The 144,179-nt window shown below is 41.1% G+C and overlaps 4 protein-coding genes across 5 annotated transcripts; 2 read left to right on the top strand and 2 right to left on the bottom strand.

The window, feature by feature from the left end:
- Nucleotides 1–12,019: 12,019 nt before the first annotated feature.
- LOC146659018 (metalloreductase STEAP4-like) lies at nt 12,020–20,993 on the bottom strand. Its single transcript, XM_085424181.1, has 9 exons — nt 20,799–20,993; nt 20,593–20,700; nt 18,766–18,836; nt 18,252–18,336; nt 14,428–14,706; nt 14,250–14,344; nt 13,991–14,144; nt 13,680–13,850; nt 12,020–12,283 (listed from the first exon to the last, which is right to left on the bottom strand). The coding sequence occupies exons 1-9, from the start codon at nt 20,985–20,987 to the stop codon at nt 12,020–12,022; spliced, it is 1,416 nt and encodes a 471-aa protein (XP_085280307.1). The 5' UTR covers nt 20,988–20,993.
- A 26,790-nt stretch (nt 20,994–47,783) lies between these two features.
- znf804b (zinc finger protein 804B) lies at nt 47,784–80,264 on the top strand. The gene is made up of 4 exons (XM_085422828.1): nt 47,784–48,066; nt 69,644–69,781; nt 74,458–74,588; nt 75,448–80,264. Exons 1-4 carry the CDS (start codon nt 47,914–47,916, stop codon nt 79,430–79,432), a joined length of 4,407 nt encoding a protein of 1,468 aa, XP_085278954.1. The 5' UTR covers nt 47,784–47,913; the 3' UTR covers nt 79,433–80,264.
- Nucleotides 80,265–85,150: 4,886 nt separating this feature from the next.
- Nucleotides 85,151–117,441, bottom strand: LOC146659016 (uncharacterized). Of its 2 annotated transcripts, none has more exons than XM_085422829.1 (11): nt 117,228–117,441; nt 116,971–117,083; nt 116,704–116,850; nt 116,432–116,590; nt 115,266–115,375; nt 115,042–115,165; nt 113,890–113,982; nt 113,143–113,211; nt 106,747–106,800; nt 98,607–98,759; nt 85,151–87,023 (listed from the first exon to the last, which is right to left on the bottom strand). In XM_085422829.1, the coding sequence occupies exons 1-11, from the start codon at nt 117,415–117,417 to the stop codon at nt 86,847–86,849; spliced, it is 1,389 nt and encodes a 462-aa protein (XP_085278955.1). In that variant the 5' UTR covers nt 117,418–117,441; the 3' UTR covers nt 85,151–86,846. The 2 variants fall into 2 exon arrangements, with proteins under 2 accessions (XP_085278955.1, XP_085278956.1); XM_085422830.1 differs by having other exon boundaries at nt 116,971–117,080.
- Nucleotides 117,442–117,748: 307 nt separating this feature from the next.
- On the top strand, nt 117,749–143,873 carry mindy3 (MINDY lysine 48 deubiquitinase 3). The gene is made up of 16 exons (XM_085422831.1): nt 117,749–117,904; nt 118,392–118,719; nt 119,030–119,109; nt 121,760–121,820; nt 121,922–122,128; nt 122,327–122,378; nt 123,057–123,171; nt 123,320–123,393; nt 123,473–123,552; nt 123,803–123,873; nt 126,116–126,196; nt 134,638–134,710; nt 138,172–138,244; nt 140,100–140,187; nt 141,150–141,221; nt 142,968–143,873. The coding sequence occupies exons 2-16, from the start codon at nt 118,629–118,631 to the stop codon at nt 143,115–143,117; spliced, it is 1,368 nt and encodes a 455-aa protein (XP_085278957.1). The 5' UTR covers nt 117,749–117,904; nt 118,392–118,628; the 3' UTR covers nt 143,118–143,873.
- The last annotated feature ends 306 nt before the right edge of the window (nt 143,874–144,179 follow it).

The raw sequence follows: 144,179 nt of genomic DNA, 5'->3' as shown, positions 1-144,179 counted from the left end.
TCACACTACACAGAAACTGCTCTCCTCAAAGTCACAAATGACCTTTTGATGGCCGCAAACAGAGGTGATTGCTCAGTCCTCGTCCTATTGGACCTTAGCTCGGCCTTCGATACCGTTGATCATCAGATCCTAATCCACCGCTTAAATCACATGGTAGGGATATCTGGATCTGTTCTGAAATGGCTCACCTCATTTCTGACAGAAAGAACAATCTTAGTTTCAGTGGGAAACTTTCGCTCAGCTGTTGCTAAATTGTCATGAGGAGTGCCGCAAGGTCCGGTTGTAAGCCCCCTATTGTTTTCTTTATATATCCTTCCTTTAGGTCATATCCTATATCCTATATTAGCAGCTTCAAAATTATTTCCTACAACCTGTATGCAGATGATATCCAATTATACATCTCATTTAAACCCTGGGAATTCGACAAATTATCCACTCTAATGACTGTCTTAAAGAGATTAATGGTTGGATGACAAACAATTTCTTGCAGATGAATGCAGACAAGACTGAGTGTTTGATTTTTTTTTTTTTTTTTTGCCTGTCCCATTTTCTTCTTTAGCCATCAGAATTGTTGTCTGAAGACCAACATGGATACCCAGTGGATTTACTTTGCCAAACGGATCACCACGGCTCATCATCCAGGCTCCAGACACCCAGAGGCCCCAGAGTGCGAGAGCCCAAGGAGGACCACCGGAGGGGCATCCGTGCCACCCTCCTGGAAAGAGCTGAGGAGAGCCCCAGATGAGAGGTCACCCAGTAGCCACGGAGAAGAAGCCAGAGGGGGCTGCAGTGGCGTGCACGCCGGCTCTGCCAGCAGCCAGTTGTGCCAGAGTGAACTGAGCCGCAGGCCCGGAGGCCCGAGGGCCTCTTTTGCCCCGGAAGAGGCCTGACCGAGCAACAGGCACCAGGCCCCGCCAAGAGTGTTTAATTTTTGCCCCAGAGAGCATCAAGTCCCAAATTAGTCCACGTCTGGGTCCTTTCTCATCCTCAATAAAAGCTACCGCTCGGAATCTTGGGATCATTTTTGATCAATCTCTGTCTTTTGACGCTCATATCAAGTCCTTGACCCGCTCCTGTTTTTTTCATCTAAGAAACATTGCCAAACTCAAGACTATTGTATCCAAAGGCGAATAGGAGATGCTTGTCCATGCTTTCATCTCCTCTCATTTAAATTACTGTAACGCACTCTTTTCTTGTCTGTCTAAGGCTTCCCTCAATTGCCTCCAAGTGGTCCAAAATGCCACAGCAAGGCTTTTATCCCACAGTCATAAATTCGCCCATATCACCCCTGTGTTAAAATACTTGCATTCGCTTCTGGTTGAGTATAGATATCAGTTTAAAATCCTCACTTTTACATTCATGTCCCTACAAGGTGAGGCTCCCAATTATATCAGAGCTTCTCCAACCCTAGTCTCCAAACCGGATCCTTAGATGAACTGATAGTTGTCTTCTAACCATTCCACGGACCCGTTTGAAAACGAAGGGGGATCGCGCTTTTCAAGCCTTGACTCCAATATTATGGAACAGTTTACCTCGCCCACTACGCACCATCAACTCTGTAGCTACTTTTAAAAAACAGCTCAAAACACATTAGTTTAGACAGGCATTTAGGTAATATTCATGTGTAGCAAGCTGTTTTATTGGATGTGCTACTATACCCTATTTATATAGGGAGTGCAGAATTATTAGGCAAGTTGTATTTTTGAGGAATAATTTTATTATTGAACAACAACCATGTTCTCAATGAACCCAAAAAACTCATTAATATCAAAGCTGAATGTTCTTGGAAGTAGTTTTTAGTTTGTTTTTAGTTTTAGCTATTTTAGGGGGATATCTGTGTGTGCAGGTGACTATTACTGTGCATAATTATTAGGCAACTTAACAAAAAACAAATATATACCCATTTCAATTATTTTTACCAGTGAAACCAATATAACATCTCCACATTCACAAATATACATTTCTGACATTCAAAAACAAAACAAAAACAAATCAGCGACCAATATAGCCACCTTTCTTTGCAAGGACACTCAAAAGCCTGCCATCCATGGATTCTGTCAGTGTTTTGATCTGTTCACCATCAACATTGCGTGCAGCAGCAACCACAGCCTCCCAGACACTGTTCACAGAGGTGTACTGTTTTCCCTCCTTGTAAATCTCACATTTGATGATGGATATCCTGCTCTCCTTGTGTGTGTACGCTACACAATTCAGCAGTAGCCTAACTCCACTTGAAATAACGCGCGAAGTCAGGATGTAGCGTCCAACTCCTTTTAATTAGCAAGTATTTCCTCATGGAGTAAAAAGACGGTGGTGTCGATGGCACAAACAAAAGGCAGATGTCGCTGGATCAAATTTCCCCACATGTGATCCGCTAGGAACTAAACAAACATGGCTGACATCCTGTCACTTCCTGAAACTGGTTTTCAAAATAAAACGAATTTCAAAATAAAATTAGCTCATTGCAAAGAGCGCCTATATTGCAATAAATTAAGAGCGGAACACTCCCCGTCTGGTATCTGTTAAGATGCCATATATCAATATTCAAACCACAACATAACCTTTTCAGTCCTGGTTCTTTAAAACCATAACAACCTCCGTTATAGGCCTGAGGTACACTTTGGCCACTCCGTCTTTGATGACCCGGATCTCGATCTTGCGGACCTTTCCATCACCACCAGGGAAAGTGTTTGTTACAAGAGCCATGGGCCAGTCGTTCCGGCATGTACTATCATCTTTCATCAAGACAACATCACCTCTTTCGATGTTTGGGCTGGTTTCTTGCCATTTACAACGAAGATGCAGTGTCTGCAAGTATTCGCGTTTCCAACGATTCCAGAATTGGTCAGCCAATCTTTGCACTTGGCGCCACTGTTGTTTATACAGGTCCTTCTCAGTGAATGTCCCTGGAGGAGGTGGAACACTCTTCTTCTGAGTGAGAAGCATTGCTGGGGTAAGTATCTGAGGGACGTCAGGATCTGAAGAGACAGAGACAAGCGGTCTGGAGTTGATGATGGCCGTCACCTCCGCCATCAGGGTGCACAGGACTTCGTGGGTCAAACTGGAGGAGGGAGTACGCATCAGCATTGAGTCTAGGATTCTCCTTGCAATTCCTATCATGCGTTCCCACGCACCGCCCATGTGCGAGGAGTGAGGTGGATTGAAATGCCATGTACATCCGCGATTGTTGGTGTATCTCTAAACTTCTGACTTCGACAAAACTTTTTGGAACTCCAACTCTTTGCAAGCACCAACGAAATTGGTTCCACAGTCTGAGTATAGGTGTTCAGAAGGACCTCGGATTGCAAAGAATCTTCTCAAGGAGTTGATGAACGAAGAGGTGTCTAAAGACTCTATCACTTCTATGTGGACTGCACGTGTGCTCATGCAAGTGAAGAGAACGGCCCAACGTTTACTCTGAGCAATACCTCCTCTTGTGCGCCTGGCTATCACGGCCCAAGGACCGAAAATGTCCACACCAGTGTAGGTAAAGGGTGGTGAAGTGCTTAGTCTCTCTTGCGGCAGGTCTGACATCTTTTGTTTCTCTCTTTTCCCACGAAGCTTTCGACAGGTGACACATCCGTGAAGAACAAACATCGCTTGCCGCCAACTAGCCATATGCCAGCAGCTCGAATGGCACCTTCTGTGATGGTACGACCTTGATGCTCGACCTGCTCATGATAGTGTTTGATGAGCAATGTGGATACATGGTGTTTGCCTGGCAGAATGACGGGATGCCTTTCTTTGTCACTTAAGTCAGCTAATGTCAACCTGCCTCCAACCTTTAGCAGACCATCTGCATCTATGATTGGGTTGAGTTTTGTTAGAGCGCTTCTCTTGGAAACATCGGCTCCCTTGGAGAGAGCATCTAGCTCTTCAAGGAAAGAAGCTTGTTGCACAGCAAGAAGAATCACTGTAGTTGCCTTGGACAACTCGTCAGCTGTGAGAGGTTTAGGGCACCAGTGCCAACCATTACAGCCGTTGGTTCCTCGGCTGCTTGCCTTAAAAGAACAAACCACATGGATGAGTGTTGCAACTCCTCTCCGTATGGACTTCCAGGAAGAGAATTTTGTGAATCTCTCACAACCCAGCAACTTGTCCTTTTGACTTGTAACACAGGTTGTAACTTGTGGTCGTATCTCAACATCTGCGTCTGGGTTGATAAGCTCAAAGGTCTCATGTTGGTCACTGCTTGGCTGTGACTTGTATAGAAATGTTGGACCCGTGAACCAGTTGGTTCTGGTGAGCTGTGAGGCTTGAACGGACCTAGAAGCATGGTCAGCTGGGTTATGCTCCGTAGGTACATACCTCCACTGATTCGGTTGTGTGGACCGACGGATTCTCTGGACCCTGTTGTTGACATACACATAGAAACGTTTGGACTGATTATGAATGTAGCCCAGCACCACTTTACTGTCACAGTAGAAGGTGACTGCATCAATTTGGATATCGATCTCTTGAACGATAAACTCAGCAATTTCTACGGCTAGCACTGCCGCACACAGCTCCAGTCTAGGTATGGTAGGTTCAGTTGGTGGTGCAAGTCTAGCTTTTCCAAGAATGAAACCCACATGAACCTGGTCGTTTGCATCTGTTGTCTTGAGGTACGCCACCACACCAATTGCTTTGGTTGAAGCGTCTGAAAAGATGCGTACCTCTTTACAACAGGCATTGGAACAGGAGGTGGTGGTATACGCTCGAGGGATATGAAGATGTTGCAGTTCTTGAAGCGAATTTTTCCATGTCTCCCAAACCTTACATTTGTCCTGAGGGAGTGGACTGTCCCAGTCAGTTCCATCTAAGGTCAACTCTCTCAGCAACGACTTGCCTTGAACGGTCACAGGAGCGACGAAGCCGAGAGGGTCAAAAAAACTGTTTATGGTGGAGAGAATCCCACGTCGTGTGAATGGCTTGTCACTGACTGACACTTGGAAGGTGAATGTGTCCCTTTTAACATCCCAACTCAATCCAAGGCTTCGCTGTGTGGGTACTGCGCTTCCATCTAAGTAAAGATCTTTAATGCCCTTAGCATGATCTCCTGCAGGGAAGGCTTTCAAGACGTCAACGCTGTTGGACGTGATCTTATGCAGTCTCAGGTTTGACTCAGAGAGAGATGCTTGGGATCTCTGTAGCAGAGAAATTGCCTCTTCCTCTGTGGATGTGGAAACAAGACCATCGTCTACATAGAACTCGCGTTCCACAAAATGTCTGGTGTCTGACCCATACTGCTGTTCTCCTTCCTTTGCAGCTCTTCTGAGACAGTATATTGCCACAGCTGGAGAAGGACTGTTGCCGAATACGTGAACCCTCATCCTGTATTCAACAATGTCCTTGCTGGGATCATTATCTCTATACCGCAGAAAGCGTAAGTAGTCTCGGTGGTCTTCTCTCACGACAAAACAATGAAACATCTGTTCGATGTCAGCCATGATTGCTACTCGCTCTCTCCTGAAACGAATAAGGACTCCCATTAGACTGTTACTCAAGTCTGGTCCGGTGAGTAGCACGTTGTTCAGCGAGATGCCATTGCATTGTGCGCTTGAGTCGAAAACAACTCTGATTTGGTCGGGTTTCCTGGGATGATAGACCCCAAACATCGGCAAATACCAGCACTCTTTACCTTTAGGGAGTGGAGGGGCTGGTTCTGCGTGATTGTTGTAGAAAATCTTGTGCATGAAGGCAATGAACTGGTCCTTCATCCTTGGTTTACGCTCTAGTGTGCAAAGTAATGAGAAGAGGCGGGTCATTGCTTGCTCACGATTGTTGGGCAAAGGTGGTCTGAGGGGCCTGAAGGGAAGAGGAGCCACCCAACTATTCAACTCGTCCTGAAAAACCTCATCACCCATTGTCTGCAGAAACTGTTCGTCCTCTATGGAGAAGGCACGCTTGTCATCATCCGCTGTTCTTGCAAAGACTGTGTTGCCGAGTGAGTCGTCGTCCATTGTAGTGCTACGGCAACTGTGTGAGAGTCCCTTGACTTGACTGGAGTTGACCGTTTGCTTGAGATGGATGTGGCTCGTACAAGGTCTGAACAATGATGACCTTCCGTCTTCCAGTATGTTCGTTCTATAACAGTGGACAATGGGCTTATGAACCTTTCCCAAACACACATCACCTACTAAGACCCATCCAAGGTCAAGCCTTTCAGCAAAGGGTGCATCACCAGGACCGTTGATCTGCTGCCTCACCTTGTGAACCTGGAGAATGTCTCTCCCAAGCAAAAGAAGGATCTTGGCATCATTATCAAGAGGTGGGATTTTGCTGGCAAGGCTCTTGAGGTGCGGGTGATGGAGGGCAGCTTCAGGTGTCGGTATTTCATCACGATTATCTGGTAAGTCATCACATTCGATCAGTGTTGGTAGCGCAAGGCTAACTTCACCATTTACTGCTTCGATCTGATAGCCATTTGCTCTCCTGCCGGAGGTTGCGGCTAAGCCAGCACAAGTTTTCAGGATGTAGGGGTATGAGCCAACTTCGATTCCGAATAAGTTGAAGAACTCTGACCTGGCTAGAGACTTGTTGCTCTGGTCATCGAGCATAGCATACATTTTGATGGCTTGTTGTGGGCACTCTTAAGGATAAACTTTAACAAGACATATCTTGGAACAAGATTTTGACCTAGCGCAATCGCCACAAACTTCAGTGCACAGAGGGCTTGCAACTGGTTCTGGGATGGTGTCCTCTTTTCCCGGCTCCCCGCCGTCACCTGTTCGGGGACTTGAGGCCTTGGTTGACAGTTGTGGTGGACCAGGATGAAGAGCTGTGATGTGCTTGTCACTGTTGCACTCATCACATTTCAGGACAACTTTGCAGTCTCATGCGAGATGAGATGTGGATGCACAGCATTTGAAACAGACGCCTTGATCTTTCAAGTACATTTTGCGTTATTCAATGGTCTTTAGCCTGAAACCACGGCATTTCTTTAAGGGGTGGGGTTTTTTAATGGATGGGGCAATGCTTGGATATATCCTCTCTAGGATCTGGATCACTTTGTGGGCCCTCAGAAACGACTTTGGTCGTATGAACTGAGACTGGGGTTCTTAAATTTGTGTGGCGTGAGATAGGCTTTTCTGTGACAGGACTGCTTCCAGAAAGAGCAAAGCTGGGATCGTTTCTTGTTTTAGCTTGATAGCAGATGAAGGAAGTGAAAAATGGAAAGGGGGGATAACCAACCTTGTAGTCCTCTTTGTATTTTGAGCCTTGAGTGATCCATTTTTCTTGCAGGTTGTATGGCAGTTTTTCCACGATGGGTTTGATGCCACGGGCAGTATCCAGGTATGCTAAGCCAGGCAAGTAGCCATCCTCTTTTGCTGAAAGTAGTTCCATCAATAGATCTCCAAGATCCCTTAACCTGTAATTGTCCTTGTTTGTTATTTTAGGAAAGCTGTCCAACTTCCTAAAGAGAGCACTTTCGATAACTTCTGGAGCACCGTAGCATTCATCGAGCCTGTCCCAGACCATTTTGAGTGCAGTATTTGGGTTGTCGATATGAACTGCTCTTAGGCGCTTGACATACACAGAAGATTCCTTCCCGAGCCATTTTAAAAGTAAATCCAGCTGTTCGCTTGCAGTAAGGTCCAAACCCTTAATGGTATTGGAGAAGGCAGATTTCCATGCTCTGTATGACTCTGGATGATCGTCGAAGTGGGTTAAGCCAGTGCTCACAAGCTCTTTTCTTGCCAGGTACTTCGCCATGTCCATCATCACTGAAGACTCTGGAGGGTATGTATGAGAAGTGTTGAGGTACTGAGGAAAAGTTAGCTCTGGCTTAGGGTAGGGCGTATTGCTCTTTTGTTCTTGCAGGAGTCCCTCACTGTTAACTTGGAGGCGACCATCTATGTCTGGCTGAGCTGATGGGATAGAGGTGTGAGCGGTTTGGTATGCATGCGTTACCTCAGAACTTGGTTGTGGCTGGAAAGGTGTGGGCCATGAGTCTTTCACGATATACTCTTCTTTAATGATGTACTTAGCCAATGATGGAGGGCTCTTCTCAATGAGATGCTCTGATATTGAGAGATTGACTGGTTCATTGCGTTGGTTAAGCTGCATAGTTTGGTCTCTGATATAGTCGCTTACACGTTCATGTGTACTCTGCACCATAACTGGGAGACTTTTCCAACTAGGATGTGCTTCAACCTCTATCTCTGCTGCTGCTTCCAAAACTTCTGCTTGGGCAATTGCAGCTGCAGCTTCCTTTTCAAGATTTAAGGCTTCGAGATTAGCTTCTAATCTTGCTTTGTCGACTTTAATGCTGATCTCTCTCTGTGCGAAGGCAACACGTGCACGAGCAGCTTCTGCCTTGGCTCTCGCGTGTGCTGCTGCTGCACTGACGTTTGATCTGCTTGAATATCTGGAAACTGAACCAGTGCTTTTAACTGATGCTCCGTCTTGAGGAGGCTTTGGTTCTTTAAGTCTTGCACGTTCGGGGTGTGCTTCGTCCATGTTTGTTGACATAGCTTGCTGTCGTAGAGTTGTTTTGCCAGCCGCTAACCGTCTTTTTACTATCCTGCTCTCCTTGTGTGTGTACACTACACAATTCAGCAGTAGCCTAACTCCACTTGAAATAACGCGCGAAGTCAGGATGTAGCGTCCAACTCCTTTTAATTAGCAAGTATTTCCTCATGGAGTAAAAAGACGGTGGTGTCGATGGCACAAACAAAAGGCAGATGTCGCTGGATCAAATTTCCCCACATGTGATCCGCTAGGAACTAAACAAACATGGCTGACATCCTGTCACTTCCTGAAACTGGTTTTCAAAATAAAACGAATTTCAAAATAAAACAAAGAGCGCCTATATTGCAATAAATTAAGAGCGGAACAATGGACCACAGGTTCTCAATGGGGTTCAGATCAGGTGAACAAGGTGGCCATGTCATTAGTTTTTCTTCTTTCATAACCTTTCTTGCCAGCCACGCTGTGGAGTACTTGGACGCGTGTGATGGAGCATTGTCCTGCATGAAAATCATGTTTTTCTTGAAGGATGCAGACTTCTTCCTGTACCACTGCTTAAAGAAGGTGTCTTCCAGAAACTGGCAGTAGGACTGGGAGTTGAGCTTGACTCCATCCTCAACCCGAAAAGGCCCCACAAGCTCATCTTTGATGATACCAGCCCAAACCAGTACTCCACCTCCACCTTGCTGGCGTCTGAGTCGGACTGGAGCTCTCTGCCCTTTACCAATCCAGCCACGGGCCCATCCATCTGGCCCATCAAGACTCACTCTCATTTCATCAGTCCATAAAACCTTAGAAAAACCAGTCTTGAGATATTTCTTGGCCCAGTCTTGATGTTTCAGCTTGTGTGTCTTGTTCAGTGGTGGTCGTCTTTCAGCCTTTCTTACCTTGGCCATGTCTCTGAGTATTGCACACCTTGTGCTTTTGGGCACTCCAGTGATGTTGCAGCTCTGAAATATGGCCAAACTGGTGGCAAGTGGCATGTTGGCAGCTGCACGCTTGACTTTTCTCAGTTCATGGGCAGTTATTTTGCGCCTTAGTTTTTCCACACGCTTCTTGCGACCCTGTTGACTATTTTGAATGAAACGCTTGATTGTTCGATGATCACGCTTCAGAAGCTTTGCAATTTTGAGACTGCTGCATCCCTCTGCAAGATATCTCACTATTTTTGACTTTTCTGAGCCTGTCAAGTCCTTCTTTTGACCCATTTTGCCAAAGGAAAGGACGTTGCCTAATAATTATGCACACCTGATATAGGGTGTTGATGTCATTAGACCACACCCCTTCTCATTACAGAGATGCACATCACCTAATATGCTTAATTGGTAGTAGGCTTTCGAGCCTATACAGCTTGGAGTAAGACAACATGCATGAAGAGGATGATGTGGACAAAATACTCATTTGCCTAATAATTCTGCACTCCCTGTAGTGTTTTATTGTATCGATTGATATGCTTTTATACCTGTTTTATACCATTTTTATTGTTTCGTTTGATATGCTTTTATTCCCATGTGAAGCACTTTGAAAAAACTTCCAGTTTCAAAAAGCGCTATATAAATAAATGTTACTTACTTTACTAACTCTGCCTCTCTAAGATGCTCTTTTAATTTACTGACCTGTTGTTCCATTGTGAATAAAATATGGGTCATTACGTTGTTTGATCTCATTTTACAGTCCCAACGTTTTTGGAACTGTGGCTGTACAAGTCAAAGGCAAACCTCATGATTTATCTGTAAGTATCGGCTCAGTCAAATTATCATCTTCTGTGAGTTAAAGTTAAAAGTGTTGGTATTGCACACTCCTGTGCGCACAATTTCAAATATCTAATTTCTGTATGTGAATAGTAACTAAAATATAATGACGGCTGAATGTCTGTGGATGTCCAATTTTGCAGAATTTGTCATTTTCCGAAGTGGTTTTAATGAAGAAAAAAGGACCTAATGAATAATAAAAACAAAATCCTTTGCAGAAAAGCTCTCATAAATAAACCATAATTTCTTAATTAAATGCATTTTATTCTGTCACAATTCTGGGATACATAATTTACATTTCTGAAGTCCCCATACTATTTTGTTATACACCTTTCATTTAATATCTAGTTGTACATTTCACAGGTGGAGCTTGAATGTCAGTGATCTCTGTATTAACCCACAATTTCTGCAGCTTATTTACACTCACACAGGTTTAAGCCTTCAAGGCTAGACACAAATAAAGTTATTATAGGTTTCAGGGCTGTCTAGGTGTGTAAAATTAAAGATGAGAGGAAATGAATTATGTAAGTTAGCTTGTTTCACAGCTATTCTGCTCTGCATGTTGCTACATCTTAATTCTTTCCAGAGGCAATACTGGAATAATGGAATAACTCACACACCAACACACGCACACACCAATGCACACGAACAGCAGGCAGTTTGGTAAAATCAGTTCACTGGTAACAGGAGGCTAATACAATAGGAGAGGATGTAAGGGATTACAGATTGTGTATGCAGATAATGCTGTTAGATGCTAGATAACAGGATGTCTCTGCCTAAATGTTCTGCTTTAGGCGAGAGGCACTGCGTTTTCTTTATATAGCACCAGAATCTGTCATGGCGACAGCTACTCCATCTTCTTCTTTCCTTTTTCTGTCTCTGTATCATTAGGGATGTGCATACCAACCTCTTCTAACCATCCTGCACCTGTTCATCAGCCATCACTATTGAGTTTCCCATTTCTGCTCATCATCTGTTCAAATCTAACTGGATCTGCTTTCTCAGCAATTCCTCGGTAGTAGTGGGTATTTTGAGGGCAGCCTGCATGTTTTATTACTACCTACCTGCTTCAGCCGGGTAAATTTGCTGGTGACTGTAACACTGCACTAGACCTATGGTAGTAAAGGTGTTTGTGAATCTGCTTTTGACTACAAAATCTGTTGTTCCGCCCCCAAGTTAAGTGCTTCGTGTTTTTATTTTGTTTTTTCATATAATCTGCATGCAGAAATCCAATTAACTTACTCACCTTCATGCTGTGTATGTGCATCATAAGCATGTGTGTCTTAGTGTGCACTCTGGTGTGCTCTTGAGACGGAGGCAGGTACGGGTAGTGAGATATTTGTGTCAGAAAGCAGGGAGATCAATAACATCCTGAAAAGAGAGCAACCTCAGGGATACAATTGCTCCACTTGAAGGGAAAGGAGAGTGGAATACAGAAACTATTGCCTATGTTTATCAAAACAGTGGATTTCAACAGGGGATAGCAATCTATTTTTCAGCACATTTGGTGAAAAAGATACAACACAAACATCTGAAATGTGTTGGGGGGTTTCACTCAAAAAGAAAATACGCATTAAAAATATTTATATCAACAGAAGCATGTCAATTTGGCATAAACCTAACTTTTCTCTCAGTATTGCAAAGTCAGGAACAGGCAGGATCAGACAATAACTCACCACTGGAACCACTGGTCTTTCTTTTTCTTTACTTTGTGCAAAATCGAAACGATTGTTATGCTATTTCATTTTCCCTACTTTATGATTGTCTACAAATGAAAAATAATATAACATGTCATTGAAACATTCAGCAACCCTGGATCACATGTTAGTGGCTTTGAGTTCACCCATCTCATCCTTTAACCGGTTGCGTTCCCAGCCTTGGCGAATGCGCATGAGCGGACGGTTCACGCAGGGGAGGACGAGGACCAGCTTGAGCACCAGTGTTACCGAAGGAACAATTAGACAGAGCATGGAGTCCGGAGGAGTGTACCATTTATACGTAGATTTGCGAAGGAATTTATCCCAGGCATAAATGTAGCAATGTGCAGTGGAGAGAAAAAGAGTCAGGTAGCCCAGCGTCGACTGTGGGGAAAAAGAAACACACACACACACACACACACAATGGTAAAAATTAAAGATTAAATACAAAAGAGTTCAACAAGAAGACGATAAGCTTTCTGTTATCTGTTAAATAAACATGAAACTAGTGTTGAGTTTATTAAGTAGGTAATAAAAATTTTATTTCAAGCACTTTGTGATCAACATCACAAAGTGCTTTAAAATAAACTTACAGAGCATAAAAGCAAAAGTTAATCAAACACAAGTAAAAAATATGGGCTTAGCTTAGCAAAAATACTGAAAATGTGTGGAACCTTTGTCCAAAGGTAGAAGGTTTTTTTAAAAAAATCAAATTAACTGGTGAGGTTTAGAGGCGCTCAGTTTTGTTGTGACAGTATTTGCTTTCTCCTTTTGTCATGCTACTCTAAGCTAGGATAAGTCAACTCTAGGCTGGTACGAGCAAATTTACCACACAGACAAACTAATGGTATCAACTGTCTCATCTAACTCTGTGGAAGAAAGAGAATGAGAATGAGCTATCTCCCAAATTACCAAACTATCCTTGGAAATGCTTTATGCTGAATTTAAGACTGACATGCACAGACGCAGACATAATAACAAACAACCTAGTGCATAATGTGCCTCCATTTCCATGTTTTAGCATTTGCAATAAGGGCAAACAGCAGAGAAAGCAATCAGTGCTATTGCTATGGCGCAGTAATAAACTGTGCCCCTGTGTGATGACGATAAGGGATCTTGCACCTACTTGCACCTTATTAAACCAGTGGAGAGCAAATATCATATTACACAGTGTCCTAGCATTTTTGGATATTTGCTTGTATTCAGGGCTTTATATTCCCATGTTGACAACAGTGATCACAACTAGAAGCAAAAAGTAAGCTTATGTAAGCATATTATTGTTATTTCATGTCTTATTTCATAACTCTCCTCACTAGATCATAAGAATTAGTTTGACTTTCACCTCCATCTCTGAGTACCATTCGCTGTCTGAGGTCTATCTATGGACCTGACCTTTACACAAATGGGCCTGTGACCTGTATTAAAAATCTTCTCACTGGAGGATTATACCAGGTATCATAATTCTATTTAATGAATAACTTAACATTTAAAATCCTTGGCTAAAGTCTCTCTGTGTGCCTGTGTTAGGCGGCTAGTTAACTAGGCTCTAGGGAGACAAGTGCCAGTGACATATTGCTATATTGCTTTTACAACACTTTAATAACTGATAAAAATCTAAGAAGTTCTAAATGTAGATTATCTAGAAGGCTCTAAAATATGCCTTTACTGATATGAAACACGTGACTGATAAAGCATGAGAATTTAAAGGTGTGCATGAGAAAATGCACATTCACACACAGCACATACATGTGAAGGACTGTGCATTTTTATCTGCACTGACCTGAACAAAGCTGAACTCTCTCCAGCTGAGAGTGCCTCCAACAGAGGGCAAGGATGTTAGCCCCAGCAGGACAAAAAGAAAGAAGCCCAGGATTCCCAGTGCATATAATGAGTCAGTGCGCCATGCGCTGGTATTGTCAAAGTAAAGTGGAGTGGTAGTATTTTTCTTCACCTACAAGGAAGAGAGAAAAGTGGAGGGACTGTTATTGCAGTGAATGTTCTACATGTACATATAAGCTTTATTTAATATTTTTCTTTGTGCAGGATTGCAGAAACACTCCAATCAGTTTGCACCAGCCTGCTGCACTTTACCTCATTCAACACATTGGAGATGACTCTTTGTCTGTCAGAGTAGCGGGCAGGAATGATTAATGTGTAGATAGCATGGAGCAATGCAAAGCCTAGTGCAAGAAGACCCAACTGTTTCCTGCACAGCATCCAGCGATCTAGCCAATTGGGGAAACGCCTGGAACATAGGAAAATGAGTTAGGCACTTTACGCTGCAAAAATCATGCCCTTTTTTTTTTTTACATTGTACCAGGAATGAAAATGTTTATGTTTGATGCCTGACCTGTACTTGGTCCCTCTGTAGAGCTGAAGGAACCCAGCTATAGCTCCAGGGAGGTAGCAGAGCGACAGCATAATGAGGGACACAACTGGAGTGATCTGACACATGGAAAATAAAAACACAATGAGAAATGTAAAATACCGTTTTACGAGCAACTAAACAAAGAGGAGCATATCTTTACCTTGTTGGCCAGGGATATCATTATGCGGTAGGAGATATCTTCATCATTTTCCACATATGCATAGATGATATCTCTAATGACCAAATACAAGAAAAAGAAGGCAGAGAGGCCGAAAGCCACGTACAAAGGCATCCTCCACTCTGGGAACAGCTGCAGAGGAAAGTCCTCCACCTCTTTAGCAGCTGACAGGGACCCTTTGTCCACAACAGTGAGGCCTAGTTTGGTGGCCATCTCTGCCACATCCCGTTTTGCTTCTCCATTGTTCCCACACAGGTACACCTAGGGCAGGGGTGGCCAACCAGTCAGAGACCAAGAGCCACTTTTTTTTTACTGTGTTACCGCAAAGAGCCACATCATACGCATGGGCACACATGAACATCATCCATCCTTTCCTCTCTCTCTCTCTCTCTCTCTCTCTCACACACACACACACACACACACACACACACACACACACATCTCTGCTCAGCCAGATTTATTGTAAATGTCACACACCAACATGTTAATGACAGAAATGGACTCCTACAGTACTAAAACCACAGGCCAGTCATTTTCAACAATGAACATTGTGTGCACTGTCTCACACACACAAACTCTCAGTTCAACCAAGTCCACAAACAAAAATATAATAATCTACAATAGCATTTACTTTTATAATGCATGTTGTTTAGTGGGACTTCTGGCATTCCTTGCCTTGAACAATCCTCTTTAAATCTGGCTTGTATTCCGTTGTTGTCACTCGAAGCAATTCTTTCACATGTGTGTCAGTCAGAACAGATCGATGCTTTGATTTCACATGTTTTAGGGTAGAAAACACAGACTCGCAGACGTATGTTGACCCAAACATTGACAGTATCTTAAGCGCAGCCCGTTTGACATTGGGGTATTTTTCCATTGGCACACTTTTCCAGAACTCAATGGTCCCTTCCCTTAAAGCAGGTTTCAATTGGTCCTCTTCACAAAGATCGATCATCTCCAACTCAGCCGCAGCTTCATCTGTGACTAGCGGGACTTTCAAACAGCCGGTCTCTGCATTAAATGGGTCGACGAGGAACGTAATCTGTGGCCTTTTCAATTGTAGATCATGGAACCGGGTCACGAAGCTTTCGTGCAAGTTTTCAATCAGCGTTGCATATCTGGCTCTTTGCTTACTCAGGGCAGCACTGGCGACTTGCCCGCTGGCTTTTAGCAGAGTGGGAAAATGCGTTAAATCTCCCTTTTGAATATGTGTCTTGAACAGCTTCAGTTTGTTGACAAACGCAAACACACTTTGCACTAGGTCAGGGAGCATTTTTAACTTACCCTGCAGGGTCAGGTTCAGTCTGTCCAAGTGACACAGCATGTCGACCAAAAAGGCCAGATCCATAATCCACTTGAGGTCCGAGAGCTCGGGATAGTCCTTGTCCTTCTTTTCCATAAACAGTTTCACGGCATCCAAAAGCTCAAAGAAGCTCTGACCGCTTCGTAAATTTTTGGAAAAACTGTATCTGCTTTTCTGCCTGACTTTTCAAAGTGGCCAACTCGTACTTGCGAAGTTCAGTCCCTTTTGGAAATTCCTGGTCGATGTTAGCATGGAGTGAGCTGAAGTGGCGCTGAAGATTTGAAGCTTTGAAATGTGCTAATGACGTCTGACATATAAGGCAGAATGGCTTACCATTGCGTTCAACAAAAAAATATAAACTCTCCCACTCTGTTAAAAACGTCCTGTGTTCATCTTCATATTTTCTTTTTGCTGTGCATTTTTTTCCTGCCATTTTAAGGGCGAACTTGCTCCTACTGGGAAACTTTGCGGTATTTTCATCTCACACACATGCGCATTTGATGAAAATACCGTATTGAACTCAAGCGAAGCGAACGCGCACATTTTAAAACAACAACATAAAAAAAATCAAAACACAAACTTTGATATGAACGTAAGAGCCGCATGAAACCAGGCAAAGAGCCGCATGCGGCTCGAGAGCCGCGGGTTGGCCACCCCTGACCTAGGGCATAAATAGAAATAGTCTATAAATGTGTATTTCTCCAAAGGCATATAGAGCTTGTCACAAATATAAAATTAAAATTTTTTAAAGGTTTGAAAAATTCTCACTAAGCTTTGCACTGCAGGTTTTATCAAAGACTCCTGAAACAGGAATAAATGATGCTTTTGTTGGGGGCTTTTCAGCCGGCAGTCTGGTTCTCTAATGAGTATTAAGGCAGCAGGACAGCATATGTGCGACTGATTCAAAAACCTACACCTTCTGCATTCATGTCTGCAGGCAGGAGAATTTTTACCAGTGCAACAGCACGGACCATTAATCTATTCTTAGTCGTTTCTGACCAAAATGGAAGATGATGCGGTTTTAGCTGCCTGTGAAGTTTCATCGTGTCACTAATATTATCTTTTCTTTGCAGTTACAAACTGTATTAGTTGGTAAATTGATGAAAGCAGATTCCAAAATAATAATATGAATATTAACATTTATTAAAATTTTTCTCTCAACACTTTCTTATGATCTGTGTTTCTATTACTAATAGATGACTCACCTGATTCGAATATCTAGTGAATGACTGCACAGCTACACCTACATTGTGTGTCCACAGAATTACCCTTGTTTTATCTGTCACCCACCGCTCCTTCAGTTTTTTGGGAAGAAGCCCCTGAAAATGTATTACTAGGTAAGCACACGTGCCTACTTTATATACATATGCTGCTCAATATGTAATCCCATTCTAGATCACAGCATGGTGAAGCTTATTACTGCACTCACAGCTCTGTGATAAGACAATTAACTTGTTTGTAAAAGGCGAGAACTAACGAGAGCTAGAGAGTGTGTGACAGAGAGAGAGCAGTTTGACAGGCATATAGGAGAGTCAGTGGGATTGAGCAGTTTTCCCCAGGTGTGTGTGTGTAAGTGGACCGGGCAGCCAGCCATGTCTCCCTACATTACTGCACCAGTAACAGCAGGGGACAGCCGACAGACTAAATCTCCATCTGAATGTAAATGTGACAGAGCCACAGCCCCGCTGTGGATCTAATCAAATTGCTGGCTGGGGAATAGCACATACTTAAAAGCATGAGTGTGTGTGGATATATACTGTAACTACATATGCGCTGATAAAGAAACACCCATTCAAACACACACACCCTCTTTTCTCTCACAGCTACCTGTTTTCAAAGAAATAGAACACTGCAGTGGTTTGTGTGTGTGTGTGTGTGTGTGTGTGTGTGTGTGTGTGTGTGTGTGTGTGTGTGTGTGTGTGTGTGTGTGTGTGTTTACGTGCACACGTATGGGGGCTTGTTTGTGTTGAAGAGGATTTGAGGCAGATTCAGGTTTGGTCTCCAGAGGTTCGAGCATGTTTGTGTTTCTCTTTGTAGCCGTGAAACGGAAGCTGCAATAAACACTGGTCTTTCAACTTTGTAAGATCATGAAGTGTGCTTGTTTGTGTATTTTTACAAGCGCTGCCCTCATTTTCTCTCGCATTGTTATGGTAAGACAGCAAAATCAATAATCAGCAGCAACAAAACTGAAATCAATTGCTTCCCTAAATTTTGCACGGCGTATGTTGAAGCAGTCTCCTGTTATTAAGCAGTTCAAGAGACATTTTTTCCCATCGTAAAACAGAAAATGCTGAAAGCAGATGTTATTTTGTAGTTTGAAGTCAAACATTTCTCATGGTGATCAGATCAATTTAGTAATCTCCTCTTTCTGTTACTGCTTTGTTTGTATCTTTATTCTTGTCAGCCATAGTCTTCCTTAAGGCTCAGAAGCTTCCTGACTTTGTTTTGTCTTAAGCCAGCTGACATCTTTTTAACAGATCCCTTACTTCTACTCTTGTCTTACCTGTCTTCCTGCTAGAAGTCCATTCTGCAGGGCCCAGGTGGACAGGGTGTTAAGGCCTTTAACAACGGCTGCTTTAGGGACCAGCCTAGAGAACACACAGAAAGGACTTTAGTTGCTATTGTTTCTTTTACAAAGACGCCCAGGGGAAAGAAAAAGTCTCAAAACGATGAGAATCAATGTTTCCACTTCAACCGAATGGATACACAGCAGGCTCACCTGTCAAGGGAGCTGCAACCACTTGATTTGTTTCACTTCTTTAGGATTCAGTTTAGAGTTTTGATCTCTCATTTTCCAAGAGGTCTTTAGGAGCATTTTTCCACAACAATGTCATTCTCACATAGATTTGTAATAGGCACAGTTGCAATGAAAGAAAAAGATATCTTTGACAACAAATAAAGATTGAACAAAAAAAGGTTAGGCTCCCTTGATGAACAGAAGGAATGACTTGCATGCACAGTGTATTCATGAATGAGAGACTCTTTTTCTTTTCCATACTTTTGAGGGCGTATGTTACCTCTGCAAGTAGACGGCATTTGCTTCCATGTACATGTCTTTCTTCAAGTTGTTACTGAGGTCCGCCAGCACCTTGAAATAAATCCATCAGCATTGATTGAGTAGAGAGAAAAAATAAAGTAGTTAGAATATTTGTCATTTATTTCATGCACATCCTTTTACAAAAATCATGTGAATGATTCCGTTAAGATGTGAACAGCAGAAAACACTGACATTACACACACATAAGGTGTGACTGGATAACGTTGTGTTTTTGTGTAGCACCTCTTGTCCACCCTCCTCACTCTGTGTATTCATTTCCCATGATTACATGTCAGTAGCCTCTGGTTCTTTCTCCTGTATTTTATGCTTTCTCCTCTCTCCGTACCTTTCTGGAGATGTGTCTCGATCCATAGCTGCTTGGTTTTGACCTGTGGTTACTGTCCCTGCAAACCTGCTCACTGTTTGTTATTTTTCAAGTGCTCATTTTTTTTTCTCTCCACTCTCCTGTCACCCCCGACCGTTTCAGACAGACAGCCCCTCAGCCTGAATTTGGTTCAATCAGAGGTTCTTCCTCAAGAGGGATTTGTTCAGTGTCTTTCTGTAATACTGTAAGGTCTAGAGCCAACTAAACCTTCCTCAGATAACGTCACAACAACACACAAATAAATTACTAATAATTTTGTCTCTGATTTGCTTTCCTTAAAAGTTTTTGTTTCCACTTCAAATATTTCTAAATAATGGGCCATTTTGATCTGCTTGTGTTTTTAATTTCCTGAGTTATTTTTGTTTATCATGGGCTAAAATGTAATATTCCCACATGTAACTTGGCCATTGTTTTAAAATGAGAATAGTTATTATTATTAGTAGTAGTATTACACTGTGCTGTTGCATGGCATTAGTTGTTGTTAAGATTTAATCCTTAATTCATGCTGCAAATAAAAGTTACAAAGTAGCATAATCATCTTAGCAGGATTTAATTGATAAAACAATGCAAACCTAAAAGTAATCGTTTTTTCATGTCTTTTGATCTGTAACAGAACTAAAGTAATGCTAATATTTAATGTTTTCTTAACAATTCAGAACATTTACTGAGGAAAATGTTGTGGTTAATGTCTTGAGGACAAACTGTTCCACAATCCAACTGAGTGCAGAGGTGTCAGAAGATGTTCAAGCGAAGTAATAAACTTCCAAGATCTTGAGATTATTTTATTTAAAAAAAAAATTTCACAAATCACTGTCAAGGATTACCTACATACGCATACAAAAGCCCATTTTCAGACGTCCTCTCTCCTGTCTTACGGCGGCACTTTGCTTTATCCAGTGTGAATGTGTTTAAAGTTTTTTGAGACTGTAATTGAAGCTACGCAGGCTCAGATTGACCAATGTATTGCTTCTTTAATCAGCTGTGCTAACACCAGTTAGACCTTTAACATAATGAACTTGCATTAGGTAATGCTGTTATCAAAATGAGTTACAATTAATCAGTCATTGATTGTCAGACCCATGATTTAGATAACATGTGTCTAAAAATTATTTCCTTGATATATGAATGACACAGCAGTTAATATTTATATGTTCTCTCAAATAACATGAATTATTGCTGACAAATCGCCATGATAATTCCATGAAAATGTCATTTTTAAACCCTTGCTATCATGTTTCACATGTGGGAACAAATGTAATAACCGATGTGTACACAATATGTTAAATATTGTTTCCAGGCCAGCTGGAAAATGAAAATGTAGAAATGTGGATTCACAGAAAGAAAGAGAAAAAAAAAGAGTTTAAAGGTGTTTAAAGATTTAAAGGTGTATCTTTTTGATTCCAATTTTAACTTTGGACTAACCTTTCTTTCAAGTTGAGTTGCCATCTTCTCCAGAAATTCATAGTGTTCTCTGTGAACACAAACGAAGATCATCTTGGCAGACCGGGCTGATTCTTCATGGGTCATCACCTCCGCAAAACAAAGGACAGAACATGTTTGAGATACGTACAGTAATGTTTCTAAATTTAAAAACTCTATTCAGTTCAATATAATGCCATAAGTCATACCTGAGCTCCCTCAGGCAAGGGGCCACAGCTGTGAGGTCTGCGGCTGCCATACACCACCCTGTAGCCGGATTGGAGCAGACACAGGCCCAGAGAGCGTCCTAAGTCCCCAGTCCCAAAGATACACATCAGCTCAGGCTCAGGGCCATCTCCCGATGCCAGTGGATGCAGCATCGCACCTTCTGTCTTCATGTTCTCTGATATTTCTTTTTCCACACTTATGATCACACACTGAGATTGGATGGTCAGTTTTAGCTGTGTATTTATAATGTTTTGGAATCTGACCTATACACTGCCTCTCCCACTTTGTGCGTGATTCTTCTTTTAACCTCTGTGTGACATAAGTGTGTGTAATGAAGTTATTATAGCTGTTTATTACATCTGCAATCAACATCTGAAATTGCATGTGTTGGAATGCAATATAACTCATATCTGTGTTTTGTTTTTTTCGCAATGTGAGTCAGCATTTTATCCATGATTTCTTTTGGATGTATATTTAGTTTATTTTTATATTGCTTGTGCTCATCAGCTATTGGCTGATAGAGCAAGACTTTGAACTCTAAATTAACTGTATGGGGAGCCATCTGCACTCTGCAGCAGTAACATTAACCTCAGATTCGCACTTTTTTAACATTTTATTATTCTTAGAAACGCCGACTGCTTCATCTACCTAGTTCAGCCAGAATTTGACTTTTACATTTGGTAATAATAAAAAAAATCTTTTGCTACTGCTTTCTAGTGCTGCCTTATTCTATTTCTTCTGTTTCCACTCTAGACATGATGCCATGTGGGAAATCCTGGCCCACAGATTCATTATCATTTCAAAACCCGCTGTTCCAACCAAACAACCGGGAAGAGAATTTCTGCAAATTTAGTGTTCATGTCCCCATGGCTTAAACATCTGCAAAGTTGTGACACAAACAGACTCAGTAGAGCAGAAATGAAGCTTGGCACATATGTAAGTGTTTTGCGTGTGGCTGCTTTGCTTTGTATGAATGCATGGGTCTGTTCGCAACTGTCAGTTGGTGTATATATGTGTGTGTGGTCGAGCGTGTGTGTGTGTATCTGTGCACTGAAATGGGTCAGGAGGATCGGAGCTGAACAGAGTCCCAGCTGTGATGTGAGGTACCAGGGGAGTTGGCTTTGTGTAGACAGAATGACTACCTGGCTATAGAAATGACACACAGCATCACATCAACTTTAACTATTTGCACAAAAATATACTCATCTCCATAAAAGCAGCCTCATTCAAATAACAATATACATACATATAGCCAGAAATATTTATGGCAGACAAGCAGCCTGTTACCTCAGGAGCTTTTACACTCAAGTCCATAACCAAAGCGTTAATGTCTACCAGGGGGTATATCGCAGCAAAATGAGAAATCATTTTATGCCTAACCTTTAAGGCATCCATTCACTTGTAGCACTGTTAGAATAGACCTGATAGCAGATTCACTCCAATGACTCATTTACTAGCTCTGCCTCCAGGACAACTCTCTTTTCACGTCCTGTTCTTTCTTTCTTTTTCTCTTTGCATCACCACTTAGCCCTCTCCTCCAAAGTCTCCGTTCTTTCTGTGCACTCAGTTCCTAGTGCTCTCCCACCTCTTAGCCAAGCTTTCTCTAACTTAATAATTATTGAACCCACCGAGTAAATTAAACCTACGTTGGCTTTAATTATGCTGTCCAAGGCCATGACTGTCTATCCGAGAAAGTTAGGTAACCTTCAAGAATAGTTCTTCCCACCTAACGTGATCAGTTTAAGTTTTTCCCACAACTCTTTCAAGTAAGTATTTCATCATTAGTGACTGTAAATAGCTCTTGATATGTTTGTCTATATATGTGGTTGATTTGCCTATTCATGTTTTATAGATTCCAGAAAAGTGTGAAATTCTCACGTGTCATTCACATGGGGCAGCAAATATGTCCCTGGAATAGAAGAAGAGAAACAGAGCTGAAAGAATTCATCACTTTATACTCTTTTGAAGTGACTAAGCAAAGACAGTTAGTGGCAGTGTTGCCAAGTCCGTAATTTCCCACAGAACTGGGCTACTTTTGAAGTCTTGCCACAGGGTGAATTTATGGTCCACTTGTTGGGTAGACCTAATTTGCATGAAAATTACACGAATATCTATAAATAACCACACATAAGTTACATGAAACAATGAATTCATACTCAGACCCTGCTAAATCAACCGCAGATCAGATCAACATGTAAACAATTCCAGCTACATTCAACCACGCACAGTATGCCATAATTGCCGCACAGTGTGGGCACTAAGCTAGTTTTGTCACAGTCGTGTCTAAGGAAGGGAAATGAAAGAATTAAGCAATTCCAATTGTATTATTGATATCAGTTATCAGTTTGATTACTTATTGATTTTCTTATAGATTCTCAATGAGTTCTCTCACTTTGAGAGTGACCATCAAGCAGCAGATCAAACACATTTGTGCAAATGAATTGCATAATGTGGGTCTTCGCAGCCAGCAGCGGGGAGTTGGCGAAGCCAGCTCGCACCGGCATCTGCAGGAAGAAGACGTGACTGAAGAGGAATTCGCTGTCGTCCTAGGAAGGACAGCATGGGTGGGGGGATGCCGGAAAACGGTTATCACAGGACGGTTGGACAGCGGATCCAGCAAGGCCACCACGTGTTGGTATTTCATGTCGTCAGCTGAAAAGCCACGGGGAGCAAACTGAGCTTCAATGTGCACGAACCACGAAGGAGGGTCATGAAGCCAAAAATCCAGCAGCTTAACTGCCACAGCAAAAATTTAAACGTGCAGCTCTGTAATCACTTTCGACATAAATGAAGACAGAAAACTGAAGTTGGGCTAGCTGGTATATAATGATGGCTACACAGCTTTGGTTAGCACAACATAAACACAGTGAAGCTTGAGGATGAACGCTAAGGTTTTTCCACTCAATAAAAGTTAACCTGAGAGTTCCCGATGATTAGGGACAAATGTAATTGCATGGCAGGATGCTGTAAACGGACCAAACTTCAGTCAGGAGAACAACTGCAATACAAGGTTAGTCATTAATATACTGCTGCATGGGCTGGGCCATAGGTACATTGTAAGGTTTTAAAAACTGAGCTTTAAAAATGAAAACTGATGATAACAACCGAGAGAAGTCGACAGTGGTCACTGACTTTTTTTTTTGGGGGGGGGGGGGGGGGGGGGGGGGGGTTCACATTAAATAAAACAAAATTCAAAGCATTAAACAGGTTAAAAACACAACAGCCTTAATAAATGCAGAGTAGTTTGTATCCGGAAGCAGGGTTCATACGTCATCACTTAAAGATTGGATATCCCAACTGCTGTGGATGTTTTAATGCAGTGCAGTTGTTATTATTAAAACTTGCCACATCCTGTTTATGACAGTTACAATAAACACTGTTCCTTAGTTTGGAACTACAGTGGATACTCATATTACTCACTCATCCATCGCACATTAGCCATGGACATCTGGATTAGAACTCCAAAATTCAAAACCTAAACCATACAAACTCACATTGCTGCTGAGTCTCACTGATATGATGAAATGTCTCAGACATCCATTGGAAGCAGTTAAACTAAACTGTTGTATTGTCTCTGTTGTATGACAAAGCAAGCACACGTAAACTTTTAATTGCATTTTTAAGGACAGTCTTTCTGCTGCAGACAGATTTTCTAACCATGTGAGTATTTTGTGCTTTTTCAAAAACATCTTGCAACATTTAACCGTAATGCGCTCTGGGACATGTTTACATCGAGCATATGCTGAGCCTTCAATTTATAAATGTCAGGGTGGAGTTGCAAATTACAGCACACGTGAGAAAGCACACTCAGATTCTTCCAGTGTTATCTGTCACTCTGCAGTGCATTAAAAACATGCGTATAATAGTGAGCGTTGAACATTTGTTTTGCCAGCTTAATGGACAAAAATAAAGAATTCACATTTGCAAGCAAGAGTGAATGGCTGTGGTGGGAATTACTTGAGATTACAGCTGTTTCCAGGCGTCATGAGGCACGCACAATGAGGGGCAGTTGTTAAAGACAGTTTTCAGTGAGAGTGCGCCTATTATACATAGTGCCATGGTGTTACAATGAGCAGAGAACAGCCTGTAAGATAGATTAGTTCTAAGAGATTTCTGTTATGGCAATGCATTACATATGAGATTCATATTGAGGCTCTGACTGAGCTCAGGTTTTGAGGTTGTTGAAAAAGCAGTGGAAAAAAAATGGTAGGAAGACAGACACACACTGGCTATACGATGAGACACAAAGACAGAAACATAGGGAGCATAGCAGAGAGACTCAGGCACAGAAAAAAAGACACCAAGAAGAAGAAATTGAAAAAAATTGTGTTTCAGTAGAACAAAGATGCTTGTTACAACCAGTTTCCCATAAGTATTCCCAGAAATATTCTATAAATATTCCATTACCAGCTTTCCAGACAGAAACACTTGGGATGTTCATTATGAAACACTTAGAGTAGGTTTAAGGAGAATAAGAAACACTTTGAATGAAAGTGCACCCTATTTTTTTTTAGATGTTTGTCTTTGATGAAGTTGCTGCTTTAGGGCTGTTGAGATAAATGAATAGTGCGTGTCCTTTTGTATAGCATGTACACATATGGTGTGGGTGTTCTGTTATGGGTTATGTTTGTCTGTCCAGCTCAACATGTTCACTGATGTAAAGAAATGTTCATGTGTGTAAATTTATAGTCAATATTCCATTTTTATCATGTCTACAACAGGCCTACATGCATTATAGAAGCATCTCAACTCGGAGAGCCTCATCCCCTATCTCTGCTTTAACAGGATGAGCCCTGACTGTATGTTTGATGTTCAGAATCTTATCTGGCAAGCCAAGCGTCAGAAATCAGAGGCTGGGAGGAGCTGCATGAAACTGCAGATTTAGAGATTTTCCTCTTTCGTCCGGCACACATCGCTGCTGAATTATATGGCCTTGGTTATTTCAGAACTCAGGCTTTTTAAGAACAGAGGGGACTGGGACACTTTGAAAATATCTCCAGAAAGACAATGCTTGCATGGGATTGTCTTATCCTCTCCTTGGATAGCAAGCTTTGATAATCTTTTTGCCTCGTTTAACTTCTTTTCCTCCCCTCCACCCTGCGCCGTTCTTTGTGTGATCCAAGATAGAAGAAATTGAACAGTCTTTTTCGGTTTACATGCTGAAAAGGTTGAGATTAAGATCTCCAATGTATCTGTGTCATTCTACATAGTCATATCTCCACAAACAGCTGTGGTCTGCAAATAGCATGCATCCCCACTGTTCGTCCTTTGTGGCTGGAGGGAAATCGACAGCCCATTATGAGGCTGAGATAGGCCTAAAGAATTTTTCGCCTCATCTCCTCAGCCATACCTCCAGTCAAGTGAAAGAGCTGACAAGGTAGGAAAAAGCTGACACGGAAGTCTAATTCTGTAATGATGAAAACCTCATAGTCATCAGAGGTGCAGGTTCCCTACTCTGTATTTTTTAACGCAGGTGGTGTGCTGAGGGAAAACGACAGAGAGTCAGGAAGCATGCAGTATGCTCAGGTTCACAGGCAATATGGTTGTGAATGGTGATGAGGCAAACTGTTGTTGCTAGGTACAGTTTCACAGCAAAGCTATAGTTAACAAGGCGACAAGAACGTTCCTGACAGCCAACGATGGCATTTGTTCTAATTTCCTTTCAAACTACCCTCTGGGTCGCAATGCCTAAATGAGGTTACTGATGATTGGTGCAAAAAATAATTATGAGCCAACAGTCCTCTTAGATCAGCAGCATGGTAACCATGTTTGTGTATGGCCCTGACTGGCAGTCAAGATCATAGCTAGATATCTATCCTTTTTTCCATGTAGAGTTATATCGGATTAGTGACTTTTTTTCCCCGAGTGTCTCATCTGTTGTTGTTTGTATTTATTGATTGATTGATTGATTCTTTATTTTGAACATGTTGAAAAAGTACAACAAAATAGAATTAAAAGAGACAAATGAACAAAGCAAAACAAAAGGAAAACGAGCGTCTCATCTGTTGTTGTTTGTATTTATTGTTTTATTATCGTGAAAAGCAACACAAAGCTGTGGCATTTGTTTGTGTATCCTTTTAATTAATAAGGTCTCTTTCAAAGAAGGTTAAATCTCTGCTTTCTCCGGTATGTGGAGATGATAGACAATTTCCAGGTGATATTTGAGCTGTAGCCAGGAATGACTGCCTGGAATTGTCTTTTAAAATATAAAAATTCTTGAATTAATACAGACTTGTCAGTTCTGGTGTTCTCTGGCCAGCATTCATGCCACCCACATTTTTCAATGATGAAGACATTTAAGTACAAAGAAAGTTCTTGCTTTGAGCACCCACTAGAAACTCAGAGCTAGATGGATGCCCAGCACTCATCAGACTAGAAAACAGAAAACCAAGAAGGACAGGGGGCTTCAAAAACAAACAGAAATACATAAAATAGATGTAAACACACAGCAAACAGATAAACAAAGTCATTTTCAGATTTTTTTTAAGGGGAGTTGTTAAGCATCCTTTATTCTTTTAGTTTGATTTGTATCAGTATCCACACCATAAGCAGGAAACACAGGCTCTCAGTGTATTTCAAGGTAACTTTATTGTGCTGTGGAACCACCACAATATGTAGCTTAAGGGTGTGAGAGAATCTCAGATACACTGACTCAAATACAGCAAACCACAGTATAAACTGATGTTTAGATTCATGTTTGAACATTAGTTTATAAAGTGTGTTTTTCTTCCTTTCTTTACCTCCGGCTGGTCGAGTCATATGGTCTTGCCAATCCTGGTTTTGCCAGAGGGTTCTTCCTGTTAAAAGGGAGTTTTCCCTTCCCACTCTTGCCAACTGCTTGCTCAAAGGGGCTTCTTTGAATATATCGATGTTCTCTATATTATGCTCTTTACCTTACAATATGAGATTCCTTGAGGCTGTTGAGATTTGGCCCTATATAAATAGAATTCAATTCAATTTGATTGAATTGAATTTGGAATTTATGTTTTAGATTTATTTTTTTGTCTCACTTCATTAAAATTAAGCTTACATAAAAATAAGAGACTTTCCCTTCTTTGTAAGTGTGCACACTTACTATGAAACATGAATGTACTCATCAGTTTATACTGTGTTTTATTTGAGTAAGCGTATCAGCTGATATTTTGTCACACCCTGTTAGCAGCGTTTTGTTGTAAGTCCAAACCACACTACAACAAAGTTATCTCGAAATATGCTGACAGTCTGCAGTTCCTGTTTATGGTGTAGAGAGTGCACACAACCCAAACTAACAGAACAAGAAAATGCTTAAAAATCTCTCTAAATCCCTTGAGATAATCTGGAACGGCCTTTGTTTATATGCTTGTTGAGTGTTTACATCTATTTTATGCATGTCTGTTTGTTTTTGAGGCCCTCTGTGCTTCTTGGTTATCTGTTTTCTAGTGTTATGAGTCCTGGGCATCCATCTAGCTCTGAGTTTCTAGTGGATGCTCAAAGCAAAAGCTTTCTTTGTACTTCAATTTCTCCGTCGCTACAAAGAAAATGTGGGTGGCAGAGAACACCAGAGCTGGAAAGTCCACTAGTGTCCTGTTCTCTTCAAAGATGAGAGCAGACTCACACTGAGTACATGTGACAGACATGAAAGAGACTGAAGACACCGCTGCAAAAATAATGCGGCCTTCAAAATCATCCAGCATAACTGGTTCGGTGGTGGATCAGTGATGGTCTGGGGAGGCCAATCCTTGGTGAATGTCAGTCAAGCTGCAAGGTGCTCGGCTGTGAGCACAGGTCCTGTTAAAGGTTTCTTCTGACAGTTTGGTCAGAAACATACACATGGATGTGCTGCCCTTAAATTACCCCATCTCTGTCTGTCAAATTTATATATATATGTCTGTGTGAGAGAGAGAGTGTGTGTGCATATGTGCGTGTGTTAATATGTTATTCCCAGTAATTAACAACTATTCAGCCTTTCCATGTTTCTAGCGACCCTGGAGAAAATACAACTGTACAAACTGTCAGCGCTGATAAGAAACACCAGATTCTTGCGCATTCTGCAGTCCCGTGTAGGTTTTTAATAGAAAAGGAGAATTATTCATTGTCTTCTCAACAAATCTGTTATTTCTACAAAACTGTACTTCTGATTGCCATTGCGTATGTTTCTGTGATGTTCTATTGTGTTTCCAAATAGCAGATGGCTTGCTGGCAGCGATAAGAAACACGCATTTAGCAGGTAATGAATAAATAAGGATGATGATTGGGGAGTAATATCTAATATTCATATACTGCCAAACTGCCATAACAAAAACAACATTTCTTCACTTATTTCCGTGTGCATGTGTGTACAAAGAGGCCTGAGTGTCTATCATTCCAAAGAATTTAACTTGCTGCGGATGCATAGATAACATTAAATGTAAGACATACTTGTTATCCGCATTTGTTATTTTATGAAGCTTGCTTAGTACTGAAGTGCAAATTACAAAAAAGTTGTTAAGAATTATAATTCATGCAAATAAGCCTATGGCCTTTTTCAAACTCTGAGCATGTGTAGCATGAAAGTCTGTGATGGACAGAAAGATGGTGCATGTCCTTGTCATGCAGGAAGATATATTTTGAGAGAAGCACAAATAATTAATGACTTGTGGCAATCAAATATTAGGGAATTCAGGCATGAATCATGAATGAAGTGTGTATGTGTGGATAGGTGTGTGGGTTTGTGTGTCCTGAGGTAGCGTCCTTGCTGCAAAGCTGTGGGAAAATTGCAGAGCTTGCAAACCTGAAATGGCAGGTGTCGGCAGGCTGAAAATCGCACACTGGATGATGCATTGTGTGCGTGCGCCTGTTATTTTGTATTACTGACATTGAGGGAACCTGCCTCCTCATGACATAAATCATTCAATTCTGGATGAAGGTTAGAGTGAGGTTAGGTTTTGGTTAAAATTAGGTTTAGGCAAGTCACGATTAGTGTTAGAGTAGGTCTTGTAGTAGGAACCCGTGTGTATGTTTGAGAGAATGGAAAGACAGAGTGTGTTGATGCAGGGAATCGACACACTCGTACTGTGTGTGTATTTGATGAGGAAAACATGCTGTAGAGAATATTTTGCTTTAAAATGAAATCTATTCAGGAGTGGTGCAGAATCATGCAATTCAAATGTGTAATACCTGCAGTATAATCATATGAGTGTGTATTTGTGAAAGAGCGAAAAAGAGACAGAGAGTTAAGGGGAGTGACAGTTTGTACAGCAAGTGCAGGTTAATTGCTGTGTGACCATGCTGAGAGCAGTGAACTCTGACATGCTTGGAGTCAGGCATAGTCCTTTCTGATTGGCTTACAGAGAAAAAAATCTATAATTACTCAGAAAAGCCTCGCTGATAGCCTTCATAATCAGCAGAAAACACTTCAGAACACATATATAAGCGAGGCACAGGCACTCACAATGTTGACAGGGCCACAGCCCCATTATTTTTGAAATAGAGTAACATGACAGACATTAGTTTCCTTCTAAATTCTAATTACTTTTTCACCTTTTCTGGATAGATTATAACCTTGCCACTGGACACTGTAAAGATTTAGACATAACCACCTTGACCCACTCACTGGTTTGGACCGTCCAGCTGACTGTGTCAGAACACCTATCAATCAGTGCTGCCACAACCTTAATGCCAGTTTCTAGATGGATGATTTTTTATATATTTTGTTTTAATCACAAAACTCTTTTATACCAGGCTGTAAGCTGTAGGGATGTTTTTCGGTTTGTTTTAAATTACTGCTGCCTTAGATTTATTTTCAGTGCTGTAGGTTGCCCTCTGTCTCACACTGGCGAAAACTATAATGCTAACAATCACATATGTGTGGGACAGAGTCCTCATAATTAGCTTCATCTCTACAGAAGTGAATATGGTGAACAAATATTTCCCAACATGTCAAATAATTTATTTGTGAAAGGAGTACCTTTGTGTTAAAAGAGCACGTGCTTTATTGTGTTTTTGCTAATGTGTCTGGGTGTGTGTCCGCACGGTCCTAAAGCCATTAATCCCTCCAGCTTTGTCCAGGTCACGTATCGTGTCAGGTACCCATGGAGATTCAAAGAAGGAGCCAGTGGAACGTCTTTGTGTCAGCAGACGAGTATAATTAGACTTCCTGAGCTATACAATGACATTTAAGTATCATCCTTTTTTGGTGTGTGTTTCACCACAAAAAAAGAAAAAAGAAAAAAGAACAGAGTTAATGATTATATTGTATTGTTCTGCCCTATTTTCATGTGTACAGACACAAACACTCACAGTAAAAAAAAGCCTCAGAATGTGATTCACCCTTTCTATAGCATGTCTGAAGCTGGTCATAATCTTACTTGACAGGTTATGACAGAAACTATGACAAGATATCATATCACTGTGGCCGGCAGACCCCAAACACAGACAGCCAGACTGCACTCGATACTAAACGGATGAGGGAAAATGCAGCAAATTTTATTGTCCTGTACGGTGACGTTGTGCTCTGAGCAGAGTGCTGCTATGCCACACCGTGTTGCATTGTATGGTAATTTTTCATACTGTATTTGGTAATGCTCTGTGCATGTTTGGGGAAATTGTTTTCTATTGTGTAGGATTTTTCTTTGTCCTGCAACCAATTTAGTCCTGCAGCTGACATGACCCAAGGACTTCTGTAAATGTTGATGTTAGCAAGACCCAGTAGTCCTGTGTGTAGCTGTACACGCTTTCTCTTTTAATGTGTGCGTGTATATGTGTTATCGTGTCTGTGCGCCTCTTTTGGCATTAATGCCACGGAGGAATGTGTGAGAGCTGTCAGAGAACATCAGGTTCCTAAAATAGACACTTCCCTTGGGAAAAATAGGAAGAAAAAGAGAGAGAAATGATAGAGTAGCTTTTCACAAAAGCTAGCAAAAAGCCCAGAATCAGGAGGAGAGCCAATGATTAATTATAGATTACAAATTATAGTAAAAAAGCAAGTGTATACATGCACACAATAAATTCCCACGCACAAACATACTCATATTTTACATCTACATCACAATACGTCCTAAATTTCTAAATAGATTTGAATACAAAGCACAGCAGTAAGTTCATTTTGAACTTTACAAAACAGCTGAAATACTAATATAATAAAGTAGGAGGTAATAAAATTCCTTTGACTTTAAACAACTGACTTGTAAAAAAAGAGGAAAAGGAAAAGTTTTTCCAGAAAGTATTACTCACAGTATCAAAAATATAAACAGGTTTTGGCATAAAAAAAAACATACTTAAAGCAAAACTTTGAAGTGGACAGCACTTTATAGTATGAGCCCTATAAATTCAGACCCTACTTTAGAATTGAGCAGTGAAAAATTGGTTAAGACAAGATATTTACAATTTATACTTAGAGGAATTTAACTGCATGTCTGACACTGCCGAATCGACCAGCCATCCCAATGTGAAAATTACAGAGAATAACAGCATAATTCTTGGACTTTTCACTATACTTTGCACTGTGCTGCATGTCGTAAAGAATAGATCACGTCATGTCTGCACTATTATTTTAATCTGAGCCAGAGGTCTGATCATTGTCAGCTTTATGGCCTTCCTACTGACAAAGACATGACCTATGGCCTGCCCTGCCCCAGAGTAAGACACTTCTGCAAAGAGGCGATGCCAACAAGTTTCTCTGAGTTACAACAGTAGCTTTGTGATTGTAACTGCACTTCACTAGGTAAGGACCACAATGTCAAAAACAACTAGACAGTGTTTAATGATAGAGAATGAAGAATAGAAGGTGAGCAACAACTTAGGCCTGAGTCATTAGTTTGGTGCTGGTATTAATGAGGATTGTCAGCAGCTGTCAGACCAGATAGATCCCCCTAATGTGTAAGGAGGAACATGGGGTAGGGGTACCATCTGTTTTTATAAATGGATGGTTCATTAAAATGTGCTACTTTACTCTAAAAGAAACAGTCAAATTTAGAAGTTTTTTTATAATCAGTTTGGGGGTTTTCTTAGTAGTTTCTCTGAAGATAAGTTTTTATTGTCATTGCACAGTCATACCTAGTACTGTCCCACGTCGGCATTACGCACAACACAACACAGTAACTTAACTTAATAAATAAAAAGAATGAGTGTATGTTTATTGCACATTATTACTATTATTGTTGTTGTTGTCTTTGTTGTTCTTGTTATTGCCCCCATCAAAAAGTCGAGGGAGGTAGCCAATCAGGTAAGCTGCTAGCTTTGATTAGGGCTATTGCCCTGTTGTAAAACTGAAACTGCCCATTTGAGATCACAAAGGGTTGTTGTAAATTAAGAAACATGAGTTTGACAGCAGTGCAGTAAAAGAATGAAAGTGATTTTGCTGCTACAAGCTTTGTCCTTCTGTTGACATTTTTTTTCTCCTGTATGAAGCGGTTTCTCGTGATGTCATAACACGCATTGTCCAAGAGTTGTAGCTGTCGGTGGCTAGGGAAAAATGTGCATTCCTTGACCAGGTGGCAAGTGGTTTCTTGGGGAGATGAAGGGAGATGTTCACAAAGAGACTGCTGCACCTTCAATGTAACTTTCGACACTGGCAGATTGCTGAAGTGACCCATAGTTTGTATTGTAATCCTGCAAACAGTGTCTAACTAGTAGCCAAGTGCTTTTAAAACTTGAAAGTGTGGGGGAAAAATTACGTTTTGCCTTAGCGCCACAGCAAAAAACTTTGTTTCACACTTTCTATAGTTTCACTAGGGTTCTGCAATTAATTGGCGAGTATTTGCAGACAAGTCATCAAACTACAGGTGACTGTGGAAATCTGCCAGCCATCAAACCCAGAAAATATTTGGACATTGAATAGTTGTTGGCTGAAAAATCTAAACTCTCAACTGGCTAAATTGTAACTTCAACATAGTGGCACGATTGCGTCACAATTAGTCCACGATCATTAAAAACGCAAACTTATTTTGAATCAGTGAATGAATATGTATGATGGAGCAATCAACTAAAATTAAAATGTATTGAAATTCTAAATGGGAAGGAGTGCTCTGAAACAGATAATGATAATAATCATTATCATCATCATTTGGGTTGCTTACCACGCCCTATTCAAAGCAGTTAGGGATGACGATTACTTAGTACAGTCTCAGGAATTGTGTAATCCATCACTGTAAGCACTAATTCAGCACTATTTTTGCAGAACCTACAAAAGCGTGATAATGCATCACAGGCTCTTCTCCTCTGATTTGCATGTAAATGAAAATACCAGTCAATGACAAAGAGAAAAAATTGTGTCAACGTGATGTTCAAGGTGATGGATTAGAAAACTCGATACATTTCAGGTGTCTGCTTATTAATTATCATATTATTAAAAAATGAAAAGAACTATGACACTCTCACCCCCCAAACAACAACAGCAACATTTGCAAAATGTTATTTACTTTCATGTAAATATAAAATATTTAATTAAAAAAAAAACAGTGGTGTTGTCCTTTAAGATCATCTGCTTTGGCAGCCATTAAAAGGCGGGCCTTCTTTTATAGGGAGAGCGGTGAATAAGCTGCAGTGACTCGTGGGTCAAGTTAAATATCAGGTTGCTGAGAGTGAGTCATGGTTTGGTGACAGATTTCATAATGCTTTCCTTCACTGTATCCTTGTAACAGAGATTTAGCTGTTTGGAGATTGTTGTTTGAAGGTGCGTTCAACATTCTTCATGTGCCCCTCGTGCTTGCCCCTCGGGTCTTTGCCCTATCAGGTCGGTATTTTCCTTTTTTTTTTCCCCCATACTATACCAACACTTTGTCCCTGAAGTTTTAGGTCATGTTATTTTCTTCTGCTTTCAACTTCAGGATCCCCCCATAAGTATAAAGTATGCAAAGGTGATTTTATACTGTGAATATTTGGGAGAGATGTTTTTAAAATGACAAAGATTATTCCGCCACTGCAATAAAAGACACATGAAAGATAGATATGTGGTGTGTGTGTGTGTGTGTGTGTGTGTGTGTGTGTGTGTGTGTGTGTGTGTGTGTGTGTGTGTGTGTGTGTGTGTGTGTGTGTGTGTGTGTGAGAGAGAGAGAGAGAGAGAGAGGGAGAAAGGGGAATCAATCGTTAAGTCATCACACTACTCTATCAGGCAGTTGATGAGAGAATAGAAGCCCCCTCCTATCTCCGCCTTTCCACAGCAACCCTCTGCTTTCCATACAGGAGTGGTGGATAATTAAAAGATAGACCGATTGCACAGAAGAGCAAGAGGGCCGCTGAGACCTCATCTCTGTTCTCCCTGCTCTGACATAATTAAAATAGTAACTCCATGAAATCCTGCACAGGATTCTTCCAGCCACACTTACTCCATCAACACAAATCATTTCTCCGATTTAATAACTCCGCTTAACAACACAGAAAAGATGATCTGTGAAAGAAACACAGTATTTTATGGACACAGTCATGGCAGCCATTTAATTGCTTTGGGCAGGTTATTGAGAGATTCACTGTCTTGCCGTGGTCTCAGTTTAATCAATGCATGATTCTTAAGAGAACCGTTCCTTGAGTTATGCACTGTACTGCTGTAATTATGACAACCACAAATTGTGTTTTTGTCACTATTCATGTTTGCATGTTACCTCAGAAGACTGATTCTTTTGAAGTATAACTGATCACAGGTTGAAATAAAACTGCATATGTAATGTTTCAGTTTCTTTTAGGTATAAAATGAACTGGGTTGCTGCAGGGTTACAGCAGCTCTTTTTGCAGGGCGTTTTTCTTTTCCTGTTTTTTTTTCTGAGGATGTAGGTTATTTTACATTGTGAAATAATCTGTTTTATTTTCTAGGTATGACAACAGCAAACTCACAAGGGGTGTTTTTAACATCATTTTGAGGAAAAATCTTAAAAGATTTGACTATTTTGTGTTTTTTTTTTGGAGGGTGAAAGAGTAGCCAAAGACTAAGTTCCCTGGTGCTATTTTTTTCTTTCTTCCTCTTAGTCCCTGGACCATTCTTGGTCACCTAGGGTGGCTCTTTTCAGCCTCTTAGATAGACAGATCAATTTTGTCTGACACTCAGTTCACTTCATGTTTTTTTGAGTATCTTCCTAGATTCTTTTCCCCTCCCTGTCATACCGCTACCATTCCCAGTTTGCCTCACTGTAATCCCTCGATGTCTCCCTGACTCTCATTTGCTCTCTCTGCTTATTTTCCACTCTTTTTCTCAGTCTTTGGATGTACTTCCTCTTCTAGCCTTGAGGTGTGTGTGTGAGAGAGAGAGAGCGAGAGAGAGAAAGAGAGAGAGCCCTACAAGAGCTTTTCTAAATCCCAGGTAAGAGCAGAGCTTTGCTGTGGGAGAATTTCATTTCACCGCCTCTCATCTTGCACAGAGAGCATGAGGATAGGAGTCTCCCCAGTTATGAATCCAATAACCATTATCTGTGTGTACCCATGTACGTTTGTGTGTGTGTGTGTGTGTGTGTGTGTGTGTGTGTGTGTGTGTGTGTGTGTGTGGGAGGGGGGGGGGGGGGGTGGCTGTGGCCTGTTTACAGGATTGGAGGTTATTCCCATAAACTCAAACTGAAGGTCAAGAAGTAAACGGAAGAGAAAGACAGAGAATAACAGTGGCTATGTGTGAGCTGCTTTTGAACTCAAGTGTATGAATGAGAAGATCGATGACTGAGCATGTGAGGGGTGAGATTAAGGGGGCATTATGACACAAGGCCGTTGACAAATAAGCAAGCTTGATCTTACACTTATACACATACACACAAATGCACGCTGCAGCTGAGTGGAAACGAGTGTATTGAGTTAGAGAGATGGGGTCAGCTCTAAATCATTACAGGTCACCGTGGCAGGGTTGCTACCAGATTAGATTAAAGTCCAGCTGATAGACCCAGCCATGCACATTAAAGGCCACGCACAAACATACACACACACACGCTTGTGCATAGAGTAAACACAGAAGTGGAAACCCTAGCACATTAATCACTGTAAGCCTGGATGTAATGTGCTGTGATGGAGCTTTGGTTTCTTGTACAGTGAGGCAGCTTCCTGACCCCTGATCAGTAAACAGCCGTACAACAGATAAAAGCAGCATCTGTCCCAGTGGAGCAGACTGTTGGGAAACCAGCCTATTAGGAAGTTGAAGAGACTGATTAGATTAAAGCAGGCTGAGTCGGGTCACTGTACTGGTCCTCTGGCTCCAAAAGCTTTCACCACTGGGATGACACACTCCAGAGCTAAGATACACAGATACAAGCTTGCGCTGAATTCTCTGAGAAATACAATTCTTTTGTTGAGATTAAAATGTGTTTGTGCGTGCATCTGGATGGAAGAAAGGACAAAATGAATAGAGGAGCAGCTACTGTTTATCTGCATGGCATCTCTCCTTTTAAGCACAAGCATAAGAACAACACTATAAAGCTCCCTTGGTGGGCTATATGTTACTGCAACATACTGCTCTCTGCACCAGCTGCACTTCTCTGTTTCGAAAGAACAACAGAAAGAAAGATGGAAATTGTTTCTCTCGTTCCTTCTGTACTCCCTGTCTTCCCTTATAGACCCTTTCTATCGCTTTCTAGTGCAGCAAAACGCCAGTCTTTCTCTCTTAGGTGGTGGATGTCTGACCTTCAGTGATGAATTCACCATTTGCTGCCAAGTGGATCTTTAAGTGTGTCCGTGATTCACATGACCTCACTTCCTCTGACCCTACTAGGCATTCTTTGGCGTGGCTTGCAGCCAAGCGCAGAGGGGCACCAAGCCAGGCCCGATAAGGGCTTCTCCAAATCAGCTTGGACCGCTATGATAGCTGTCCTCCTTACTCACTCCACTCTGTTCTAACCCCCCTTTTCTCCTCTCCACCTATACAATTACTGATGTGGGGTGGCGCAGCCTCTGCGCTCCCTAACATCGCATTTAATCTTAACTGTCATTGCTTTGAAGTACAATAACTGTAGATGAGAGGACTCTTGAGTGTGCTCCCCTGTTTGACTGAAATTGGCCGTGTGTGCTTCCTCCGTGTGTTTCACACTGTCCTCTGGGACGAAGCAACGACCCATCAACAGACCTTATGTATTATTTACACAGTACCACTGATATTCCAATAAATAACCTAAGTACCATTCTAAACAACTCTCTACTGTCGCAAACAAGAGAAACATATTCATGTGCTTTCAGGCAGCCAGACACAGCAGCATCTTTTGATGTAGTGAATAGCATTTTGAATAGGGCTCCACAATGCCGAACAGGTATGGGGTTGATCGATGCAGTAAAAGTTCATGGCACACATGCAGTGACTTGCAAACACAAATAACAAAAGGAGAGAAATTTACAAAACGGGCCGGGAAGCCAATGGATGTGTGTCCGAGCAGACACACACTCAGGACAGATAACGACCCATTCTGGATTTGGTTTTGTGTATGTCTATATCAGTGCTAACTCTAAGGCCATTACTTTCATCTGCAGGAGAATATATGCTAATTAGCTTCCAGGGAGTAAGCCAGGGGAGGTGAGAGGGCTGCAGAGGGGGAGTAGGGGGCAAAAGAGGAAAGTGGAGGTGCTGGGAGGATTTTGTGAGATATGTGAAATGAATTTCTGGTGAAGTGCATTAAAAACTACATCTTCAAACTTTTACCCACCGGAACATGGCAGAAGGAGCTTGAGCGAACGTATGCAAATACAGATGCAAACGCGCAGTGAGAAACTAAATGAAAAATATGCGCAAATAAACGTACACACTTTCTACAAATATGTATGAGTGAGAGTTGTGGTCTCATTAATAGCATTGGAACAGCAGCACACCTTAATGATGCCTATCTTTCTTAGTGCATCTGCCTCTGACATGATTTCACATCGACTGCGGGGCCAGCAGGGTTCAAGTCAGGACAGAACACTACTCATACTCTGACCATATATCACACATATCATCCTTTACCAGAGAGTGACTAATTGACCACCGCCCATGATATCAGGTCCGCATCTAAGTCAGGTTGTCAGCTCAGCCAAACCAAAGTCTGGCCCTTGTCCCATATTTTACCCTCCCCTCCTTTTTTCGGGGTTCTGTCTCAGTGGGCGCTTTTGAAGAGATTTGACTAGCTTCTTATTTCCTATTCTCTCTCGCTTAAGCATGAGTCTACACCTACTTTGCTCAAGCATGAAACCATACCTAAATATAAATCATTCCCCTTTCTTTTTCTGTCATTCTGATAGGCCTTCCACAGGCCTTCGAATTTCTTCTCTTTATTTTCTCCACCACTCCAATTCCGTTTTTCTGTCTCTTATATTCTCCTTTTCTTGCTCTCCACCTTACACAAACACAAGTATAATAAATTGTGGCAGTGGTAATTACATAGAACCCACCGGTAAATTTCACTTCCATTTACATTTAGATTAAGGAATATTTCATTCCCATCAATCTGCAGTGAAAGACCAATGTGTGCATGACTTTGCCCATATGCAGACGCAACTGTTCATGGCGTTTTATATTCTCACTGACGCAAACTCTTGGAAACCGACGTTGGGTGAGAGTACAAATGCTTGCACTCAAACTGTGCAAGTGCATAGTTTATGCGCACACATTTAGGTACTGTAAGTGGCAACACACACACTCATGCTCACAGATAATAATAAATACATTCAGCGGTAAAGAAAAAATTCCCACACAGATAATTGTATAAATATTTGTATCCTAATTTCATACTAATATATGTCAATTTGAATGCACTGTACGGAAATTTGATTGATAATGGGGCAATATTGTATTATCTATGATTTACTATCGTGTGACAGCCTCAGAGACACATTCAGCTTAATAATAGAGTTTAGAGTTTCTTTTTATCATTTATCAAGTAAGCAAGCAACAAAGATGCCAATTACACTAATAACAAACGATCGATGTGAATCAAATGTGAATGACGTGATCTTAGCCTTGACATCACCTTAACAGTCAATAAATGTGGTCATGAATTTAGATTAGTGTTTCGGAAAAACAAAACAAGACAACTGTGAATTCAGAATACCAAGTTAACGGAGAAGATGGTTTGGTTACTGCACGTGTGATGCTGAGCCATGGTGAGGCAGAATCATCTGTGGATCAGCATCAAGCTGAAGGGTGATGAGCAAAAGTTGCATCCAGAATGAAGGAGTTTTCATACTCAGTTTCTGTGAAACAGAAAATGTTCAGTCCTTTAAAAAAGCTTTGTACAACCTTAAAAGGAGATATTTTTGACAGTTGGCTGGTGTTGAATGTTCAGCTGTGTGTTGACACGGTCTCACAATCATCCCTGGTGCAAATGTACATGTTTGCAACAGTGTAGCTTAACAAACTACAAGACCTCTGCAATAATGTCCTCTCGACAAACGAGAAAGTGGAGCTCTTTGACCAAAATGAAATCTTTGATGAAAACCAAGCAGAGCACATCAGCACAAACAACTCTTACCTACTGTCGAGCACAATGGTGGAAGCTGATGATTTCTGCTTGTTTTGCAGCCATGAACTCTTCTGTATTCCAAACTATTTAAAGTCAAATGTGCAAACGTCTGTCTGACAGCTAAAAATTGGTCCATATTGCTTCAGTTTATTGCTGCTAAAGGTGGTTCTGAACGTTATTAAATCATGAGGCATACTTATGTGGACTCTGTGCACTCCTGTGAAAGTCTTGTTTTTCACAGGACTGAATGCAAAAAAAAGCATCTGACAATCATACTGATCTTTCTACACAGGTGGCAGTGTTGACTTCTTCCTTCCTGCCCAATAAAGAGTCAAAGGTGATTCGTACAAATGTGGCTTTTGGGGTTACTTCTAATGAAACTATAAAAGAAACCAGACCTTAGATTAATAGTTATACTGGGGACATTTTGGGCTCTTGTTACTACTATTACTACTACTATTACCATTTTGATTCCTATGAAACCAAACATCACAGGCTCATATTTAACCATTTCCAAATTATTCAATTTAGAATAATAAAAGGAGAGCGAAATCAACATCTCTCTCTGTCTGTAGCAAAGGAAATTGGGGCCCAGAGAGAGACATCTCAAAGATATTTTTAAATATGGCCACGTTTTTGTTGTAAAGTTCAATGTGTTTCAGTCTTATTGCTGAAATTCTTAAAAGTTTTGCTTCAAGAAAAGGTGCTTCTCCTTTTCTTTGTCCAGTCTTTGTTAATCCAAAGGTTATTGATGGTCATATATCTGTGCCAGAGGATGGCCTGTCCCTGGATTTTGGAGGTTAGGTTATTATCTCCATAGCCTCCATGCTCACTTTTACGGTGAATTGAAAGGGTCTTTGCTTGAGAGTGACAGCTGCACAAAAGCCTAGAAAAAAAATAAGTAAACAAAGCAAATTCAAAAAGTATTCAGGACATTATCACCGGTAATATTGCATCAGTACATCATTATTGAGATGCCCCTAACTCTATTTTGGTTAATACTGTTTCTTCCATATGAACATTTATATATTAATTTAAACCCTCTCCACAATTGCATGAAATGCCTAGAGCTTCGTTTAGCGGTCTGTCTGCAATTTAGATCAGAAAGTATCGGTCTATTAAGAGCATGGAGAACATCTTCTATTAAGATGTCTTTATGTTTATCTGAATTTCTTCTGGGTGCTGCAAGCGATTACCAACAACATACAGTGCGGTCAGAGCGACTCACAGATGATGGTGTGTCTCAGATAATAGCTCAGGTATGTCGTGTTCATAAACTGAGTGCGGCATTGGAAAAGAGCTTCGGCTTGCCTTGAACTGTGCAATATTTAGCTGTTAAAAGAAATCACCCTTAACCACCCCCTCTATGGAACTCTGGTCTTGTTTATACGAGTGGTACAGAAATGCTTCTGTCAGAATATTTATCTGCCTCCACACGTACACAAATTTTTTGCTCAGTATTTTCACACTGATGCCACGGTGGGTGTTTAGAGGAAACCCACTTCTGGTGTCCCACACACACAGACATACCACGGGCACACAGGCGCACACTTAACCAACACTGGATCATAATGCATTCAGAAGCAATCTCATCCGCTGTGCATAAAAGACAGCAATATGCGCCCAAAAGCTAACTGTAATATTTCAAAGGTTTATAAGGAGAGAAGAAAGCGAGGAGGGGGAAAAAAGACCCAGAGGCAGCAACAGGGGGAAATAGATACCACCACGAATTTGCCTTCTCCCTCTGCTTCTCTCTCTCTCTCTCTGTTTCTGTCTCACTCACTGTCTGCTACTTGCTCCAACTCCCCCACCCGCCTCCCTCCTCTCAGTATTACTGCATCATTTCCAACAGTAATGAGTGCACCAGGAGCAGGGAGAGAGCAGGGGAGAGGGGAGGTACTTCAGGGAATTAGAGTGTTTAAAATATACACATTGGCTTTCCTCTTGTGGGTGATCAGTGCAAATAGTCCCCCCCCCCCCCCCCTTCCTGCACATATGCCCACTATTACCAGCAGGTAGTGAATCAGTGCACAACACCTCTGCATACTGTGCACCGTCTGATCCCCAGCATTACTGTTAACATTATTAATAACCGCAAAGAAGCTTGTTTATCAGACACCATTTTTAAGGGTTTGTATCACTGTGTTGCACTACATTATTGTTTAGGTTACACTGTTTTGCTTTCACTGGCACTATAAGACGTAGAAAATGCATTACTTAGCAGTGCTTAAGTGTGTAAGACTAAACCTTTTGCTAGAAGACAGCATGAAGGTAATTTCCTGTGTGAAATTGGTTTCTTTTTTCGTGTGTCAAGGAAAAAGTATTCCCAGGAGGTAAAGTGGTTTAAAAAAACAAAGAAAGAAAAACACCGGTTTTAGTAATCAAATCCTTTACTTAAGTTAAAGTATGGATCTTTATTGAAAATATCTGATTACAAATAAAAGTCCTGCATGGCAAAAGAAAAAAAACACTACTCGAGTGAAAGAAAATAAGTGAAAGCAAAATGTAGTTAAAATATTAAAGCAAAAGAACTATTCTGGTGCCTGTGATTGGTACATTATTTTACTGAAATGACATCATTGGATTATTATTGGAGGAAGCATTAGTGTGTAAGCAGCCTGTTTCATTTCTAGCTGCTGGAGATAAAATTAGTTTGAGCTGCTTTATAAACAGATTTATTTATTTGTTTATTTATTTATTTATTTGAATACCAGATAAATCTAAGAAGTTGGGAGGACTAATGAGAGAGGAGAGCAGAGGCACAAAATTTGTTTTCATTTTATGGACTTTATGTCCAGTCCTTGATATTTTAATTAGATATCTGACCATTCGACCTTTTATTGAAACAAAACCATGCAAAAAGCTGAAAGGGCAAAACAAAGCAGCATTTGGTGAACCAACTCACAGACATCTGAAATGTGGCTTTCATTAACTACACACTGCTTCTTTGTACAATATCAGAAGCCAAAAAGGTGGGAAACTGAGTTTAACCATGTGTTGTTTTGTATTTTTAAAAGTTATTATAGCATCTATTATGTAAAAATGTCTATAGGGACTAAAACAGACTAATAAAAGACATGCAGATTTCTCTTAGTAGAAGGAAGAAGTAGCAAAAAAGAGTATAAATAAAAAGCACAAGTACCTCAAAACTGTACTAGAGAAACATAATTGGGTAAATTTACATTGTTACTTCCCAACTCTAGAAAGATCACACACTCTGGTTCATTCAGATTGGCATTAGACACATGTGAATGAACCAAGTGCGAATATCTGCTGGCATTTATGGTCATGCGAAAAAGAAAAGATTTCACATGACTGAGGAAAAAACGAAGGCCATCCAAAGGAACTAAGGGGGTAAGTTGTTCCAGGTGCTGATAACCATTAGCTGATAATTAGCAAGTGTATCCATCTCTATAAAAGCAGAAGATTTGGCAGTTTGCTGGTCTGGACATAAGCTCACAATCATCCCAGAAGTGGATGTCTTAGCAGATTCATCCCAAGGTCAGACTGTGCAATGCTCAGAGAATCTTTTAAAAAAATAATCCAAAATCTACGTCTCTACAGGCTTCAGTTAGCGTGTTGAATGTTAAAGTTTGTGACAAGAAGACTGAACAAATATGGGTTGTTTGGAAGGGTTTCAAAAAGAAAGCATCTTCTCTCTAAAGAGAACATGGCAGCACAGCTTAGGTTTGCAAAGTTGCATCTGAAGGAAAACACAAGAACAGTGTCCTGGACCCCTGACAGTTGGTATGAGGTGCTTGTGCTGATATGCTGTCAGTGTGATAAAAGGCCAGTTTAGGACTGATTAATGTCAAACTTAGATATGTTTGGTACCAAACCAGGAAGCATATAAATTTGGGGGGTGTTTTAGGTTTTTCCTTATCCAATGTTACAAACATCCACTATGAAGGACACTTAAAAATAAAGCCTCATATCACAAATATATTTTACTTTGTTTTTCTGTGCAATCACACAACTGAGTGGATTGGTAGATAGGTATACTGGACACGTTTTGCCGTTCTGATTTTTTTCCTGTGCTGATTGCAGTATTGTTCTTGAAGACCCAGCTGCATGCTGAAATGCATCGGTCAATTAAAAAACTTCAAGTGCTGATGGAACGAATGGCTGGAAAAAAGAAAAGAATTAAAGTGTTGAAATGGCCCAGTCAAAGTCCGCACCTCAACCTGATTGAAATGGGACCTTAAGAGAGCTGTGCTTAAACAAATGCCCACAAAACACAACTGAACTGGAGCAACATTGTTAAAAAAAAAAAAGAGCAGGCCAAAATACCTCACAGTGATGTGAGAAACTGATAAAATCATACATCATTAATGCTGCCGAAGGTGACTCTACAAGCTGCTGAATCATGGGATGCATATAGTTTTTCACAGGGCTGCAAAGACTTCTGCAAAAACTTTATTTTTCACATGACTGTATGTGTTCCTGGCGCCCAGTCAGTTTTATTGTCATTAGGGGGTTGTGTTAGTATTATGAGCAGAGGCAGCTGGAGGAGAAAATTGCGACAGCAGCATGATGTTTGAATTTAGACTGCAGAGGAGGTAGGGAACAGGTATTCTCATAGGGTTTTTTGCAGCCACATACTTACATACATGTTCAAACACTTACTGTTGACCCCAGGATGTTCAGAAAATAAATTGTTCACAGGGTTAGCCTCACAGCAGGAAATGAGATTCATTTGAATGAGCAGAAGAAACACTGCTGCGATAGGGAATGTGCATGCAAACTTGAACACTGGTGGAAAAAATTCACGATTAGCCAACACTTCAGAAATATTGCCTACATGAGCCCAAGTACATACTCCTTTAAAAAAGGAAAAAGCATAGGCAGACACAGACATGATTTATATCATATAATTATTTTACTGTCACCATGAATCACCAAGTTTATAAGAACAGACATGCACAAGACTTTATACGAAGTATTACACAAACTGAAACACGATTTCTGATAGATGTCTTTCATAAAGAGATAGAAAAATGTGAATTTAATGATTGAAAACCTTGACACTTATGTGCAAGCAGCCTGTAAGTAAAATCTAAAACATCTTCCATGGTTAGTGCTTAATCTGGAGACCAGAATGTGCCTCAGAGAGAATCAATAAGGTTTAATTTAAGTTTTGCTTTGGAAAGATTTTTGAATAAAAGTTGTGCCATAAAGAAGTCCCAAGGTTAGGTCTGTATCACAGAATGTATGGCCTCCCATTGCTTATTATGTTGATGCATGCATCAGATTAAAAACAGAGGTGGGCTGTTGTAACCAAAGATGAACCAAAATAGATTGTTTGCTTGTCTGCTGTTACTTAATAACACAAACAGACACCCACAGAAGCAAATCTCTGCCTGTGATACAGGCTTGCACTGGGTGGGTAAATGTAATTACCGATCTATCAGCCAGCCATGCCGCAAGCACTCAATTGACCATTATGGAGTTCCAGAGGACCAAAGAGCAGCATCACACTCTCTCGGACTATAATGAACTTAAACCAAAACCCAAGTGCATCTGAGACCAGTTCATGTAATAATGCTCACACATGTTCAGGAGGGCTGAGAAGTGCAAGAAAACTGGCCTCTAGGACTAGAAAGAAACTTATTGAAGAGGAAAATGAGTCGAGTGCAGAGCCACAACAGTTTGACAAAGAGTAAGAGGCTGCTGCGGACATAATGTTTGCAAATCAAGAGCACAAGGATCAACCACAGTTGTGTGCTACAAATATGTGGAAGCCCAGATGTCTCACAAAGAGTAGATTTTGCTGCTGCTTTTAAACTGAAAGTGAAAACGGATTTTTTGTGTTGTTCGGATTTCGTCATTACATATTTGTTGTCCTTAAAGCTTTACTTACCCCTGCGTTAATAACAGCAGCAACGGCAACAATATAAAGACTGTCAAAAGTTACACGATCAGCATCTGAATCTGTCGGTTTTATCATTTATTGCAAAGTAGAAGTTGCTTAAACTTCGTCGTGGGTGTATATTACCATCCACCCACACAGAAAACACGAAAAGCGAGCAAAGTGGACTTCACTTTTTTTAAACGCGTCCTTTGGTGTCCTCTTTAGTGTTTACCTCTAAAATCCAGAGCTGTCTGCAGCGCTCAGGGTTGACGTTGAGCACAAAAGGCACCCTAATCCCAGGCTGAATATGCATGACGCGCCGTGCACTGCTGTGGGTGTTCGCGGTTTAATTTCAGCACCGCGTTAAGGAACAGCGCCATACGCCGCTGAGACACACCGTGAGCCTCAGCTGCTGCTTGTTCCAGAGCTGCTCTTTGACGGCAACCGGCGCAGTTTGACAGGCCGAGCCGGGGAAATACGCTTTTATCTGTAATCAAATCATCAGCCCCGAGATTGCAAGTGAGAGAGATTTCCTCTCCCCCACCAGACGATGCCAGGATCTTATAAAACCATGACGCTTTAACTTTCGCGCCTTCAGTGTGTGTGTGTGTGTGGGGTGGGGGGGGGGGGGCATGAGAGGGAGAGATGGACGTCAACACGGGTTGCCATCGGTGGGTTTAAATCTTTAAATCACATGCAAGGATATACAGTTCAAAATAGATTCTCCCATTTCCTTGTTGATGCGCACAATAAGAATTAAAGAAAAGGGAAGAAAAGCTGGAAAAAAGAGAAAGTGCGGGGGGGCTTCAGTTCGGAGTTACTCAAGCACAACATGCACTGAAGTGATCCCCGTCCATCCCAGACCCACGCGGACACGGACTGCATATTATAGTCTACAGCAGACAGAAATCCGGTCCGGTGCAGCCCCCTAGGAGAGAAAGCAGGCACACACGCACGCACATACAGATCGCGGGGGTGAGGAGGGGGGAGAGAAGAAGAGAGAGTGTGTGTGTGTTTCTGAGAAAGAATCTGAGCCACTTCCACCTGCCTGCGCTGGAGAACGATAATAACAACTAGCTCTGCTCTGGATGGATTTACCGTCCCTCCCTCCAAGCACCGCGGAATTTCATTCACAAGACAGGTGACTGTAAACCACTCTGCCAATAAATATAGAGCAGAAGGGAGGGAGGGGGAGGTGTGTGGGGGGGGGGGGGGGGGGGGGGGGGAGAGACAGAGAGGTCAGATGTTTTCCCTTTCTTTTCTGTTGGAGGTGCGTGAAGAGAAGGCGCACCTGCGAGAGTGTCTGCTGCACTCTTCTTTACTGAGAACTCAAATTGGGGTGCCGCTGTTGCTGTTTGGCTGAGGCTGCCTGCACTTTACAGACTCGACCAGTGGACAGGGGGGGGGGGGGGGGACGGGGAAGAGAGAGCGAGAGGAGGGGTGAGCGAGAGAGGGGGTGTGTGTGAAACAGAGACTGGATGGATCCCTCTCTTCCTCTGGCACTCCACAGGCGCTCATTCATTTATTTAAGCCTGGCCGACGACAGCATGCCAAACGCAGACTCCAGCATCAGAGCTCGGTCAGTAGGCTCTAGCATCCTCATCTATGAAACTGTCTCTCATTCTTTTTAGTCTTTTTGTCTCTTCTGTGTTCACGCATTTACACGAACGCGCGCATCTAAGAAGCAGGTACAGTCTTAATAAACAGCAATTCTCCTCTCTTGTCTTTTTCTCGCGCAGACAGAGACTTTCCAACAGAGGACAGCAGGAGTGAGACCCCCCTCCTCTTCTCGCACCGCTCCGACAACGTTCCTACCTGCACAGCCTTCCAGCAGGACTTGACTTGGCGCTCATCGGACACCGCCGACACCCAGGACCAACGTGGGGAAAAAAAACATTTATGGGCCCCAAACCTCGCGAGGCCCCCGGGATGGCGTGCAGCGCGTGCTACTACCTGGTTATCAGCTCCACACACCTGAGTAATGGACACTTCAGGCGCGTCAAGGGAGTCTTCAGAGGACCTCTGTGTCCATCCGCAAACAGTGACTCACCGGTAGGACAGCATACAGGCTCTGACAGATTTCTCTAGATGTGTGTGGGTTTGAGCAATCAAGTTTGAAAGAGTTCAAGTGAAGTGTTTTTTTTCCCTCTATTTTTGGAGATATGGGATTTATAACGTATGTAAAGTTAAGTGATGTCATAGGAAGTCCAAGTATAGGGAGGAAAATGTGTGTGTGTGTCCGTGTGTGTAAACTGTGGGAGAAACACTCAAGTGCCCAGCAGACCCAGCCGTGCTGTCATACGGTACTGAATAGGTGAATATTTCTGCAGAGGATGATAATTTCCTGAGCCTTAAGGAGATTTTTTGATTTGGGGGGGGGGGGGGGGGGGGCAGGAGATGTGAATATTTTAAGCTTAGGGAAAAAAAATTGGTGTATCCAACCATGAAGCCATTGTCCCTCCTTGCCCCCTTCTCCCTCTCATGGCTATGGGAGTTAAACGAATCAAATTACATTAGTTCTTTGAGGAGGAAATGAGTTGCCCTGACAAAAATAGGCCTAATTACCTGGGGAGTATTTGTACGTGTTTGTTTTCTCTCTCTCTGTATGTGTGTGTGTGTGTGTGTGTGTGTGCGTGTGTGTAAGAAAGAAAGAGAGAAAAACCAGTCTAGGCTTGTAGAGTATAGTTTCCTGACCTTTCCACGCTGCTCATGATTCCTTTGAGCCAAGAAACTGGCATTCAGTTGTAAACTGTCTTTCAGTGTATTTGAGGGTCTGTGCATGTTTGTGTGCACACCTGTATGGATAAAGGAATATGTGTAGTAGAAAGGGTTTTTAAAAAAAAAAAAAAAAGAGTAAGAGTAAGAGAGCAATGAAAACAAGGCATAGAGAGAAGCAAAAGAAATGGCAGCAAATGTAAATATGTATGTGATATTTTAGACCGTGTGAATTAGGGTGGTCTCTGCATCTCCATATCTCTCGCCGTTTGTAGCCTACGTTTTGCGTTTTGTGTGTTGTACATCCAGGAGCTGCTCCAAGGGTCTCTGGTAATCACACATTATTCATGAGCTCTTAATGTGAGACGAGACAAACTAGCGGAGCTGATGACAAGTTTGATGAGAAAGGAGGAAAGGAGCAGCTGGTATGTGTGTATAAGTGCGTGAGTGTGTGTGTGTATGTGTGTGTTCATACTGAAGTCATTACCAGTCTGTCATGTTCGGCCCGCGTTCACTGTGTGATGGGAATGAGCGAACAGTGTTGAGCAGACACAGTCAGACTGGCAGAGATGGTGCAAGGAATATTCTTGCAAACTTTTAAACACACGGAAATGATTTCTGTGCGTCTGCCACACAGTTTAGATTCAGCATGCGCAGCACATGTTTCCATTTCTACAAATTAGGGCTTCTTCTGTTGTATTTGATCATTTCTCAGAACCCTCTTATCTTCTTGTAAGATCATTAAACACTCAGTCTTTATTGCTCCTGCAACAAGTTTAACCTCCTCCCAGAAATCACTCTAAATTCTCAAAGGAACTCTTACTTGAATTCATTTGAAGCTTAATGACTATTTTAGGCATGTCTATATTTTTAGACTAATGAATGCATAGGCTCCCGGGCAGCCATTCTTTTCCAAATTCGGCATGTTATGAAGAATCGTTGAACTACTTGTCACTTGTTTGGGATAAGTAATCCGTTAGAGTGTAGCATGTCTTTTAAAGATTTGTCAAACTTTCATGACACACATAGGATGAGCTTACAGTTGTTTCCCGCACACCAAAATCCGTTAGTATCCTCATCCTTAGCATTGAGAAAGTACGTGTGAAGCAGTTTAATACCAGATTATACATTGGGTGCAATTGGCCTAAGTATAAAGGATATATTGTATCCAGATATATGTTGTGTAATATCAGAGTAATTTAGAGGTTTCTGGAACAGTTCTGGTGCAGTTTTACCTTTTTCCAAGTTGTATGGAGGCGAGGAAAAACTCTAAAGAGGTCAAAGCTCCTGCAGTGGTTACGTAGTATATAGAACAACTTTACTGCGTGAATGACGCATATCACCTCCCAGGCTTCATTGGGGTTATTATGATAAAGGTTTAAAGCTAAGACATATCAGATGGTGGCAAGGATGTGTTCAAAGTTGCTAACTAATCAGTTTTATATGAATTGATGGACACGTGGGCTATGCTGAGATCTCTGCTATGTTATAAAGTAAGACTCAGAGTGAAAGTTAAAAGCAACATAATGTCTTTTACCTGCACCCAAGCACAGAGGCTCTGTCTGGGTGCCCAGTCACTCAGCAATAAAGACAAAGAGGTGCGCCTCTCTCCCCGAGCGACTGCAGAACAATATTGGAAACAGATTTGTCACGAGGTGGTTAATAAGATAAAAAAGTGGAAGTAAAATGTCATTAAAACGTGCTTTGAGAGAGCAGCACTCAAGCTGAGATTGGATACATTTCCACATTTAAGGAACAGATATCACATCACAAAATCAATAAGTAATAAACAACAACCCATTTGATTCTCTTTTCAATAAAATGCTAATAAGCTGTAGGTTTATATGTGTATATACAACAAACCTAAGCCATTATGATATTGGGAGTTTTCACCCTTTTGAAAATTCACATTAAAATAGAAACACACAGGTGCGATCCTGGCAAAATGCTACTTGATTTATACCATATGATAAAAGCAGAAACAATATGAAAACAGCAAAACTGCCATCATCATTTTATTATTCACACCTGGGATTTACCTGATGTGATACGGCATCATGGCTTCAGCATAAAAGCCCCATGATTATAAATAGTTGAACTGTTACAGTGAACCATCAAAACAGATATGACACTGAAAATTAGGAATCTCTACAGGCCACATTTCAAATCTGTAACCCTTCAAATATCATCAAAAAGAAGAAATCCCATCAAAGAAAACCATTGAAGCAAAAAACATGAGCAGCAGCTGCTCTGAAGATTCCCTTTCACCCGTAGTATACAGTAGATTCAAGCGTTCCTGACAAAAAAAAAGAAGAAAGAAAGAAAAAACATTGAATCCATAGCAGCTTACAGGCTTAACTGTAGCTGACCTCCATGTGAACAGACAGAGACAAGTAAAAATAGAAGTTAGAATTTTACTGAATACATTTTTTAGACTACAAGCTCTGTTTTTCAGGTGTTATTCATGGTACGAAGGACATCATTTACCTCCAAGGCCATGTCCAAACTAATGAACATAAATCTACATGTGGAAAGTTCAGCAAAACGCTGGCCAAGCATGTTTAGAAGGTCAAAAAAAAAACCTCGCTTTCAGATTTATCCATATTAGTTTAGACAAGGCTCGAGCCTGTCAGCATGATACAGAATCTGCGGTCGTGGTCAAGGAGTTCAAATGTGACTGCCTGCGTTAGGTGAAAGTTAGCCCTTCAGTCAGGAACCAGTGAATTGAACGCATCTCTTCAAGGTGGTTAAACATGCTGAGCAGCATCTTTTGCCCCCGTCCGTCCTGTTGTAGGGAACGCCACGCCAGGCAGAACAGCAGACGCTCTTTGATTTAGCTCAGATCAGTTGACTACAAAGGATTTTACAGCTGGGATTTGTCAGGAGTAACTTCTTGTGTCTACACTTTGATAAGGCGGCATTAAGCAAACACTGGGTGCCAATCAATGCACACATTGCCCCCTTTTTTACCACAAAAAAAAGAATTGTGTTTGTTAAAATCCTTTTGTTTTGTTGCTTAGTTAGCATCCACACAGTGTAGCATGGGAGATCTAGATTGGGATTTTATTTATTACTACTTTATTGCTACCAATTAGTCACTGCGATAGGCCCCTTGGATGTTTCTAACTTTCGGATCCTGCATGTATATTAGTACTTAATCATCACTGATGAGTCACTCCTAAATCTCTTGTTAACACCTCAAAGGTTTTTTGGTTTTTTTGGTTTCGGCGTCAACATTGAGGGAGGACAGCAGGAGCGAAAAGGTGTGTGCAAAGAGGACAAAGTCATGCATGATGCTTCTCTCAGTTCCAATGGATCCAAACTGTCTTTCTCTCGCTTTCCTTTACACACACACACATACACACACATTCACGGCTATAATATTCTACTAGAAGTGGGGGTGGACTGTGTGTATGTGTGTGTATGTGCATACTTACTGTTCATCCCCTGAAGACCACTTTGATGTATATTTCACTGCCGTTGCAGGAAACAGATCACTGGCTATCCAGCACGGTGTCAAAGTGAGTGCCAATGCGGCAGTGTGTGTGTGTGTGTGTGTGTGTGTTTGTGACTCCACATTTGCTCCCCCCTGTTTTCATTGATTCCACAGGGAGCTGAACAGTGTTTATGTAAATGAGGTGGCATTTAAACATATGCCCCGAACAATTACCTTGAAACAACTGTTTAGCTGCACAAAAACAGTGCCGTGTTCAGAGCGAGCCAAGTGGTTAGCTTTAAATATTAAGCCATAATAAGGGGACAGAGGTGAGATGAGCCAGCCGGTTGGCTATTTAGCTTGCTAGTTTTCTCGTGGACGCTAATGCATTCCACAAGAATCTAACCCAGGGGCCTTAAATGATGATCATAATAGTAAGTGATCCAGCCTCAGTGTTAAAAGGACTCAGAAGAGAGGATCAAGGTGGTAATTGCGGTTCAGCAAATGTCAGAAAGAAAAAGAGTTAAACGTTAGCTTGAGATGAAGAAATGTCTGTGAGAAAAGCTCAAGAGCAGCTGTTGACTTGCTGTGTTGTCACAGCTGCGGAGTCAAGGCTCTCTTTGCTGCAGTCGCTCACACAAAGTCTAATGTTATTGCACACATACACGTGCACACGCACCAAGTCAGCCATTAAGTGGCATTAGAGCCGTTTGAGAGTGAGCAGGTGAGTGCTGCTGAATGTGAAAGTTCTGTATGACTGGACCATTCCTGCTGACCACTGCAAAGTGCTCCCACTGATCACCGCTAATGTCCTCCATCACAGTTTACGCTCAACACTCTGGAGTGTGTGTGTGTGTGTGTGTGTGTGTGTGTGTGTGTGTGTGTGTGTGTGTGTGTGTGTGTGTGTGTGTGTGTGTGTGTGTGTGTGTGTGTGTGTGTTGGAGAGAAAGGTGGATAATTGGGACAGATGGGTGAGATAGGATGAAAAGAAGGAGGAGGGCGAGCAGGAGAAAGAGACAGTTGGCATCGATTTTAACACTCTCTCAAGCCTTTATTGACATTTCATTTAGCTAATGAATTCATTAGTGCTTCATAGCATAATAACCTCTACTTGATAACCAGGATGATCCCCCAGAGGAATAGTGCTGCCTATACTCTGCTGCTTCTCTATTTTCTGGCTCTTCCAGTTTGATTCTCAGCTTTCTTCATTTTATTTTTTTTTTATTAATCCACCTTAGCTTTTTTTCCTTCTACCCTGCAAGTTTCTTCCCTGTTTGTTTGGAATGCATTGTGTAGCTTGTAAATGAACCCAGCGTCTGAGGTGACATAACCTGCCAGTCTCTTAACAACAGCGCAGCGTGCCCTCAGGAATGGAGAAATGAAGGAGATGCAAGATGTTTGAGCATCCTCAGCCTTTACTTATCTGTAGGTGCCTTTGTGCTTCTACTCCTGTGTGCGCGCTAGCTTTGTGGCGCTTGTTCATTGGAGATGGAGATGATCTTTATATATTTTACTGACAAGTCTTTATTTGTGCATCTTTGACTTGCTACCTCCTGACACACACACAGATGTACACACACGCACACACAGCTTTGACTTGAATGAATTCAACGACCATTTGAACTTCCACAAAAAAAGTATTTTTCAATCACAAAACGTTTGATGATTCATCCCCGAGAGATTGTATTTTTACACATTTACAACCTTCCATTTGGACTAAAAGTTCTACCTGACCTCTTTATAATTTGGAAGAATTTATTAACTCCAGTTTGGGTCCGATGTCTATGGCTTCGAGGGCAAAGATGCCTGCAGGGCTGATTTAACCTGCAAGGGCTTTGCGTAGGAGTGTGCGAGCATATCTAGAGGGCAAAGAGTGGCTGAGCGTTTGGTAATAGTTGTGGTAAAAGAATAGCGAGGGCCTCTCGTGCTGATTTTATAGCCACAGGATGAGCAAGCATCTTTAAAGCACAGATCTTGGCATTATACGCATGTTGTGGGAAAGACACGAATTCTGTAGACTCATACGTGTCTGCTCACAGGCACAGCAGATGGCCAAGCTCTCATTCTGTATATTACCTGGGGACAGATGTTTGTCTGTGTGGTCATTAGTGATCACAGCTTCAGATAATCACCTGGAGACACACCAGCACATAAACACACACTCACGTACAATTAGTGAGTGTTTGATAATTACTGGATGTTTGATGAACCATCTGGAACAGCAGCTCAGGCGGAAACTGAAAGACACGCTCATAACAAAATCATACACACAAATACCCAAATCATAGTAATCAAACGTGTATCATTGAGCTTGTGCTAGAAAAAAAATATATATGTGAAATTGCAAAAAATAAACTAAGACAGGTGAGAGAAGAGAAGATGAAAGCATTTTTGCTTCACAGTCATTAGGATGTCACGTCTCATTCTGGGTTCGGTCTTATCCTCTTTAATTCCCTTGACATGATTTTCTCTGCAGTATAAACTTTGCTCCCCGCCCACCCTCCCTTTTTTCTTTTAAACTATAATTTGCAGCTAGCTTATATCTTCCCCTCTAACCATTTCTCTAGCCACTACCTTTGCTCTCAGCCCCTTCTCCCTGACACACCTCTTATATCCATCTCCTATTGCTTCTCATCTCATCTCTGAAGCCCATTCATTTTTTAGCAGGTCAAAGGTTCATCTGTTTAGGCGTTTGAATTGTGTGTGTATGCGTGTGTGTGTGAGAGAGAGAGAGACAGAGGAGGAGCGATAGGTATGCTGTGTGCGTGTTTGTGTGCATATCTGTGTACAGTATGCCTGTACGGGAGCGTGTGGGTGATGGGAGTAATATTGCAGTAGCAATATTGCTGAAAAATCCTTCAAGGGACGAAAGTGCAGAGAGGGTGCGCTTTATTTGATGGTCGGTTTCTCTGTTCTTCAATAACCTCCGTTTTACTCCTCTGCCTTTTATTCTGCCACTCTACCTGGATTCATTCTTTCATATAGGTGATGTAGCTGCAACTCGCTAAATACAGCCTGCATATTTGCATGTGCATTGCCTTACAGAAATTTGCACCTGCACTCTTGATTACCTGCGTGCGTTTTGGCTGCTGACACGGAGGCCAGGGTTAAGAGCAGCTCAGACAAATTAATTATCTCTCCTCTGAAGAAGGGATGACTCACTGAAAGAGAGGCTATGAACCAGCACCTCCCAGTTGAGCAGAAGCCCTGGAAATTCTCCCAGCTTAACGGGGACCAAGGGGCTCCTTCTGAATAAAGCAACTTGGATTTCTTTCACAGCTTGATCTTCACATCATTTTTTTTTCTCCACTTTTCATGTGCATAAGGGTGATTTATAAAAATAACTACGACTGAAAGAAATCGAGCAGGCACTTTGCATTTAGAGATCAAAGTGGCAGAGGAATTTTAATGCATATGAACAAGTTTTACTTCCCTGGATTCGTTGACATAAGATCAAGGCTTTCATGTTGTGCTTTGCTGTGCCTTGAACAGAATAGGCTGTTATGGTGCACTGCGATCTATGTGACTTATACTGGTGTACTGCTGGTACGCCAGTATAGTCACATAGATGGCTCAAAGTCATACCACATATTAAATTAACGGAGTGACTTAGATTACTGTAAAACATATGAAATTTAAAGGTTTCTCCATTGTCTAGAAAATAGGGATGTAGTGCTCTGCTATCAAGTTGCTATGATGGCACATGTACAATCGATCTAGTACAACATGGTTAGAAACCTTTACTTACTGAAAAAAGTCATTGTTGGGATCAAGGATTCAGAACGTTGAAAAGGGTATTACTGAGCTATTACCTTTCTTTTAAAGTCTCTGTGAACCTGATAAAATCATAGTACAAGCAGGGCAAAAATACATGTAGTATTATCATAACATCATATGAAAGTCCATGTGTGTTCATTCTTATGTGCTCTCATGTTTATGTATTACAGCAGATAGGACCTACTAGGACATTCTGATAGTGCAGTCGGTCATGCATCAGTAACAGTGCATCGAATTATATCAGAGTTACCTCCACCAGCAGCGTGAGCCATGATGCAGACACTAATAATTCATGCCGTTTGCTTGCGTCTTCATATCAACAGTGATGGAGCAAACAACCCGCCGTAATTATCATGAGCAGCAGCATTCCTGCGTTTAGCAGATTGGAGATGGCAGGCGCTCAGCTTAGCATTGTGCAGAAATGCCCTGGCTGCGTGCTGCAGGGATGGCAGGATCACAGTGGTCTACGAGCAGCCTCCAGCTACGCACTAGGCCTTGGCTAACGGCTTCATGGGCAGTGTGCCTGTTTCCTCTGTCTGATTGTGCATGTATGTTTGGCATGTTTGTGTTTCAGCATTTTTGGACAAGCCGCCCCTGGGGTGGGGGGGGCTTTCTTACCCTTGCTGTGAGGTATATTCTTACCCTGTAGTACTGGATTAGTTTCAACAGTGAATGGGAAGACATAGAAACAGCAGGAGTGGAGGTGAATGGAGAGGGGAGGAGAGGAGATGAAGGGAAACCCTACAACGATGAGAAGAAATATGTTGGTGGAGTGCGTGTGTGCCTGCATGGCGTGGGTGCTCATCAGTTTCCCTAAGATTCCTCTGCCATATAACCCAGAGGCAAACTCAAACTCTGTAAGATCTATTTCTCTCTGCTTGTTTTTGTCTCCTTGTCTTTCACTCTCTCCTTTCCACTTACCTATGCATTGTTATACGATTGTTTAGCTTGAGTGCAAAACATGGTTGTCTTTCAGGAAAGGCAACACATGTTCTGTGCAGTCCATGGGATTTTGAGCATATTGTCTTTAATCACTGGGTATTGTAGGGTTGCAGCTGTTGAGTGCTATTGTCATGTACAGTATAACCTTTATGAATCTGTATTCACAGCTCAAATGAACTTGGCTCTTCAAGGTATGACACAAATGAGTTTTTTTGGGGAGGTTTTTTTGCAGAAAGCATTAAAAATTGTATGAGCCATGCCCATCAGAGAGCAAGCCAACATGTATGAACTTTGTGTATTTGGCTGTTTGTGGGTGTGTGTTTGTGTTTATGCGCAAGAGTGTGAAAAATAGCAGCGTGTGATTTATGTAAATGAGTGTCATCAGCCGAGGAGAAGGCAGAATTCCCAGGCCTGATGAGTGGCTTAATGATTCATCAGCCTGGCTGAGGCAGGCATCAATAATGGATGACAGAGTGGGTCATGCAGGATTGCTCGCCCCTTGATTAAAGTGCTCCACAGCTAAACGCCTCACTTCCTCCCTCTTCTCACCCTACCTTCTATAAGGATAAATACAGAAGTGTGCGGTACATGCACATGCACACACACACACACACACACACACTTGTGCATGTGGTCACACACCTCTTCCTCAATCTCTTTCTGTACAGCTTAATGTCATCTCACCTCTCACATGCTTAATAAGCTCTCATCCCCTCCTCATCTCCACACTCTGTTTCTTTGGTCTTAATCCAATCATAGTGAGTAAAAGAGGCAGAGAAAGGGGTAGAGAGCGAGAACAAGAGGGGGGAAAGAAGAAGATGGAAAGTGCAGGAGAAAAGAAGAGAAAAGCACAAATTAGGGCTTTATGATTTGTACAGAAATGGAAACCTTCTCTCTGGAGATAAGACGGGAACATAAATGTTCCTTCTTTACCCACAACACACAGAGTGGAAGGAGCCATTCTGCCTCTGTCTCTCGCTGTAAGCTCTTTGTGGGTGTGACAGGACAAATCTCTGTCTATTAGGGGACATAAACCTCTAAACCCTGAGCTACACGGCCATACATACTAATGCAGCCGTACTGAGGGCTGGATACAAGTTAGGAATGATAGCACGGGACACCCAGAGAAAGAAATGAATGTGGCAAGCAGGATGTTGAAAGCAGAGAAGAGAGTCCTGGCGGGATTTCAATCCTGGCCAGCTCCAGGTCTTAACTGCTACAAAATCATATAGCACAGCAAAACCAGCTTTCAAAAAGTTGGACTGTTGTGCATGACAGAGCAATTCACTCAGCTGGCGTGTAAGTCCCCAGACAGTCTCCAATTTCAGCCTCTGATCTGTAGTATCTCTAGCCATCCATGCACTCGCACTGTAATGTGCCAAAGAAAAGATCACTCACTTATTGGACACACTCGTGTTATCCTCTGATAGCACAAATGAGCCAACACACATACAGTGAAACACTCACCTACATGAAAACTTCAAAAGAATCCGGAAGCACAATGTCTGAAAGAAAGCAATCATTCCTCAGCGACTCTTTCCTCGCGCGTACTCGCCACTCATCTTTGCAAGTTTCTGACTTGGCGAGACTTAGTCGAGCATTAAGAGTAGTGCGTAATCTTCGATCATATTAATCCTCTCCTTTAAATCTGTCACTTCCCAAACTGATTACCTTCATCTCCTTAACTTGTCTTTCACTCTAATCTGTATCATCGCACTCTGACAGATTACAGCCCTTGTTTGATCCCTTTAACAGATCCTCCTCAATCCCCTTTGAAGCAGTCAGTCAGCTGCCTTGTCTGGAGTGTGATTGACAGCACACGAGTATAAAGAAAACGTGGGTGTGTGTGTCTGCTTTATGTTTGCAGGTCTAATAACTTAACAGTGCTGTATATCCATTTATCCATGCAGAGTCTTCAGTTGTGTCTGTAATTTAAATGTCAAGAGTGTATCGTCCATATATTTCTACTTTTTTTTCTTTCTGCTATCTGGGAGGAGAAAAAAAATTAATTTTGGAAGTGACATTTAGCAAGAGAGGAGAAAAGCCTAATAAGCCCAAGGTTTGAAAGACATATGACTGACAAGTGTTTTTAGTGCATAAAGAAGAACCAATAAGGAGGAAAAAATTTGGAGGAAGAAAAAATATAAATAAAAAAACTGACAGAAATGGTGGGTGGAGCAATCAGAGAGAAAACAGTGAAAGAATAAGAGATCATCACATCTCACCAGTCTATCCTTCTAAAGCTCTTCTGATATCATTTTCACCCCTCAGAGCAGCTTTGGAGAGAATCAAAGAGGAAAACAAGAGTTGCCAAAAAAAGAGACGGCACACAAAGCATTGACAATATACGCATTTAGAAACAGCAGAGACGACGGGTAAAGTTCAGCTCACCCACCATTGTTCTCACCATCCTTTGTCTCCCTGTAATTGGTATATGATTTTCGCTTTGATGTGCAGTGAAAGAACAGGAAGGGAATCTTTGTCTTTTTCACAGAAACAAATGCAAGTCCTTGAAGAGCACAGCGAGTAAGTGAGAGGTAGGATCATAAAAAATACATTCAAAGCCACAGTGGAGACCACAGTTTGTAGAACACCTGGGTATTCCAGGAATTTACATGCAGGCGTTCACGCTTTTGTGTTTGTGTCTCCCAAAGAGCGCAAATTGAATTCACAAAAATCCTAGAAAGCACCTATGGGTTATGTTTGTTCAAGTGGCGAAAATGTCTTAAGATGTCCTCTGCTTTTTGTGTCTGTAAGCTATGCTCTACCCGAGTGAATCAGTTTAACTCATGCCGCACAAGCCAGAGGCTAAGTTCACATTGTATTCAGGATAGTATGAACACAGAGAGATTGAGTGAGGAGGGTGGCGATGTTGAGAGGTGGACAGATTTTAAATGTGGGCACAGAATAGGATTGATCAATGGTAGAGCGCTTGAATAACTCCGTGAAAACAAGGTAGCCCTGTTGAATAGGGAGGAGAAATAGAGAGAGACAGAGGGGATGAGGGCAGGGAGGGGTGGACACATCAGCAGTGGGAGCTTTTTGGCCTTGCATTGTGATGGACAGGGAATTAAATTTTGATTGCTTGCTGAGTGATCGTTTGGTTGGGCCTTGTGACTAATCATAGATTTATGGCTTCAACAGGAGAGCACTGCAATTTGTCGATGCTACAGACTCCCTACTGTAGCCCGACACAAAAGCAGTGCAGCTATTTTGAGGCTTTTGAATAAAGTTCTTTTATTATTTTTTTCCACTTCTTTTATGTTTGGGTAGTATTGCCTTTAAATCTATCAACAGAATATATATTCTTACAGATATGTTCAGACCAGTTTTTGCTTACAGCTGTAACATTGTTTAGAAATGTGTGAAAGCCAAACATACAGATAGACTGAAAGTATTTACATAGTAACAAATTCTAGGCTTTCTGATGTGCATTTTAATAAAACATAGACTGCAAAACTAGAATACTTGCTTCCAACTAGCTTGAAAGTCAAAATTTGCTATGGCCACTTTTATTCTTCAACACAGCCTGAACTCTCAAGCTTTTTTCATCATTTCTTTAAGTAGCTCTCAGGAATAGGTCTTCAGGCTTCTTGAAGGACTTTTAAAGCTTTTCTTTGGCTGTTTGCTGTCTTTTATTCTGCTCTTTGTCAGTATGATCCCACACTGCTTCAATTATTTTGAGGTCCGATGCCAATCATGACTGCAGGTGTTCCACTGTGTGTGTGTTTTTTATCCAGGTGTGCGTTTAGTGCAATGGCAGTGTGTTTTACATGATGCTGTCAACAATCAGGAGACTCTTTCCAGATGACATTGCATGATAGATCAAAAGCTGACAGTATTTTTTGTTGATTATTCAGTCCAGTTCTGACATATGACATAGAAACTGAACATTTAACAGTATTTCCTGAAAACCGTCTTTTGTCTGATCATTTCCTAATAACATTTACATTTACAATAATGGATTACACAGAGGTACGGAAAAGATTTCATCACAGCAGCTGTCTTTCTGAAAGAGCTGTAATTGAGTTTAAGGATATAATTCATCCACTGTTATCTTCTTCAGTGCCTTGCGCCAACACAATTCAGAGCAGCTATCTGAATGCTACTCCCACAGAGGTTGATTATCTTGTTAATATTTATACTTCTTCACTGCATACCACTTTAGATACTGTAACTCCTCTGAAAAAGAGAAGTACCTGATTTCCTAGTGTAACTCTCAAACACTCACCTTAAAGCAGATAACTCGTAAGCTGGAGAAATCATTTCTTCACAAATAAAATTCTAACCATTAGAGAAAAACTTGCTCATAATCATCTCACAGATGTAACATTATGTACAGTTAACTTCAATAATTACTTCCTCCAAACCATCAACGTGTCTTTCAGACCTCATTCCTACAAGACTGCTCAAGGAAGTCCTGCCATTAATTAATGTTTCAATCGCAAATATGATCAACCTATCTCTAATAATCGGCTATGTACCACAGGCCTTCAAGTTGGCTGTAGTTAAACCTTTACTCAAAAAGCCATCTCTAGACCCAGCAGTCTTAGCTAATTATAGGCCAATCTCCAACCTTCCTTTCATATCAAAAATCCTTGAAAGAGTAGTTGTCAAACAGCTAACAGATCATCTGCAGAGGAATGGTTTATTTGAAGAGTTTCAGTCAGGTTTCAGAGCTCAGCACAGCACAGAAACAGCTTTAGTGAAGGTTACAAATGATCTTCTTATGGCCTCTGACAGTGGACTCATCTCTGTGCTTGTCCTGCTAGACTATTAGAACAATTAGAGCACGCTGTAGGTATTACAGGTACTGCACTGAAGTGGTTTAAATCATATATAATGAATAGACTTCAATTTATTCATGTAAACGGAGAGTCCTCTTCACACAATTATAGAGTTCCACAGGGTTCCATGCTAGGACCAATTCTGTTTGCATTACACATGCTTCCCTTAGGCAGTATCATCAGAAGGCATAGCATACATTTTCACCGTTATGCAGATGACACACAACTTTGTCTATCCATGAAGCCAGATAACACAAACCAATTAGTTAAACTGCAGGAATGTCTTAAAGACAAAAAGACCTGGATGACCGCTAACTTTCTGCTTCTTAATTCAGATAAAACTGAGGTTATTGTACTCGGCCCTGAAAATCTTGGAAATATGGTTCCTAGTCAGATGCTTACTCTGGATGGCATTACCTTGGTTTCCAGTAACACTGTGAGGAATCTTGGAGTTGTTTTTGACCAGGACATGTGCTTCTATATTCAACTTCAATATTCCTTCAATATTGAACAATTATGTAGGACTGCTTTCTGCCATTTGCATAATATATTCAAAATGAGAAACATCCTGTCTCAGAGTGATGCTGAAAAACTAGTTCATGCATTTATTACTTCTAGGCTGGACTACTGTAATTCATTATTATCAGGAAGTCCTAAAAAGCCTCCCATTGATCCAAAATGCAGCAAGAGTACTGAAAGGTACGAGAAACAGAGAGCGCATTTCTCCTATATTGGCTTCTCTTCATTGGCTCCCTGTTAAATCCAGAATTTACAATCCTGCTCCTCCTATACAAGTCTTGAAAAATCTTACTGACCTTATACTACCCTATCCAATCACCCCATTAGAGCTCTTTGCTCTCAGACCACAGGCTTACTTGTGGTTCCTAGAGTATTTAAAAGTAGAATGGGAGGCAGAGGCTTTCGTTTTTAGGCGCGTCTTCTGTGGAACCAGCTTCTAGTTTGGATTCAGGAGACAGACACCGTCTCTACTTTTAAGATTAGGCTTAAAACTTTCCTTTTTGATAAAGTATACAGTTAGGGCTGGATCAGGTAACCCTGAATTATCCCTAGTTACATCGCAACAGGTCTAGGCTGCAGGAGGATTCCAGTGATGCACTGAGTGCTTCTTCTTCAGTCACCTTTGTCATTCACTATGTGTTTATACACCTTTCTGTATTTAACTATTTGTTATATTCATCTCATAAATAATAACATATCATTGTTGGGGTTTTCTCTGTTTTCTTTGCATTATTGTAGGGTGCCGTAAAATACTTACCCTACTTACTTACCTTACAATATAAAGCGCCTTTGTTGTCATTTTGCATTATATAAATTTCATGTGTAATTTGTCATACCTCAGCCTTTTCTCCTCGTTTCCCTTCCTTAAGAATGGGTTCATCCACCGTCCACTGAGATCATTTCTGACGGTGTCAGATGGGCCAGATGCATCTCTCAGGTCCTGTGTCAGGTCTTTAATGGATTTTTTTTTGTTTCTGAAGGACATGATTTTCAGATACTGTTTATCTGCATTAGATATTTTTTTAGGCCTCTCACTTTTTCTTTTGTCCTCCACTTCTCCAGTTTCCTCATTTTTTGTGCGTCTAGACAAAACAGAGGTTCATTGTTATTGTGAATATTACATCCAATGTGTAATTAAAACTGGAATTTTATCCTTTCCCATTTTTCCTCATTCAAAGTCCATAGAGAGACCATACAAATGTGTTGTATATATGCTATATGTGTGTAAATATTTACTGGACTGAAATAGCAACAATTAAAAATAAGAATCAGATTTAAGAGTAAACATAAATGTCCATGTCAGCTACAATGGATGCAAAGAAATTAAGGATTGAATCTATTCTTTGTTTCAGAAATGGCAACAAAGGGGGCAGGAGAAATAATCAAATAAAATCTCTCGCTATTATTTACTTATTCAGTTTGGTTTGTGCATGCAGCTCAGCTTAAAAGGTCAGAAGGAGCGGTAACAATTTGTTATACTTCACGGTACTCACTGATGATGTCATGGTGTAGAGGATTGTGCTTTAGATAGTTACAGTTTACACACACACACAAACAATGAAATATGGCACACCTGACAGAAGTTTACTGGAATACACATTGTGCTTTTATTTGCTGGAGTCTCACTTTGTGAAATATTTTAGCCTTTCTACTTTCTCTTTAACAGAAGTCGCTGGTACTTTGAGAGATTATGAAACTCACTGGTACTGAAACATCTGTCCTTTTGGCTGTGAAAAAGCCCTAATGACCATATGTATGGTCAACACATCTGTGATTTTGGCTGTGGTTATTCCATCTACTTGTTTTGGCCATACCTCTAACTGGCAGTAACGATCTGGAGTAAACAAAGATATACAAACACACGTACAAACAACATCAGACAGTTGCGCACAGACAAAAACACCGTAAAGCCTGGGCGTAGATTTTTCCACAGTAAATGGAAAAATGTTTGGGTAGCACAGAGCACGCAGGCATATTAAAGGCAGTCAAGGGAGATACATCGGGGCTGCAAATATCAGCTCATTAACGCTAAGCTATCCTGCTTGGCATGCATGTTTGTGCACAAAAATGTCTGCCACTGAGCTTTACAGGTCATTACAGTAATGAGTGGCAGATTAATGTAAATGATTTGAGAGAGCAGAGCGAAGCACAAGGCAAAAAAAAAAAAAAAACTTGCTGAATTATTTTTAATTTCAATTCATTTTTTTTCTGTTCATTGCCGTTGCTAAGTTAGGGTGATAATTATAGCGGAAGATAATTAAAGATTTAATTGGGCTTGATAAAACTTTTGGAATTGTTTATTGAATTGTTCTCAAAACCAGAGGTAACAATTAGAAGTTCTGTAAAGTCACATGTCTGTTTGTCATAGTTTATGCTTCTCACCTCGTCTCCTTTTCATCTCTTTACCGCTGAAACATCTAAAACCTCCAGAACAAACGAGAAGAAGAAAAAGATTTCAGCCAGTAAGAGAAAGAGAGAGAGCACTTTTGGATATCATGCTTCATATAGGCCATACACACATTCATGTGAATAACAAACAGGAGCATCAGCTGATAACATAGTGATCAGTCCTTTTATATAAGTCAATTAAAAGAACAACAGCACATTATTGAAAAATTAAAATATACTCTCTAATAGTAAGATTAAGGCATCATCACAGACGGCATGCATAAGCGAAGCGAAATTAGCAATAACGAGAAAACTGCTAATTGGCCTGTATTTTGTATGCTCTGTGTCTGCAGCTGCTCTGCGACGGTAAATTCTATAACAATAGTTTCTTCAAAGTTGGTCATACTCATCAAGTTTTTACCATATTTTTTCCTCCACCCCCTGCAGTAGAAGTTCTCTTCAGTGGAAGTTAATATATATGAACAGAGAGAATCTGTTTCTATCAGTTCTGTGCTACAAGGCTCGCTCTCGCTCTCTCGCCGTGGATTTATTATGCATGCACGAGTGTTGTTTCGCCCTATTTTTTGGATTTCACACTGAACCGGGATTGCGATTAAAGCTCGTGTTGCAGTGCTGTTAACAATTATCACATCTGATCAGTTACATTCGAGTAGGTCCGAGCCAAAGTGCCTCATAATTTTGAGGAGATGCAAAATTTGCACTTGTTTTCCAATACTGTTCAAGTGCTCTCCACTCAGATTTGTATCTATTCCCGTTCATTTTTAAGCACACTGACGAATATACAGAGAAAGGGAGAGGCAGAAAATAAATAAAGTGAAAAAGTACATGAAATGCTTCCGAAATTTGCAGTAATACAATTACAATATTTTTATATCAACATCTCTGTGTTGGCTGTGTGTATATCTCAGGGTGTCATGTGGTAAGTGTAAACATATTGCTTTTTTATTTGGCCATTCCACTTCTTTAGTCAAATAAAAAGGTGTTTCTTATCAAATTTAGTCTACAGTTTTAACTAGTGGGGCACAAAGTAGGTGCCAGCTTCAACAAATGCCAATATCCTGACCAAATGTCCAACTGGGTTATTAACAAATAATAACTATGTACAACATAACATCAAATAGCAACTTACAATAAAGCCTATTAGAGCTCAGCACATGCTCACAATCTGAAACAGCTGGTGTTCTTAGCACACACCCTAAGCAGGGCCACCATTAGGGAGTTTTCCCACTAAAATGTCATTGCAGATTGGTGAGGGATAAAATCTGTGGTCCCCCTTTGGGCCCGGGTCCCCAAGCAGCTGTGAATAGGCACGCCTATTCACGAGACAGTGTGACTGGCTTCATCCCTCGATCCTTATCAAAAATGAATGTTTTTCCTTCGACCATGCTCCACTTGGAAACTTCCCTGGCAGTGAATTCATCATGTCCTTGGAGGAGGTCATGATCTCTCCGCATATGTCTCACCCAAACAACCACTTTTGTTTTACATTAGATCAAAGAAGTGAATGGCTCTCAAAATAATGTTACAGTATAGCTTTAATATAATACCAGCGCAAAAGCCTGTAACCGTTCTTCATTCTATCACTGAGTTGAATCTACAAGAATGTTGTTCAATATTTAATTACAACTTACAAGAAAGTGACCAGTGAGGAGGGAGAAACAATTTAGCTCGAGGGCAGCAGGCAGGGAATGAGATTTTAATTCGTTATTATAATGCATTTGATTAAATCATAACAAACTGTCACGTCAGTCACGCAGACAACAAATTGTAAACGACTACAGACTATTTCTCCCACTGTTTACCACGCCGAGCATAAAATGAAAGCTTCAAGTAAAGTGTTTTCAGCCCGAGTTTTCTTTGATTTTTCAGAATACATAACCACTCATACACTCTTACACAGACACCACATAAATTTGTTTTTTGACTCAAAATATTTGACTATCCTATTGAAATTAGCTCAAGTGGCTTTCAAAGAGTCATATTTAAGTTATAATATATTTCAGAGATATGCCACCAACTCCATTTTGTATTTTTAAAGGGTCCTAATTATTCTGCAAGAAGTTTCTCATTATGGCCTGCATGGTTTGCTGCTGTAATTCAGCTCAGTCAGTGAAGTATCCTATAGCTGTCTTTAGCTGGAAATCTTATTAATTAATTACTTGAAAACCTCATAAATTCATCCAGCTTCCTCTTTGTCCTTGACATGGTTCCACCTGAGTTCAATTCAATGTCAAGATGTAAGAGTTACATTATGACACTGATAAGCATATTATCATATGGTTCTTTGATTTATGGTGCTGTTCAGCAGTCTTGAAGGTCAACTCAGAGATGAAGAATTAAAAAAAAACAATGTAGTTACAGTTATTTAAAAATCATCTCCACAAGCCTCAGTGCAGCATGTTCACTGCTAATGAGCATTTTTTGATTTTATATACCATAGGAGTCATCAAAAAGAAAAAAAGGGGCAGTCTGAACTGTAATGATGGCAGTGAATCAGAAAAGGTGCTGCCACAGTTTAAATCTCTAGAACTCCCAGACGTTCCCAAAAGGATATTCATGTTTGGGGGCATTTTTCATGAATATATTGTATATCATTAGTTTGCAGTGCACATATTCTCAAATGCTGACAAACCACGTCTGTAAAACACTTTAAGCGTGACCTGTTCATTTCCACAGCAGCTCAAAGACATTAAACTGTGTGTCTGAAACTCTGGTCATGGTCCAAAACGACTCCTATTTGTGGCACAATTTCAGTTATAAAAAGGGATAAATTGGCACTTCTCCTACAAACTGTGGATAAGCGCAAAGAAAAAGAAAAAAAGCATGGAAGCTCACAGCTCTGCACAAACACTCACACGCATAATCATGCAAACAATCACTGTCCATTCAGGTCTGCAGATACATCAGTTGTGCTTATTCTGCAAACAGATTCATGCCAGTGAGGTAAATTGAGGTCTAGATTAATTTGGCACCAGTATATCAGGTTGACACATTATGTGTGACTGTGCATGCATAAGTGTGTGTATAAGAGGGGACTAACTATGTAGAGGTGTTTCTTTAAGAGTGCCTATAGTGGAAACTTGTATGAGATGTGAACATTTAAACCAAATGAAAGCTAGCGCGCTTGATTTCAGCATTCAGAAGAAAAATGGGCAACCTCTTGCCAAGACGCTTCTGACATAAACAAATGGCCTCCGAGTTGGCCCACGCACGCACACTTAAGTGCACGTTTCGGCTATGATGCGTTCACACCTTTTCTCACGTCTTTCTATGTATATTTTTCTCGTTGTTAAAAGTAATTATCCTGACAGAGTCAGAGAGGTGAGAAGAAAGGGTTTGGGAAAGGCAAGCGCACAGAAATATACAAAACCTCTCATGTACACACATCCACTGACATTCACTTACACGGTTCCTATGTAATCTTGCATAAGCCATACAGTTGACCAATTCACAGCATTCATTATCTCAATCTTATCACACCGGCAGCGCTCAAATGAGCACTGCTCCGGGTGATTGGATCATTTTCTTGCAGTGACTTAAGCCCGTGAGGCAGATCAATACCATGCACTCTTGGAACGTCACAGGATCAATGTATATTAGTTACCTTTGTGTTGATTTTAGTATAGGAGAGTCCTACCACCCTGTCCTTCAGCCTCCCTTACCCTTCACACATACTGGATAAATTCCTGCACAGCCAGAGGAAGAGCAAGTTATTTTGCAGGTTAATGTATGTGAGTAGAGTACCTGGATGTAGCAAATAACGCTTAATGATGATTGTTACTGGCAATAATAACGCTGAGGTGCTTGTGAGAGTCTGTATGTGTGTTTGTGATGCAGGCAGGGGTTATTTCTCCTCTTGCCTGCACTCTTATCCTCCCCTTCTTTTCCTCTCACCTCTGTTCCTGTGTGCAGGCATATTACGGAAACAAATTGGGGCCAATAGACTCTGTCACTGCCTGACCCGGGACTCAAACAGAAAAAAAGAGGATGCCAGAAAGGGAGAAAAAGGCAAATAGAGAGGATGAAAGGGAGTGGGGAGTGTGAAGTGAAAGAGAAGAAGAGTGATTTGAAGGAGGAGCATAAAAAGGAGGGACGGAATAAGTGCTACAAAAGAGAGGGAGCGAGAGATAGAAGATGGACAGAAGGAAAGGAAAGAAGCAGAGAGAGAGAGAAAGAAGTGACAACCTCAAATTAAATTCCCATCATGTCAGTGTAGAACAGAATTCAATAGTGTTCATTGGCAGCCCCTAGCCTCAGGGAAATTACATTCTGAAGCAGAGCATGGCATGAATGCACACACTCCTCAACACACACACACACACAGTCACACACAAGGAAGCAAACACATCTATTGTACACAACACTGTGCATGTATTCAGACCATAAAAAAGGCCCTCTGGCTGATGTGAGCATGCAGACAAGCGATTTACTCCCTAAGGTCCGTGTGCCATTTGCATAGCGGTTGTGTATCTGTATCTGTATCCATGTGCTATTTACCTGCATGTCTCTGTGTGTATTTGTCTGTACAAAAAGTCCAAGTTGTGCGTTTTAGATGCTTAGGGGTTTTTTTTGTTTGGGGGGGGGGGGGGGGGGGGGGGGGGGAGTGTCATTTGTCAAACATCAGTTTCCTCACAGAGAGATTCAGACTATTTGCCATTTTAGCACATACACAAGTTTCTATTATAGCGGCTGTATTAAACGTGTCCCCCGGCTCAAGTTGCCATGAGCACAGGGCTTTGTCCAGCCTCCAGCAGTGGCAGCAAAGGCATCATGCATTAATGGCAAGCCGTTTAACAGTTTTATGCAGAGCACATGCGGAGGCTAATATTGCTGATTTCTCTGGGATGCAGATTTCCTCTAAATGGCTAACAATCTTCCATTCTTGATCCCCCCCCTCCCCACTCCCTGACTCCTCTTGCTCTCTATCTCTACCTCTCTAACCCTTTATATCGCTGTCTGTTTATGCCTCTAGCTTGAGTCTTTCTCATTTCTCTTTCCCAATCCGTCCAACACGTTCACTCATTCTTTCCATCTCTTTCTCCAGGAATGCACGGAGAGGGCTTTGGGTTGCTCGGTGGAGGATGTGAAGGCTCTTTTCTACTGTGAGCTGTGTGACAAGCAGTACCTCAGACACCAGGAGTTTGACAACCACATCAACTCCTACGACCATGCACACAAACAGGTACACGAGATGCACACATACACACTGTGTAGGGACACAAAAACTAACACACGGGTTCTCTCTCTCTCTCTCTTTTTTTTCTTTTTAACCGTATTTTCTTGTAGAGTTTGGGTGTGTTAGTATTATGCGTTTTGATGGAAAGCTGCTTTACATGTCCATGTCAGTCTGCCCATTGGGCACAGTTTCTCACCAGGTAACAGTAGGAGTGTGACAACCGCATCATTTCTTACAAGCACACATACTGAGGTGCCACACTTCAACTTGAAGAAAGCACACAAGCAAACACAAACAGCCTATACGCACACACCCAGCACTCCAATTATATTTTAGATTTCCAGTTGAACAGGCTGATATAAAATTAAATAGCCCACATTGATCCAGCACAGGGTAATTGAAGTCGTAGCACCTAAAGCAAATATCCAAAGACGCTATAATAAAAACAAGATAATAATAAAAAATGAGTCTCTAGTATAAATGCTATAGTAGAGTTAATAAAGTAACTGTGGTGCTGTATATACTAGACATACACAGTAAATAAGTATTTTGCTACAACAAGTTTTATGTTTACAGATATTAATAAATGGGTCATTTTGTCTGACAATGTGCGTTATAACTTTGCAAACTGGGCATGAATCAAAAAAGGTAATATTAATGGGAATTATCGGAAAGTAAAAAGTTATTCACAAAGCCTTTCTTATTGTGTGATGGCAAATAGGGACATTGTTATGACCCAATAGAGTTGTCAGTGATCTGACAAATGTTAAGAACTTTATCCAAGCAGCATGCAAAAACCAGGGCGAAGTCCAAAATTTTCTTGTACTTTATCTTGTTTCAAAACTTCTAGATTTTCAAGCAAAAAAAAGGGTGGGGGGTCATTTATCTACCTATTGATTTTTATCTCAAAGAAGTCAGACTGTGCATTCTTTGAAATACTGTAGCTCAATAGCAATGCCAACAGATGAATACTCACTTATAGCACCTTTTGTAAATGATCACATTTCTAGTAAAAACTCTACTCGGTTTACAAAAAACACTCAATCGATTGCAATCCACACAGCACCATCACCACAGGCTAAACACGGAAAAAGTCACCAGCATCATCACTAATGGGGCAACTTTCACTGACTGACTGGCCGGCCCGCATAGCCGGAGTTTTCCCCTCGAAGCTGAGAGGTTTGCTGGATGAAGGTTTGAAGCAAAAACAGCATGTTGTTTATTTTCAGTTAACACATCAGAAGCTGTTCAAAATACATTTTTCAGATATAGTTTAGAGAAATATTTGCAGACAGTGAGGTTAAGATAACAAATATTGGAAAGTTCGGTGTTCTTGATGGTGTCTTAGTTTTGGTATGCAGCTGAGATTCTAGGTCTGTGTCTTTGGCTGGCTTTCATTGTGTTGCACATATCAGAAAATCACCGATAACAGAAGTAACAGCACACTAATTTGGTAATTTGGAATCTAATGTCTCCGTGAACCAAATAGGGAGAATGATTTAGCAGAGCATTAAAAGCAAAGCAAATCTCCTAATTTTAGAAATAAGGTGATAGTACAGTGTGTAGTATGAGTGCTTAAAAGGGTCTCCAGGAATTTCCAGGAAAATTTCAACATAGCTTCTGAGTTATTACTGCATGAAAAATAAAATGACTATTTTAAACAAATACAACACAGTATTGCAGATGTACACCAGGCTTGTAAGCCATAAATTCATGATAGAATAGTTCTTTTTTACCTCTAGGCCAAATCTCAGAGCTGTTGATTTGTATGTCACTGGTACATAAAAATGCATCTAAAATTCACTTTATTCCTCAGCTTGTACTTCCTTCAAAAAGAAAAATATTCAGTACCAAATAACACAGAGCTATTAGTCATAGCTTAAGTATGATTCCATTATTCCAGTTTGGACAAGATAAGGCCAATGGACCATTAGAAAAAGCCTCAGCAGCAGGTTTTCTTCTGCATTCTGCGTTCACATCCATTTTCATACACAACCTCCACTCTGGACTAACAAGCTGTAGGTTCTTCTGATAGCTCATTCTCCTACAGCTATCTGTTGTCTTGCCAAGGCGTACACTTGCACGCGCAAACATACAGACATGCACTTACCCGTGTACACACTCATCTTCAAATGCAGGCAATTTCTCAAACAAGCCAAGCCGCTTCCCACTTCTGAACACCCACACTATGTATCATGAAATAAACATTAAATAAGACTGTTCCTCCTCTGTCATTGTTCTTTGAAAATAAATTGAGGCAACTGCAGGCCAATGTTAATGCTTTGTTTTAGCCAGCGGCAGGCACATGAAACGAGCTGCATGAGGCACTGAGCTGACAGTAGCCACTGGCGCTGTAGGAACACACACGCGCACACACACAAGTACAGAAATGCATGTACACTCTGCCCACAGAGCAGACAACAGATGAAATTCTAGCTGAAGACAGTTTCCCTGCAGGAGTATTGGCTTTGGAGAATGGAAGCTGATTGCGTTTGCTCTGTCTTCTTTCGCTGTCATCGATTCAGGGATAAACATGTCTGAATACAGGGCTTTATCAGCATTTACTGCTGATTACAGAAATTGCTCATTACAACAGAATTACACTCCCTTTTAAATAAAAGGCAATCAGCCCATTAGCATGGCCACTCAAATGCTACCTAAGAATACATCATCCTTCATTCTAGGGCCCTAGTGGATATGAATCAACTCTGACTCATCCATAGTTGCCTCAGCCTGAGCACTCCTTAACACATCTAAAGGAATATTGATCGAAGCTTTGACAGACGCATTGAGCTTCACAGCACATAGGAACATCATTTCCTGCAGTTGGGGACATGACATCAACTTTGAAGACAAAAGTAGCCACTTTTAAAGTTGAAGTATGTCTGTCCTATGTATTGAGCCAAAATGGTACTGTGTGCAATATTTGATTTGTCTCTAAATATAGTTTCAGGTCTGCCTGCAGTAGGACATGGTTTAAGAGAGAACAATAACCTGGAAGAGTGCAAATGCGGCAGGAAGCAGGAAGTATTTATCCTCATATATTTCATCTATTACAGACTGCTCTCTCTCTCAGGCATTGCCACTGACATTTACAGTACAACAACTCTTTTTTTATAGCACAATGCAGTGCAACAAATTTTTCATCCTTAGGCCTGCTGGCTCCATTCACAGTTGTTCATTATGAATGCCTCCGTGCTTGAACAAGATTAATATTTCCCATAGAATACCATTGGCATCACAACGACTCAGGGCTTTTTGATGTACACTAGCATATGATTGCTCACATCTGCAGACATTCCACAAGAACTTAGATAGTGTCTTTAAGGAATACGAACCGCATGAGTGTTGATTCTATGGTATATACCTAATGCTGTCTTCAGTGAGCTGACATGGATGCTAAGCATTGAGTGATAATGTAAAAAGACACCAGCTTGTGCAAGACTCAGCTGGGATTAACCTGAAAACTGTCCGCTCCTGCACAGCATCTGGGTGTGAAAGAGAGTGACTGTATAAATAAATCTGATGCGTAAGAGCCTAATCTGATGCATGCGTGCGTGTGTGCATGTGTGTGTTTGAGTGTGACACATATTGCGTGGATGGATAAGATAATGGTATAACATAATCTAAAAATGAGTGCGGTGTAATCCTGTCGCAACTTGCACTACAGGATAAGAGTATATATTGTAAACAACAAATCTTGGATGCGTAAACTATGGAGCAGCTGAGATTATGAGAATATGTGATTCAATAAAAAGGGGAAATAGGATGGATGGTGGTGCACAATACTGCAGCTAGCCCCAAACTCCCGAGTCCCTCCTTACCCTTCAGACATGCACAGACAAAAAGAAAGACACCAGCATCCGTGCACATATACCTGCCAAGCATGGATAAAGAAGGGATTAAAGTGTGTCAGAAAATGGAAACTGGAGAGAGGCGCATGAATCATTGTTTCCCCAAGAGAACTGGTGCACCTATGGCTATAGACATATAAGTTCATATAAATACACACATGTGTAAAGCTGAACTAATTAATAATTATCCTGTAATATAATGGAGGTAAAGACCAACCAGTTTGCTTACAAAGTGCCCACAGACACACACAACACAAAAAGCAGTCTAGAAGAAAATGTCAGGCCTTTACAGCATTTAATCTTGTGCCTTTGTGTTTGGTAGTGTGTCATTCTAACATCATCAAACAAAATGTCTTCTTCCCTGTTTCATAGATTCAAAAGTACCTCTATTTGAGCTGTGATAACTAATAAACTGAATCTATGGCACACAGTAGGACTGAAGGGCGCTAACCAAAATGAAAAATGTTGCTCTAATGGTTCAGAAAGAGCAGCAGCATCATGAAACTGCCTATTCCGCTCATCTCAACCACACATGTAATCTACTATTCACTAGTTTTGGTGTTTGGTTTCAAGCTGTGTGTTGAAGGAAGGGTCCTTTCTTGAAGACTGAATGGAGTTAATTGGACATGAGGTTTGGAGGAGAACATCTGCAAACACTGCTGACTGATGTGTATGATCTGAAAGACAGCTGCCTGCAGAGAGCTTCCTAAAACTAACTCTTTCTTACTTCTCCTCTTTCTCCCACCCTTGCATCTCCCCTCTCCGTCCACATATGGATTCTGTCCCTCTCTCCATCCCTCTTTATCTCTTTATTGCCATTTCCTGCAGAGGCTGAAGGAGCTCAAGCACAGAGAGTTTGCTCGTAACGTAGCCTCAAAATCATGGAAGGACCAGCGCAAGCAGGAGAAGGCTCTTCGGCGTCTGCACCAGCTCGCACAGCTGCAACAGGAAACTCAGCGGTGAGTGGGAGGAGTGTGTATTCGTGCATGTGGCAGCATGTGTGTAATGAGACCAGGGGCAAGAGTCCTGGGGGAGGGGGTCAGAGTGCGTCACATCCAGTCAACAATTCGTAGGCTTGATGGATGCGTCCACAGATGTGAGAGCGCTCAGCTGGCTTAGCTAGGCCACAGGTCCACAGGTGAAGTAAATATATCATGAAGACACACTCTTGCTGACACTCGGAGCATCTGATTCATTTGTAGGTGGAGGACATGAGGTTTTAGTGAAAAATTAGCAGCAGAATAACCATGAGTAAATAAAATGAGCAAAGTGAATTGTGAGAGGAAACTTGCTTCCCGCCTTGCTCACCTAAAGCAATCAAAACAACTAATACAATAAGACAATACATCATGCAATAATCAACTTGATTGCAACTATTCCCTGTGCAATTAAATGTGTTTCCTATAATCAGGTAGCAATATGTGAACAGCATTACTGTGACTACCAATAGAACGCACCTTTCCTTTCCTTCTCTTCTTGCTTTCTTTCTTTTTCCTTGTTAGGTTATAAAGATAGAGTCTATACTAAAAATTTAGGTCCCTTTCCTTTTTATATACTCTGCCATCTATTAGTCTAAAACTCTATCGATTTCCATATTATTCAAACAATTAATGTTTTCATGACTGCATTAAATTTAAGAGTAAGTGTCGTAACAGCAGCTTTGAGCTGTGGTAGAAAAGTTTGCATTGTTGCATAACCTCACCCAAAAACGATGCCACAGTAAGTGGCTTTGTGTAAATCTAGAGTGATGCCAGGAAAACTTAGACAAGTATTATCAGCTAAAGTCACATATGCTTGTCCTATCACATCTCGTTGCAGAGTCCAAAGAAGGACCTATGGCCTAAGACGCACAGTCAGAGCTGTGAGTCAGAAGCGTGATAAAGATGTGACACAAAGAGACCGCAGCCCTAAGGACAGACCTGAACCCTTGTGCCAGCCCCAGCGATCCACTTCTACACAGCCCAGGACAACTACTGTCAGCTACCCGTCAGAAAATCTGTGCAACTCTGTTTCCCAAGTACCACCGGCCACTGCTCTAGCAGAATCCCCACTAGTGACTGAGAGAGCCGATACAAACACTCCTGCAGTGAGCCCCCAGTCTTGCCACAGCCTGTATCCTCAGCTGCCTCTCTCTTCACAGGGGAGAGTGGGAGGCAGACTTGGAGTATCCTTCTGTTTCTCACGCAGGGGGCCTAGGCTGGAGCCTTCTGCCTCTGTTTTTTCAGACCTGGAGGAGGAGGAGAGAGAGAAGAGGGAACAAATGAAAGAAAGGATAAGGGGAATAATTGAAGATATTGACAGGGAAATTGGGGTAGCAGATGAGAGGAAACACAGCGCAAGTGAAAAAAAGGATAAGTCTGGCACTGACAGTGTCTTACCAAGCGACATGCACCCGTTCCCAAGAGAGGCCATAAAGGAGGAGGAACAGATTGAAAAAAGAGACTTAGTAAAAGAACACTTTCCTATTTCCACATCAGCACCTGATAATCAGAGTCATGATTCGCTGTTCTCAGCGTCTCAGGTGACCGTATGGGGCATAGGATCAGCAGTAGCACACACGGATACCAAACACACAGAAGGCAAGTCAGAGGAAAAGCAAGAAACGGAGAGCGAGCGGGAGGCGAGTCAGGATGTGTGTGTGCTCGGGAAGGATGGCTCTACCCGTCTGAGATGGCCTGTCAGTTTGCTTAAGTTCACCAAGTCTCAACCACACATCTCCTACAGCTGCAACCCGCTCTGCTTGAACCTTCAACGGCCAGAAAAAGTCGCAGAGGATCTGAAGGACTCACAACAAAATCAGTTGTGTTCCCTTTCAGATGAATCAAAACTACGCGTACCAGCTATTCTTAAACCAGACACTCAATCGTGTTTACAAAGACAGATAAGACAAGAGTTGAGAGCACACAGGGAGAAAAAAGCTGCGGAAATTTTCAAAGCAGAGCAACATATCGATGTGGAGACAGAAGCACACCTGTTCCTAAAGAACAAAAACCTTTTATCATCAGAAAGAAGACCAGAAAAAGAACGATGCATGCTAAGTATGGAGAACTGCATGCGGGCAGCTCCCCATCCATTTGACCCCACTCATAGTGACAGCTCTGACACAAACTTCCAGAATCCTCTGGGAGGCAGATTAGAGGGTGCGAGAGGGATCAGGGAGAAAGCCTTCACAGCCCTGAGCTGTAAATTAGAGTCTGTCACCCAGCCTGGCACACAGGAGATGTGCATCAGTCCATCCAGGTGTGAGTGTGGGAGTGAGACAATGTGCAAGTGTGCCAGTGCTCCACAGCCGTATGTGGGTGTCTCTGAAGTATCACACAAAAAGAGGAAAGCCAGCACAAAGAAACACAAGCTGGGGAAGAGAAAGATGGCTGAGAAGGAAAAAACTTCAGACAAGCGCCAATCAGCAAGGTGCAAAGTGAGGAGTGTTATCTCTACAGTCTCCACTGGAAGAGAGAGGAGAGGAGAAACTGGAGGGAGATGGGGAAAGAAAAGGAGGCAAAGAGAGACGAGGATGAGGAAGGTGGGGGGAGCAGGGAGCAGCTGTCTCCTGGGGAGATGTGAGGCTGAGCCAGTATCTGTCTCTGTCAGGAAGAGGAGGCCTCATAGGAGCCACAGCACTGAATGCCAGTCACAGCCAGACAGAGAGCAGGCAGAACACTCCAGCGTCTACTCCCATCTCAGCAGACACACAGCAGACCGAGACACCGAGAAGGAGGGAAAGCGAGACGGAGACGCGGCGACTTTTCCCTGGCGGTCTCACTTCTCCTTACATTCCTTCTCACCAGGATGTAACTCAAAGCTGTTTTGGGAAAGGGGTCACCATAGCAACCCCAGGAGTTTCATTGACTGCTGTTACCCTGACAACAGCTGCTGTAACAGCTCGATGAAAAAGCGAAAACTCCTCCACGGGGACAGGAAATTCATTCATAGTAAGAGGAAGAGTTTGAGGCATCGTGAATTCTGGGAGGAGAGGGGGAGGGAAGCACAAGGGCATTCAGGTGGCCGAGACAGAGGCCTGACTTCAGGTACAGAAGAGTGGGAGTGGATGAGAGGGGCCTGTCCTGGAGGTAGTGAGGAGGTGAGGTCAAGGACTGGGTGGAGCTCGAGGAGCAGAGCAGTGGAGTGGGATAAGGCTGCAAGGTTTAGCCCCAGTCCTAAGCGCTGGGGCAAAAGGCGCAGACATCTTAGCACTGAAGATGTCGACTGGGATAGATGGACATGGGGCAGCAGTGACAGCTGGGAAGACAGGGGGACACACAGGTCCACATCAGGCTCCAGGACAGGAGCTGACAGCAGAGACAGCCCGGGCGGTGCAAGGATATGTGCAGGCACCAGACGCTCAAGTTCAACACACTTCTCGAGCCCTGAGTGGTGGACAAGCAGACAGACGTACAGCTGCCAGAGTGTGATCAACACACAGGACAGCAGATGCCACAGCCCACGCTCTTGCAGCCCTTGTAGCAGCACCAACATATCTGAGCTGAGCTGGGAGTGGAGCAGGAGTAGCACCTGCTCAGGAGTCACTATGGATGGGTTGACAGTTAGCTCCTGCAAGACGTCCTCGGGGGCTGCAGAGGCCAGTCAGCAGGCAAAAAAGCAGAGCAGCCTCACGTCTATTTCATCTGCCCTCTCCTCGAGCCCGTTCACACATTCATCTCCCAACAGATCCACTTTTTCACCGACAGTTCCAAGTGTCAACACACATAATTGTGACCGAAGTCTTTCACAGCTAAAGGATTCACAGTCTAGCCAAGGGCCCTCTGCCTCTGTCAACACGAGGGGCCCAGGCGCAACCCTTTCAGCTTTATCCCCCAGTAAGTTACTGCTACAAAAACCATCTAGGTTGCTTCTGCCCCTTATAGGAAAACTACCTGCAATTCAGCGAAAGGCTCAGAAGAAAAAGGGGCTGCTTGAGAAGAGTCAGGAGAAGGAGAGAGAAGAGGAAGAGGAAGCTAAGAGTTGTGGCACAGATCCTGGAGCAACCACTAACAGTCAGAAATGCTCTCCAGTTGGGTCAAATCCCAGCAGCATGCCAAATGCCTGCCCATCACAGATTAGAACTGACGATGAACAGACAGGTGGAGAGACAGCTCCGCCGATCAGCTTTACCGCTGAAGAGATGGACAAATATCGTCTCCTGCAAGAGCAGGCAAGAGAGCACATGCAGAAAGTCCTGGAAAACATACAAGAAAACACAGACAAAAACACGCAGGCAAACTACACACACAACCTGCAGACAGAGAACTGTGGGAATTCAGAGGAGCAATACTCATCTCCGCAGCCTCAAGCCCAGTTAATTCACACAGACACGATGCATAAGCAAGTACACCACACCCTCCAGGTCAGTCTCCCACTTCCACACGTCAACCCACAAGAGAACTTTAGTCAGCCCATAGCTCTGGGTGTCCCAAACCTCACCTCACTCGCACCATCTTCCCCTCTCTCGAATCTCCATCACATCATTTTACAGCACACAGGCCTATCCATGCCCCCTCACTCTTCCTCGACTTCCAGCTCACCCCCCTCTCCTGCCATCCACCCACAGCCAGTTCCACTTCCTCACCCCCTCACCCCTCGCCACCCTTCCCTCCCTCATCATGTTCACTTCGCCCCTTTCTCCATCTCCTCCCTGTTTCCCTCCATCCTGCTATCACATCCTCCCACCCTTCTCCTTCCCCAGTCGCCCACTTTCCACGCAACCCCAATCTCTCCACTCTCCCCAGTAGCACTGCAACCTTTGAATCCACAGCCTATCATGGACAGATCGTGGCCAGTGAAGTTTCAACAGAAGGCGTTATGATTTTGAGAGTGGGTGCCGTGTTTATTAATCTTTCTTGGCAGCACTGGCTTGTGGGAGAGAGAAAAGAGGAATGTATGGTTTGAAGAAAGGCCTGCTATTTGAAATCGGGATGTATCAGTGCTTTTAGTAGTATCAACTCCAACTCTTATTGCACATATGCCTTCAGACACAGATACACACCGAGACACACATGCTCGTTCGCATGCATACACACAAACAGCCAAACTATTGACTGTTTTCAAATGAGAATTTGTTTCTCCATTTAGCCTTTGCTGTGTTTAAACAGACAGTGAAAGAACAGACTTTGATCCCTTGCTTTTTCCATCATTCCTCATTCACAAGCAAAATAAAGAGAAAGGTGCACCTGCTATTCAAAGACAAGCTAAGCTTGTGTCATCTTCTCTCTTTCCTTCTGAACCACAGACAGACCAGCTGCCTTTTGAAGTATCCTTCATGCCAGGGACAGAGACAGTGATAATACTCTCCCCTTATCTCCATTTCATACAGGTTATCTGAGTTAGAGAGTGACTTTCAGCTAACATAAATAACGCTCCAGTGGCCGGTGAATATGGCAAAGACATTTTAACCTTCTTGTGGACTGTATGTGCGGGTGTAAGGTAATTCTGATGACACACACTCATTCACAGCAGGAAGAACAACATCTAATTTCCATATCTGACACGTGTAAAGACCTGCTTTCTCTCTATAGTGTAAATATTCTGACAGTATATGATAATATTAGAATGATGAGAAACACCAAAATAAAATGTGAATTTAACCTTGACCAGTAGTACAATGCTTACCCCACACTCCATGGCTTCAGTGATAGACCTTTTACACAACCTTCCATGTGTGACATTAAAAACTGTTTTTTTTCCTCCATGAAGCATTTAACAAATCAGTTTGTAAGACAGAAATGAATGAATCTGATAAGTTACAATAAAGCGTGAGTGAAAATAAATGGGCTTTCATGCTTTTTTTTTTCTCCCCCGTCTCATTCTTGTTGATAAAGTCCAAATTAAGAATTAATACTGCATGGTTTTTCTGCAGTGGTTACATCTTTCATGCAAGCCTTTGTCAAAGAGTGCACATGGATGATTTTAAAATGGTACAAAATTATTAGATTTTTATTCTATCATAATGTTTTTTAGAAATGCAGCAATTTGTTGATTTGGAAAGCAGTTACTGTGTGTCCTGACCATCCCAGAGGCACGAAAGAAAAACTAATTGTGACTCTTTTGTCAGCCGTAGAAGAAGACTCGAAACATTCTGCACATCTTATTATCCTTTACAATTTTTTAAAGATCTGTTTATTCTTTAACCAAATTTCACCATCTAGCTGCTTCAAAACAACACTTTTTAAAAGTGTATATAGAAGAAAAAACTTATTTAATCACTAAAACAAGAATAAACACACACACACAGATGACTTTCTTACATATCTCGCCAAGGGTTATGGATGCTGGTAACTGTTGCTATGTATTCAAGCCTGGTGATTGGTGATGTGTCAAAGCTGCTTGCCAAATAGTTGATCACTGCAGCGGCCGGCACTCGGGGAGCAGAACACAGAAGAGAACAGAGCGGTATCCAGATGGTCTATGGGCTTAGACTACCCAGAGCGCTTTGAGAGATTGGATTGATTTGCCCTCCGTGATATCAGTGAACACAGCCCAACACATGAGGGGGGCTTCAGCAAGGGGTGACATAAATACAGGCTCAAAAGCAATACACAAAATGTACACTTTCTGTCCTGAAGCGTTGGCTACAAATAAGTCATCTCTTGCAGAGATTCGGTAATTAGAGCATGGGTCTGCTTTCTCCTCCCTGTGACCCTTGAGCCTGTGTGTAAAGCGCGCGAATTTGGGAGAAACAGAAACCGAGAATCCCTATCTCTCTCAACAGGACCAGAGATCAAACAGACTGTGTGAAATATAGAGCAGCAATAATTAGCAGCTGTTACAGCATCAAACCTTTCCCAGAGTTTAATTTGGAGACACTCAAATGTGCTGCAACTTCTGCGTCCTCAAATGCTGATAATCACAGAGATCATATAAAAGCAAACTGCTCCAGTTCATAACTCCGACTCTCTAATGGGGAAATCCATGAAAACAGTCGCACACAAAAGAACCTAAGAGGTGGAGATTGAACGCTAAACACAGCGTGTCATTTCAAAAGCCTATTTATCCATGAATAGCGAGGCAATAGCGGAATCTTCACATTATTATATCACTAGATTTTTAGGCTCCCACGCACACACTTATCCAAACTGGGGTCACATGAAAATTAGCAATCGCAATATCACTGTACTTTCTGTCAGTGACTGATTAAACCATTACCTAAGCCCCAAGATTCGCCCCCTGGTGTGTACATGTTTTGCTGCTGTGTGAGCACACACACACACACACACACACACACTCAGGAGTGTGAGTTGATTTATGATGGAGAGGAAGCGGTTTCTTCAGTCAATCGCTTCTGAGAATTAATGAGGAATAAAAACTAAAGCTGGCACTCGGTCAAAATACACCAGCAGTCACAGAGAGCTCACTGCTGAGGCAGGGTCGCCTCTATTGGCACCGCATTTGATTGTTAGATTGCGGGTAGGCTATAGATTGCACTGAGCAAAAAGAGCCCCTTACGGCTACTGAAATGCTCCATCGACCTAAATTGCAGTGTTGTATAAATGAGACACTTCCCCGTCTCTTGCTCGCTTCCTTTCTTTCCCTTTTTTGCGATCTCGCCTCCTACCCTTCTCTTTGATTCAACCAGGTCAGTGGGGCTGCCTTCAGCTCCCCCGGCTGTTCTCTGACTGTGCAGAAGGAAAGGCACCATTACACTTTGTCATCTCAATTCCCTTCATTCAGACCATATCTTTTACATGTTTGAATGCTGTTGTACTGCACAGACCTTTGCAGCGCAATGTGCTTTTGTGGTGTTATTATTACAGCGCCCTTCCTATTCCTCTTCCCCCCACAGTGACATTCATTAAAAGTTTTCCTTGTGCTGTAAAAGAGACTGTAATACAGTTTCTCTCCAATTTTCCCTCTTTTTACTGGATCTCTGTACACTCCTAGGTGTAGGTGTTATACTAACAGCAAGGGTATTATTCTAACTGTTTTATTCAACCACCAAATGACACTGAAGCAAAAAGGAAAATAATGTAAAAAAGAAGAAGAAGAGGGTAGAAATTCTCTTTTTCGTGAGTTGAATAGCGAGATGATCCTTTAATCACATATTTTATCATATAGGACTCTGAATTTTCTGTGATTTTGATGCATCACCTTGTTAGCTTTTGTGAGCTTTTGAACTTCCATAAAAGAGTACACTTCAAAGAGTAATCTGTCACCACTGATGCATAAGAGATACTGCTCAGACAGGTGTAATATATGGAAAGCTAAGCGGATCCAGGCTGTTTAGAGCTTTTACATCAAAAACGTTGCATTACTGTGTATAATTCTGAACCACGTAAAGCCAATTTATCATAGAGATTGCTAGTCTATTTTTTTGTGTTATTTCAATTATTTACTTTTTGCTTGGCTTTCTCGTTGAGTCAAAACTTGTTTGCGTAAGACTTGTATTATGTGGAAATGACTATGTGAATTTTGGTCTACAATGGATTTAAGGATTAGGGAAGGTGGTGGGCTAAGCGATACTCTAACATGTGGCACAGTCCCCCAAGGACATGACACTGTCAGCACATTGCTTACACTCATCTGCACACATACACACACACATATACACAGAGAGGTATAATAGGGTATAATTTAGGGGGCTGTAATAGTGAGATGTGATGCTCGGTGGTAAGACAGCATGCCTAATTCCTCGGTTATGTTATCTCTGAGAGACAGATGTTCCCACCAAAGATTACTATGCACACACACACAAACTGCGAGCGTGCAGAGATGCACAAACCCATTCAATCCTCAGACAATAGCAGCAGTGGGAAGAGTCTAAAATAGCCATATTGACCAAAAACACAGATCAATGATGAAGATGACTTTTCTGAGAGTTATTTACGAGAGTTTCTCCAGAAAACTAATGAGGAAAAAAAAACCCCTCAAAGTTTTCCCTCAACAAATCTTACATTTAAGAGTCAAATAAATCATAACGGACATAACCTTGCGCCTCACTGAATATTTTAATGATCACACAAGTCCCACAAAGCTGTGGGGTTTGTGTGTCAATTCATCAGCGGGGTTTTCCAGGCCGTGCACACAGTTCATCTATTAGGAAACTGTTCTATAGGCGAAATGGTTTCACAGCAGAGGATAAAGGTCAATGTATTCATGGCTGTCAGGAAAACCCTTTGGTTAGATAACATCACTTGCATTACGTTGTTAATTCACAATTTGGATGCACAGCCACAGCGTTAAGAACATGATGGGGATGAAGGACGCACAGTTCCTGTCAATCCTAAAGTCAGTCGAGACGATTTTGTCCGATCGTCTTTGTCCTGCTTATCTGATTTTCTGTCGCCTCCTAGGCTCTTGCTTTGCATCCCAGAATATCCATGAGCCTCTCCAGCATCCCGAGTGCCCAAGACTCAAAAAGAGCAAAAAAACAGCAGCTTTGAAAGGGTGAACAAATTGCTTGTATACCCTAAACCAAATATGAGTGCTTAAGCGTGACTTCAAGGGGACAGTTTACATAAATGAACATGTGAATGTGCGTATAAACAGTCAAACTACCTCTCAAACTCTTTTCTCCTCTGAGCTTTGATCCCCCTCCTCCTGCTTCCGTTTAACTGGTTTCAGCATTAAGTCTCCAGATTCTGATAATTTCCCCCTTAATCCCTTCAGAGGAGCACCCTGCTTAACTCTCTAATTAAGTCAACGACACATTCACCAGCACAGGATAAACAGCACACGCACACAGCTAGGAGTATCTAGCGATCTGATGCACGGACAACTGGTGGTTCCTGGATTGGGGAGTTTGTGTGTGTGTGAGAGAGAGAGAATGAGTGTTTGTGTGACTGTATTTCAATGATTAAGTCCCAATCAGGAGGTTGTTATGACAACACATGCATTTTTAAGCTGTTAATCCAGGATTATTCTCCCCTCCGCTCATCTCATTACCGTCGATTATTAAATAAATTAAAAAAAAAAAAAGAAAGAAAGAAAGAAAAAACCCCACATACAAATGCACACAGACACACACCCTAATTATGGACTGGTTTCTCTGGAGATTGAACACACAGTGCAAAGGTCTCCAAAGACATTTTTGCACACAGGTAAAAACAACTTACTGCATCTCAGACATTACCTATATACACAATGAAGCGATCACACTTCATAGATAAAAAGGCATGGCCATATATTAATAGAAGTATGATTATTACTGTATTTTTGGCACACTCAGAGACCAATTCTGGCCTTTCAGAGAGGAATTTCCAGCCAGAGCTGGAAAGAAAGCAAGCAAACAGTGAGTGTCCTTTACCGGTGATTGAATGTGTGTCCTTGTGTAGTATCTGCACACCCCTCTCTCAGCGAGAGAAAGTATTCCTGCGGTGCTGAAGCTGATGCACAGGTGAGAGAATGGCCAAGGATTTTGAGATCACCTAAGGCTTTGTGCCGACTATGGCCCACTCACACTAGGTCAGCTCAGAATAACCAGAAAGGGCTGACCGCCAGTGCTCACTCGCCCCTGGAGTCATTAATCACACCACACCACAAATGAGCCGCATGGACGGACACACACACACGCACAGAAAAAAAACACACACACAGTGGAGCTTGTTTTAATTATAAAAGGCAAATGCTAGATGACAGCATCGCTCCAGGTAGTCATTCCTCAAGGCCTGCACTGGTACATTACCATGTACCAAACATCACAGACATTGAATATTTCTGAGCAAAGCCCAGTCCACAAATAACAACACATCAGATCACATTAAGCTACGATAATCTGCTGCATATACAAATACACACACAGCATTATATCTGTAACTTTTCTCCTGAGCTGTATTTTATGCTCCTTAAACACTAACGCGCACTATCAACTCACACTATCTGAACCCCCGCATTCCCAAACAGACCTCTCAGCTTGCAGTCGGGTCACTATCGGGATCGGGATCTCAGATAACGTTCCCATTTACCGGTTATGAAATTCTTCAAAGGGGCCGTGCAGCAGCGAAAGCCTGTGGTGTGTCATGTTTGTTAACAGGCATGGTGCATGGAGAAATACTCCGTGGAGGTTGTGCGTTGGTGAATGTCTGTCGCATGGAGCAGTCCCTCCTGCTAAAGGCATCTAGGGAGAAAAACTCGACACGCACCAAAAATATATCAAAGCGCAAAAGTCACAGCTCATACACCTACATAGAGACACGCATTCTCTATGCTAAAAAAATCTAATCAAACAGATGCTTAAAACTGAGGCAGCTAAGAGACGCCGACTGACTGCCTGCATGTTTGAAAGGCAACAAAAGGATAATACGATGTTGCAGTGTGGAAAAACTCTATCCAAATTTTTCATACATTAGCTTTCAAACATGTCATCATCTAGTTAACTGCCATGTTGTGAATGTTTCACACTTTGGGTTTTTCTGCTGTTGATAAAACTGTTCGAGCGACATAATTATCTTGCCACACACATGCACGCACGCACACAGTCACCCACTCAGATTTCAAAGCACTCTCTTCACCTTGCTGCACTCGGCTCTAAAGAAAGTGAAAAGCTTCTGTCCGTTATTGAGGTACGACAAAACATAACCCTGCCTGAGCATTTAAAAGCTAGTTTCTCCTTTCTGAAAGGGCTCAAGTCACTTTCAACAGTCAAGCTCAGAGAATCGCTTTCTGCATCAGGTAGTCAAATTCTCTTTTATGTCTTGTTGAATTAAATGAGCTCTAAAGCAGGAGAATGAAATGAAATGCACATAAACTTAACATAACAGAGCTGCATGTAAAGTTGGCATTTCGAGTAACTCTTACATGAGATGGCTCACTCTGCACTCTCAGAGGGGAACGCTCCTGCTGTCGTACTGAGGAAGAGCTGAAGTAATTAACATGCTCCCTTTGTGTTGTTGTTTGTATGTGTCGTGTATGTTTGCTTGTAGAAACCGAGCGTGGGTGCGCATAAGAGGTAAAAAAGCCTTCAAAGGTGCTCAGCTTCTGCTGCTGCTGAGATGTAAAGCTTTAAAACTCATTTCTTAATAAACTTCTGTCAAGGAGATTAAGGGAAGCATTACTCAAGTACGGACTTATTTCAGTGAAAGCATTAAACAACTGGCTGAAAGAGATTGAGGAGACTGCTGCTTTTAATGCCGCTCTTTTGTGCATATCAGTGGATTTCAGATTTAATCGTTGATAAGCAGGTGGAAGAGGAAAACCATTTAAAAAAAGGCACCTTTGAGATCTCATGAACTAGAGAGAGACATGATGGGAGAAAAGTGAAATCACAAAATACAAGCAGGGAGGTGCGGTCAGTGTTCCATGGGTGCTTCTGCATCCTCCTCTTCATCATCATCACTACAGGGTTCAAAATCTTCATCCAAGGCTGGATCTGCATCCTCTCCCTCCACCTCTCCCCCCAGCTCGCCCAGAAGCTGCTCCACGTGCTCCAACATCGGCTGGTCGTCACATCGAAGCTTATTGTACAGCTGGCAGAGCGAAAAAGACAAAAAACAAAGAATGATGCAAGCGTATAATAGAGTCGTGGGTACACTGGAAAACATGAAAATGTTGACTAGAACGTAGGTTATAAAGCAGAGATCCAAACAGAAAGTGCAAAATTATACTGTAGAGGCAACTGAAGTAATGATATGGTGAGTGAAAGGCTCTCAGCAGAAGCTTGGTCACTACCACATTCATAAGCAGGAGATTTGAGTTGAGGGAAGTAAGCAGCCCTCAGGTTTTAAGTCTCTAAGTGCCGGTTAGGACATTTGAAATATCCAAAATCATCTGCATTCTGTCAGCACAGCAGCCCACAAAACGCTGGTAAACAGTTTTTGTCTTTATTTTGGCAAATCAGCACATTTGATGCACAATCCAGCCGAGGAGGCAGAAAGACCATTTATCTTCCTCTTTCAACATGCATGCACACACAGACACGGAGAAATGTATCCTGAATCGAAGCGCATATGGTTGTGTTATAATCAGAGTTACCCCAGTGAAACACGCTGTGAGAAAGCAAGATAGAAAACTCCCGTTCTCTAAGCAGCTAGTAGATTTATCTCTGGTAAAATACTCTGCTTGTGTGTAATTGCTGAACTTAAAATGGAGCTGGGTGATAAAACTACTCGGGCTACCAATAAGGACAGCGAGCACAAGACTACGCTTCTGTGTGCAAATACATTACATAAACACGGGAGAGAGGATGCAGCGATTCATATTTTTGCTGCTCTTTCCAGAAACAAAACTAGAGAGGGGGGAAAAGGCAGTTGGTGGATTTATATAATCTAAGAATATAACTCTATTTCGTCTACCAAATGCAGTTAAAACCAAGCACACAGTGTTTTATGCTCACGGACAATCAGCAGCTGAGTGCCATCATTCTTACTAAAAGTGTAACAAGGCCAGGAGAGTGAAGAAGAGTGTGTGTGACTGCTTTGCCCCAGGACCAGTCTCTAAGCAACAGCAGGTCCTGACAGGAGACATGCAGTCCCATGGGAACTCATTTGGAGCGTTAGAATGTGCAGAGTGTGTGTTTGTGTGTGTGTGTGTGTGTGTGTGTGTGTGTGTGTGTGTGTGTGTGTGTGTGTGTGTGTGTGTGTGTGTGTGTGTGTACTTAAGTGGATGCTGTCTCTGCAGGTTGGAGCTCCAAGGAGGTGGAGTGTGACCTAGGTCCAGGCACAGGGTCTGATGCAGAGGGGATTTGACCCTCTCAGACTCTTTAGAGCACCACACACACACACACACACACACACACACACACACACACACACACACACACACACACACACACACACACACACACACACACATTCTGCCAGTATCACTCTGAAATGCCTAGAGATGTTTTTCTACACCAAACAAAGTTGGGTTGGGTTTATACTAGATTTGCCTCAATACCCAGAATAATTGCACACTGCAGCCTTGGGTAATAAGTAGCGGGCAGTGGATGTCTTTCAAAAAGGAAATAATCTAGCAGATACAGTGAACATCTGCAAAGGTGCTCTATGTTCTACCATACTGAGCGTTACTTGGAAATTGTATTTATATGTAGATATACGTACTACAAATCAATAGCACATTGTGTCTGCTGGACAGGGTGCGATTATTCAACGTGATACTTTCAGCTAGCTAAACAAACCAGAGCTATTCTTTACACATTCTGCAATGAGTGCTGCTGAGATCAGCACTGCCGTCGCAAAAAAACAAGCATTTCTCATTTACAACAGCCTATGTTTTTTCTTCTCCCTTTCACGGCTCAGAGAGCTGCCTGAAGAGGGAGGGAGAATGCGGCTGATCGTATAACTTTTTCATGGTCCACTTTGCTCTACTTTCAAGCCCTAAGTCACTGCCCAAAGCACGCTTGAATAGGGACATAACGACTCAGACACACTCACATACATGCAGCATATTATACACCTGCACATACAGAGGTGTACCGACAGCGATGCGCGCTTGCTATTCCTTTTTTAAGCTGTTGTTCAGAGGTTGGTAATGTTGATCTGTCTGTCAGATGTGAATACAGCTCCATCTGATGTTTGTGGGTCCAAATATCTCAGCAATTATTAGATTATTTGCCATTACATTTAGTGCATGCATTCAAGAGGGTAATGACCAAAGACTTGGCTGTGCCCCATATTCAAAGATATATCTCAGTATCTATATAAAGGATACGTACCAAATTTTGTTCTACCAGGGTGATCATCAAAACAAAATGTAACTTCTGCCAACATATATTGGTTTATAGCAGCATACCTGCAAAAGTAATGATACTCTTCATCCTGTTAGCATCTTTACCAACACTGACAAGTGCCTTAAGTATTTATTTTAAACTGGTTGTTTTCCATCAACTGGTCGTCACAGCAGTTCATCTGCCTCACCCCATCCCTAGCATCCTCTTCTGTCAAACCAACTCTCTACATGTCCCCTCTCACTTCATCCATAAACTTTCTCTGAGGTCTTTCTCTTTCCCTCCTGCCTGGAAGCTCCATATTTAACATCCTTTGTCCAATATATCCACTACCCCTCCCCTGCACATGTCCAAACCATCTTGCCTCGCTTACTTTGTCTTCAAACTGCTCCGCCTGAGCTGTCCCTATGATGTACTCATCTCTAATCCTGTCCCTTCTGGTCACTCCAAACTAAAATCTTGGCATCTTTAAGCTTAAACCAGTGTTATGACTAAATAGAGCCTCAAAGAGTTCAAAGTGTGGCCACATATTTTGTTATTTCATCATGGGACATTCCTGAAATGACAATTTTAATTAAAAGATGGTGAGTTGTAAATTTGATCGAATATCTTTAGAATTAACTTAAAAAAAATATCGAGTGCACATAAAATGTATTAGTATTGTATGTTATTTCTTAAGGTTCAAGAATGTTTCTGCTGTGCCTGTTGCCAGTGCATGTTCACCTGGGAACTGGAGAAAAATAAATTGAAAGTTATAATTCATCACTGAGCTCCAGGTTCTCCGACATTTAGTAACGCGATCCACTATAAATCAACATGGCAGCACTCAGTGAAGAAATTTCTGCTGAGAAGAGTTGGCAAGTTTGAGCTCATGATAACGACAGCATCAGCTCCGATCACCGGTAATAGAATTGAATGGGCCCATGAAATTTAATTCAAAACAGAATTATGTTTATTTCAAGTAAGCAACGGTGCTTTGGGAGCTGAATGAAGCCTCATTCTGTTTATGGTCATTAAATAAAACCTGCAGGGGCCTTCTGCTTGTTTTGAAATATCGAACAGTAAAGAAGAAAAAGTCAAAAATGCATTAACTCAACACTCCAATTAAGCAAAGACAAAGATGTCTGATGTGTTGTTCCTTTTTTTTTTTTTTTTTTTTTTTTTTTTTAAATGACATCAGAAACAGCAGTATGCGACATTACGTGATGGCAGAGCTTCAGTTCATCCTTTGTCATTTTTTTTTTTTTTTTTTTTAATAAATAGGACAGGGGGAATGAATGAGAGAAAGAGGGGGAGAGAAAGAAAGAAAACCAAAGGGGAGAAGAGACGGTGAGAAGGGGGGGGAAGAGAGAGAAAAAAAAAAAAAAAAGAACTCCTGGGTCACCTGTATGGAGAAAAAAAAACAAACAAACAAAACAAACAAACAGAGGAGACAGCAAACAACAAAGAGTAACATAATAATAGAGAAAACAAAGCACCATCACAATAAACTAGCTAGTCATAGATATCAATATTTACTAAATAATAAACGATATTGTGCAGCACGCAAGATAGACAGCGCACAGTGTGCTTTGAGGCAGCAGCCAAGAAAGCTTTAGTCCGCGTCTGTGAATACCCATGTGTGCATACCTGTGTGGATCAGCATGCTTGCATTCCAAAGGTTTCTCCATGTAATGATCTGCTAGGGAGTGTGGGGGGGCCACAGCCCCGTCCTCCAGGGTGTGAAGCGGGTATGGAGGAGATCAAAACTCCAGACATCCAGAGGCCCCCAGAACACAAGAGACCATGGAAGACCAACAGAGGGGCAGCCGCGCCACTGTTCCAGTAAGAGCTGAGGAGAGTCCCAGATGAGGGCTCGCCCAGCAGCCGCGGAGCAGAAGCCAGGGGGAGTTGCAGTGACGCGCCCGTGAGCTCCGCCGGCCCCCAGCTGTGCCTGAGTGACCGAGCCCCAGGCCGAGAGGCCGGGGGCACCCCACCTCCAAAGGGGCCCGAGCGAGCCCCAGGCCCCAGGCCCCGACAAGCGGCCGCCAAGGAGTGAGCCGGTGTGTACCCGGACGCCCACCCCCAGACACAAAGAACCACCAACACACCGACACCTGAGGGAGTCCGCCACCGGCAGGGGAAGTGGTGGTGGGCCCATGAAATTTAATTCAAAACAGAATTATGTTTATTTCAAGTAAGCAACGGTGCTTTGGGAGCTGAATGAAGCCTCATTCTGTTTATGGTCATTAAATAAAACCTGCAGGGGCCTTCTGCTTGTTTTGAAATATCGAACAGTAAAGAAGAAAAAGTCAAAAATGCATTAACTCAACACTCCAATTAAGCAAAGACAAAGATGTCTGATGTGTTGTTCCTATGGTAGGAGTCAGCATAGATTAACAGGATTGTCCAGCACGAAGTGGACGAAAGTCTATTAAGCACAAACGTACCCTTCGCAGAAAATATATTTTCCTCTCATTTTTTGGTAGAAACCTTTTTTTTTAGAACTCGCACAAAAGGACAGGCTGATTACGCAGTAAAAGCCTAATCATTCCATCATTGTTCAACTTTTGCTCCACACCTGTGCTTAACTTCCACTTTCATCTCAGCCTTTATTTCATTTGGTAATACCTTCATTCTCCCATCTTGTGTCCTGACTATTTTCCCTCAGTGCACTTTCCTTTTGCCTTCTTTCACTTACATTCTTGCCAAATGACCTTCCTGTCAAGGAGGCAGACAGGTCTTCTTACGCTCATCAAGCACTTGTACTGATGCGAGCGCACACACACACACATATACTATTTTGAAGAATGATGGTAAAATCTTACTCTTCTTTTAAGTTTCTCCGTGACTACAATCAAGTTATCACCATCTTTTTCTTTGCCAAAACACAGCACTCCCAAAAACATGAGAGCTATAATTAAAGTAATTGTTTCAAAACATTTTCTACCTTTTAACTTCTCTGTATCACTGTCAGCAAAAACATCAACACACTCCGTCACCAGCAATGGTGCTTAGAGCTCATCATATCATCCACGATAACAACCCCTAATAATTTCAGACATGATGGAAAAGTGTGCAGAACAACCACATGTCAGCCTCAGATGACAATTTGCTACTTAAAAAAGAAGCTGCTTCAACAACCCCCAACATCTTTCGTGGGAACCCAGAAAACAGTTCCCATGAAGCAAACATGCTTCAAGGCAAAAATCACTGTGGATTAGAACCACACTATGAAGGACGAGGAGCTACTAGCAGCTGCAGATGCGCGACCCAAAGATAAACAACCAAGCATTGCTAGCTACTGATTAGGGCTGAACGATTATGGAAAATAATCTAATTGCGATTTTTTGCCCCAATATTGCGATTGCGATGCGATATGCGATTATTTTTTAAGGTCTTTGTCTTCTGTATTATTAAACAAAGACAAGCAATACATCATATAGTATGGCCAATACTATATTACATTAATTTTAAACTGTTCTTTCCTGGAAGACAGACCTCTGTTATGATGACATGAGGTGATGCATGAATTGATGACTGACATTTTTATTTAACTTCTTCAATCACAACAGTATATTTGAACATACACAATAGTTTATTTTTAGCTTACAAACATCTGAGCATAAAGTGCTGACAAGGAACCCTGGTGTAAACATTAAAATGAAAGTCAGTACAATGTGCAGATTGCAGAAATATACATAAACAAAATCAGTGGCTTTACCACACTCAGTTTTTCGACATCTGTGAACTACTAGACAGTCATTCAATTAAAAAATAATATTAAATAAATAAAACTAATAAATAAAAAATACACACATCTTACTGATCTCTGCAGTCAGTAACATTACACATAAAGTGCAAACATAATAGCAATTGTATAAACACACACACAAACACGCCTTTAAAGTTTAAAGGCGTGAAATTGGACGGTCTAGCCTTCTGAATCAGAAGGCTAGTTCTGATTAGCGTCACCGCTGTCTCGGTGGAGTTTAATAAACTCGGCCGTCTGCTTCTTGCTATCTAAAATATAACCAGACACTGGCGTAAATTCTCGACTGTCTCATACTTCTGTTTAATAAGTTTTCTGTTTGACGTTTAGTCAGCTGTGTGAAAACCAAGGAGGAACCCACCCGGGGGATTAATAAAGTTTTATTTTATCTAATCTAATAACTTTAATCTCAGCCAAACCGATTTACTCACGAACAAACAAAACACTGAAAAAGGCCCAACAATAACATTTTTAGGTTGTCTAAGTGACTTATATATTACGTTTAACCCGAGCAGCGAAACTCCGCGGTGATCTGAAAATGATGTGCCGGGAGTTGTGCCGTTCTCGGCCGCATCAGTAACCCTCGAGCTCCCGGCTAGCTGTCGAGCTGGTGGGTAGCAGACGCCTCTGAAAACGTCGAAGCACTTTTGCAAATATGGGATATCTTGATAAACCGAGCAGATATTTGATGTTTACACAACTACTTTCTCGCCTGAAAATATTTTAAAAGTTTATTTTGTGACCCAGAAAGATTAGTATGAGTAATTTTAAAACTTAGTAGCGGCCGCCATTGTTGGAAACTGGAGTTTGGCTGGGCCGCGCTATGAATTCTGGGATATGGTAGTAATTTGGACAGCCTTCGGCGCGTCGCTGTGACGTAATCGGTCTACAAATGCGGCCTCAGGAGGATGCAGCCCATGAATTTGGACATGTCCAGAGTATAATCGCAGCCTTTGCGGTTAGAAAATTGCACTTGATCATGTCGCGATATTATCGCAAATGCGATATATCGTTCAGCCCTACTACTGATGAAGCTACATGGTAGTAAAGGAGGGCTTCAAGCAGCTGGTTAAAAAGATAAAACATTCCCAGGTATAAAATGTTTCTCAGTTGTATTGCATAGCTCCTGAACACTCACAAGGTTAAGTTACTTTAGTCATTGTTTTTCTAAAGTGCTACAATTTCCAGAAAAACCCATAAATTCAGCTACTTTTATGCTTACATTTAACTTGGATATAATGGTGTGTCACCACTAGGGATGGGTATCGTTTAGGTTTTATCCGATACCGGTGCCAAATCGGTACTTTTGAAACGGTGCCGGTGCTTAAACGGTGCTCAAACCGGTGCTTAAAGAATGGAGAACACAAAATTGGTCCAAAAACCTCTCATGTTCAGCTGTTTTTTGTAAAAATATAACAATGTTAGCCTTTTCTGCAGCTATGGGGCATATATGGTATCACTCTTGGCTGGAAGCAGTGCTTAAACAATGGAAAAAACACAAACTTTGTCCTAAACCTCTCATGTTTAACTGTTTTCCACTTTTTCTTTGGTCATTTTAGCCTTTTTAGCCAGGGTGAAGGGAGTATCTGCCATCAAACAAGAAGACAGCAGCATGTAGCTATGATGATGTTTGCTAGTTCACCTTACATGCATTAATGTAATAACGTGGTTAGCCTACTCACACAGAGAAGAACGGCTGCTGCTGCCGTCATCATCCCTGCTACACTGGCAGGGCTAGGGGCCAGGACTCTCCTCTTCGTGTTTTTGGGGGATGTTGCATAACAGGCAACCCACCTGCAGTAGATGTGCTCGGTGTGAGGTCTCGCAGCAAGCTATCAAATACGGCGCATTTCTGGGCTTTTAAAAAAACGCTATGCGTCGCCAGGTGTTTCATCGGATTTGAGGTGTTACCTCCTTTGACAGTATCACAGTATCAGCTTAAAGCACTTGTTGCAGGCTGCTGAGTTTGCATATTTTGCTATGAAGTACAGCCAGACTTTTAACCGCTTCGCCTTGGGCATTTTTAATCTGTAGCTCTGCTTTAACAGAACGTACGTACGTACCTGGCCCCGCCTACTATCCTCGGAAACGTAAAATGATTGGCTAGAATCTAAAGTGTATCACAGCTCAGGAAAAAAAAGCACCCAAATAAAGCACCGAAATGTGCGCTGCTTTTCGGTCTGGTTACTACCGTTTATGTCAGAACCGGTGCCATCATGGCACCGGACACCGGTACCCATCCCTAGTCACCACTAATGCTGCTGCTGCTGGTACCTTGACTGAACAGATTCACACTTTGAATTAGGAAGCGTGCCATCAATGACAGTAGCTCATGTGAAAAGGAAGATGAAAATTGCCCTTCATTTCTTACATACACAAATGCTGGTGTCTGCAAGCATCGATAAAACTTTGATCAGTATTTTTTGCTACATCTTTAGATAAATAACCATAAATAAATACGTTTTCTTGTAATATTGTGATATAGTTTTGAGGCTGGCCCCTAATTAGAGCTCCTTTGAATGTGAAGTGATGGCCAAAAACTCACACACACACATATGCACACGCACACGCTTACAACTTAACACCTCAGTCCCCCAGTCACAGCCTTGCAGGGAAAGGCATTAAAATTACATGACAAGCACACCTTAGACCAATCCTACCCACAATCTGTGCTCATGGGATACCGTCTCAGACACTTCAAATAGTAAAGCTTTTGACCTCTGTTTGCCCTAGCTGCCTTGCAGCTTCTTTGCACACACGCACACGCACACGCACACACACACACACACACACACACACACACACACATATAACATTGTCCTCTGTGCATACACTGCAGATCCCTCTTCAATCGCACCCTATCTGGCTGAGACTCAAATTCCATTTCACGTCCGGTTTACTATTGATTTTACCCTCGCCACTATTCACCAGCTACACGCCCCGCACCTACACACACCCAACATCCAATCTGTTCCCTCCTCACCCCCCCATTTTTTATTTTTCTACTCCTGCTCTCCCTCCTACACTTCCTATTTGTCCTCTTGACCCATCCATTCTTGCCCATCATTCCTTTGTAGAGCCTCACAGCTGAATATAGTGCATGAGAGTGAACAAGTATCGATCAGGAAAAAAGATGAATGACAAACAATTTCTTAACAAATAATATGCATGCAAGCTGGCACACACAACTAAATTAAATGTATGCATCAACATAAGAGCACCTATGAATGCCTGAATGCTCAGTATATCATGCGCGCACACACACACAGACAAAGCCATAAAGTATGCACAGAAGTGGACCGGCGCCAAAACAAGCCATTGGGCTTTGAGGCCTCATTTCCATGTTGGAGACCATTTTAACTAGCAGACTGACTCATCGTTAATTATTAACACTCACAGTAATGCTCAGAAACAAAGCTCGGATATATTAAAAAAATGTTTTTATATCCAAGCTTTGTTTGCACATCGCGGCTACACAATGCACAGATGCACACATCTGTACATTGTGTACCAAGCTGTGGAATTAAATGTACCACGAGGGGGCTGTTTTCCCTCCACATTCCATCTCACCTTTTCAAGGTCTTTGTGCATTTACCTTTCACATTATTCTGCGCCTGTTGCTTCGCTCACTCTACAAAGAAACTGCTTTGCTGTTTACTTGTCATGCTCCGATGCCTCACCCAATTCTTTGCCAGTCTTTCACCTTTTTATTCCTTTGCATTCTTTTTTTTGTCCATGCAAAGAATGGCTTAGTACTTAAATGACCCTATTTCTCAGTTCCATTTTTTTTTCTGATTGTTTTATTTTTTCTCCCCAGTTATTAAATCTCACACACTGCACACACTTATTTTTATCCTGATAGATTCTTCCATTCTCCTGCTTGGCAGCTCCAAGTCCACCTCGCTCCCATCTCAGTTGTGGACATCACCAGTGGAAGCCTGTTAGATAGGCCCATCAATACACCGCTGGCCACAGAGACAGACGTCAATATATTGTCACTAAGCTGTCCCTACTCATCTCTAGAAGAACACGGCAGGGTAGGAGAGAAGGAAAAGGGGTGTGTAGTTGGGTGAGGAGGTGAAATGGAGAGGAAAGCAAAGAGTGGAAGAAAAAAAGAAAAAAGAAAAATCAGAGGTGGGGCCTGCCATCCGTCACTCCGTGCTGTCTGATTTACAAGCCTATTGGATTTTAGACTAACATGAATCACTGCTCCATAGAGGCATTACTCCCTGACAGAACGACAGAATGAATTAGACAGTGTGCTCGTGTGTGTGAGGGGGAATAGGAAAGAGAGTAGGGGGTATATTTACACTTCTTTGAGATTATACAAAGACATTTCCGCAGCAACAATGAAGCTTAGCTAGGATCGTCTCACATTCGCAGTACTGCATGTACCCTTTCTATGACAACCAGCTCTCAGAAGAATTAACTATTGTGACAGTGTGCTGGATATAACCATCTGTACCCACAATTACTACTCAGAAACTACGAAAGGAAACACATAACTAGAATATAAAAATACAAACTGTATATTGGTCTGCAGCTAATCATGCGTTAATTATAGATTGATCTAAAGATTGTGTTCTTGATCTATTTGGAAGAATTTTATTTTTAATTACAGAAAAAATAGGAAGAAATGTTCATCACAATTAGTCAGACCTCAGAGTGGCATCTTCATGTTCTTTGTTTTTGCCGAACCAGAAAAACATTTCGTTAACTGTAATGTAAGACAAATAATCACCATTGAGAAGTCGGGACCATAACATATTTTGTTCCATTTTTGCATGTATACGGCCAAAAGACAATGAGGCACTGGCCATGGGATTCTGATAACTAAGATGGATAAATGTGATGTACTAGAAGTTAAAAAAAAAAGTCCTGAAAGGACATGCTTTAGTGAAGTACACACACATGTGTTACAATGGCAGTGCAGTGTCAAAGAATCATTTATTTTGAGATCACAGATAATTGACAGCTATACTGAGCTTTAGATTTAATGGCTCATATTACAACCCTGTTTGCTTTTATGTAAAATGCACATTTAAAAAAATGACTTGCATCATCAAATAGCTGAATAATTGTAGCACACAGACTTTCAACAAATGTTTAAACCTGCTGGAACACGTCTTAATTTAAGTTATGTGGTATTCCAAGCAGATTCTAAGGTGGGTTTGGAGTTCTTTACAACTCTGGTTGAATAAATGATTCAAAAGTTTAGGAACAGTGCTTGAAAAAAAAAATGGTGGATTTCATCATCTACGCAACATAACATTAAATTATGCAGAGAATCTGAAGGAATCTTTCTAAGCAAGGGACAAGGCTAAAAATCAGTGCCGAGTTGCCTTGCTCTTCAGACCTTTAGTCAGTACTGCATTAAAAACAGATGCGACCGTGTAATGAAAAACACTGCATAGACTCAGGGACACTTCTAAAAACCACTGCCAGTGAACACATGTCATCAGTGCATCATTAAAGCAGTCATCTTAACCTTTTATTAACTTTGTGTACCAAGTTTAATAAAAGGGTTTGGATAATTTCAAATGACAGCTTTCAGTTTTTATTCACTCTTTCCACTACACCCCAGCTTTTTAGCTTAGAAACATATATATGAGGTCATTATGACTGGACTACCTTCTTAGCATTAGTCAAGTATGATCTGGCAGCTTCCTTCAATGCCGTCCCCTCCTCCTTTTCCTCTTCTGTTGCTTCTCTTCCTTCCCTCTCCTGCTGCTCCTTTGCCTTTTCCAACTGGAGGTAGCACACCCAGCCAGAGAGATACCACACCTGCGAGGCAAAGCGACACAGACAGTTTATGTGTTGTGAGGTGCAAAGATTTAGAGTGACAGTCAGTTACGACAAGGGGAAAACATTTTCTGACCCTCAGAGAGAATGAAATCCAACATCCGTCTTTGACAAACGGGTTTCGCACATTTTACATGGAACCAGAAATACACAGTCTCAGACACGCACAGGCAATCAGTCACTCACATAATAATTCACCCTGACAAAATCATGACATAATGTACTCATTTACAAATGATAGCCCATAAGTGTAGCTTCCCATTAACTTCAAAATTCTTGTTTTCACAATTTTCAGTTTGTTTTCCCCCTCTCTGTAGCAAAAGATGCAATTAGTAAAATAAATACTCAACTGTAACATAATATAACATAATGAAAAAATGAATTGCCTCAGGAAAATAACATCTGGGCCTTTAAATTCATATCATGTTCACAATTTAGACTGTTGGCAGTTTTGCACTAGCCATTACATTAAATGATGGTTTTAATATGGTTTGATTCCACAAATAATTCGAGTGTTGTACCTTATTATTCCTCACAAGTATGTTTTTGTGATCCCAAACATATAGCAAAAGACTCCAAGAACTATCACACTAAAATAAGAACAAGGAGTCTCAACACTTTAGACTCTATCTGTGACTGCATGATATTTCACAAAGCAGGACGTTCTACAATCTGTTGATTTTTGTAAGCGACAATACTGAAAGGAAGAAAAGAAATCCCTAGGAATAACTATAATTGCTAGTTTAGAAGTTGTGATGATTAGGGTATCATTTACACAAACATCATAGATGTTTCTGTTTATCAAATGCTCAGAAAAGCAAGAATATACACAGATTTCCCTCAAATAAAGTAACACCGACTCCCTGCCTTTACTGTGTCGAGGCTTTTTGAGCCTAAGCATGCAATCACATCCTAAAGGTTTATTCTGAGACAGAATAAATCCTGATGTCACAGATAAACAACAGCTCTAATGCATCTAAATCATAGATAAGCTGTTCTTTAGCACAGGCTGTTATTAGGCTACCACATCCAAATACCTTCTTAGAATTAACCAGGTAATCTAGCTGCCAACTGAATGGCCCCATCTCTTTCACTTGGCTCAGTATACGATCATCACACTAGTCAAACAAACTGAGATGCATCACCTACACATTGGGAATACATGAAGAGCCACTAAATGAAGTGAACTGATAAACAAAAAACATTTGTAGTCGTGAATAAGTCACAGTCATGAGGCTTATTAAAACCCCTCCCTACCTGGGAAGTTGAGCAGGTTATCAAAAATTAGACTGTTGATGGTTCGACACCTTAGAACACACCCACACCCACACACCCACCCACACACACTTCCAAATGCATCCATCCATAAGTGTATAATAAACAAAGCACTGTACAAATTCAATAAAGACCTTTATAAGGGCGTGAATAGGAGTAGAACAATGCAACATAAATGCCATTTCATTTCTTTAAGTGTCTAAATGTTTTCACAGCATGGTATTTTTCTTGCTCATAAACTGCAAAGAGGGATTTTCTACCACTTACTACTTGCGTCTGCTTTAGAAGAAAAACATCTGTTCAGTTGTGCAATACTCATTTACTGAGTCAAGCTTTTAAATACCATACAGTTTTAAACCAATAAATATGATTGTGGATTTTTGATTTGCCCACCAGAGAATTACTAGCTCACTATCAATGTGAGAATATTCAAATATGTGCTTTAAAATATGTTTTTATCTTTTGACACAACACCAGATTAAATAAACTGCATTTTGAAGTATTACTTAATATGCTAAAACAATTATTTATCATGTATGAATCAGAGTTTTGTACCATATACACCAGACAGTTTATTAGGTACACCTTGCTATTACTATGTTACTCCACTTCACAGATTCAACAAACGTGCTGGAAACATTCTTCCAGAGATTTTTGGTCCATATCGACATGATAGGATAACACAGTTGCTCCAGATTTGTCAGCTGCACGTCCATGATGAAAATCTAATTTTCCACCACATCCCAAAGCTGGTTTACTGGATTGAGATATGGAGACTTAGGAGGCAATTGGAGCACAGCGAACTGTACGTCACTGTTCACGTCACACCACAATATCCTGGTGGAAGCAAACTGTGACATTTAAAAGATACTCATTTGGTACTAAGGGGCTGAAGTGTGCCTAGAAAATATACCCCAAAATCATTAAACCCTCACCAGCAGCCTGAACTGTTGATACCAGGCAGGATGGATCAGTGGTTTCATGTTGTTTACACCAAATTCTGACCTACGATCTAAAGGTCACAGCACAAATTGAGACTCATCAGACCGGGCAACATTTTTCCAACCTTCAGTTGTCCAATTTTGCTGCTGCAAATTGTAGCCTCGGGTTTCTGTTCTTAGCTGAGCAGCTGGTGTGGTCTTCTGCTACTGTAGCCCATCTGCTTCAATGAAGAGCATTCAGGGATGTTCTCTTCCATACCTCTGGATTAATAACTGGGTATTGAGTTATTATTCCCTTCCAGTCAGCTTGAAGCAGTGTGGCAATTCTCCTCTGAGTTCTGGCATGAACGAGGTATTTTCATCCAGAGAACTGCAGGTCATGTCTTGACCGTGTCTACATGTCCATTAAGCTGTGGCCACATGACTGGCTGATAAGATATTTCTGTTAATGAGCAGTTGAAAAGGTGTACCTAGCAAACTCACAGTATTAGAATCAGTTCACTAAGATTCGTCTCAGCTGAATATATATCAAAAAACCTAGAGCAATATTTTTAAAATAGATCATTTGCTCCACAGAGTTCAAAAAGGGAATGATATTTTTAACTGTAAGTTACTTTGCTGTAAGACACCAAAGTACCTAATTTTCTTTCTTTTTCACAATAACACATTTTTGCCTCTGCATAATCTCAAACACTAACTTGTGCTTCATCCTCTACCTCTAAACACTCTCACGTTCAACTCTCAGTGAACTTGGAGGTGTGAGATCGCCTCTCATCACAGGCCAAAGATCACCCACCCACTGTTCTTCAAGCATCAAGACACAAATATTAGCTTTATTCATTATTCACTGAGAGCAGAGGCAGTAGGGACCAGCGCCCCTGCCAAATCAACCATTTAGCTAACAAACACATCAAGGCATGGCACACTGAATTCAGAATTGCCACTCAGCATGCTGAGTGGGAGGCTACCCCCTGCAGCCATACTTATCAGAACAACAGCAGCATTGGAGAAATGTAGTGTTGTTGCAGGCTCAGCGGTACGACATTTTTATCACTAAAACATTTCCCTGAATGCAGAAGTTAGAATAAAATGTGTAAATTCAAGTGAGACAGTGTAATTGGGTCACTTAAATTCAAAATTTTAACTTCAGAAATAAGAAGCCTGTCTTTAAACACTCAGAACAATGCTAGGAAATTCTGTGCAGATGGTCCACTGTGAAATATTTGCGTCTGTAGTATAGTCTGCCTGAGCATCTGCACTCAGAATTAAAACATGTGAAAGTTTGCTAATTAAGAACTTCAGAGAATCCACTGTGTCCTACTCCAACCCCAGACCGAGGCACACGTAATAAAATACATTTTGTGTGTGTCAATCAAATCGCTGGGACTATTGAAATTTCAAAGTGAAGGCACATCTCAGTTTCCATATGGTGCTACTGAAGGAAGAACAAAAGCATCATGAATCAACAGAATACCTTTGAAACAAGATTTGCAAGAAAGTAGCTCACTTGTTTTTGCAGACTTAACGTTATATAAGTAAGGTTCCAACTTTGAGATATGCAAGAGAAAGAAGAAGGAGTAGAGCGCTAACCTCTTATCTGCTGCACTTAAGAGAGAAATAAGAGAAAAAGTAAGACAAAGAGGTGAAAGAAAGGGAGAGAGAGAGAATATAATGCTTTTAAATGTGTCTGTCATACATTTCTGACATCACAGATATGACTCTAACAATGTACCCATGTTGTGATCAGACGATACACTTTCTGACCACCAGAACTGGTGACAGTACCAATATTTGATTGGCTGTGGGCATGCTCAAATTGAGTGTCACAGCAGTGCGTCTCTGAAGTGAGTTTAAAAGTTCAGCCCCCTGATGACTGCTCTCAATCTGTCAGCTGAGGGGTGTGTGGGAGGCTGAGCCTGAGGGGGAGTGGGGGAAAGAGAGAGAGAGAGACACGACCGTGCTTTTCTGTCTGACACTTAGTGGCACACCTTCGCTTTCTATTGCAGCGACAGTGGGGATTTTGAGCACACTGACAGCACAGAGCTCATACTAAAGCACAGAAAAATACTGCAATTCACTCTAATAAGTTCAGCGCCAGACTCTATGTGTGAGCACATAAGTGCTGAGATGAAGCAATGCAAATGCAGGGAGTACACAGAGCTCAGCAGAAGGAACTAAGCTCTAGATGTGTGAACCGCTATGACGTCATCCAAAGATTACTGTATTTCTGTCTTGAAGCCTTGAGGTGAGCATTTTGGTCATTGCACTCTTCGCATTTTGAAACTGAATGTGACAAGTTCTTACTATAGCCAACACAAGATACGCTCGCCCAAACTGCTTTATCATAAAGTCCAAAATTTACAAAATTCAATAATTTTGCGAACCTGGAGTCTACATTCATTTTTTTAATATACTGTCTAATAGGGCTGGGCCATATTATACCGTTCACGGTAATACCGGTATAATGTTAGGCAACGATAGGAAAATGAAATATCGCGATAGAATATGAGTAAAACGCGCATGCGCAGTGCCTTTGTTTTCATACGCACATGGCCGATTGTTGAGTGAAACAGATGAACCAGAATTGGTTTGTAAAAATGGTGCAACTTCCGTGATGTGGAACTGGTTTGGTGTTTGTCCGTCAGATACACAACAAAGCACATTTTTTTGCAGAACATGCAAGCGGCCGTCGTTATTGTTGTATTTGTCGGACTAAGATGCTCTTAAATCTGGGAGTAATCTGGGTCCTAAACTCAGTACACTTCAGGTCAAACAAACACTGCAGCATCACTGAGAGTTAAAAACTGTCTAAATTCTTTCATCTTTAATAAAACGATCAGCATTGCTGCTTTACCAGGTGTAACAATTCAGTTTAACTTCCAGGCATCCATGAAAACAAAATTTATTACATTTAACGGAGTTAGAAGTTAGCAGGAAGCTAGCGGAAGTTAGCTCGCTAGTTTCGCTAGTTACCTAAGCATGATATTGCATGTTCTGACTGAGAGATTTCTGAAAAAATTCAAACGTACAGCTCTGCTATCACTTCCAACATAAATGAAGGCAGGAAACTAAACAGCAGTGACGTTTGTAGGGTTACTGAAGTTGGGCTAGCTGGTATATAATGATGTGCTACGTGATCGCTAGCGACACAGCTATGTTAGCATAACATAAACAGTGAAGCTGGAGGACGAACACTAAGGTTCCTCATGGTTAGAGACAAATGCAATCGCATGGCAGGATGCTGTAAACGGACCAAACGTCAGTCAGGAGAACAACTGAGATAATCCATCCACAATACAAGGCTAGTCATTAATATACTGCAACAACATGGGAATAGAGCAGCTGCCAGAGAATTCAACATCAATGAATCAATGGTACAGAAGTGGAGGAAGCAAGAAGAATGAGTTTAATAAAGTTTGATTTATCTAACTGCTTTGTTTAGCTCAATGTGCCTTATGGTCCAAAAAATACGTACTGCACACTACAGTTTAATGTTGCAAAGCACCTCTTTTTAACTTCAGTGGATATTATATATGGTTATGCTCAGGATATGTCAGCCCATTTCTACTGGAAATGCCTTTTGGTTAAACTTTCAGCAAGGAATTTGCATTTGCACTGTTACATTTTTATAAAGCTTTAATGTACATAAAAACCAGCTTCTTGTTTAAGTGAAAATTAATGGAAGGTTGTCTTTTTGCGCTAGTAATGTTGTGGAGTATTTTGTCTCGCATCAATTATATAGTCAGTTATATCGTTATCGCAAATTTTCAAATGTATATCGTGATAAATATTTTTGGCCATATCGCCCTGCTCTACTGTCTAAGCATATAAACTGAGATGATCCTTCCCACTGAAATGAAAAAGAGTTGCTTTTGCTTTATACCTACCCAGCAGTTTCTACTGTATTATAAAAAGACTGTATGCAAGAGGACCAATGACTGTATATAAACATCTTATCAACTGGACTCAAAAATGACATCAAATCTTATCGCACACATACAGTAGAGAGCAAAACTCACAAGCACTCTAATCATTTTTTAGATATTTGCTAGGAAAATGGGTAACAAGTGCAGTGACTTATTGACACATATGCAAACACACATGGGAATCCTGTATACAAGGCAAAAACAGAGTTTGCACAATTCTAACAAGCTTGAAAGTCAATATTTGGTATGACCTCCTTTAGCAACCTTTAATATTTGTTTGTCAGGTCCTTGATGTTTGCTTATTTTTTATTTCTAAATCATTTGACTTTCAGACGCTGTTCATTTCCTGCAGGTACTTTTTGTTTTAGTCCTTTTGTTGTCTTTCTTTGCATTCTACTTGTCCAGCTTCCTTAATTTTTCTAAGGACACACTACGCACCATATCGAGAATGTTTTTCAGCTAATATCTCTTGTGAATCACCTTGCTGTTGTAAAAATGGTATGTTATGCCTGTCAAACTGCGTTATCTTTGTTATTTTTCATCGATTCGACAAAAGAAAGGGGAACAAATTATGTGTTTTTGTGACAGACTGTTAGTAATAAAGTGCCTACGGAAACAATTTAAAATTGGTTGTTTGCCAAGTTGTCTGTTATATGTATACACAACACTGGATCTTTCCCTGAGTAAAGGGGCTTTTTTATGCTTGATGATTCATAAGTGGTGTAACAAATGAAAATGAGTGAAAAAGTAGCCAATCTCCAAAGAACAATTTTGAGAGAGCACAAGAAAGCCTGGAGAACTATTGCTCTAGACCATGTTAAAAAAAATTTACCAAGAGTTTGGCTCATTGGAAACAAAATATTTAAAAAAAAAAAAAAGTTTTAAAATGGGCAACTCAGGATTAAGATTAAGAATCGCCAAAGTTAGTCTGGACAGACTACCCTGAAATTCAGACTCAGCTGCTTTCTTTCCCCACTTTGCCTGGCACCAGTATTATGACAGGTAAATAGTAGAATGGTAGGTATTTTTGGTTGTATTCCCTGGTCAAACTGAAATCAAGTTTTTCACATCTGCCAATTTTAAAAGACATTCGAGCGAATACGTGAGTTCAGTTGTCTCTGCAGGATTACTTACAGATGTATCAATCACATCCACACTTTGATCCATACAACACTGTTTCTGCTGTTTGCAAGTTTGTACATAGGTACACAAAAGGTATAACAAAAAAAATCTGAAGCTGTTTGCAACTGAATTTTGCTGTTTGCAGAAGCTGAAATCACAGAGTAACACCTCAGAACAGGACTTGATCTAAAATTAATAACCATTCTAGAAGCTGTCTTGACATAACCATGAAGATTGGCTAGTCTTACATTTAAGGCACATTTTAAATCAGGCAAGTTTTTGTGCTACTTTTTGATCACACCTCCAACAGGTTGGTAGCTTATGAAGTTAATCCTGCCTAAAAATCTGTGGTAATGTTATCCTTTCTACAACCAAAGCTGGTAAGCAACCTGGAAACAAGAAAAATGTGCTCACAACAACTTCCTATTCAAATCAGTTGTATTTATATAATGCCAAAAGCGCTTTGGCGACAGTAGGAAGGAAAAACTCCCTTTTATCAGGAAAAAACATCCTGCAGAACCAGGTTAAGGGAGGGGCAGATATCTGCCACGACCGGTTTGAAAGACCCCATAACAAAAGAGAAAACATGCATTTAAGCAAAACGCTACATTTTCAAGTTCAGAGAGAGAAATAATTACGATGAAAAGTAGAATAAAAAAAAAAGACCTTAAATTACAACAGCCGGAACAGGACTTCATCGCTTACCTGGACAACTTCGTCATCCTCTTCTAGCAGACTCTCCAACACATCTACTGCCATCTAATTTAAAGAGAGACAAACAGATAGTTACCATTTTTAAAAATGTATTAAAATTACAAACAACAATCATACTACACTCATTTTTGTCTGTAGAAATTCATCAGTACTCCCTCTATTCTCAGGTTTGACTGACAAACCAACATGCATAAAGGTAAAGACAATATTGTTGCACACGATCTAGCACATCTTCCAGTCAGCCCAATCAATCAAATGGATCAGAGGGTCTGATAAGCATCGAACAAGTCAGCAACCCATACACAGCACCGTCAATACCAACAAGACAACAGACATGATCGTCAATAGATACACTTACAAGTACTTATCACACAGTCGATAGTCACTTTAGCCACCGTCTACCATTGCCTTTTTTCCCAGCATTTTGTCTTTATTGGAGACGAGCAGCAGGGAAAGACCAGAGCAGTCAATACCATATATTCATAGTAGCCCCCTCCACTCCTTAGGATACACGATAAACCTAAAGACCAACCAAACCCAGAGCCCGTATTCCCCTTCCTCTAAAGCATTTGTCTGATTTCCTCCCTGTAGTGTCCTGTGGAGGCGATGTGAGGTCTCAAAGGGGTTTAATGTTAGGTGACCTTTGTCACAGCACTGTCTGGGTCAGTTTCTGTGGGAAGTTTCCATTACAGAAATCAGACCTTGACTAAAGTAGGCTGGGTGTTTGTTTTGCTCTGTCTCCCTCCTTGTGGAACCTATGGTTGTGGTATATGTGTGTGCATGTGTTTGTGTGTGAAGCCCCAGGTGATGATATATTGATTTTTGTCTACTTCAGGTTGGAGGCGACTGTTAGCCAATCACCCGTGGCGAAGGGCAAGAATAAAAGACACGCACAGACCTGTGCATTCACACACACACCACTTTACAGTCACACACTACAAAAAAGCCTGCACACAACAATGAGCACAACAAGCAGCACTTGTTTCTTGTTAAGGGAGTCTTATTAGCTGGAGAGCTTCCTAATTCCCCCCCCCTCCTGCTCGTTGGAGTTCTCTGCTCTTTTCATTAAGTCTATGCGGTTCCGGTGGCAATAAAGAGGTCTGTTGGCTGCATAGAGTAAGGGGTGTCAGGTTAATTGAGAGTATCTCATTAAGATTGTGCAAATATGCATGTCAGGGAGTCAGTTGATTGATTGCCAGACCAATTATCAGCTGAAATACCATTGTCCTTAATTAATTAATGACTGATTAAAAATACACAAACAAAAACATCTAATCCCAGCCGATGATGAATGGATTCATGTCCAGCTTCAGAATGATCTACTATCTACTTTCACTGTATCACTACAAAGTGACAGACACACAAGCTGCACACACACACACACAAGCTGCACGCACGCACGCACGCACGCACGCACGCACGCACGCACGCACGCACGCACACACACACACACACACACACACACACACACACACACACACACACACACACACACACACACACACACACACACACACACACACACACACACAGTAAATCGAGCCAAGCACTAGATATAAAAGATAGGAGAAAAGATCTGCTTGGGTATTAAACAAGTGATAGAACAGGCAGTTTTGGAGCTACAAAAATAGAACAAGAGATATCTGGGAGCCAGGATAAGTGAGCAATGATAACCATTATATCGTCTCCAACTGCACATCTTCCTAACTACACCGGTCAGCCCAGGGGCGAGTAATTAAAGATTCAGAGATTCTTAGGCCGCTTCATGCTCTAAACAACAACAAGATTAATATTCCCATGAAGATAAGGAGAAAAAGAGGCTGTACTACGAAGGAGGATGGGGGGGAGGCAGAAAATTGGACGAGAGGTTAAAAAAAAAAATCTTAATAAACATTGCAAAAGTGGTTCAAGAAAAACAACAGTGCGCTACAGAGACACACAACCAATAACACATGCAAGACGATACATACATGTTGTCCTCCTTATTTTAAGGACTGTTGAAGGAACCAAAAGAAAAAAAACCCTGCATTCTGTGGAGGAACTCATTTATAATGTCCATCGTGGGCATGTGCACAGTGTGTGTGTGTGTGTGTGTGTGTGTGTGTGTGTGTGTGTGCGCACTCATGTATCCATTTCTGCATTTGTGTAATCTTCAGGCAATTTTGTTTAACAGAATCATTTTACTGGAGCGCACAGCAGAGACAGGAGAAAGACAAATCACTTTACAAGCAAGGGCAAGCTATATCTCACACACATGCACGCACACGCACGTAAACAGGGGCATCGAGACTTAAGTAAATAAATCCTGGGGATGTCACTGCTAACTGTACTTGCAAGCAATATAGGAAAGTACAAGCTGTACATTGTGAAATAAATATAAGAACAGAAACATTCAATAAATAAAATACAGCCAAAGAAGAGTGACAATGACAAGGTGCGTAACTACCCATCAGCTTCTGTCACGCCTCAGCTAAGAGACACTTGAATGGCTGTCAGGGGAGGGTACCTGTCTGTCTGTCTGTCTGCTGTGTGGCAAGTGAATCAGTGGTTGTGATGGGTGATCACGGTAATGTTTGTGCGCGTGTTACAGTAGGGAAAACGCTGTCACCACGCTGTTTTTTGATTTTTTAAATCAAGACTATAAAATACATCATTGACTAGCCACTTTATTAGGCACACCTGTTCAAACTGCTAGTTAATGCAAATATCTAATCAGCCAATGATATACATTGAGGCTACAGACTGTGCATCAGAATGGAAAAGAAAGGTGATTTAAGTGACTTGTAATGTTTGGTTGTTGGTGCCAGAAGTATTTTTACAAACTGCTGAACTACTAGGATTTTCCTACACAAATGTGTCTAGGCTACAGACAATGCTCCGATAAAGGAAAATATCCAGTGAGTGGCAGTTCTTTGGGAGAAAATGCCTTGTTGATGAGATATCAGACATCAGAAGAGAATAGTCAAACTGCCTCAAGCTAATAAAAAGACAACAGTAACTCAAACAACCACTTATGACACCCAAAGTATGCAGAAGAGAAACAGAAGGCCAGGCCTGGTGTCTCTCCTGTCAGTTAAGAACAGGAAACGGAAAATGTGCATAGTCTCATCAAAACTGAACAACCCAGGATTGGAAAAAACACAGCCTGGTCTGATGAGAAGATAAGATATGCTAAGATAAGTGGTGGTGTATTGTGTGGGAGATATTTTCTTGATATGCCTTGGGCCCCTGAGCCTCATTTAAATATCATAGCCTACCCAAGTATTGTTAGTGACCATGTAAATTCCTTTATGTGAACAACACGGTGTACCCCAGTGGTTTGTTGAACATGGCAATACATTCAAATGGCCTCCACAGTCAACAGCTCTCAATCCAACAGAGCACCTGTGGGATGGAACAGCAGATTCAGAGATGTCTGGTCTAAAATGTTTGCAGCACCTTGTGCAAACTATGCCATAGAAGAATAAAGCAAAATAAATTATGTATGTAAATAATATATATATTAACATAATTCCTATAAATCACTGATGCCCCCACTCCCATTCAAAGGTCAACAAACTTGAAGACTGATGTGACTATTTTAATGATATTTCCTACCATATACTACAGAGACCCTCATATTGGAAAAGATGGGCACCATATGATAGTTGGTATTTTTGCTTGATAAACAAACAAGTAAGCAACCAATCATCTCCACACTGATTGCATTAAACTGTTTAGAGTTTATTCTATAAAACATCAGGAAACCTCAGAAAACATGGTCTTCAAACTGCTTGAAAATATCAGATATATTCAGATTAAAGATTTTTAACAGCAGCAAAGTATCCCATATTAAACGCTGGAACCAAACATTAATGAAGACAAATGACAAAAACCAAATGAAAACCTAATTAATTTTCCATCAATCAAACCAATAACAAACCTGTTTAAGCACTGCAAGCGCTCTCACAAATATGGGGATATTTGACAATAAAACCAACACGTTTGTCTCACTTCTCACTTCTTTTGCTTTCAAGCACCCTCGTGCGCTCTTAATCTATTTCCATTCTGGAAATCAAACAAACTTGGCAGTTATTCAACTAATCAAAAGAGGGAGGAAAAAAAGACTCGCAAAAGCCTTTTTGGTGACTTTTTTCTCCTCTTCTAATTTAAGTGGCACAGATCCATGTTTTGCAGAAACAGTTGACTGAAGAGAAGAGCAGCAATTGTGAAACTGATGTTTTCATGAATTTATTAACACGGTGTGTTTGGTATGTTTTCTATCACATTTTTTAAAGTAAACAAGACAATCGCACAATGGAGCACAAGTACAACCAGCCTATGTCATGGTTTTCATGCTCTTATCCCTTTCTCAGTCAAATTTACTATCACATTCAGCTTTTCATGTGGCAAAGGTTTTTTATTTTTAAAGATTTCCTCCAAAAAAGAACTGAAAGCCACAGTCTTGACAAAATTTTTATTATAAAAGATAACTATGTATTTTAAAAATAAATAAACTGTAATATTTGCACATGCTCTGAGTTTGACATTATTATTGCTGACGCTTTTTAATGACAACCACCTACCCTCATAAGAAACCTTGAGTTTTAAGACGGTGGGGAGACGGGTCTATGACCTAGTAAAGTGCCCAAGAGATGTGACAGTGTCTACCCACTAAAGACAGTTTGTCTTGAAAACATCTTCCCAGTGTTTTTCAGCAAAATCTTTCTCATTTTGATGAGAATTGGTGGAGGGAGATAGAGCATAAGGCAAAGAAAGAACCCGCTCAATTTTGGTGCTGATCTGAATTTGTGGGGTGGAAAATAAGACCAGACAGTGGAGACTTCTGGGGAAGAGTGGAGACTTTGAGTAAACTTCTATTTCCCACCACTATGCACTATAATAACCACACTAACACTGCCTTATTGTGGCCTAGTTAATTTGAATTCAATCCACATAACACAAAAGTACAGACAAAGACCATGAGATGAAGTTTCTGCCAAAGAACATGGTAGTACCGCTACACCTTGTGCCATTCTAAAATTAACATTTATTTACTAGACGTTGCTGTATGCAGTTACAGAAAACAAACAAAGAAAAAAAATTATTTAATATGTTTGGGGTTATTTTTTGGCAAATATATTAATGCAAATTTCAAAGCCTTGGCCCAGCTTTGGGGACCAAACAAATTATTCAATGGGGAGAAAGAGACAATTGGTTATATTCTGGCACCATTTTCGAAAGACAGCCTTCCAACTAATAACTCTACTGGAAGTAAACAACTTTACGCAAAGTTTACAAAGAGCATAAAACTGTGCATAGATCCTTCTAAGTGAGAGATGCTAAATGTGAAAGTGAGAGAATGTGTGTGTGAGTATGTGTGACAGAGAAGTACCGGAAGCAAAGAGCTGAGAGGATCCTATCAAATCCAAGTCCCAAATCCCAGGCTGGGAGAGACAGACAGAAAATTGTTTGCCTTTACTCTACTTTCACCCTTAAATGCAATTGCCAGAAACTCCAAATAGCCCTTCACGTGCGTGTGTGTGTGTGTGTGTGTGTGTGTGTGTGTGTGTGTGTGTGTGTACACATACTTGAGCACATGGCAAAATATTTGACGTTATAAAGCAGTAGGAATGGGTGCGGTTTGTGGTTCGGGTTTCATGACACCAACAGCAGGATGAAGACAAACGACATGTCAGAAACTGTGGACCGAGACGTTGTCATTGACAGCCCATCTCCCGCACACATGCACCCAAAGATATAACTGCAGCTGAGCTATTTGGGTGTGAGGAGGGGGAAGAGGAGAAAAAAAAAGGGGGAGAAAAAGGACACTGTTCTCATTTCCCGTAAGTAATAACCATAAACCACCCAACAAGAGTGACTGAAAATTAATCATTGGATCACAATAGAAAGTAGCTAAACTGCTGTTGGTGTGGCGGTAATCACCGAAAATGACTTCAAGCGTTAATGACAGCGTTAGGAGTTTTAGCACTGAACTGAAGGCAGTGAGCCACTGAAATCAAAGCCATTAATACCAGAAATTCCTGAGTGATTTAGTAGAGAAGTATGCTGTTTCGAGATATGGCCGCAATTCATCAGACCACAGCTTCAATTTTTTTTATTTTTTTTTTATTTTACTCTTCCTCCCAATCCCTCCACCCTTGTGTGCCCCCCTTAGCCCTATCCCTTTTTGTAAATACCACTCTTCAATTATTGACACTAAACTCCAGAGGGGATAAAGACCAGGCATGGCCTTCCCACCTTCAGTGCTATTCACCAGAAAGGAAAGCATACAAACACACAGATGTGCGCACACGCAAAAAATGCCAGGCTGCCCTCCCACCACGAAACAAACACAGACCAACAACAACAAGGGAGTGTACGAGCACGACACAGCAAACATTTTACCTCGTACTCCTCTGACTCAATGAGCAGTTTGGCTGTGGTGATGCGAGACTCATACGGAGGGATCTCATTCTGAAGGAGAGAAAGAAAGAAGACAAAAAACAAGGACAATACAACCACCTCTGCAGTAAGTGCTTTCACAGGCATCCACAAACATAGTTCTTCTTTTGTCTGATAATAACACAATCCAATTTCAAGGTACAAAACGTTTTTCAGCTATGTGGCTGTTAATCACAGCCAAAGTGTCAGCAGGCTGTGTTCACATCAACCTGCTCCCGAAGATAAGAGTCATAAGAGTGGTGTCACTGGGATTATTGTATCAAATCATCACACCAAACCCTCTTACATCACTTTTTTTATTATTTGAATCTGCAATTTATTTTGAGCTATTCAAAGCCCATCCAGCTTTGACATTATAGCCATTTTTCCTTTATCAATTTCCACGTTGTACTTTGCTTGTTTATACTTTAAAACCCTTCCTGGTGTTGAATTTATTATTTGCTTTCTCTCTGTGCACTCTAACACAAATACATACAGGTTTGTGAAGTCTGTGCTCCACCTTTCATCTTCTATCATTCCCTCTTTATCTCTTACTTTTTTGTTTTTAATCTGTACAGCTGTCCTTATATTTGCGCATAAAGCATAGCATGCTGTGAAAATCTTGTTAGTTAAAGGGGCTTTATAAATAAACCAGGATCTTACTGGGGCTGGTGGAAGTGAGACAAATACCAGCCCACAGCTACAGCCTACCTGAATGTCTTCCCCTGCGCTGGACGAAGCTGCTCTCTGTTTAAGCGCAGGTAGCCACATTCCAACACTCTTCAACAGGTAATCTTTGCCTTCCTGAACACAGAAAAAGAGCATATAAATATAAAAAGCTTTATAAAAAATATGCATTTCATTTCTTATGCAAGGGTTAGGAGTAAGTAAGGAGTAAGGGTTAGTAATTGGAGAATGCACTCTTCACACAAATCAGTTCCTACAGACTAATCCCACTGTATAATTTACTTCCACAGACTAGCTATTGGATTTTCTACAGAAACCAAGAACCCCTGGATTAATTTGGGAACAATTTATTTTTTCTTGTTTCTTAGAAAAAATTAAAAAGAAAAAGAGACTTTGTCACAGGATGTGGAAAGGTGTGAAGTGAGACTGGAACCAGCCTGACCCCTACAGCTTACAGGTAGTATTACAGATCCTTCGCTGCTCAGTTTGGTGATATGAGTGCATGGAGAGTATGGAGAGACAGTACAGAGGTTTGAAAATGCCCATTACATATAGCTTGCAAAAAACAGTGGTAGGTGAACTGAATGTTGTTCGTTGTATCATCAGTGCATGTTGAGGATGATTGAGGCAGACAGCACTGCCAACAAATACTTCCACGTGGTAATTTAAGGCCATATTTCAATTAGATTACATTTCAAGTAAACAATAAACATGTTTAAATACTTTCAAAAAAGCCTTTGCCTTGAATGCCTTCTATTAACAGTGGTTTAAGATGCTCTTCATTTAGCAATGTCTCCCGCATGCACAAATATACATGTAATGTAAAAATACAGAAAGTTTATTTAGGATATTGTTCTAAACTCACTGTCAAATGTTACACTCAAAAGGTCCTGTGGAATGTTTTCTAAATTTAGTCCAATATGCTTTTCCCTCATCTTTTCTCTTTTTAGCAGATGACTGCATGACCTTAATGATCCGCCCAGTAATTAACATTCCTATCGGCATGACCTGTCCATCTGCTGATTAATCGCATACGATTCAATTTGCTCAGAATAATTAACTCAGCAGATTCCCGCTTTAATGTGGTGATAACTCATCTCAAGTGTGTGTGCGTGAGAGAGAGAGAGAGAGAGAGAGAGAGAGAAAGAGAGAGAGAGAGAGAGAGAGAGGACTGACCTGGTTTCTCTCTGTACTGAACAGGTAACTGGCCATAAGCTGTAGAGCCTCTGGGTTGTCATGGCGATACTGTAATGCTTTCTCTATGAACTCCCTGCACTTGTCGGCAGCCCCCTCCTCCATGCTACATGCACACACACACACACACAGAAAAAGAAAATCTCAAAATATTACCAAAGGCAGGCCTATCAGTGTCAAGTGCATAACTCTGTGTGCTCCAGTACCAGAGGTCTGTTAAGTAAATCTCAGCGATGGAGCAGTAGGCTACACTAACATCCTTCTCTGTGGGGAGTTCGGGGTCCTCATCTGGTGGGGCAGCAGCTCCAGCCAGAGCCTGAATGAATCAAAGGGCAGACTTCTTTAGTTTCTAAAGTTCATATTACTCATTACAAATCAAAAGAGACTGAACGAGACTTATATGAAACAGAATCTAAGACAGGTTTTCTTTTTGATATGATCAGAATAAAAAGGGACACCATCTGAATAAGCCTTTTCCTCTGAAATCATATTAACATGTCACAGCAGGAAGGAAGCAGTAACATCAGAGTTGCAAACTGCGTGAATTAAATTTATCCAATTTACTTTCAGAGTCATTGCTCTGTTCATGTTGACTCATTGTCACAGTTATTGAGTACTGACACACTTATATAGCTAGAAGTGACACTTCTAGCTAATATATTTAAGACATCTGAATGAGAGTAATAAAGAGACCTCACAATGATATTAATAAACATGGTGTCACAAAGTTAAACAACAACAATATTGAATAAGTGAATGTAAAATTGACCATTAATACATGTGCAATTAATACAATGTATCCTAACCTTTTTAACCTTATTCTTCTATTCTATTTTCCTTCCATTTGTTCTAATTTAATGTTAACATTGTAATGCATGGCACATTATTATGTCCTCTAAATGAGAAAACATTTTATCTTTGCTTTTGCAAAAAGCTTAATGAGCAATATTTTCTTTTTTAAATAAATAACTATATTTGAGGGGGAAAAAAGACAGAAGTTGTAAAACTACCATCATCTGACCATTTCCAAAACTACCATTTTACTCTTTCACATTTTCGGTGTAAAATTTGTTTTGTTTCAAAGTTGAGTTCACAGTTCATAGTTTTTAGTGCATTGTAGTGTCGATAAAGTGTTTTGTAAATATCTAAAATTAGTAATACAGGTCTGCAGTAACAGTTAAACAACAGGATGCTTATAGGTTTGACATAAATCTGTCATAACAATGCATGTCACTAAGACATGCATTGTCCAATAGCACCCTCTTGTGAAAATGAAAAAAAATCAGGAGCCTTGAACACAAAGTCATGACATCTAGTTCACTTTCCATAACCAGAGAAACAGAGAGGGGTAGTCCTATGTGTAATCACTTACTGTTGTTGTTGTTGTTCCTTGTTTCTCCAATGTATTCAGTAGGACTTGTATGCCTTTGGTATAGTAGTCCACAGCCTCCCGGCCTGTGTGGATTTGTCCCAGGTACATGTACTTACTGTGGCCAACATCTGGGCTAAGCTCCACAGCACGTAGAAATACGTGAGAGGGGAGTCAAGAAAGCCACAACAATCACTGCATTAGAGTAGAATGAAATTATCACAGCAGTGTAGTGAAATTACAAAATTATGGACACAAGCAGCGAGAAAGGATATTTCTTTAGCTTTCTGTGTGTCTCCTAATTCAGAGGAAACGTGTCCCAGCATGTCTAGAACTTGCAGGTTGGTGGGCTCCACATCCAGGGCTCTTCGACAGAAAAGGCTGGCCATTTCAAAGTCAAAACTGTCCATGCATTCTTCAGTCTGTACACCACAGTACATAAGGAAAGCTCAGTAGCTGATTAGAATTTAAAGAATAAAAGGATATTAAGGCAATGACATATTTGGGTCCTGCCTTTGTTGTGGATATGTAGTAAACATTACCTTCTGTAGGAGTTGCTCTACTGAGTACTTCTCCGCTGTCTTCTTCTTGGCTTTTTCTTGCATTCTTACCTTCATCCTTTCTTGAGGTGATAAACCAACAAATCCTTCATCTGCTGAGATGTCACAAGTGCACGTGTAACAATAGTTCTTATTAGAGCTGCACTCAAAACAAAACATAACAGTTCTTCCTTTCTATAAACGTGTGTACGAATTTGACGTTATACACAGTAAATAAAATGATAAACCAGTGAACTCACCCCTGTTTGGACGGTTATCTTTCCTCTTCGGTTTATTTTTCTTTTTTCCCTTAGCTTGACCACCCATTCTGAAGAAAAACGCGTCGTATATTTCTAAAATCCCTGGGCTCAAACCCCACTTTTCCCAAAGTGAGACTCTAAACACGCGTGGACAGTAAGTTAAAGTTAGCTTAAAGTATACAGTGCACATGCGCCGGATGGTGACTCTATTGCTCCTACGGAGAGGGGTAGCGGCCAAAAAAGCAAAGGTCCTGACTAAAGCTGGTAAAATGAAACGCTGAACGAGGATATTTTATATGCCTGTTGGTATGAGCCCGTTTATTTAAAAAATATTTAATTGAGAAGATTTCCGAGACTTTAATAATGATATTTTTTTTCTCCAAGTTGCTAAGGAGAGCTTTAGTTCGGTTAAACCACTTTCCATTTATGGGCGGGGTTCTTTAATATGATTGACAAGTCTCTAGACTATTGAGGCGACGCGCTGACGCCGCAGCCCTTGACGCATCTGGAACTTTCTGGATTTCAACCAATGGGCAAGTACGTCAATTGTACGCTCTTCTCTTTTTCCCCACACAATTCCGTTGTAAATAAACGAATGACAGAGACGCGGTTGACGGTGAAATTGCTACCAGAAAATTTCATCAATACAGGATACCATTACCGGACTGTGTATTAAGGTAATTAAGGCCTCTAATATAAAGCTAACGAAAACCTACGAGTTCATGTAACGATTCTAGCCGTCGTTTTAATGTGCAAAGTAAATGAGTGACAAAGCAATGAAAAATTAGCTGCTAGTAGTGATGCTAATGCTAACTGTTGACATTACCAAACTAACTCGGTTCTTAAGATCAAAATTTGGTGCATTATTTTCTTAAATGTCTTGCAAGGTAACAACGTCGCCAAAAACAAGAAAATTGTTATCTAGTTATCAGTTTTTAATAAACGATTCTTAAATTGCCGTTAAGTAACTGGTAGATGTTTAGCTGGTTTATAACCCCGGGAAGTATAAATTAGTATTCATTTACCAAAGTAAAAAACTAGTTGGTCTTCATCGAGGATATGAAAGTAATCTGCCATTCCTAATGGACATTTTCCGCCACAGACCGAAACATGAATATGTGTTTTTCTCATAAACTGCACGGTGTCTTTTCTATCACTTGGTAGGCTTCTGTGGTTACGTTGATGTCATTCCTACCCGCCAGTGTGCTGTCAGTACTTGTAGTCAGGCTGTCGTGTACAGGCAGCTTGTGGCCAATGCCACAGGTTTCGACCTGCCCGGAAAAGTAAACTGTCAGCAGCAAGAGGAAAAAGCAAGTTGGCGTAAACAGACCTATCTTTTCTCCACCTGGCTGTTGGACTGAAGAGGGACTGACTTTGGATCATCCAACACTGAAAGCTAACATGTCAGAGTTAAATAAAGATGTGGTGGATTTGGTTTGGGGGAGACCCTCCAGTGGAGTGTCTGTCTCCATTTTCCGCAGATGGGCCCAAGGTATGATACTTTTTCTCAGTATGTTGATAAGAGTTTAAACTAATTTCCCCCAAAAGGGGTATGAAGCAATAATCCACTGTATCCAGACTTTAAGACCAAAAGACAGGAAGCAGTGATTTTGTTTGAAATTCTAGCTGAAACAAAGTTAAAATGTAAAATACTGAAAATGAAAGTATAAATACTTACCTGCCTGTTGAGGTTTACGCCCTGATTTTGTCTGTGGCCCTCAGATCTTCAGCTGGATATCCATTTGTTTGTTTTGTTTTTGTAAGTTGTTATTGACACAAAATCTTTTTGCTGTTTATCACAGGATTTGTTTTTAGTGAAAGTGAGCTCACAGCACTGGAGCAGTTTGAAGGAGGGCCCTGTGCTGTAATTGCACCTGTCCAGGTAAGATCGTATTCAGCCTTCTGACAATTTGTCCTGCTCATTTATGATAAAATATCTGTATGCAATTATTTTGGTTAAAATTGAGATTATAATAAATGCAAACTGAACTAAATGTGCCCCAACTGTTATGTGATGACAATAAGGTTTTCTGCTTTAAAGGAGATGTGGTCTTCGTCTCAAAAATAGCTTTGTTTGACTTATAGTTTAAAATAATTGTATTTTATCTTACACTGGGCTGTAGTGTAGCTCTTCAGTTTATCCACATTCTATAAAACATTTTTAGCCACTTTTACCCTCCCTTGAACACAATTTTCTGTTTTAAAACACAGAGTGTTATTTAACAGTAGGTAGGGCTACTCACAGCCAGACATGTGTGGCTCACTTTAGAGCACCTGAGTGTTTAGCTAAGAGGCGTTATATGCACATATGCTGACCTCACATTTTGAAACATATTCCTTGTTTTATGTAAACATCCACCATTAAGGAAAAGTATAATAGATCCCATCATGAGGAAAAAAAGTACACTGGATTTATAAAAGAAGACAAAGTGAGACAAATATTGTGAAAAATCTAATCTTGACCATCTTGTTTTGATCAAAAATAAAATTTGTATAACTGGCCACCCCATACCAGTGTTGGGTAAGTTACTTTAAATTAGTAACTTAGTTACATTACTAGTTACTTCTATCAAAAGTAACTCAGTTACTTCAAGTTACTCATTACTTTCAGAGTAACTAGTTACTAGGGAAAGTAACTTTGGTTTTACTCAGAATTCTCTTGTTAATGTGTTGCTTCCGTAACTGGATACCCAGCAAGTTTGCCAGTCTTCTAGCTTGCTTACTTGCCACAAGTGCACTGTGCCACCTACCAATAGAAAGGAAAAAAATAATGTGCACATTTCCACGAGAGAAATCCCATGCCTGGACCGTCGTTGACCGCCGCATGATTCTAGCCTGCTTTTTACATCCAACACAAAAACTGCAGTCGTGGTGCTTTCGATTGTACTCAGAACTCGGAAATTCTGCCTTCGGAATAGGAAGATGTAGGTAACACCAGACTGCAGATGAGCTGCATACAGGGCTGGACTGGGACAAGAAAAAAATCGTCCCGGGGAATATGACTAGCCCACCATTATAGGAAAAATCATAAAGCCTTTGAATGAAAACAAACGCTGTTGTGACAGTGATGTACACTGTTCTGATGGTATATATATATGCATCAATCTATCAATCGTTTGTTGTAAAAACTCAGATAATTATTTTTTTAAAAGCTAGACATTTTAAATGAGAATAAGAAAGAAAAGTATTTCCTTGTGCCCCCCTTTCCCCGTTAATGCCCTACATGGACCCATGGCAACACTTTGCTAGACCCGCCCCTGCACAGTTACCAGCTGTCAGCTAAGTAAAAAAAGGATCCTGGTGTTGTTTGTCTCTCAGAAACAGTTCATAACTTCCCTTCAACTCATTCATGTCACCTAAAAGGTAAACCTGTTTCTCCATCACCTGTTCAGCTCTGATGATTCAGTAAGGACGTCTCCTGGTTTCATCTTCATGTTTCCCTCTCACCACATAACCAAACTGACATCATGACCAGCAGCTTTACAGCTGTGGCTCCAGCAAACATCAGCTGTACTAGAAATTAATCTGGCGCCACCGGGCCCTCACCACCAGTAGGCAAACATGGGGTTAGTATCTTGCCCAAGGATATTTGGCATGCAGCCAGGAAGCAGCCTGGGATCGAACCACCGACCTTCTGATTAGTGGCTGACCTGCTCTGCCACCTGCGCTAAAGCCGATACGCTGATCACTGATAAGTTTTATGATTGAAGTAGAAACAGGAGAGGAGAGAATGAGAGGAAAAAGGGGCAGCTGTGCAGCGTAAACACAGAATAACTCCAGCTTTGTGTCTTTTTCATTGTAGCTGAATTACGGGACAAACTGTTCCTTTTCACCTCAATACGAAACGCGTAATATTTTCTCTGAATACGAGACGATTCTGTTTTTTACGGGACGGTTGGCAACTCTAATAATTAACCTTATGAACAAAATAAAGTTCAACATCAGTAACATAGCACCCACCCAGCTGTATAGAAACTCTGTCATGCTAGCTAGCACGCAGTACGAAAAAGTCAGCATAACGAAAATAAACTCCACCTAAACTTGGTTTATATCTGACCCAGATGGACTGCAGGTCATAACTTCTTACCTGAAGTTCAGTTCACCTGACACTCGGACCGGCGGCCGCTTCGGGTCTCTCCTCTTGCCTCCCTTTTCCTCCATCCACCTGCTGGCATTCACCACTTGCAAATGTTATTGAATCTGTGGAAGCTCCGCGATAGCCACCACACGAAGTAACGAATAACGAGCATATTTAAATCCCAGTAACAAGTAACACGTTCCTGGTTTTGGCATAATAACTAGTTACCGTGCTCGTTACCACAATAATAACGTAGTTACTGTAACGCGTTACTTAATAATGCGTTAGTCCCAACACTGCCCCATACAAATGGTTACTTGTATAAAATGAAGTAAATATTAGTTTCTGTTAGTCTGTGATTGCTGATTTTGGACAAACAATGTCTAAGAGATAAAGCACATTGCACCATGCAATATTTCTTGCAAATTTGGTTACAGAGTTTGTTTCTTTGCAGGCTTTCCTCCTAAAAAATGTCCTCTTTAGCAGAGAGAGTTCCAACTGGAGACAAATGTCAGGTAATTTCTTAAAAAAAAAAAACTCATTCACTGAATTGCCTGGTTTTTTTTTTTTTTTTTTTTTTTTTTTTTAAAGCACGTTTTATGTTTGTGTATGTTAGAGGAGGAGCAGAAAATGGCACTCTGTTCGACGCTAAGCGAAATCCTGGAGTCTGTCTGCTCCAGCACCTCTACGGGGTTCTGCCTGGTGACCTGGGCCAAAGGACAGAGCCCACACACTAGCACACAAACAATCACACAGGCACAGTCGCAAACACAGGACATGCCAGAGCCAGCAAGCAGTCAGCCACCACAGGAACAGCAACCCAGTGAGTCCTACGTCTGTCACATTTCCATAAAAGATGCACGTTGAAAATGAAACTGCAGAAGTATTTTTAACGTTTAAATGAAGACTTGTCTTAATATTTAATTGTTAAATAGAAATTTTTAATGACTAATCACTTGATCCAGTATTTTAATGTGACATGCTCTAACACTATGGTTTCTGTGTGTTTTATTGTGCCTAGCTGCTTTGGCTGCTGAGGAGCTTGGCTTTGAGCAATTTCACAGTGTTCTCCAGTAAGTGACAGTAAATGTTCTGTCCATATATAACAATTAGCTTCTTTAATTCCCATAAAATCCTGATATTAAGTAATTACTGTTGGTATTCTGGAGGGATTTGGACTTTGTAAGTCAATGTGGGACAGATGTCAATATGCATTACTGTACTAGAGAGCAGCACATTTCAACTAGATTAATCTAAGCCTGCAAGAATTGGCTTTCACATCGGTGTTACCTTTTTCACTCACTCACTGCTCACAATTTGCTGATTCAGCATTTTCACTGATTGCCTAATAAAAAAGAACTACCTTTCTCTCACACCGTCTGCCACACAAACACAAGCCAAATAAATGCAGTGGTGTGTTTGCCAGACAAATATTGAAATTTCATCAAATAGCGCACTGGCAGTTGAGACGGTAGTCAGCAAAAAGCAGTGCTGACTCACTGTGAGGAAGTGCACGCAAACCAAGACGAATAGCTTCACTACCAAACTTTCCAAGGTTGAACAAAGGAGGGAAGTGGCTCCAAACAAAAGATCAGATTATTCTTCAACCTCTCATTTATTTGATGCCTGCCCTGTTGTGAAAGGGCATCTGGGCATCACAAACTCAGTTAGTGCATTTGTCAAATTGACACCTCCTGAAGCCCAGCACATGTGTTTCATACATCATTCTTGTGTTTGTTTCCCTCCTGCAGCAAACGGACGGTCATGTCAGTGGCCCATCTCAGAGAGGAGGTGCTGTCTCTCTACCACACCTGGAGGGGGTGCTGTGGAGTCTTGCTTTTCCTTTATTCTGTCATCCTCACTAAGGTAAAGAAATGCAATACTGAAATAATTATGATGTGAATGAAACTGCTACTGAATTTTAAGACCTTGATTTTTTTACATTAAATCATCATCATTCATCAGTTTAACCAAAAATTAAATACATTAATTTCTTTTGGTTCTGTTTGTGCAGGGCATTGAAAATATAAGGAATGAGATCCAGGACACAATGGAGCCTCTCATAGATCCTGTACATGGCCATGGGAGGTAGTGAAGCAAATCTTCTTTCTTTTTTTTTTCTTCTTTTTTTTCACCCTCTTGATGCGTCTTTTCCCCTCTTTTGCAGTCAAAGCCTGGTGAACCTTCTTATAACTGGTCATGCTGTCTCTAATGTCTGGGATGGAGACAGGGAGTGCTCTGGAATGAGTAAGACTTCAATTAAGCATTGCACGGAGATGCTTAAAGACACCAAATCCGCACAAAAGAAACATCTACACATATGAGAGTTGCAGAAGTCATTTGTGGTCTAAGATTTAAACTCTGGTCACCAGACTGTCATAACTCTTAAACCTCACACCACTGCACAAAACTAAAAATGAATACCAGTTTGACATCATTGGAATTCTTATTTTGTTGTTGTTGTTGTTGTATTTTTCTCCCCATTCTTGTCTTGCAGAACTACAGGGAATTCATAAACAGGCATGTGTTGGTTTTCTCACACTGATGGAATCACTACGCTACTGCAAGGTACAGACACAGATACACTTACATTTTCACAAAGCTTGGAAGCTCTCTAAAATGTCACAAAACATCGTTTTCAAATCAAATGAAACTTACATGTAGTTGCATGTCATTTGACTACGTGAACATCAAATTTTGAAGCCTAGAAATTGTATTGGCTTTTGAAAAATATCCGCTCTGCAACAGATTGGCCTCCAGGGGCGCTAAAGAGCCATGCTTTTGTAATGAGTCCAAATTGTGGTTTAGGATTGTCTTAGTGAAGCAAGCGAGGTCTTTCTTCAAAATGCATTTGACATTTTTATGTGGTTAGCAAGTGTAGCACTGATTCCTGCATATATTGCTAAGAAATAATGATTATTTGCCCGATGTGCAAGGCTCTGTTTGTTTACAAAGCCCTTCATGGTCTGATTCATTATTACATGTCCAACCTCTTACATCAATGCGCTGCTTCCAGGTCCCTCTGCTCAATCGATCGGATGCTTCTGACTGTCCTGCGCTCTAGATTTAAACTTGGGAGAGGTCATGCATTCACTGTGTTTCCCCCAAACTGTGGAACAGCATTCCCCTCACAGTCAAATCTGTTCCTTCATTGAGTCAAAGCTTATTTGTACTAATTGGCATTTGAGTGTCTGATTTGCCCATTGTGTCTCCTGTGCTCCTATGTTTAGCACATTCTTATCTATTCAGTTTTTTGTGCTTTATAAATGCATTTGAATTAAGTTGAGATGCCCTTACTTTATGCACCAATGCAAACACATAATGCCATACCATCATAGATGCTGAATTTTGAATTCATGCTGATAACAAGCCAGACAGTCCATTTCATTTGTTCCTCAGAGACACAATGTCCAAGATTTCCAAAAAGGAATTTTAAATGTGGATTTGTCAGGATGTTTGTTTTTCTCTGGTTGCATAGTTGAGTTTTAACTTGCATTTGTGGATACAGCTGCAAATTGTGTTTACCAGCAATAGTCTATGTCCATTTATAATAATAGTGATCAGAAAAATGTTAGTTTTCTGGTTTGTCCTTTGCGTACAGATATGTTTCCAGATTCTCTGAATCTTTTGGCCGTAGTACGAACTGTAGATGATGAAATGCCCCGAGTCATTGGTAGTTTATGTTTGGAAACACTCTTGAATTATTTAACATTATGACCATATGGTCTCTCAACAAATGATGATGCCTTCCACATCTTTATTTCTGAAAGATTCAGCATCTCTGGGGTGCTCTTTTTATATCCAGCCATCATCCTGACTGTTTCCAGTTTCTAATCAGTTATAAAATTCTCCACAAAGTGATTGTCTAGTATTGCCCAACTTTTCCAGTCTCTTAAAGCTGCTGTCCCAATTCTGTTTTTCAAAAACCACTACAGTTTTCTACAGTTCCAGCATTAAAGATGTTTTCAATTAGCTATGGAGTTGAAATGGATTCAAATCATTCAGTTTTTTCATTTACATTTTACACAGCTTGCCAACTTTTTTCTGTAGGTTCACGAAGCATAATTTAAAAGTATAAACAAATTGTCCAGTGGTGGTCATTTGTGAGCTTTCAGAGGATTTGTGTTTGTTCAAGAAAGCTTGAATGCAAATAAAGACGCCCATTGTGAAAACTGAAAGGAGGACTACAAATACAAATAAAGACACAAACACTTGTTGTTAGTTGTAATTCTGACATTTCAAACTGTGAACCATAGGCCAAAGTTTGTACTCCCAGGGGAAAATATATTTGGAAGGAACAGTTATTTTTGGAAAACGTGTACTGAAAGGCTGACCAATCACAACGAAAACGTATAAAAATGCTTGTACCACAAAATAATTCAGCTGGCTTGAAAAACAGGAATGCTCATTTATCAATATAAGCAAGCCAAAAATAGCTGAAGTTGAGATATGGAGCCTGTGAACAGGTAAAGTGAGTAAGCAGCTGTAATAGGTTAATGGCAAGTAGATGGTTGCCAATGTAACTAAAGAGCTCTTAAGATCGACGTTACAAAGCAGCGCATTTATATGCTATTCATGGCGGTTTTACAGCATTTCATTATGCATATTATTGTCGAGGGTTTTAGAGAAATAACATGCCGCTGTTATTTAAATATTAATGTTGAATGGAAAATCTGCATGTTACATTTCAAGCAATTACTGATTCATGATGAAATTTACTAAAATAGACACTCACAGGTTATGCATTCCTTGTGTGTGTGTGTGTGTGTGTGTGTGTGTGTGTGTGTGTGTGTGTGTGTGTGTGTTGCAGGTCGGGGCGTTCCTCAAGTCTCCAAAGTTCCCTATTTGGATCCTTGGCAGTGAAACTCACCTCTCTGTATTTTTCACCAAGGCAAGTTCAATACACACATCCATTGGAGAGGTAGCATATAATTCACACACAGAGACATACAATGTGTAACATAAGCCAGTGTTCTCAGCAGGTTAGAAAAACCAGAATATGGAAGGTGCTTTAAAATAGTGCAGATCAGATATCAATGTGGGGGGAAAACCAGAGGCAGAGAGGGAGGGGGGGAGAAAAATGAGTACAGAAGATAGTCATATATGGCCGGTGCTCTTTCTTGGCTTTTCACCTAACAAGTATGGGGGAAAAAATGCTCAGTTCCCAAAGATGAACTTAACAAATACTGGCACACAGACATGGTCTGCATTCTCGCTCCTTCTCACTTCTCAAACACAAACACACAAAGTTTTAATTTATCAACCATCTGTGATCAACTAAACAATATGTGGTTTATTTTAAAGTATTGCAAGCATGCAAACTGCTGAGTTTGTGCTCCAGCAAGAGTCTGCACTTCTAACCACCTTCACTGTCAGGTTAAATCCATCAGTATGGATCACAGATTTTTCTCTTCTGGCACAAGTTTTTTTATACAGCGTTGTCACGAGAGCTTTAAAGCCTCTGAAACAACAATCAGAAGTAGCTCCCAGTGCATGTACGATTTTTCCATTGCATTTCAGGAAATGTCAGTAAGTAAGTAAGCAAATGGAACACAACTGATTATTGGCAGTGGTTTGGTATGAGATTTTTACTGTGAGCCAAGATGCCAAAATAATCTGAATGACACTAAAAACAAGATAGTGAGATAAAACTTTGCCCCAAACAGCACAAAGAATGTTGGTCTAAGTATTTAATCCAGTGTCTGTTTTGTTAGTACTTGGGAAATAATAGTTATTTTAATGTTAATAATCCCAGATGTCAATGCACTCCCACATACTCTTGTATCTCAAATAATTAGGATATTATGAAAATATATTTTTGGTAGTTTGGTTAAAAAATATAGACTTATATTCTATATTAATTGCATGTAAAACTCTCTGATATCTGAAGTCCAGTATCCCAGATTATTAGAATATTTTAAGTTTGAGAAAATTGCCAATCAAGCAGTATAAAAGCTTGTCCAGTCTTCTCTCTCAGAGAAGCCTGGTTACTTCACAGCTGTTCAGATGGCGATTATCAACACCCTTCTAAGGACAGTAAGGCACAGAAGGTCATTGCTGAAAAGGCTGGCTGTTTTAAGAGTCACGTTTCAAAGCAAGCCGACTACAAGGGAAAAGTATGGTAGGAAAAGGTGTATCCTAACCTTGTCGAGAAAAGTCCATTCAAGAACTGGTGAGAGCTCCACAAAGAGCTGACTGAGGTTGATCTCTTCTGGAAAGGAGCAGCAACTGTCACATTCCTAATATTAAACCGCTCAGACACAGTATCAGAAACGTCTTACCAGGTTTAAAAAGAAATAAAACTGGAAAAAATTCCACAGTGGTTCAAAGTTCTCTTTTTAGATGAAAGTACATTTTGCTTTTTATTTGAAAATCAAGGTCCTGGAGTCTGAAGGAACAGTGGCAAGGATGGATATGTCACTTGCTGATGTTAACAGTTGTTACTTTTCTTTTTTTTTATCACATCCAAGTCAACACAGCCAACTGCCGGGAGATTTTTAGAGCACTTCATGCTTCCATTGGCTGACAAATCTTATAGAGATGTCAATTTCCTTTTCCAACAGGACTTAGCACCTGGCCACAGTCCCAAAACTGCTACCATGCTGCTGATCATGTTATTATTGTCTGTGATTGGCCAGCCAAATCAGCTGACCTGAACCCAAATGAGAACCTATGGAACATTGTAAAGAGGAAGATGAGATGCACTAGTATATTACTGTAGCACTGTGTGAGATTGCTTTACAAGTTGAGGCGCTCTGGAGATTTGTGTTCTGTAACACACTATACTGATTCAGTCCTGATATACCAGAGGGGCTCTAATTGTGGCCAAACAAGTTATTGGAAATCTGAGGGGAGGAAAAAGAAATCTTTGGTTTTTGGGAGTATGAATGAATTATTGTCCCATTTTTACTTGTATCAACTTGCATCTGAGTTATACACTCAAGCCTTCTCCATTAGTGAACATGTAATTTAATATGCTGCTTTAGCTTGTGAATTAAAGCTGGAAGTTTCAGTTGTAGCAAATCGATTATCTCTGCTGTTGTGAAAATTGCACCAGAAGGGGGGAAAAATTCCCAAGTAATCATCTCCATCATAACGCTACCCTGCTAATATATCATTGATTAAAAGCTCAGTTACGAGAATAATCTCATGCCCACTATGTGAGTGGATTGTATTTTGCCTCCGCTATGACCTAAAGTCGTCATGCGTGAACAGATGACTTACCAATTTCTACAATTCCCCCAGCACTAGTGACATATTCGCATATACACACACATTCCAGAGCACATGAAACCTAATCCTGATTAGCATTAGTTGTGTGTGTGTGTGTGTGTGTGTTGCTTTAGGTGGATGGCTTCTTGAAGGAAATATGACTCCCATGTTCTCATCTGGATGTATTTGTACCTCTAGACACTGGAAACACACTTGAACACACTCATTCATGTATGCACATGTACTGAGGAACATAGGCTAGTTGTACACTATGCCAACAGTAATGAGCTCTACAACTTTGAGCTTGAGGTCAGGAAGGCAGATGTGGGGCCTCATTCAGTGTGACCTTGTCCTACTGTGAAGTGAATCTGTGTTTCGAGAATACTTTTCTGGGCTTTATGGTACAAAAATAAACGTGCCTGGTTATGTAGCTTTTAGCTCCGATATAGAACCATCGCCACAAAAACAGAAAACCTGATCCCCGCCTCTGATGTGTCAGTGGCTCCTTCTTTCTGTCACTGGGGACGGGTGTGTATTCCCCTGAGTGGTTGTCAGTGTGACTGTGGCTTTCAGGCCATCGGCTTAATGCCATTAGTGTTTTGTTTTGTTTTGTTATCTAATCTGCCTACACAAAGACCATCCTGCCAATTTTGATCTGTACCCACAATACCTCCTGCACTCTGTTCTCAGTTGTATTAATGTGTGTGTGCATGTGAAAGAGAGAGAGTCTGAGTGTGTATAATGGCATGTAATGGGATCTGTTTCTGGACGAGAGTTTTTTGAGATGCCGGAAAAAGGACAGAAAGCAAAGAAGTGGAGAGATGGGTGACAGATGAGACGTATCATATAGTATGTTTTTTAAAAAACAAAAAAAGATTCTTCCATCCTTCCTTTTCCTTCTTTCTTTGAAGTAGCTGAAGCTTGGTCTATTGCCCAAGTGAAGGACTCCCCAGCGCACCTTAGCCAGTCTCTTCAGATTGTTGATCCCTCATGGGAAGGAAAGAGGAGGAAAGGAAGTAGAAAGGAAGGATGCACTTTAAAGAGCAGTGTGGTGGTCACTCAGGAAAGGAGGTGGGGGTAGCCCCCCTGTGACATTTCTCATCGCTCTTTACTCTGCCCTCACTGAGTGATGAGGTTCACAGGCTGTATCTGCGCTTCTCCGGGGAGTTATGTGTGTGCATGTGTGTACAGTAGTTGTGCTCTGGGTCAGTGATTTACTAGGAGAGCGAGCAGCCACTATGGCGCTCTGTGTCCCATAAGACTCCAGCTTCTGTCTGCAAAGACAGAGGATGTCTTTCAGGGACTGGTAAGGAGGAAGAAGCTGTGTGCAGACACAGTTAGCTTTAATTCATTGGTGTTTTACTGCTACTGGAATATGGCTTAAATCTTCAACATAAAATATTCCAAACTTAAGGTGCATTTGCCATCCCTTTTCAAATATCTTGTCTGCAGCTCACAGTATTCTTCAGTGTAATGTGTAACATATTATTTCAACTCGTGTGTTTGATGTAATAAAGTAAATTGCAAATCATTACTCAATCAGTGCATGTTTGCAAAACGACATATGTATTGCGTTCTTAAAGAATTAATATTTAAAACAACAACAGGAAAATAATCTGCGGGGCCTTTATGAAATTTGTTTGGTCATCTACGATTAATTTCTGGTCTCCATATGATCAGTGGGCGCGGGCCACACGCAAACACAAACTAACAAAGCGGTGTACATTAACAGTCATTAATAATCTGTGACAGGTCAGACCAAAGGTCTTTGTAGTAGGATAAAAGTCTATCTTTGTCACTGTATGTGTGCATTATTCTTCCTTTTCCCTCAGGTGCTGCTCTTTGTTATAAGACGCATCATTACACTGTATAACTATTCTCTGGTGTCTCCTTTCTTTTCTGGTGAGACACGTTTTTGCCCATCTAAGACAGTTTCATAAATCACTGCTTATCCTGCTTTGTCACACCTGAAACTGCACTCACTCATTATGTAGCAAGAGAGACACGGAGCTTCTGTTCTTTTCTGTACTTGTGATCACACAGGCTAGTTAAGATGAACTAAAGGGGCACATACAGTCTACATAACAAGCCCTCACTCACAGACTCTCTTCTCAGCCTGTCATGTAGTGAGTCTGTCATTACCTGCTAGGAACAAGATGGGAGACACTGCCCAAGACCTCTGCTTTGTTGTTTTGAAACTGATCTCTACAGACGCACTCTATGGCCACTCAAAGCCTCTCAGCAACACAATAGCTCTTTGGATGGACCGGTGAGAAAGAGAGTAATTCTAGTAAAGTGCTATGTCTACCTGTCTTACCTGAAGTAGCTACATGCATGTGGAGATAAAGGCTGAAAGGTGGAAAGAAAATGGAACAAAAGTTAAGGGAGGGAGGGGAGGAAATACTCCAAAACTGGAGTACCTATTTAGCACAGAAAAGGGTAAGTGAGGGGGGGCGAGCTGGGCAGGGAGAAAGAATGAAAGGGGAAGAAGGAAGGACATGAGACGTCAACCTAAGAGAGCCTCTCAGCCTGGTGAGCACAGTGCAGCATGAAAGCAGATGGATAGAGGTGACGTTGAAGACAGTAGTCAGCAAACATTTCTTGAACATAACACAAATAATAAAGATCAGCCGAGCATTGTACTTTATCTAACATGTTGCAGTAAATCTTGAGCTGCTGTTCTTAAGCTAGGGAGGAAAAATAATGTTTGTTTGTTTTTAACTGTGTTGATAAAATACAAAATTAGATTGTTTATGGTTGATCTCATTAGATATTCACTCATTTCTTGTACTCTTACGGCATTGGGTACGGAGGTGGCAATCGCAAAATCCAACAGGCATTACTTCCTAAAATTGGGTTGTGCTCATCAGATAACAATAGTACACAAAACACTCCTTCATCCAGTTTAATGTTTGTTCTTAGGGTTTTTCTTGCTGTATGTGTTTGCTTTCATGACTTTTTAAAAAGAAATTAGTATTTTCATCTGAAAAGAATAAGAACATCATCACCTGTTACATGAAATCGAAGGTTGCAAGTAAACCTAAATAATTAGTATTCGTCTATCATCATCTTAATAGCTACTGCACAAGTAGGTCTGTGATCTTAACTCTGTGTAACATGAGTTAATTACCTAAAATACGCATAATTACAAATTTTATTTCCTATCTGTAATTTGTTTTGTCTAACAATGTTCTTGATCTAATAAAAAGACATTTGCTGAAAAGGACGGTTGATTAAAAGACAAACGCACATTCCTGAATTCTTACTCGGATCCTCTTTCCGGTCTCTTAAAATTTTTTGGCAAGGACCGTAAATGTATTCCAGTTTTACTTGGAGCAAATGTTCTACATTACATTGTATATTTAAGTCCTTGTGATTGCATGACTGTAGTTCCTGCTTTGTTCCTTTAGAGAAGCTTGTTTTCGCTCCCTTGCTGAGGTCACGGGTTTGCACAGAAAAGGTTGCACTGCAGAGATTGGAATGTGCTCCTTCACAAACAGCGTTTGCATCTCAGACCTGGCTTTGGTGCTGCAGTGTATCATTGCACTGGTTCTCTGCATTAGCATTGTACCAAATGAATTTCATCACAGGATGCAATTTATTTGTTGCACTGACACTACCTCTTGCATAGACGCTCGCACATACACACTGACATGAACTGTTACTCAATTAGTTTGAGTGGAATGAAATTGTGAGGCACACAACATACATGCACACACTTCCCTGCAGAGTTTGTTAGCTCCATGACATGTTTTCCAACTCAGCAGCGTCTTCCCCAGGCCTCTAATAAAACACAGATCAAAGATGGCCAAGCAGACCTATCATTGCACACACAGTCATGTAGGCTTTGCTGTCATTTTATGTGCCTGTGCATGGTCTTGACGCTCACATGAGTCATTGTCTTTATTAGTCCCTTTCTTGTGCTCATATTGGTGTGAGTCTGTGTGTAATGGTCGGCCATAATGATATGTTTTGTTTAGTGTGTTGATGACCACTTAGTAGTGTTTGTGTCTTCGTTGGAACGCAATCTGTAAATGTTAGATTATCAGGTGAACATTGCAAACGGACTCTCAGTTCACGAGGCTTATTCGACCTCTATATGTAGCCTTAAATTAATTAAGCCCCGTGTCTTTCAAATGAGGATTATTTTCTCAGTTGGGGTAGAAGGTTTAATTACATTTTATCAAAACAGTTCATGTTTCATGATACGGACGTTTGTTCAACTCCTTCTGAACTTTTTTCAGCACTTGATTCCCCTGGGAATTGTTCAATCTTGGAAGTGAAGCATAGACGCATCTAACTAATGAAAAATCTTCTGTCAGATTTATGGAGCCTGTAATGTTAACACATCAGGCCTCTGCTGTACTCTGTCACAGAAAAGTGTGTGAGCGTACGTTTGCTGGTGTGACTGTTTTTCTTTGCATCTGAAGAGCCTGCAGCTGGGAGTCATCTCTTCTTGGACGTGTCTCCCTAACCCCCCCCCCCCCCCCCCCCCCCCCCCCCAAAAAAAAAAAAGCCTCCTCTCTCCTTAAATAAGCCCCGAATACAGTAATAAGTGGACCATGAAACCCAAGCAGCTTGTGTGGATCAGAGGCTCAAGCTTTAATAAAGGCTGGCTAAAGGAGATGTGGAGGGTTCATTTGCTCTCCCAAAACATTATGTGTTTGTCCAGTGATTCATTGTCATAAGTACAGTCTTGTAAAGAAGAACAGTGAGAACCCTCCGACTCTTGTCTTCACGTTTTGAACAAGTATTTCATCTTTACCTTCTCTTCTCTTAAAAATATTCCCTCCATCTCCCGTGAGCTTTTTTTTTTTTCTTAAACTCTTTTTAGTGTTTACACATGAAAAATATTTATAGGGCACTTTAACATTTACCTTCGCTCTCCTTATCACTGATTGCTTTCAGTGTTGCTTATCAGACACTTTGGTTATTCGACTCTAAAACCTGTATAATCTTGACAAGATCTGACACCAAGTTTGAAAATATCAAATAATACCTAAATGCAAGATAAGATAAGTCAGGACGTTTCTTTTCATTTTGGGGGGGAGTGTCCAACAAGATCTATCGCAGGCCTCTGGGGTTAAAGTGCTGTATTAAGGGTTTGGTATGTTTTAAACAAACTTGATTTTCAAACACATCATCCAACAGCGTCCAGAGGCAAAATTGTTTATACTCCAAATGGGTAAAAAACCTTGCGGTCATGTCCTCCTTGTGGGTCAAAATACTTTCCTGATTTTACTATTGGAACTCAGTTGTGTGCAAAAAAAGGGGTCTAAACCTTTATCACCCCTGAAGATTTTAGTTCATGCTTTCATATTTTTAGTTTTGGGAAGTAAGACAAAATGTCAATTACAAAGTCAGGAAATGGAATGCAGTGGGAGGAAGAATTTCAGAGTCTAACAGTCTGATAAGTTGTGGGGGTTTTTTTTGGTTTTATTTTTTTATTCCCAATTTCCTCAGTATAGAAAGAGTAATGAAGGCTTTGCATAAGCATGCTGTACGATGTATCAACCACTTATAGTTGGATAAACACAACTCTTCACATCTGCTGCGCCTGTCAGCGTTGCTCTCTCCAAACTTTACCAACATACAAACATTGCAGAGCTCGTCATAAATCACAAGCTAGATATTTAAGACTTGATTTCCTGACACTGTGTTTGGAGTGAAAACAAGCCATCTAACTTTATCAGCAAATCAGTTAATAACCCAATGAACTCTGGTGATTGCACAGGCCCCTTAGGTTCCACACATACATGCTTAATGTACCAACAGTGAATCACAAACCTACTGCTATGAGTGGTGCTCTGTATTGGCTGCATGTTTAGAATATAGAGTGGGTTTGGTGCATTAGTATTGCTCAACTTGGGCAGGACCAATTGAAATCTGCTCTTAGTAGAGATATAGATAAAGAAAAAGATAGCGATATATAGACGATCATCTGAAATGACAGAAATATGACCTAACTCTTCTCCTTCTCTCTCCTCACTCTGCATACAAATATTGGATGTGTGTGTGGTCACTTTAGGGTTAAACCTCTTCACGTTCTAGTGCACACGTGTTTTTTACTTGCTCTTGTCTTTAATGTCTTGTCTCTTTGTCCCTACTGTCTCCAAATAGGAGATGTCACTGGTTGGTCCAGAGTCTCCATCAGAACAGGCAAGGAGGGTTTTCCAGTCATTTGATCCTGAAGGTAACGGAAAATCAAGTGTTTGCATTTAAGATGTACTACTGATAGCTCTGTTTAAGCTTTGACTGATACCAGTTTTAAATTAGTAGTCCTCACTACAGAAGGAGAAGAAGAGACTCTGCATGACTCTTCTATATGTAAGGCAGCATCAGGCTTTACTTAAGGAACAAGGCCAAGGAAAAAAAGTAAAATGGGCATTTTTTTTTTAAACTTTTCAATGTTTTTTAATGCCTAATTTACTTGCACTTATTTCATTTGAGAGCAGTTTGATAAAACACAAGAGACTTTCAACTATGTTTGCAATAGTTTCTTCCTCTGCTCCCTGCTTCACCAAGTCTGTGAATGTGTCTATTTCACTATCCGCAGACCAGGCATGGGTGAAGTTTAAAAAGCTTTGCAGCAAAAGTCTAAACTTGACCAAATAAAATAAATAATTTAAAAAAAAACTAAAATAACTGGAGGAGAGAAACCAAGAAGGATTTCACCATCAAAGACTACAGTGCAAAAAAAAAACCACTAACAGAATTTGTTCTAGCAGTAAAAGTGAAATGCATCCAGGCCACTCACCCTTTGTTGTTAGCTCTCTCCATGCTATATAAGTTCTGTTTGCAAAATGTAAGAGTTTATGGGCGCACTGCTGCTGATGGCTGACATACTAAACTTAGAATAACACAGACTTGAATTTAAGAGGTCGGCTCCCTGCCCTGAACACCTGAACCAGCACTGAGGCTGTTATCCAGTATTGATCCAGTAATACACTAAGTATTGATTGGCTTGCCTCAGTTTGATTCATATACAGTCCACATGTTATTCACCTTCTGTCTGTCACCAGCTGTGCACAGGTTTTGATTGAGCACTTTACTTTATTTGCTTATTAATACACCAGTTATATGTAACCTGGCACACGGATGTACTTTAGTTATTCCGAACTTTCACTAACACAGCTACACACACAAACTGAGAAAAAGACATCCTGGCCCAACTGTCTTTTCCTTCCTTCTCCCTGCTTGCAGATGCAGTCATAACCTCTTTTCTTTGTTGTTCTCATCACCATTATTTTCTTCTGCAAAGAGAACAAGGGTCCCTGTCCCTCCTCTGATCTTCATTGTTGTTGTTTAGGTTAGTGAGATCAGCTCAGCTAACAGCTGAGTCAACCATCCTGCTTCTTCCCCCTCTCTTCCTCATTTTCTTAAACCTTTCTTGTCACTTCCAAGTCACTGTGTAAAAAGACCACAGGAAAGACACAGAGAGAGTGGGACAATGACAGCAGAGGCAGCAGGTTGTCATGTCAGTAGAAATGAAAATGTTGTGTGTAATTTTCATTCACGCAGCTTCAGGATTATATTGTTAGATATTTATGTTCACTCAGAGAATAGAAACATGCAATGAAACATTTAGTGTTAACATCTGCCGTGCAGTGTTTTTCCTCCTGCTTGAATACAAGAGAGTGAAGTGAGCAGTAAAGAGATGTCAGGAGTCGTACACAGGACGTGAGCATGAACTATTTTATTATTAAAGTGTGCAGCTGGGAACCAGTTATAACACATATTTATGTTTTCCTATTTTCAAAGGAACTGTGCTGTTCTTCATTGCTGTAAGCTGCATTATTCACGATATGTGCCGAGGTCTTTCTGTATTTTGTATAGGGGCGGGTATCTCTAAATGATATCCAGATATTTATGACGATCTAGGAAAACAAAAGTACTATCCGTACTTGCAGGCAGCAGCATTTATTTATTTTTATTTTTTTAACAATTAATAACTGTCATTGATGACACGCTTTCTGATTTTGAAGGTGCCAGCGCTATAGTGCAGTGGTGTTATAACAGCGTAAATTATATATAAGCCCAAAAATAGCCTTGGTAGTATTTTACCTGGAAACTCTAAATGGAAAGTACATAATAACTGATTAACACTTAACAATAACAAAACTTTTCTGTGTAACACTTCAAGAGCTGTGCAAGGTGGTCACATAAAAATATTTTCTACCTGGGATACTGACTCCTGAATCTTGGATTGAGGGATTTTAACCAGCTGCTTAAAACGCTGCTTTTCCACGATCTGACCGCATCAGTAATTTCCATCCACCGTTTGCTCTTCCTGTCATATGGCGTGCAGCTAATGAGTGCTCCAGCAAAGCTCGGTGGAGTCATTTGTTTACATCTGGGTCTCGCATCACCAGCTGCTAGTGTCTCCTCTTTTGTAGCCTGGTTGTTCTCAACAGTGTTTTTTGCCTCAAATGGTGAAGCGAGTGTTGTTTCTAGCTTTTGGCAGGAACACTTGTCGTGCATATTTTTCAAAGCATTGTGCTTTTGTTGGAGGTTGTTGAAGTAGCTCCCTTTTCAGGTCAATTGTCATAGGATGTTGACACGTGGCTGGCTGCTGAAATTATATCTCCAAATTACATTTGCTTATATCACGTTTTTACGTTGAGGATATGATATAGCGCAGCTTTAATGTGGTGTGATGTGATGTTACCGCATGATTAAATCCTACCAGCTGACAACAAGCTTGCAGGCTCCAACAGCTTTTACAACAAATATGTAAACACAACCATCGTCTGCACTTTCCTTGTTCTTCATTTGTCTCTTCCTGTTGCACAGAATACCACTTTGCTTGTTGTCAAATCCGCTTCTGCTATCATCTGCCAGGACATTCTGCATGCCATATGGTCTTTTCTCCCAAACACTTGTTCAAACAAACACATGCGTGGGCTCCAGTAGTTGGACCCACAATCTTATAGGGATACGTATACACACATGAAGGAAGAATGCACTGTACAGATGAGTGCTGCGTAACAGGGCCATAAATCTGTCTGTGTCGCATGTACGGTCAACACAGCCCCTTGTGTTGTGGAAAAATGGCGCCAGAAACATTCACACGCACGACAGTGATTCACAAGAACTACAAACTCAGTAACCCACTGCACTTTTTTTTAAAAAAACATTTGTTTGCCATTGTCCCTGCTGTCTGCCCTCTGCTTGCTGTCACACCATCAGCTGCCACTCTAAGAAAATATCTCTCCGTCTTGGTAGAACGAGATTGAGTTTTTGAGAGCGAACTAGCAGCACACTTGTCAGTTAGTGTTCTTTCGATCGCATTTGGGGTTTATGTGTATATCTAAACACGAGACCGCACAGGCTCACATGCTGATGTTTAAATGACATAAAACTGCACGGCCAGACAGCAGCGGACAGAAACACATGTTAGTGTTTAAAGCTTCTCCTCTCAGGTAAAGCGATCATCACGCTTAAGGAATGTAGGTCAGAGAGAAAAGACAAGGTGTCTGTGTGAAATGTGTGTCAGATGAGTTCATTGCCCAGGCTTGTGATGTAAATAGTTCTTATGCCACATGTGTGTAGGTGAAGGCTTTGCCTTGTTTTTTAATTCAAGTTTGTATCTTATGTTTTGTCTAAAGTCAGCACCCTTTCTTTATGTCTCTTTCTCTCGCTCCCTCTCTGTAGATAATGGTTTCATCCCAGAGTCTCTGCTGGAGGATGTGATGAAAGCTCTTGACCTTGTCTCAGAGCCTGAATAGTAAGTGCTTGCATGTTCAACGCTTTATGTTTGTGTGTGCATGTTTGTGTGTGTGTCCGTCTCCATGTGGCACCTGTAGAGCTTCTTAGATTCTACCTCCAAAGTCACTGGCAGGCCAGGTCAGCACCTCCTTGCTCATGTTTCACTACCAGGCTGCTATAAAGCAAGACCAGAGAGAGCCCGCTATAAAGGCTGGGGAAGAAAGAGACAGAAATTGAGGCTTACGGGGAGATCGTTAACTGCAGGAAGAAAGACTGAGAGATCGAGGAAACACTTTAAAGTGCCGCTTCAAACAGAAGCACGTTCTCCTCTGAGGAACAGTAAGCCTTAATGCTGTAGTTACTGGACTTGCCAAGTAACCGGACCAATAATCTGGTCTACAGACCCCCAGATGGCCGATACATCACAACAAAACACAGCAAACTGACGGGAGACTCCCAGTGCTAACAGGAGAGTCTCATTCCTTACCACACTACAAGATCTCACCGGGATTCCTATGTTAAAAATAGCATCTTGATTACATCAGTATTTAATAGCAGTATCGAGACTTTAGGAAGTAAACATCGTCATTGAGAGCAGTGAAAGTTTTTTGTTTCCATCTATCCTGTGACCTTTGACAGTCAGCAGCTCTAAGACTTTTGTTATGTTTGGCAAATTATTATTTCTTGAGATTTTAAACACATGGATACATTTCTATATAATTTGATTTTGATTCTATAAGTACTAATAGAAATGTACTTATAGACTGTTTTGGTGAACATGTGGATTCCATGTGGATTCACTTTCTGTATGTCTGGAAATTAAGTAATCAGCTGTGATGCATAATGGGAACCAAAAAGTGAGGTGAAATGTTATTATAGGGTGAGAAGAATATAAACGAGTCTCCTTATTGCGATCTACAAGCACTTAGATGGCATTGTTGCACCCTTACTATGTTTTGAGCAAATCCAGCATATCCAGTGCAAGAAATTCACTGACGAACAATTCAAGTAGTCTACATTTTGATATTTAGGTGTAATCTTAATCAAATATTACCAATCTTGCTAATCTACTGTCTTTGTGCAATTCCTAAACAAACAAACATGATCTGAGAAGAAATTAATGTGGCATACTCAGTGTGTGCAGATTAATCTCAAAGTCCAGTCAGTTTTTAAGTGATGTAAGTCATGCAGCATTTACTGATATAACCCACCAAAAACAACTGACCCTGCTGAGCCCCATCAACACAACTTTTTCATAGTGGGATTTTTATTTCTTTTTATTGATTCCTCTCATCGTGTTTTTCTTTCCTCCATACAAAAGGTGCAGAAGGTCAGCTAGAAGCTGTTAGTATTTCAGAGGGTTGCTCAGTGACACTGAGTCTTACTCTGCGTGCTCCTGCTGCATGTACAGTTGGTAACAAATCGGCAGATGAAGAAATAATCGTTCTTTTCCTTCTGTGTCTGCGTATACTCCTCACTTTTCTCCTCACTGCCTTAAAAGGGCAATCTGATCAGATTTTTTTTTCTATCACAGTGGAATAATAATAACACTGATCTAACACATTGGAATGTCTGGACAGAGGTATATTTAGTTGTACCACAGTATTCACGAAAATATGCACGCGCTTTCCCAAAACATGCATCATGAATCCACACTGAGTGATGAGGTGATTGTAAATTTGGATCAACTTTCATACACAAATCTTGTTTCCTTTGTGCTGATAGTTCCTTTCTCCTGAAACTTGTTTTTATCTGTTTTGTTGGGGCATTTTATGCTGGGTTTTGTTTTTGGTCTGTTTTTGTCTGTAAGTCTGTTTTCGTCTGCTCACTGTATGTTTACTCCCCCTTTTTTTTTAATCTCTTCTCCTTCTCAGTGTGACTCTGGTTAAGAGTAAGCTGGATCCAGAGAACTTGGGCATAATTCTTCTGGGCCCATTCCTGTTGGAGTTTTTCCCTGATCAGGTATGTGTGTGTGTGTGTGTGTGTGTGTGTGTGTGTGTGTGTGTGTGTGTGTGTGTGTGTGTGTGTGTGTGTGTGTGTGTGTGTGTGTGTGTGTGTGTGTGTGTGTGCATGAAGATGGAGGTCAACTACAGCTTCTACAATACAGCCCCTGCATGATAAATGCCTTCCATCCGTTATACAATCCATATCACAGTTAAAACATATGGAGGAGGCCTTGTGCCCAAACACATATGGGTGACACTTAGGTCTGTTTTCAAAGAATATGTGGAGTGCTGCTTTAGCATTATGCCAATAACATTCCTGTGGTGTCTCATGTGAAATGCATGTGTGCCTGTGTGTGCTCACCATCATATGATGCTGCTTGCCGAGAAGTTTTAAGAAAGAGCAGTAAGATGCTTTTATGAGGCCGGGCGAATGAGGAAGACGGGGAGGTGGGGGAGATGGAGGGGAACTGTGTTAAAGTGATCAGGGCTTTAGGGACTCGCCAGAAGAATGGCCCCGAGCCGCAAAAAAATTATACTACCATTAGCCAACTGGACACACACACACACACACATGCAGACACACGTGGGATTGGGGCGAGGGTTAGAGTTTCATATATACCATATAAACACGAGAAGCTGGACACGCTCTCAAAAAACACACCCAATTAGCTTTCTGCACCTTCAAGAAAAGTCATTGGAAGTGTTTTGGCTCACTTTCATTGTTTTGATCATTTTTTTTGTAGCGTAGGCTGTTTTGTGGTAATTTGGAGTTACGCACGCATTTCTGTTTAACGCCTGGGATTTAACATTAAGCTTCGGTTGCAGCCAGAGATGTGACAGTTTGACTTTTGCTTTTCAGCTGGCAAAGGTTCTGCCTCTGTGGGTCTCTGCCTCCATCTCAGTGAGAAAAGATTGCTCAGAGAGTCTTCAACAACACAGCATGTTTTTCACCCCGTTCACTCTGTGCCTGTTTTTCAGGATTCAGGAATCCCAGACTCATTTCCCGTCTACCACTACAATGGTCTTAAACAGTCAAACCACAAAGAGAGGGTAAGACACTCAGGGTTTTCACGGTAACTAATGGCACTGGTTCCCTTTTCATATTCTCTGTCTCTCTCCCAATTACCTCCGCTCCTTTTCCCGTCATCATTCATACATACATGCGCACACATACACACAGCTGGTGGCAGCCGGCCACTCCAAAATAAACAGTAGCTGTTGCGAGCCTAATAGTCTGTCCGTCCATCCAAAGAAAACCCTGGCTTAGCCTCGCGTTTCTCTGAGCCATTTCAACACGAAGGCCACTGTCAGCAGGCTTTCTGTGATAAATGGTCAAACACAGGCTTGTTAAGCAGGATTAGTTTGATGGATGATTATCAGCAGATGCCATTGGTGGCTTTGCACAAACCTGGCAGTCAAAAATATCAGTTTCTTCATCTGTCACGTTTCCTGGTGTGTAAAATTGCTAATTTTTTTCCCATACCGCTACCTGAAATTGTAGGAATGGCACCATGTGTGCCCACACAAAAGTGCACACCTACTCACATAAGAGGCAGGTTGTGATGGCATTTCCATTCCTATCCGATTGTTCAGTCTGACGTCACTAGCCGTGTCTGGGTCTAAACTCTGCTGCAGGTCCATATATCAAACAATCACTATGGCATTACTGAGAGTTGAAAAACTGTCTAAAGTCTTTCATCTTTAATAAAATGATCAGCGTTCTGCTCTACCGGGTGTAACAATTGAGTTTAACATCCAGGCATCCATGAAAACTGAATTTATGACATTTAACGGAGTTAGAAGTTAGCAGGAAGTTAGCTCGCTAGCTTCTATCCAAATACAATATAGCATGTCCTGACTGCGGGGTTTTGGAAACAAATTAAAACGTACAGCTCTGTTATCACTTCCAGCATAAATGAAGACAGAAAACTAAATAGCAGTGACGTTTGTAGGGTTACTGAAGTTTGGCTAGCTGGTATATAATGATGTGCTACGTGCTTGCGACACAGCTATGTTAGCATAATATAAACAAGCTAACTTTTTTTCCACTCGATAAAAGTTACCGTGAGTGTTCTCGGTGGTCAGGAACAAATGTAATCGCATGGCAGGATGCTGTAAAAGGACCAAACTTCAGCCAGGAGAACAACTGAGATAATCCATCCACAATACGAGGTTAGTCATTCATATACTGCTGCACGGGCTGGGCTGTAGTTACATCCTAAGGTTTTAAAAACTGAGCTTAAATAAATGATTAGTGGTAATAAAAGCCGAGGGAGGTCAACAGTGATCACTGACTGTTTTAGGAGCTTTTTGAGATTAAATAGAAGAAAATACAAAACATTAAACATGTTAACAACACAAAAGCCATATTAAACGCAGACTACTTTAGACCCGGAAGTAGGATTCGTCGCGTCATCACTGAACAACCGGATAGCTCCAAATGGGAATAACAGGCCTGCTGACTGTGTGCCTGTGTCTCTGTGTAAGACTGCTGTGTACTTGCATCCCTTCTGCTGACACCCTCAGAGGAACAGTCAGAATTGAAGTACACTGATTTGCATTTAGGGCGGTTAGCGCCATCGTCTCACAACAAGAACGTCTTTGGTTCAAATCCCAACAGGGGCCTTTTCTGTGTAGAGATTGCATATTTTCCATGTCTGTATGGGCTCTCTCCAAGTACTTTGGCTTCTTCCCTCAGCCCAAAGACATGCATGAGGTTAGGTTAATTGGTCATTCAAGAGATGTTGGGGGGAGGATATTTGCTGTGTATTAACCTGCATTTATGTGCACTCTCAGGTCGAGTACGTGGAGGGGACTGCTTTGGTGCTTGGTTTTGAGGACCCCATGGTGCGGACGGATGACACTCCAGTGAAGCGCTGCCTACAGACCAAGTGGCCATACATCGAGCTCTTGTGGACTACCGATCGCTCTCCGTCATTAAACTAGCACTGACACAACAAGCAGCGTGGTCCTGTGTATGCAGATGGACCACTACTGTGTCACAGCACGCCTCTCTGCACAATGACCCCAAAAAGGTCGGCAGGCTACAAAACTGAAACACATGCAACACAGATAAATGAGAACAAGGAAAACAAAAAAAGACACAAATGCACTCAAGCGATACATGTTCATGGACTAAACATTAAAGCCAGAGATCCACTCTGTCATTCTCACATTCCACACAAACTCACCTCTACACTTCATGCTATTGTCTGTACACCAGTGCTTGTAACTGACACTGAAGATGTTTATGATGTGATTATTTAAAACAAAAAGAGTGACTGTTTATTTTTACAGGTCTGCTCTGTGCCGACACCTGTGCTACAGCTTGGTAGTAAACCGTTAGCATACTAGTTTGATTCGACTGGAGCATGTCATCAAATCAAATGCTGAATCGCATGTAGAGCCAGTCGACTGTGAAACACTACTGTTAACCCAGCTATAGGACTGTTCAAGGGAAAACCTACCAAAGCCTTCCACATAAGAGAACACAGAGACGGACTGCTTAGAGTTTACAGCGTAAAAGGGACCAACCCGGACGCAGAGATATGACAGGAGGTTTTCCGTGTTTTAACCAAGACGGAGCTGGTTTAGGTGCTCTGTGTGAGTGCTTCATGCACTACACTTGGATGTTGGACATGTGCTCATGTATTTATTACCAACACTCAAAAATTGTGAAATAAACACCTTTTTTTTTGTTGACATGCTGTGTGGTTTGGTAACTTAAAATCCTAGAAATTCCCTTCTTAAGTATCCTGTCATGACCAAACATGGGACAACATAAGGTGTCGGATATCCCAGCTCGGTCAGGACCTTAACCACTAAATTGCACGAACGAATGTTTTGTGTTCCCCAGAGACTCTAAATCTACAAGACACTGATGGTCACTTAAGTACCTTCCTATAAACAGGAGAGGAAAAAAAATGCATGTTTCTGTTTGCTCAAAATTGTCCCAGTTGAAGACAAACGAGACAGTCTGTACTCGGTCTTGTATGTCCTCACACTTTG

Source organism: Rhamphochromis longiceps, linkage group LG11 (genome assembly GCF_057381845.1).
Source record: "Rhamphochromis longiceps isolate RC_006_pf linkage group LG11, R_longiceps_female_GT1.1, whole genome shotgun sequence".
NCBI lineage: Eukaryota > Metazoa > Chordata > Actinopteri > Cichliformes > Cichlidae > Rhamphochromis > Rhamphochromis longiceps.
The sequence above is the reverse complement of the archived record's forward strand: the minus strand, read 5'-3'. Positions and strand labels throughout refer to the sequence as shown.

Coding starts and splice junctions, on each gene's coding strand:
- LOC146659018 (XM_085424181.1), bottom strand. CDS start 20,987: ATGAAGACAGAAGGTGCGATGCTGCATCCACTGGCATCGGGAGATGGC. Junction 20,701..20,798: donor CCTTGCCTGAGGGAGCTCAG/GTATGACTTATG, acceptor TGTTTTGCGGAG/GTGATGACCCATGAAGAATC. Junction 14,145..14,249: donor TACAGAGGGACCAAGTACAG/GTCAGGCATCAA, acceptor CCTATGTTCCAG/GCGTTTCCCCAATTGGCTAG.
- znf804b (XM_085422828.1), top strand. CDS start 47,914: ATGGGCCCCAAACCTCGCGAGGCCCCCGGGATGGCGTGCAGCGCGTGC. Junction 69,782..74,457: donor ACGACCATGCACACAAACAG/GTACACGAGATG, acceptor CATTTCCTGCAG/AGGCTGAAGGAGCTCAAGCA. Junction 74,589..75,447: donor CTGCAACAGGAAACTCAGCG/GTGAGTGGGAGG, acceptor ATCTCGTTGCAG/AGTCCAAAGAAGGACCTATG.
- LOC146659016 (XM_085422829.1), bottom strand. CDS start 117,417: ATGTGCACTGTATACTTTAAGCTAACTTTAACTTACTGTCCACGCGTG. Junction 117,084..117,227: donor AGATAACCGTCCAAACAGGG/GTGAGTTCACTG, acceptor GTGACATCTCAG/CAGATGAAGGATTTGTTGGT. Junction 115,376..116,431: donor AAGGAACAACAACAACAACA/GTAAGTGATTAC, acceptor TGATTCATTCAG/GCTCTGGCTGGAGCTGCTGC.
- mindy3 (XM_085422831.1), top strand. CDS start 118,629: ATGTCAGAGTTAAATAAAGATGTGGTGGATTTGGTTTGGGGGAGACCC. Junction 121,821..121,921: donor CAACTGGAGACAAATGTCAG/GTAATTTCTTAA, acceptor TGTGTATGTTAG/AGGAGGAGCAGAAAATGGCA. Junction 123,553..123,802: donor CAGGGAGTGCTCTGGAATGA/GTAAGACTTCAA, acceptor CTTGTCTTGCAG/AACTACAGGGAATTCATAAA.